This window comes from Armigeres subalbatus, chromosome 1 (genome assembly GCF_024139115.2).
Source record: "Armigeres subalbatus isolate Guangzhou_Male chromosome 1, GZ_Asu_2, whole genome shotgun sequence".
Classification (NCBI taxonomy): Eukaryota; Metazoa; Arthropoda; class Insecta; order Diptera; family Culicidae; genus Armigeres; species Armigeres subalbatus.
In genome coordinates, this window is record NC_085139.1 from 267,289,426 (window position 1) to 267,422,349 (window position 132,924).

Sequence of the window (132,924 nt, forward strand, 5' to 3'; positions counted from 1 at the left end):
TAATTCACGAATCGGACCAAAGCCTAATTTGAGAATTAAACTTAAAAGTGACAGTTCGAAAATTCGAAAAAAAGTAATCATGCTATGCGAGCAGGGTTATTCAATAATTCATTGAGCACTTTTAAGTTTAATAATAACCGGTACCAAATAGTTTTTCATGAAAAGTTCCTAATTTTGAGAAAACCCGCGTTAGATGTCTTTCGCCATACAAATTTCTGGCGGTTAACTCATTGTAACGGTCATATTGTCTATGCGGGTCATCGCTGGAACGTCGCTGGACCGTCGCGTCGCTCAACCAGCGAGCGCTTTCCAGTTTGGTGCTGTGGCGACGCATTGAATTTGCCTGCGTCGCTGGAGCACTTACTGGAAAGGGTCGCCAGCGACCAGCGACGTTTCAGTCGAGCGACGTAGTTGAGACAAGTTCATACATGTTCTTGATTTTATCTGCATCGACAATATCGAATATGCAAGAGATCTGCTAGTTGGCACTCCCTCGCCTGATAAACCACTCAGAAATTAAGTTAATCGTTTTTCGATTAAAATTTAAACGAATTGAGCATTTTTGAAATTTATAATCAGCTAGTATAAAAAGTATACTGTACTCAAATTAAATTCTAACCTATCATAGTTTTTGACGGAAGTATTTTCAATTGAATAGTGCTCTCTGGTAGTTAGTGGCACGCTTGTTTTTGCTAATGAAGTTCTCGAAATTGATGATTTGATAAAGCAATTTGTGTTCTGCAAAGGTACGTACATCTGTTTTTTGTATTGTAATGTCGTCATACGAAATTCTCTCTTTTCAGTCTTCAAACTCACTACGAACTGGCAAACTCAGTATAATTCTAAAAAGGTTCATCAAAATGGTTTCGCAACATTATGCGAACGTTATGTTATGTTTTCCGGAGGCAAGGCATATATATATATCCATTAGATACTTCCTGAGGATTTACTCGCAAATAATTTTCTTCTCGAGCAAACTTCTGTTGTCGGATAGGAAATAAAGCAATGCACTGTGAAGCCGGGCCCGGGTGCTGCAAAGACCTTGGAAAATTCGGAATGCATGCCGGAGCATGCCGGCATCTTGTACGACTTGCTTTACCAGATTGGCGAACATTATGACGACCACAAAATATTTGATATATTACCTACATTTTTCTTTAAATAAAGTATCAATTGTATAAACAACAACAGAAATCTTTTTTGTTTTATTATTTGTAAACATAAACTTTCGAAACAATCCAATCCAAAACAGATTTCATCTAAGTAATACTATCAACGATAACTTCGCTTTATACTATATACCGTATTCATCAAAGTTATACTAATCTTAGAATAAACTGCATTTAAACGAACACGGGGTCAACCAGGCGAATAGCCAGTTAGAATGACTTTTAATCTATTTAGTATAGATTTTTCTCAGAGTGTACATACTGTAGTATCTGTAGAGTGTACATACTGTAGTATCGGATTCAACTCGATAATAAAACACGCGTCTCACTTGCTTGCTTGTCTGTCTTCAACTGACTCATTCTCTTTATTCATTCTCGCTTACACACCTAAAGAACATTCTTAATTAGTCTGTTATATTATACCCTGTTAGATCTCAATCTCGACACTACATTCCCCCACTTTCTCAGTAGTCCTGAACTATACCCAGTTGGTAATCATTGAGATACATAGGTTTCTTCTGCGCACGTCTAGAACGCGATGAGGGTCCAAAATCTGCATTTGCATTGTCGGTGGGTTTGTTGAGCTGCTTTGCTAGTTCGGAACAGGGACTCAATGTATCACTTCCTTCACCGACCATGTGATCCACGATGACTTCCTTTCTTGGTATCAGTGGCTTTAGATGCGAAACATTCCGATGGAATATTTTGCCGGTTTCCTTTGATTGGATAGTTGCATCTGCTCCATTGCGTTTGAGTATGACCATTTCTTCCGGACTGAAATTCGTTGACAGCTTGTTGTCCCTCGTCATCCTTTTCGCAACAACAGTATCTCCTTCCTTCAGTAAATTAGGTGTGGCATTACGTATTCTGTCGGCATACTCCGCACCTTTCTGCTTCTTCTCTCGGTCTGTATCCTGTATTTCTTCGATAGACTTTCTTGCTACTTCTACTGGGAACGCTGGGAGTTTATCCCGAAGCACTCTACCGAACATCAGTGCTGAAGGTGCTACTCCCGTGGTAGAGTGTGGAGTAGAATTGTACATAAGCAGATACATGCGTAGATCCCACTTCCAATCAACTGTAGTTGATTCTTGGCTAATCTGTAGTCTTTTCTTCAGAGATCTATTTGCTCGCTCGACCTCTCCGTTGGCCTGAGGCCAATATGGAGTAGTTTTACGTAACTCGATCCCGAATTCAGTACAGAAGCTTTGGAGTGACTCACTTATAAATTGTGGGCCATTATCTGTCTTAATAGATTGCGGAATGCCGTATCTGCAGAATGTTTCGTGCAGAGCTTGAATCGTATTCCTGGCTGATATCTCCTTCATTATGACAACCTCGACGAATCTGCTGAAGTAATCGATAATAACCAAAAGATTATGGCCAGATGGCAGCGGACCCATAAAGTCCACCGCAATGTCAACCCAAGGTCTATTCGGTATCTGTGTCCTCACCAACGGTTCAGGGGCCACGAAAGACGAAACCAAGGTACACTCCTTACAGCTTTTAACGAAACGCTCCGTTTCTACATCCATTCCTGTCCACCATACTTTCTGTCTTAAACGTCTCTTCATCACTACAATCCCTGGATGCCCCTCGTGAGCTAGTTCCATAACCCTAGTACGCAAAGACTTCGGCACTACAATCCTTTCTCCGCGAAGAAGAACATTTTTAACGGTACACAGCTCAGTTGCATATGGTTTGAGGGGCTTGGCTCTGTCGGACCATGTTCCAGTTTCTAATGCCACCCGCATAATGAATAACAGTCTACAGTGCGGTTGATATGATACATGTGAATTAAGGAGTAATGTCACAATCCATGTTATCATCAATTTATAATTTGACTACATAATTTTATTGAATTTATATTATAAACAATTATATATTCAAGTTCCCACATGTAATTAATATACAACATATCGTCTCTGTACAATATTTATTACTTCATAATAGGTTCTACTTGATCAAAAAACGTTAGTTAACTGAAACAAAACTATAATGGGGATAAACACGATATGGTCTACCGTTTTTACATAATTGTGTATCGTTTACGGCAATCATAAATACATCGCGATATCACACGCACATCTCAATATTATACGGTTTCAAGATAAAGGCAAGGATGTTAACGATCATTCAGTTATTTGCGTTCGATCATTTAGTAGTTTGTCAATAACACATTCCAGAAGCTGAATTTCAAAATACGTTGTATGGTGGACTTCTAGTGCAAAGGATTTTCTACAACTCTGCCTAATGGTTCGTGGTTTGAATTCCACTAGTAACGGAGTTATAGCTATAGTTTCAGTAACTTAGACTAAATGATAACAAAACTCCAATCATTTAGTTTAAGTTGCTGCAACTAGCGCTCTAACTCCGTTATTAGTTGAAATCTAATAACAAACCATATAGCAAAGTTGTAGTAAAACCTTCGCACTAGAAGTCCACCATACATCATATTTTGAAATTTAGCTTCTGGACTGTGTTATTGACAAACTACTAAATGATCGAACGCAAATTACTGAATGATCGTTAACATCCTTGAATAAAGGTAAGATATTTCTTTCAGTTCAGTGACAAATGTGAGTGTGGAAAAAAATGCTGCTCTTCGCCATTTGAACGGCAGACATGTAGAATAGGACACAAGTTTTAATTTATCGGAGAGGAAGATTCGTGTTTTAAATTGTTTAGGAAAAAAGGGTAAGTATACACAAATACCTAATCGATAAAGTCCCAAATTGACTTCAAAATAAAAACTGTGTTGAATATCTAATTGCAGATCCAGTTAGCAGAACCCTAAAAATGATTTTCTTCATTTTCCAAATGTCAGCAATCACGCGGTCATACACTGTGTACAGGTACGTACTTCTTTAATATTTATTAAACCAAGGATCAAACCCCTGATTTTATTATATCATGTATTGCAGACATCATCGAATTTCGGGAAAATGGGCAACAGCCTGCTCAAGTGATTAGATGAATGATAACGATGTGTGGAGTGCAAAGTATGAGCCGAAATTATCCACTTGAATTGAAAAAAAACTAAAATGATTGAATAAAAACAGTACTAAAAATGAAAAAAATTGTATTTATTTTCGTTCTCCCTCTGCTTTGCCCACCACACCTAGAAAAAAATCAAAACATCAATGGTAACAGTACAATGGATTTAAAATATATGGTCACATTATATGCGTATGGTATCCCGTATAGTTTTTCTCGTGGAACATAGATTATTTAACAACCGCTTGACATGCTGTACGCCGAAAAAAATGTACTGGAAAACGCCAAGTTTTAAATGGTAATTATACTTAACCGCCCATTACCCAAATAATTATTTGGTCGATTACATCATACCGCACTGTTGAAACAGTTTATAAAATGGGTAGCTTATCATTTCAGCATACAGTATACAGAAGAGTGGTGATATCGTTATTTATCATCATGAATGATCTGATTTGTCTTCCGGATATAGTTCAGGATTATGCGGGACGACAACGTCTAGAATTTCTTCATCAGTTTTAGCTTCATGTTGAATATCTTGTACAGTTATTGCTACTGGGGCGGAGAATGCAGCTAACATCTGAATATATTCTTCATTATCCGGATCATAGGTTTCCGGACTCGTTACTGACAATCTTGATAGAACATCGGCCACATTGGTTGCTCCAGGTTGATATACCACATCATAAGTGTACGATTGAAGTCATAAAACCCAGCGCTCAATCCTAGCACATGGCTTAGATTTGGGACTGAACAAAAATTTCAGCGGCTTACAATCCGTAATCAGGGTGAATCTTGCACCTTGGAGGTAAAGTCTGCTGGTGTACTTTCGACCAGTTGAAACTGCTTTCACTTTTCAAAAATGTTCGAAGGGGGTTTTACTCGCTAGACCTGGTATAAATCTTCCCACATATGTTACTAAATCTAGAAAACTTCCAAGTTCAGTCGTATTGTTTGGCTTCCTAAAATTATTTACAGCCGAAACTCGACTCGCTGTTGGTTTGATCCCTTCTTTGGATAGCTCGTGCCCCAGAAATTCAAGTTCTTCAACATTGAATTGACACTTGTCCTTATTCAATACTATGCCGTATTCCTCAAACCTCTCTAAAAGTTTACTTAGTCGGTTATTATGTTCCTCTTGAGTGCGCCCTGAAACAACAACATCGTCCAAATAGACTACTACACCATCCAACCCAGCAACGATCGTGTCCATCACTTTCTGGAAAAGCTCTGGTGCACAACTTATCCCAAACATTAATCTTTTGTATCTAGTCGAGAAAAAAATTAAAGAGATAAAACAAATTAAAAAAAACAATGCATTTTATTCACTTCATGTTCTTCATATAACCATTTGAATTGTTTACCTGAACAATCCATACTTCGTTATGAAAGTCGTGATCACTCTGGACTCTTCTGAAAGCTCCAATTGGTGATACGCATCCTTGACATCTAATTTTGAAAATTTCACAGTTCCTTCTACATCCGCAAGCAGCTCTTCCATCACAGGTAGCGGATGCGTTTCACGCAGAACTGCCTTATTGGCCTGACGCATATCAACACACAGTCTGATATCCCCTGACGCCTTCAGGATGGGAACCACAGGTGAAACCCAAGGCGATGGACCATCCACTTTTTCAATGATGTCTGACTCTAGCAAGTATTCTAACTTATCGTGTATACGTTCTTCCAAAGCGATTGGCGCTCTCCTGTAAGCCTGCTGGATCGGTTGTACTGTTTTATCAATTGGGATCTCCAAAACAATGCCTTTTATTTTAGGAAAAACCTTGCGCTCCGTAGCTTGCACTGCGCCCACATCAAAACCAATCTTCAACACTTTTAGCGCTTTGGCGGTAGCGTCGCCGAGCAGATTCTGTTGTCCTCCCTCAACAACGTAGAATTTTGCATTAACCGAGTTAGGTCCAGCTTCCACCATCGCACAGAACATGAATTTGATCTTCATGGGCCGCTCTGTGGCATAAGCGACCAATTTCCGATCCACCTCTGATGACATATCAGTGATCTTTACGCCAGCTTCTTGGGCACGCTTCCACGTAGCTTCCTCAATAACATTGGCATCCGCTCCTGAGTCAATTACCATTGGTATCTTAACACCACCCACAACAAAATCGAAAACATTTTTACCCATAGCATAGAAAATCATTTCATTCGCCTGTGTCTTGTCTTGATTTTCGGCCCTATCTCCAATCTGTCTGATCCGTTTTGGTTGAACAGTTTCCGGTTCATAACGACTTATGCGCTTCAAGCAACGGTTAATAAAATGGCCTATTTCCCCACATTTGAGACACTTCGCGTTTCGCGCACGGCAGAAGTTGTCACCTTTCAAATGACCTTTACGTCCACACGCGAAGCAAGCTCTGTTGAGAGTATAACCTGACATTTGACTTGGCCTCTGTCTTCCCAAACCAGGTCGCTTGAAAACCTTGTTAACAATACCAGACGGCTTGGGATCGGCGTGAGTTCGATCTAGTTCTTTCATTTGCAACTGAACATCCGCCAGTGTAGTCCCCAAACTAACTATATCCTCTAGCGCCAGATCTTTAGCAAGTATCTGTCGTCGAAGCTCGTTTGATCGGCAAGTCTCCACTACTTGTTCAATAATTCGATCTTCAATTTCCCTTGGATCATACCGATCGAATTCGCATCGCTTAGCTTGAATACGAAGTCTCAACACATAGTCCGCAAATCTCTCTTCTTCTTTCTGAGCAATCTGCCGAAACAAGTGGCGCTCGTAATTCCGTCTTCTCATGGGCTCGAAATGCTCGTCCAGTTTTCGAATAGCTACATCGTAATAAGGTGGGTCAGCAACTACATGCGGAATTTGATCAACCCCGGGGAGATGATCGAAAATTTCCTGGATTTCCGACCCCGCCAAATGCAATAACTGCGATCGTTTTTCCCACTGTGAAGTTACGCCACATGCATCAAAATATCTTTGTAGTTCTCTTTTCCACTTGAGCCATTCTGTTGGCAACCGAGATCGATCAGCTGAGATTTCAAATGGACGTATACGACGAATTGAATCCATCCTGTATGATTTAATAATAAACATTCAAATAATAACAAATTCTTCACAATAAAATATGAAAGAATAGTGAATGATGTGGATGGATGATTTCAAACCGTCATATGAATATAATTTATTTATTTACCCTCAGACTAAGGCCGGAGTGGCATATGAATATAACCTATACTATAAAAACACATAACCTGTTCGTTTTTAGCTACCGTGGCATCATGTCATAAATGTAACATTCTTCGCAGTTTTGTTCCCGTATGTAAAAATAACAAAAATTAGCTTACCTTGGTGCTGTTGTTCATGAATACTAGTGATTTCAGCAGGGAAATTTCGTAGCTTGTCGGTTAATCATTCATTCAATTATTTGCCATTTCTGTTCTCATAAATAAATTCTTAACGTTAGTTATGGCAGTCTCATACTCGTGTGTGTACATAATTTACAACTTAACCTCGCACAGAACCTCGTTGCAGAACTTATTTACAAACACCACTATCATCCACGTATAATAAATACATAAATCCCCGGCACACAGTTGCCGCCTCTGCAGATCATTTTCTCTTTGCAACCAGTTGCAAAACCACACCAATAAAGTGATAAGACGCATACGAACATATAGCTTTCATCATTTTCTTCTTGGCACACAGTTGCCATTTTTTTCCTTGCACCCAGTTGCAAAACTACTACAGGCACACAGTTGCCAAATTATAAACTGCACACATATTTCCTATTTTATTGCACCCAGTTGCAAAACTACTACAGGCACACAGTTGCTACATTCCAAACTGCACACATCATTTAGGCACACCGTTGCCTCTGTATCCCATGTAATAAACGACGCTTTTTTTCTTCGGTTAATTACCACAGATATCCGTTATGTTACATAATTTACATGTACTCCGTCTCATAATAGCTGTCATCATGCTGCTATTTTGCTATCACTCTCCTCTTCACGGTCTTGTCATGTCTTGTCAGCAATACAACTCACTCTCTCGTTTCTTGTACTTTACTCACCAATACATTCGACTCTGCAGCAAAGTTAATAAATATTTCCCTCTATTTCCTTTCACATGATGATGATTCACATGTCTAAGAGCATTTCCGTTTCCCAGTCCAATAGTATTCGTGGTAACTTCACTTCCATTTATAAACACACACCAATTTCTAAATGATGCCCGAGAACGGTGATTTCATTTCGCAAAAAAAAAACCTTTTTTCGAGGCACTTGATACATTTTGCCTCTCTGGCTCTGACACAACAATTTTGTAATAATAGAATATAATAGCTATTTCCACCACTACTAAAATCATCCTTCCACAACCGTTTCACCTTTTTCTCATTCCGCCATTTTTTTATATATGTGATGGCATCAGAACGGCTATATCCATTTTCTATCTGAAAATCACTCACCTTCGCCAGATTGTAAGAAAAGAAATTTCACTAAACAGAAAAAAAACGCTACTCTTCGAAATCTCGCACTTCTAACCGGCTCAACGATACTTGTTTTACCGCGTCGCCAAATTGTAGTATCGGATTCAACTCGATAATAAAACACGCGTCTCACTTGCTTGCTTGTCTGTCTTCAACTGACTCATTCTCTTTATTCATTCTCGCTTACACACCTAAAGAACATTCTTAATTAGTCTGTTATATTATACCCTGTTAGATCTCAATCTCGACACTACACATACTATACAAGATACTGCACACGGGACATAGAGGGTCTGTCTCAATTGGATAAATCAGGCTATAGACATCCCTATCTAACTCCCTTAGCCTAAAAATATCCACCATGTCCCGGGCACAGTGTGCAGATAGACCGCTGTCAGTTGCATGAGATGTCAACAATCGTCAACAACATCAATGATTGTAGCTTGATAATTAAAAATATCCACAACAATAAAAGAGCAGGATTTATTTTTAAATTCTGCTCAAGCTTTTCACGATGAAATATAAGACAAATTGTTGTTCTCCATGTAAGTAAAATCAAAATTGATCATGTACATAAGTTTTGAATCAATTAAACTCATTAGTCATATTTAATTAATATTCCCGATTAAAGTTGAATATTGAAGAAAGCTGAATTTGGATGTTTTATGATGTTAAGCTTTTTTAGATTTGACGTACGTTGCTCGGCGTTGGTGTTGGTGTTGGCTACGCCAAACATGAGATGTTAGCATAGGGCTGGGATAATTAAACTGAAATTAAACTTAAAAGTGACATTTCAATAATTTTCAAATAACCCTGCTCGCAGAGCAAGATTACTTTTGACAGATATCGAATCATTTTCCATCGATGTCCTATTGGAATTGCTGGGTAGCACCAGCCATTCTTATAACGGGGTGATTTTTCAATTCTCGAACTGTCACTTTTAAGTTTAATTCTCCAAATGAGACAGACCCAGAGTCAGTCTGATCTCGGACAGCGAGCAGTGCAGACGCGATGAGGAGACACGCATTGGCCTGGGTAATTGACCATTCGGCTGATCGATTTGGCGGACTGTTACAATGGCGACGAGGATGAAAAAAAACGGTAAGAAAAAAAATGCGAAACGCGGAGGAATGCTCTAAACTCGGTGAACTTGATAAAATGGTGGGATAGTAATGAAAGAAACGAATTTGAATGGACAATGAAAAGAAGATTGAAAGGAAAGGCTGGTTTTTACTGATAATTTGCGCGGAGTGACGCTTCCATTTTTGCAGAGTAATGATGGAATGGCGGTGCGGAGAAGAAGAGAAAATAATGTGTGATGGAGTTAGAGATGGAAATGATGGCACGGCTAGTTGAAGGTAGCTAATGGTTTGTTTGTGGAATTGATTGATGACTCGTGTTGGTTTTCTTATTTATCTGTAAGAAAATGTGTGGCTTCGTGCTCTAGTAATTAATGTCTAAGCATTGATGATTGATGCTTCGTGCAATAATGATGAGTGCTTCGTGCAATAATGATGAGTGCTTCGTGCAATAATGATAAGTGCTTTGTATGTACAATAGAGAGGGATGCTTCGTGCAGAGGTTATAGAGACGTCGTTCATTTTTGAAGGATTTTTCATTGTGATGCATTGTAATGCTTGGTGGAATTATGATGATTGCTTTGTGCAATAGAAAATGATGCCTCGTGCGATATAGAGGCAATATAGCGATGGAGAATGGGCGAGATGCGAGGCGGCTATGTCCCAGTGGGGATGTAATGCCAATGGATTAGGAAAAAAAGAAGCGATGGATGCTGCGTGCATTGAATGATGCTTGGTGCAATAGCAGTGGATGCTTCATGCTGTGATAATGGTGGCTTTGTAGAACAACAATGAGTGCTTCATTCGAAAATAATGAATACTTGTTCTATTTATGGTTGATGTTTTGGGCAGAGATGACAGCTACTTCATTCAATATCAATGGATTGTTTATGCGATGTTAAGTGACATTTCATCAATAGCAATGGATGCCTTTATGCTATATAAATATTTAGAATTGTTGTGATACACGGATCTTTGTTAATGTTGGATTGCGTATTGGATATTTGACGATTGCTATTTAATTGTTGATTGTTATGTGATAGGAATGAGAGATGTTCTTAGTTTGCGTTTCAGTTCTTGGACTACCTACGTTGTGCATTGATAATGGAAGACATGCAAAGCTGTATTTCGTATAAAGGTAACGGATCCTACGATTGACGCAATTTAGATTGTCCCTTTCTACAATGTGTGAAACTGGCCAAGTGTTCTGCTTAGTATATTAGCGGTTCATGAGTGGACTACGTTGGTGAAGCTTAATATAATAGAAATTTATGATTAGACTACGTTGTGCTTGCTATAGAAGTTTTTCAGCAACACTAAAAAACGAGGTGATGATATTTCAGTTGTAGAATGCGGTGGCAGTATGAAAGAGGAATTATCATGGATGGATTTTTGTAACGGGGGCAAAGCAATTCAAGTTGATAGAACGACGTTGTTTCCTGTATTTCTGACTCAGGCATGGGGATGAAGTTGTTCAAGATTCGAGTACCAAATTGAAGTTTTGTATAAGTAAGGTTGTGGAAGGATGATGGGTTCCTTGTAGATTTCTTCGACAATGATTTGCATAAATGCATAAATTATTGGTAATAAGATTCCCTTAATTGATTGATCCTAAGTGCTTAGGAAAACGATATGATATAAATCAGCAATGTTAATTGGTCTGTTAAAAAAAACTGAAGAATAGCCATGTTGTGTCATATTAGAAATAGATAGTGCATAATAACATGGACATGTATTGTCGAAAACATTAACATGCCTGTTGCACTTTAACGCTTGATAGAATCGATTATGTGCTGCTATTCCTACGATGTTTCTGGTGTCTTTTTTTTTTGAATAAATGTTTTCATGAAAATGGAATATGCATAGTAGTAAAGTTGAGCCATGTTACTTTATATTTGATCTGAAAATAATAATTGTAACGAGGTTACAAGTTTATTGAAAGATTCTAAAAAAAGGGAGGGATGTAACGGTCATATCGAATATGCAAGAGATCTGCTAGTTGGCACTCCCTCGCCTGATAAACCACTACATACTATACAAGATAGACGAATCCAAGTAAAAATAAGAAGAAGACACACGAAGGTGTTAACTTTGACAGATCCTACAGCTCAGCATAGGGAGATCATTTTAAAATGCTTATAATAAATTCTAGACAAATTGTAATTAAAATCTGATTGATGTACGGTACGGAAAAAGTTCCGAATTACATATCTGGAAGCTTATCTCAATTTTATGATTTTTTTCCAAAAACTTATCTATCATACAGTTCGGAACTTTTTCCGTATCATACACCAATCAGATTTTAATTACATTTTGTCTAGAATTTATTATAAGCATTTTAAAATGATCTCCCTATGCTGAGCTGTAGGATCTGTCAAAGTTAACACTGTCGTGTGTCTTCTTCTTATTTTTACTTGGATTCGTCTATACTGCACACGGGACATAGAGTCAGTCTGATCTCGGACAGTGAGCAGTGCAGACGCGATGAGGAGACACGCATTGGCCTGGGTAATTGACCATTCGGCTGATCGATTCGGCGGACTGTTACACTCGTGCTGGCTATTTTGCGCATATACTATAGCGCCTAGATGTGGCAACGGCGGGTAGAAAATCAGCCACTGCCAATAATTCATTCGTGATGCTAGGTGATGCTGGAAAGTTGCGCCCGAATTTTTGCAACTACATATAAGATAGTGATCCGAGTCAATGTTCGGACCTCTGAAGGGCCTTACATCTATAACATCCGAGAAATGTCGTCCGTCAACCAACACGTGGTCTATCTGTGAGCAAGTGTCTCCACTCGGATGTTGCCCTTGCCAGGTGTGTTTGCGTATATTCTTACGTGCGAAGTATAGGTACTGCTGAAAGATATTTTAGTTACCAGATAAAGATTGTCGCTGTCGCCGCTGTCCGGAACATCTTTTGCTGGCGAGGATAGGGGATCTAAATGTCAATGAAGGAAAAATACATACGATTTGACAGTTAGGTACCACACATGTTTCGGACAGCAGAACAAAGGGAACCGAAGCGACCATCTTTATCTGGTAACTAAAATATCTTTTGTACTGCTGATTGCCATCCCTCTAAAGGTTACAAGTCGCAGACCATTATCGCTCACTCAGGAAAATCGACACATACTCTATGGCAAAAATCCATGTATTTTGAAATATGTATATCATGCGTCTGCACATACTTAATTGCACACAAATTCACACATGGATACTATGACCACAGACAAACAGACGTAACACTAGATAAATTACCATCGTCCATGACTTCAACGATTAATTTGAATTTGATTGATTGCGCGCTTCACAACTAGAGGCACGAGCATCATAATTCTTCGAGTTTGACATTCTACTCCAGCGCCTTCTGGCGACAATGTCTTCCAAAAATTGTTTCGTGTAACATGCTCGCAAGATGGTGGTAGTGGAGTTGGGCGATGAATTTTTCAGGAAAATGTTCAAGCTGTTACGTCTGTTTGTCTGTGCTATAACCCACATGGATAGTATGTGTGAACACACTCATGCAATCATGTGGGCACATGGAATATGTGTCGAAAATATGGAATCCATTTCGCTACCCTCATAGCAAAAATTCATGTGGAATGGAATGACGGTGTTTAGCGCTGTGGAGCCGGCTCAGATATACAGTATCCCCCCGCTTATCCGGACCTCGCTAATCCGACGACTCGTTAGTCCGGATCCCGCTAATTCGGAATTTTCCGGATTAAAAAGTATCAACACCCATTTAAACACATTATGCTGTCAGTTTTAGAATTTGTGCTGTGATTTTGTTTTGGTTCATTTGTATGGATTTGACAGTCGGATTAACGAGAGAAACCCCGATAGTCCGGCCATACATTTGTCGGATCAGCGGGGGTATACTGTATATAAGCGTGCTCACTACCGACGAAACTGATTGACACTGACATCCTGCATAATAAAAAACAAAACTATATATGGTCAGGATCATTATTATAATATATATAATATATAATATATAATATATAATATATAATATATAAATATATAATATATAATATATAATATATATATATATATATATATATATATATTAGGTGGCTCAAAAAACACTTTTTCAAATTTTTTGATGGGCCGCCCTCTTATTTAGTTCTATTGATGCCCTGATGCTATGGACAAAGTTTCAGCCAAATCGGTCAACGTTTGGGCTGTGCTAAACTCGTTGGAAGTTGAAATGTATGCAGAAACATCCAAAAACAGTGATTTGCAGTTGGAAGGCACAATTTACGATCAAGAACCATGATACTCATTCAGTTCTTGTAGAATTAAATACAGAATGTTATGCTGAAAACCGCGAGAAGATTAGAGTTTATTACGCAAAGATATTAGCATTTTACTGGAGTGTTGTAGGGGTGAATTTATTTCTTTTCAAAGGTAAAAGAAACGAAATTTGCTCAAACCCCACTACAGAGAAATGCTAATAACAACCAGGCAAACTCTAATCTTCTCGCGGTTTTCTGCCTAACATTCTGTATTAAATTTCAAGATCTGAATGAGTATCATAGTTCTTCATCGTAAGTTGTGTAGTCAAGCTACAATTTACTGTTTTGGATGTTTCATACATTTTGCATAGAAACTTCCAACGAGTTTAGCACCGCCCAAACGTTGGCCGATTTGGCTGAATTTTTTTTTCCAGAGCATCAGGGCATCAAATAGAACCGAATAAGAGGGCGGCCCATCAAAAAAATTGAAAAAAGTTTTTCCCTTACTAATTTGAGCCACCCTAATATATATACATATATAATATTCCGTGTATAGTAGAACATCGAAAATTTGTTTTCAATAAAATGAAATATCTGCAGTTATCAGACGTCGCAACTCATTTCTGATTAGTGCGCATGATAGTACATCCATGCGTGCATGATGCGCACTACTAATGAAATATTTCAAATTGTCGCGACTCGCGTCGCAGCGCGAGTGCTCAATCGCGCGGTCCGGTTTGGTGCCGGCCCGACAATATATAAAAAAAATTTACCAGCGATACACCGCAATTCACCCATAAAAATGACGTAAACGAGGTGCAGAAAGTGCGGCGGTACCTTTCCTGAAGGGTATTGTCGGGCCGGCACCAAACCGGACCGCGCGATTGAGCACTCGCGCTGCGACGCGAGTCGCGACAATTTGAAATATTTCATTAGTAGTGCGCATCATGCACGCATGGATGTACTATCATGCGCACTAATCAGAAATGAGTTGCGACGTCTGATAACTGCAGATATTTCATTTTATTGAAAACAAATTTTCGATGTTCTACTATACACGGAATACATCGAGGGAAAGTATACGAAGAACGTGTCCCTAAGAGCAAGATTACCGGGCGCGTGTATTAGCCGTTTATGGCAGCTTCTTCTTATTGGCATTACATCCCCAAACTGGGACAGAGCCGCCTCGCAGCTTAAACACCATTTTTTTTTCGCTGGAATCCAGCAAAATTTTGCTGGATTTTGCCGAGCTGTAAAACCAGCAATCCATCCAGCAAAATTTATATAGATATGATACACTGCGCGGCGTTTGTAATGTTCCCCCAGCAAACAAAATGTGAGTCGTGAGGCATTCGTTAGGGACTAGTGAGTGACTGAAAATAAAAAAAATAAAAAAACAAACGTTTGATTGAAGCGTTTGAACCGTGTTGATCTTATTATTATTTTTTCACCGATGCGCCAGACGTTAGTCTTTGCGAGAAAAAAAAACATGTCGTCGGCGAAATCGGTGTCTGGTTGCAATTTCGTTCTCTTTGTGCAAAATATTAAATAAAACGTCGCGAATTGTGTCGGAAAAGTAAAACGCGAGTGGTTCATAGGCTTGTACATTGAATTTTGTGCTTGTCAATGCGTGCCGGTAACGAAAATATGATCGGAATACTTGGGTTCGCGGTTGCAAAGGACGGGCGATCGTCGTAATGTAAATAATGGAAATCAGTTAGGTGCATGGTGCTGATGATGACAATGGTGCTGTCTATTTGGGCAAGACGGTACCCATTATCCAACGCCGTTGTAATAGTCATTGATAAGAAGATCGCGAGAAAGTGTTACTGTTTAGATATTACCCTGTTGAGGAGTGTTATTGTTTGTAAAATTGTGATAGTGCGTACTCCGGGGAAAGAACGGGGTCAGATTGCAAATATCCCGTGATTCTGAAATGAATGCTTGCGCCCAACGAATTGTGTATTTGGTGTGACCGGAAAATAAAGATCAACCAGACGAAGAAAGATCTGGCCAAGCAGGATAGAAGAAAGTCTGATCGACTGCCAAATAAGTGAAAATGGAAGATCGAAGTAAAATGTGTTTAATTAGAGGGAATGTTTGAGAGTTGACCACTCAATCAAGAGCAATTTCATTCTATACCACTTACCATGTACCGTCCCAAGCTGCTTAACCTTGGAGCATCCTTAAACGATTTACCAAAGGACAAATTCGAATGACACTTCAATGCCCAGCATTTCGGAGTACTTTTGGCATTGCACCCGGAATGCGTGTTTCCCGCAAGGACAAGGTAAGATCCCGTTAAACAGCAAGAGTGACCATTACATGGAAGGTTCTTTTTTTAACTTTAAATTTAAGCACATTATCGCATATTTGTAACATGTGCATGTAACATACTAAGTAGGTAAGTTGAATTAAACAGTGTGTCGCTTACAAAAGCTGACTTATGCAAGAAATGTGGTGCTGATTTAATTTTGAAGTTCGGCCCCAGCTAGCTGAACAGTTTTACGCATAAAACCCTCAGGTAGTACGAATATACTTCCTTATGCGCATAGCAGAAAATTGTTTTATGGTACTTGTTGCAAGACCTACCAAGGTGCAGAAAGTTTGTATATGCATCCGTACTCCCAAAGCAGAAAGTTGATTTGAGGTGTTTGCTGTAACTATCAGTGCATTTCCGCGACCTACCAGGGTGCAGAATGTTGTTTTAAGGTGATTGTTGTAAGACATACAAGGCTGCAGGTAGTTTGAATATGCTTCCATATGCGCATAGCAAAATGTTGTTTTGAAATGCTTGTTGTAACCATCAGTCCATTACTGGGACCTACCAGAGTGCAGGTAATTTGAGTTGCATCCGTACTCCCAAAGCAGAAAGTAAACTTGAGGTGCTTGTTGTAACTATCAATGCATTGCCGCGACCTACCAGGGTGTAGAATGTTGTTTGTTAGGTGCTTGTTATAAGTCCTACCATGGTGCAAGTAGTTTGAGTATCCTCCCGTATGCGCATAGCAAAATGTTGTTTTGAAGTGCTTGTTGAAACTATCAGTGCATTGCTGCGACCAACCAGGGTGCAGGTAGTTTAAGTATGCATCCGTACTCCTATAACAAAGTGAACTTGAGGTGCTTGCTGTAGCTATCAGTGCATTTCCGTGACCTACCAGGGTGCAGAATGTTGTTTTAAGGTGATTGTTGTAAGACATACAAGGCTGCAGGTAGCTTGAATATGCTTCCATATGCGCATAGCAAAATGTTGTTTTGAAATGCTTGTTGTAACCATCAGTCCATTACTGGGACCTACCAGAGTGCAGGTAATTTGAGTTGCATCCGTACTCCCAAAGCAGAAAGTAAACTTGAGGTGCTTGTTGTAACTATCAATGCATTGCCGCGACCTACCAGGGTGTAGAATGTTGTTTTGAGGTGCTTGTTATAAGTCCTACCATGGTGCAAGTAGTTTGAGTATCCTCCCGTATGCGCATAGCAAAATGTTGTTTTGAAGTGCTTGTTGAAACTATCAGTGCATTGCTGCGACCAACCAGGGTGCAGGTAGTTTAAGTATGCATCCGTACTCCTATAGCAAAGTGAACTTGAGGTGTTTGCTGTAGCTATCAGTGCATTTCCGTGACCTACCAGGGTGCAGAATGTTGTTTTGAGGTGCTTGTTGTAAGACATACAAGGCTGCAGGTAGTTTGAGTATCCTCATGTATGCGCATAGCAAAATGTTGTTTTGAAGTGCTTGTTGTAACTATCAGTGCATTGCTGCGACCAACCAGGGTGCAGGTAATTTCAGTATGAATCCGTACACCCATAGCAGAAAGTGAACTTGAGGTGCTTGTTGTAACTATCAATGCATTGCCACGACCTACCAGGGTGTAGAATGTTGTTTTGAGATGCTTGATATATTATAAATTCAGTAGAAAACCGAATTATAGCCGCTATCGAAATTGGATTTTTATCACAATCCATACCTGTCATAAGACGAGTTTATACAATCCCATTGAATTCCACCACTTAATTGTATTTTGACAGATACGTATTTCGACCTCAAAAGTGACAGGTGACAACATTCCACTAAAAACATTCCACTAAAAAGCTCAAAATAATTTTCTTAACACAATCCATACGTTAAACCTAATTTCGGAAGTAGTGCGCTGTATAGCACATCACCAAATGAGAACAGCGCACCACTTCCGAAGTTAGGTTTAACGTATGGATTGTGAGAAAAATCCAACTTTGTTAGCGGCTATAATTCGGTTTTGCACCGAATTGATAATAAGTCCTACCATGGTACAGGTAGTTTGAGTATCCTCATGTATGCGCATAGCAAAACTTTCGGAGGTACTTCCGGAGGAATTCCAGGAGGAACTTCCGGAGGAATTTCTGGAGGAACTTCAGGTTGAATTCCTGGAGGAACTTCCGGTTGAATTCCTGGATGAACTACCGCTTGAATTCCTGGAGAAACTTCCGGAGGAATTCCTGGAGGAACTTCCGGAGGAATTCCTGGAGGAACTTCCGGTTGAATTCCTGGATGAACTACCGCTTGAATTCCTGGAGAAACTTCCGGAGGAATTCCTGGAGGAACTTCCGGAAGAATTCCTGCGGAAGTTCCTCCAGGAATTTTCCGTAAATGAATTCCTGGAGTAACTTCCGGAGGATTTGCTTGAGGAAATCCCGGTGGAATTCCTAGAGGAACTTCCGAAGGAATTCCTGGTGGAACTCCCGGTGGAATTCCTGGAGGAACTCCCGGAGGAATTCTCGGATGAGCTTCCGTAAATGAATTCCTGGAGCAACTTCCGGAGGATCTTCTGGAGGAACTTTCGAAGATACTTCCGGAGGAATTCCTGGAGAAACTTCCGGAGGAATTCCAGGAGGAACTTCCGTAGAAACTCCTGAAGGAACTTCTGGTGGAATTCCTGGAGGAACTTCCAGTTGAATTCCTGGAGGAACTTCCAGTTGAATTCCTGGAGGAACTTCCGGTTGAATTCCTGGAGCAACTTCCGGTGGAATTCCTAGAGCAACTTCCGGTGGAATTCCTGGAGCATCTTCGGGAGGAATTCCTAGTGGAACTTCTCTAGGAATTCCTGGTGGAACTTCCGGAGGAATTCCTGGTGGAACTTTCGGAAGAATTCCTGGAGAAACTTCCGGAGGAATTCCTGGACGAACTTCCGAAGTAATTCCTGGAGGAACTTCCGAAGGAATACCTGGAGGAACTTCCGAAGGAATTGCTGGAGGAACTTCCGAAGGAATTCCTAAAAGAACTTCGGAAGGAATTCCTGGTGGAACTTCCGCAGTAACTCTGAAGGAACTTCCGAAGGAATTCCTGGAATAATTTCCGAAGGAATTTCTGGAGGAACTTCTGAAGGAATTTCTGGAGGAACTTCCGGAAGAATTCCTGCGGAAGTTCCTTCAAGAATTTTCCGTAAATGAATAACTGGATGAACTTCCGAAGGAATTCCTGGAGGAACTCCCGGTGGAATTCCTGGAGGAACTTCCGGAGGAATTACAAGAGGAACTTCCGGAGGAATTACTGGAGGAACTTCCGGAGGAATTCTTGGAGGAACTTCCGAAGGAATTCCTGGAGAAACTTCCGAAGGAATTCCTGGAGGAACTTCCGAAAGAATTTCTGGAGGAACTTCCGAAGGAATTTCTGGAGGAACTTCCGAAGGAATTTCTGGAGGAACTTCTGAAGGAATTTCTGGAGGAAGTTCCGGAAGAATTCCTGCGGAAGTTCCTCCAAGAATTTTCCGTAAATGAATTCCTGGAGTAACTTCCGGAGGATTTGCTTGAGGAAATTCCGGTGGAATTTCTGGATGAACTTCCGAAGGAATTCCTGGAGGAACTCCCGGTGGAATTTCTGGAGGAATTTCCGGAGGAATTTCAAGGGGAACTTCAGGAGGAATTCCTGGAGGAACTTCCGGAGGAATTCTTGGAGGAACTTCCGGAGGAATTCCTGGAGGAACTTCCGAATGAATTCCTGGAGCAACTGCCGGAGGAATTCTTGGAGGAACTTCCGGAGGAATTCTTGGAGGAACTTCCGGTGGAATTCCTGGAGGAACTTCCGAAGGAATACCTGGAGGAGCTTCCGAAGGAATTCCTGAAGGAACTTCCGAAGGAATACCTGGAGGAACTTCCGGTGGAATTCGTTGAGGAACATCCGAAGGAATTCCTGGAGGAACTTCCGAAGAAATTCCTGAAAGAACTTCGGAAGGAATTCCTGAAAGAACTTCCGCAGGAATTCCTGAAGGAACTTTCGGAGGAATTCATGGAGGAACTTCCGAAGGAATTTCTGGATGAACTTTCGAAGGATTTTTTCGAGGAACTTCCGGAGAAATTTCTGGGGGAACTTCCGGAAGAATTCCTGCGGAAATTCCTCCAGGAATTTTACGTAAATGATTTCCTGGAGTAACTTCCTGGAGGATTTGCTAGAGGAAATTCCGGTGGAATTCCTGGAGGAACTTCCGAAGGAATTCCTGGAGGAACTTCCGGTGGAATTTCTGGAGGAACTTCCGGAGGAACTTCCGGAGGAATTCTTGGAGGAACTTCCGAATGGATTCCTGGAGCAACTTCCGGAGGAACTTCTGGAGGAACTTCCGAAGAGATTCCTGGAGGAACTTTCGGAGGTACTTCCGGAGGAATTCCTGGAGAAACTTCCGGAGGAATTCCTGAAGGAACTTCCGGAGAAATTTTTGGAGGAACTTCTGGTGGAATTTTTGGAGGAACTTCTGGTGGAATTCCTGGAGGAACTTCCAGTTGAATTCCTGGAGGAACTTCCGGTTGAATTCCTGGAGCAATTTCCGGAGGAATTCCTGGTGGAACTTCCGGAGGAATTCCTGGTGGAACTTCCGGAGGAAGTCCTGAAGAAACTTCCGGAGGATTACTTGGAGGAACTTCCGAAGGAATTCCTGGAGGAACTTCCGAAGGAATTCCTGGAGGAACTTCCAAAGGAATTCCTGGAGGAACTTCCGAAGGAATTCCTGGAGGAACTTCCGAAGGAATTCCAGGAGGAACTTCCGAAGGAATTCCTGGAGGAACTTCCGAAGGAATTCCTGAAAGAACTTCCGAAGGAATTCCTGGAGGTACTTCCTAAGGAATTCCTAGAGGAACTTCCGAAAGAATTCCTAGAGAAACTTTCGAAGGAATTTCTAGAGGAACTTCCGAAGGAATTTCTAGAGAAACTTCCGAAGGAATTTCTGGAGGAACTTCCGAAGGAATTTCTGGAGGAACTTCCGAAGGAATTTCAAGAGGAACTTCCGAAGAAATTTGTTGAGGAACTTCCTAAGGAATTTTTGGAGGAACTTCCGGAGGAATACCTGGAGGAACTTCCGGAAGAATTCCTGCGGAAGTTCCTCCAGCAATTTTCCGTAAATGAATTCCTGGGGTAACTTCCGGAAGATTTGCTAGAGGAAATTCCGGTGGAATTCCTAGAGGAACTTCCGAAAGAATTCCTGGAGGAACTCCCGGTGGAATTCCTGGAGGAACTTCCGGAGGAATTATAAGAGGAACTTCCGGAGGAATTCTCGGATGAACTTCCGAATGAATTCCTGGAGCAACTTCCGGAGGAATTCCTGGAGGAACTTCTGGAGGGTCTTCTGGAGGAACTTTCTGAGGTACTTCAGGAGGAATTCCTGGAGAAACTTCCGGAGGAATTCCAGGAGGAACTTCCGGAGGAGCTCCTGGAGGAACTTCTGGTGGAATTCCTGGAGGAACTTTCAGTTGAATTCCTGGAGGATCTTCCGGAGGAATTCTCGGATGAACTTCCGAATGAATTCCTGGAGCAACTTCCGGAGGAATTCCTGGAGAAACTTCCTAAGGAATTTTTGGAGGAACTTCCGGAGGAATACCTGGAGGAACTTCCGGAAGAATTCCTGCGGAAGTTCCTCCAGCAATTTTCCGTAAATGTATTCCTGGAGTAACTTCCGGAAGATGTGCTAGAGGAAATTCCGGTGGAATTCCTAGAGGAACTTCGAAAGAATTCCTGCAGGAACAATCGGTGGAATTCCTGGAGGAACTTCCGGAGGACTTATAAGCGGAACTTCCGGAGGAATTCTCGGATGAACTTCCGAATGAATTCCTGGAGCAACTTCCGGAGGAACTTCTGGAGGATCTTCTGGAGGAACTTTCTGAGGTACTTCAGGAGGAATTCCTGGAGAAACTTCCGGAGGAATTCCAGGAGGAACTTACGGAGGAACTCCTGGAGGAACTTCTGGTGGAATTCCTGGAGGAACTTCCAGTTGAATTCCTGGAGGAACTTCTGGTTGAATTCCTGGAGGAACTTCTGGTGAAATTCCTGGAGGAACTTCCAGTTGAATTCCTGGAGGAACTTCCAGTTGAATTCCTGGAGGAACTTCCGGTTGAATTCCTGGTGGAACTTCCGGAGGAATTCCTGGTGGAACTTCCAGAAGAATTCCTGGAGAAACTTCCGGAGGAATTCGTGGAGGAACTTCCGAAGGAATTCCTGGAGGAACTTCCGAAGGAATACCTGGAGGAACTTCCGAAGGAATTCCTGGAGGAACTTCTTCTGGAATTCCTGGAGGAACTTCCGGTTGAATTCCTGGAGGAGCTTCTGGTTGAATTCCTGGAGCAACTTCCGGTGGAATTCCTGGAGCAACTTCCGGAGGAATTCCTTGTGGAACTGCTGGTGGAATTACTGGAGAAACTTCCGGAGGAATTCCTGGAGGAACTTCCGAAGGAATTCCTGGAGGAACTTCCGAAGGAATTTCTGGAGGATTTTCTGAAGGAATTCCTGGAGGAACTTCCGCAGGAATTCCTGAAAGAACTTCGGAAGGAATTCCTGAAGGAACTTCCGCAGGAACACTGAAGGAACTTCCGAAGGAATTCCTGGAGGAACTTCCGAAGGAATTTCTGGAGGATTTTCTGAAGGAATTTCTGGAGGAACTTCCGGAAGAATTCCTGCGGAAGTTCCTTCAAGAATTTTCCGTAAATTAATTCCTGGAGTAACTTCCGGAGGATTTGCTTGAGGAATTTCCGGTGGAATTCCTGGAGGAACTTCCGAAGGAATTCCTGGAGGAACTGCCGGTGGAATTCCTGGAGGATTTTCCGGAGGAATTACAAGAGGAACTTCCGGAGGAATTCCTGGAAAAACTTCCGGAGGAATTCTTGAAGGAATTTCCGAATGAATTCCTGAAGCAACTTCCGGAGGAATTCCTGGAGGAACTTTTGGAGGAACTTCCGGAGGAATTCCTGGAGGAACTTCTTATGGAATTCCTGGAGGAACTTCCGGTTGAATTCCTGGAGGAATTTCTGGTTGAATTCCTGGAGCAACTTCCGGTGGAATTCCTGGAGCAACTTCCGGAGGAATTCCTGGTGGAACTTCTGTTGGAATTCCTGGAGAAACTTCCTGAGGAATTCCTGGAGGAACTTCCGAAAGAATTCCTGGAGAAACTTCCGGAGGAATTCCTGGAGGAACCTCTGAAGGAATTCCTGAAGGAACTTCCGCAGGAATTTCTGGAGGAACTTCCGAAGGAATTTCTGGAGGAGCTTCCGGAGGAATTTCTGTAGGAACTTCCGGAAGAATTCCTGCGGAAGTTTCTTCAGGAATTTTCCGTAAATGATTTCCTGGAGTAACTTCCGGAGGATTTGCTTGAGGAAATTCCGGTGGAATTCCTGGAGGAACTCCCGGTGGAATTCCTGGAGGAACTTCCGGAGGAATTACAAGAGGAACTTCCGGAGGAATTCCTGGAGAAACTTCCGGAGGAATTCTTGGAGGAACTTCCGAAGGAATTCCTGGAGGAACTTCCGAAGGAATACCTGGAGGAACTTCCGAAGGAATTTCTGAAGGAACTTCTGAAGGAATTTCTGGAGGAACTTCCGGAGGAATTCCTGGAGGAACTTCCGGAGGAATTCTTGGAGGAACTTCCGAATGAATTCCTGGAGCAACTTCCGGAGGAATTCCTGGAGGAACTTTTGGAGGAACTTCCGGAGGAAGTTCTGGTGGAATTCCTGGAGGAACTTCCGGTTGAATTCCTGGAGGAACTTCTGGTTGAATTCCTGGAGCAACTTCCGGTGGAATTCCTAGAGCAACTTCCGGTGGAATTCCTGGAGCAACTTCCGGAGGAATTCCTGGTGGAACTTCTGGAGGAATTCGTGGTGGAACTTCCGGAGGAATTCCTGGAGGAACTTCCGGAGGAATTCTTGGAGGAACTTCCGAAGGAATTCCTGGAGGAACTTCCGAAGGAATTCCTGGAGGAACTTCGGAAGAATTCCTGCGGAAGTTCCTCCAGGAATTTTCCGTAAATGAATTCCTGGAGGAACTTCTGGAGGAACTTCCGGAGGAAGTTCTGGTGGAATTCCTGGAGGAACTTCAGGTTGAATTCCTGGAGGAATTTCTGGTTGAATTCCTAGAGCAACTTCCGGTGGAATTCCTAGAGCAACTTCCGGTGGAATTCCTGGAGCAACTTCCGGAGGAATTCCTGGTGGAACTTCTGTTGGAATTCCTGGTGGAACTTCCGAAGGAATTCCTGGAGTAACTTCCGAAGGAATTCCTGGAGGAACTTCCGGAGGAATTCCTGGAGGAACTTCCGGAAGAATTCCTGCGGAAGTTCCTCCAGGAATTTTCCGTAAATGAATTCCTGGAGTAACTTCCGGAGGAATTGCTGGAGGAAATTCCGGTGGAATTCCTGGAGGAACTTCCGAAGGAAGTCCTGGAGGAACTTCCGGAGGAATTCCTGGAGGAACTTCCGGAGGGATTCCTGGAGAAGCTTATGGAGGTACTTCCGGAGGAATTCCTGGAGGAACTTCTGGTGGAAATCCTGGAGGAACTTCCGGTTGTATTCCTGGAGGAACTTCCGGTTGAATTCCTGGAGGAACTTCCGGTGGAATTCCTGGAGGAAGTTCTGGAACAATTTCTGGTGGAACGTGTGATAGAACTCCTGGAGCAATTTCTGCTGCAACTCCTGACGCAATTGCTGGTGGAACCCTTGGAGAAATTTCTGGTGAAACGTGTGATGGGACTCCTGGAGTAATTTCTGTTGCAATTCCTGGTGGAACTCCTTAAGCAATTCTTGGCGAAACTCCTGGAGGAATTCTTGTTAAAATTCCTGGTGGATCTCCTTGAGCAATTTCTGGTGGAACATGTTATGGAACTCCTGGAACCATTTCTGGTAAGGGAAGATCCATTATTTACGTAACGCCAAAATTTGCCATTTCCAAAGACCCCCCCCCCACTCCCCCCTATGTCACACTTTTTGTATGAATTATTGAAAATTTTTGTATGGATTGTCACACTTCGGTGAACTCCCCCCTCTAAGCGTTACGTATTTTGTGGAAGTTCCCTAATACGTGTGATTGAACTCCTGGAGCAATCTCTGTTGCAACTCCTGAAGCAATTCCTGGTGGAACTCCTGGAGAAATTTCTAATGAATTGTGCGATGGAACCCTTGAAGCAATTCCTGGTGGAATTCCCGGAAGAAAATTGGAGAAATTTTAGGGCAAAAGTGTGTTGGAACTCCTGGAGCAGTTTCTGTTGCAACTCCTACAGCAATTTCTGGTGAAACATGTGATGGAACTCGTGAATAATTTCTATTGAACTCCCTGAATTCCTGGAAGAATGCTTGGTGCTATGCCTGGTGGATCTCTTGGAGCAATTTCTATTGAAACTCCTGAAGCAATTCTTGTCAGAACTCCTGGAGGAATTCTTGGTGCGATTCCTGGTGGAACATGTGTTGGAACTCCTGGAGCAATTTCTGTTGTAACTCCTGGAGTTATTTCTGTTGCAACTCCTGAAGCAATTCCTGGTGAAATTCCTGAATCAATTCTTGGTGGATCTCCTGGAGCAATTTCTGTTGGAACTCTTCGAGCAATTATTGGCGGCACCGGGAATCAGAACCCAGCCACCCTCAGCATGGTCTTGCTTTGTAGCCGCGCGTCTTACCGCACGGCTAAGGAGGGCCCCTAGTTTCCACTTTTGCATTCTTATATCATGAGGCAAACACGATGATACTTTTATGCTCAGGGAGGTCGAGACAATTTCCAAACCGAAAATAGCTTAGACCGGCACCGGGAATCGAACCCAGCCACCCTCAGCATGGTCTTGCTTTATAACCGCGCATTTTACCGCTAGGCTACCGCTGCAAACAATACTAAGTAAAAAACCAGCAACTGGTGTGTGACACAGACGCATGAATTAGCAGCTGTACGAGGTGTTCAAAGAATAAAATATTGTGAATAAAATTAAATACCCCAGACTTCAGTGGGCTGCTCACTTAGTGCGAATGTTGGAAGAATGAATAGCGAATATTTAACAGAGAACCGGATAGACGCCGGCGATTTCGTGGAAGACCATGGACACGCTGGCTGCATGAGATGGAATCGGACCTGGGACTGGAGGAAGATCGCCCAAGACAGTCGATGGTGGAGCTCTACAATACGCTAGGCATAAGTGTATCGACGGTGTAGCCAACCAGGTGTTTAGGTAGGTATCATAAAGGACATACTATTGATTGTTGGAGAAGCTGGTTTTAAAGTGAAATTTCCCTGTTTCTTTACAGATCATTACATATGAATCTTTACAGATCATATATAAACTTCAGGAGCGATTTTCAACTAATGGTCGACTTGATATTATTATGGTACTTCAAGTAGGGACATTTTGTCAATGCGCTGTACACTATTCTTTAAAATATTTTTTTTCTCTGTCTATAGAATACTTCTGCAATTGTTGATTTCAACTATGTCGAATGAACACGGTAAGGGCGTCGTTGAAGTCTTTGGCCCGATGTCATTATCTTACAAACAGATCAGTAGAAATCATTTCCAACCAAATGGACAAATGCATTTAATATTACTGTTAACGAAGCAAAAATGCAGATACATGTATTTTATATTTTAAATGGAAGTCAAAGATTGAATTTCAAAAAAAGAAGAAAAATGAGCAAGTGTAGTTACACGAACACAGTTATTTTCATGAAATGCAACACAAAAAAAAGCTAAATATTCAAATTTATCTGTAAAATGTTTCTAACAAAATATTTACAATGAATAATTTTTTAAATCGATAAATAACATGTGTCTTGACTTCGTTTTTCTTAACCTAGTTTGTTTGCTTACCTTCAAAATAAATACGGGAAATTGATCAACCTCTAACTTGTCCACATGTTAAGGTGATAGCGGGCTATCGACCACGATAAAAGCCCCCAGATTCATGAATGAGAAGTTTCTTTTATCAATATCTCAACGATGTAAGGTAGAAAATCCTGGATTATATTGAAAAAGCGTCATAAGTGACTGGGCCTCTAAAGAATAGTTTTTTAGTGACCGACCCGAAAAAAGTTACCGAGTTCGAATTAGACGTTCTCAGTTTTTCAAAATATTCTGCTATTTGGTTAATTGTTTGACTAGGCCAACAACACCTGATTCAAATTCCCCCATCCTCATACAAATAGTTCACAATCAACTTGCTATCCAATTATGTCCAAATCATGCGTTTCAAACTCTCCAAATTGTACGCCTTGTACAAATGCGACAGTAAATACTTTTTTATATCACAATACCTGGTTTATAGTTCATCTTTGAGTGATAAAACGGCCTACGAATACATCCCGGGAGTGTGTGATGACGCTTTCGTTACTGCAGTACTCATCTTACCACTCACTCGGAACTAACGATCCCCAGGTTTTGTTATCCTTGCCGTATACATTGTTGGGGAGGGAGGTTCTGCTGCGGTGGGCTGCCGGAGAGCGGCAAAGCAACCTGATATGGAGTCATGTGACCACTTGGTTGTTACTGCTGCTGCGTCGGATAGTCAGAAACCTGAAGGTGTTGCTGATTGTGTGACATCTGTTGATTCATGTAGTGTGATTGCGGTAGGGTCATGTCCGTATTCATCATTCCGTTCATGTTTGCATAGGTAAGGTAGTGATTTTCTTGCTGCTGTGACATTCCAATCTGCTGCTACTGGACCATCATATGCTGCTACTATTGTTACTTGGTGGTGGCTATATCGGGTTCATCTACAAATGGTGTGGTGACGGCTAAGCTTGCCCGGATGCATCGGTAGTTGCGTTTACATCATGGTCTGCGAATTGTACGATGACACGTACGGCGATGGATAGCTTTTCGGCTGCGGCGGCATCAGGACTCCTTAGCCCGGTATTGCCATGTGGGGGCTTACCCGGTTAAACGTACTAGGGGTGATGGTTACGAGTGGTTCACCAAATGATTACTCTGCTTATGGGTGGAATGCCGCTGGGGCGGTGGGGTTGTTGAGTACATTGGCTGCTGCTGCTAGTTTTCTTTTCTGTCTCGATCGTAGGCTATCCTAGAAATAAACATAATACTTTTAAAAAATACCACATTTGAAATAGCGGGCTACTGTGTTTCCAGGTGGTAGCAAACACAATCTTCTATATTTTCAGAGATTTTCAGCTAGGTCTTAGAAAGTGACTGATCAACAATGCAGTTGACGGTGATGAAAGGGACAATTTCGACCTGTGCTGGAGTATCGGAAGGGTTTAAACTATTCGCAACAGGTACTTCGTCTACTCCTGGCACCGGCTTCAGAATCGTCATGCTATCAGCAGGACTGTTCTTAATTTCTCAGTTTTTCATATCACTTCCTTTACCCGATAATAAGAGTAAACTAACCGGTTATCGTTCCTAATAAAAATTACAATTACACTGATCGATATGCAGTTCCATATCCCATAGCGTCAATGCCGTGGCGATGAATGCAGAGTAGTGGAGTGCGCAATTTCTTCCCGGATGGCGTAATATAATACCCTGTACCCCTATTTTGCCCGTTGATATCAAGATTTGGAATAATTGGCAGCAGTCATCGCCAACGTTGTCTTTCCGCTTAGTTCACTAATTTCAGCGCCACTTTCAACCGCCGGTATAGCCCCGAAGTCCATCAAACCGAATTCCATTTCGATGTTTTCCTGCTTTTGTGTTACTGTTGCCGTCCCTGTTACTGTCCCTACTCCTGGCGCAACAGCAGAATCGCGCCCCACCGATGGGATTGGTGATCCGATTGGTAGCAGTGGCTTCGAGGAGGTAACCACAATGAATTTTTGATGTTTTTTCTGGGCGAGCCTCAACCTCCATTTCCACTGTGGATAATGTCCTCGTCGAATGCAGCGAAATCGTCTTCATCCTCTTCATCACTATCACACTTTAACAGACTACCGTCTCCGGATTTTTCCTTCTGCGCTGCTACGTTCCACTTCTCCGGACACTCCGAGCGATTTCTGTTGGCACTGGTCTTGGAATGTTTACATCCAACTGTCACCAAAGATGGATTGACATTGGTATTAGTGAAAAAGTATGCGCTCACTACTACATTAACATGATTTCTATCGGCTCACAAAATGACTCACGTTAGGGTAAGGTTACACTAATGTTACCTAACGCAGACGTCTGAAATCAGCAAACGCCTAACACGATGTTGCAATATAGCGTGATTTTAGTCGAGGTTTACCCTAACGTGAATCATTTTCTTAGGCTCATGAGGTAACATGTTACCCTAAAGTTCGGGTCATGTTAGGCTCATTCTCCTTACTGGGCCCAAATGGGTACTTGCACAAAACTTCACGCGGCGAATGACTGTCGAAAGGTATTGCCTGATTTTCTCAAAATTGCACGCGGCGAACCCTTCATGAAAGGTACCGCCGCGCTTTCTGCACCCCGTTTACTTGATTCTTATGGGTGAATAGCATTGCGGTGTATCGTTTGGAGTGTATTCCGTGTATAGTAGAAAATCGAAAATTTGTTTTCAATAAAATGAAATATTTGCAGTTATCAGACGTCGCAACTCATTTCTGATTAGTGCGCATGATAGTACATCTATGCGTGCATGATGCGCACTACTAATGACATATTTCAAATTGTCGCGACTCGCGTCGCAGCGCGAGTGCTCAATCGCGCGGTCCGGTTTGGTGGCGGCCCGACAATATACCTTTCGACAGTCATTCGCCGCGTGAAGTTTTGTGCAAATACCCATTTGGGAACACTACAAACGCCGCGCAGTGTATCATCCAGAAAATCAGACAATACGGCCGCGCCAAACGATACACCGCAATGCTATTCACAAAAGATATTTTAGTTACTAGATAAAGATTGTCGCTGTCGTCGCTGTCCGGAACATCTTTTGCTGGCGAGGATAGGGGAGCTAAATGTCAAAGAAGGAAAATCCATACGATTTGACAGGTATGTACCACACATGTTCCGGACAGCAGAACAAAGGGAACCGAAGCGACAATCTTTATCTAGTAACTAAAATATCTTTTCTATTCACCCATAAGCATCAAGTAAACGGGAGGCAGAAACCGCGGCGGTACCTTTCCTGAACGGTACGCCGCGTGCAGTTTTGAGAAAATCAGGCAATATACCTTTCGATAGTGATTCGTCGCGTGTATAGTTTTGTGCATGTATACCCAACTGGGAACATTATACAAAAGCCGCAAAGTGTATCATATTCAGATAATCTGACAATATTTATTTTTACTTGGATTAATCATTCGTCGAACGGTTATCGTCGGTTCTACCGACATGAACCGATAAAATTCCATGGAATTGATTCTGGCAACCCTGCGCTGAAGTGTCAAACCTCGTAAAACCGTTTTGATACAAAACCGAACTTGCTCGAATTTTTGTTGTGTTCGGATTCGTCGACCGCCGGTCGTTTGCGTTTCACGCCCTTCTTGCAAGTTGCAACGAACATTCGCAGTTTTTGTTTTGACACCGTCGTGAGTAGTTGTAACGGGTTTTCCGAACGAATGAAAATCGCGCAAAACAAATGCGGAATCAATGACCTTCCAAAGGGAATGAAACGTTCGTTTCCCTCTCTGCGTCAAGAACAGCAGTGATGAATCAGCGACCAAACAGTGGTGAAGGTGTCGAATACTTCAATGAAACGAAAATCATCGCCAAACGGTAAAAACGGATCGGAAAAGTACCGAATGATGCAATATATTCCTGTGTTCGGCTGGCTGGAAATCGAGGTTATGTTGTCGCGAGTGACGTCACGGATTGGTGAAAAATCATACGATACTCGGTGCTGAGCGCTGATTGGTGGAAATCGGTGGTGTGTTGCCATCTGTCGTCTCGCTCCGGCGCACACCGTCCAAGCGCGGGCCAACGAGCCACAGTAGCGTTCTCTCGTTTCGCCATACACGTAATTATTGTTCGGATTGCGTTTTTGGAACTCGCTGGTGAAGCTTCACACGGGAAGATACCGTGGAAAAATCGGATTTTCTAGTGTTAAAAGTCGGAAAAGCTGGTGAATTTGCGCCGCAGGTGGTGAAGAAAGGGGAACATCGACTGGGGGAAGTGAAAGTGAGCAGAATGGACGGCGTTGCGGGCGGCTGGGAAGGTTTCCAGCCTGCAGGTGGAATGGCGATGGATATCGCGGACAGTGTCCTGAAGGGGGACGAGCTGGACATCAATGACATCGCCGATATGTGTAAGTTGGTGGAGCCTTTGTTATGGGCGATATTGATGAGTCACGGCCTATGAAAGACAACTAAAGATTCACCACGATCAATGGCGTATTCAATTTCTGACATCAGATTGTAGTTCGTCCCGATCAATAATGCATAACAAGATTATAACAAGGGGAGTTATTTATTTCAGAAAAATAGTGTAACAAAATGTGTTATAAATTTGGCTGGTTAGTTGTTGAAATAACAAAAAATATACCAAAAATCCCTCTAGTCGTAACACAATTAAATCAAAGGGTTGATACCTTCATATCAACATTATAACAAACGTTGATACAATTATTCGGAACAAAAATCTACTTCCAAGGTAATTGCCTACTACAATTAACTTTGTTCTAGCTATTAATATCGAACATGGGTTTAAGTTATACTGAAGGTGATTACCTCTGATTTTTTTTCCAATATCTACAAAAAATGTATGCAATTATTTTGTAAAAATATACATAACTTATGTTGTTATAATTTTGATATGGAATGAAACTGGCCGAAGACACAATTTATTTTATTTATTGTTTTAAATAACAATCATTGATAGAATTGAGTTACAATTTTGTTATGCATTCCTTATCGGGGTGGTCAGTGTGTTGGATTCGTCTAGACACAGTTTTGCAATCCGTCGAGATGCATACAACACTGAGGTGGCATAGTTTTATTAATATTAATGAGCCTCTGCCATAAATTTATTGATCATTGAAAGCTCAAAGGATCAAAGATTCGAAATTAAAATCGTAGACTATCCTTATTGGAAATAGAGAGGACACCACATTATGAAACTCCCAGCTGCTTTTGGAAAACCAAAATTAGTTTTCATGAGATATGATTGCAAAGAGCGAATTAAACTTCAATTGTTATTAAAAAACACCAAAATGAAACCAGGAATTAGAACAATCACTCGACTCAAGGCAATATACTGGGTTTGCTTTTTATGGATGGGTTCAGTTTCTGGGTCTCTCAATGTCTACTTCTTTTTTAATACCACCTGATTTTTCTACAAATTTTAGGGGACTTTTTCGTGGCATCAAGTCATATAAATAAATAAATCCGATGGCTTGAGATAGCCAAAAACAAACCGCGTAAAAAGCGATAGGGTGCTGTCAGCTTTGATTACTAAATAAAGTTGATCATTTATTATCAGGTCTTTTTTAGTGTTCAACTTGAGTTCAATAAAAAAAAAAGTATAGATCTACATATAATTAATTTACGTTCATTCTTCTTTTTTATTATAGATCAGCTAAACGAAGAGAAGCTTATGAACCTTATGGGTGAGGAATTTTTGAATCAGTATAGTTGGGAGGACAACATCATGGATCATGTTTCTCCGGATTCAACGACATCTCCGCTGATAAATTCACTAAACGATTCAAGACACTCTCCCTTGGATATCAAAAAAGAAGAGACAACGTTATTGTCAGCTGGATCACCAGCCAGTTTACAAAGCCTACAGCAGCAACAGTTCTATTGCAATCTGGTTTCGAGCGATCCAATGATTTCTGTGAGCAGCAATCAAGCTCAGAAACCTTTGCAGAGCCAGCAGCAGCTGCCTATTTCTACTGCACCCACCATCAAGCAGGAACCCATACTGATCCATCAACAACCGGTCAGTTCTACGAGTACTGGCCCCATCATTCTCACTCAAAATCGGAGCAACATTGCAGCTAACACATCTACGATTCTACTTCAGAATTCTCGCGCTCCCACCGGATATTCCTACATCAAAACTATTGCCCCGGCCACCAGTGCCCCGACAAGCACCACAAACATCCCCCAAAACATTCTTCCTGCCAACGTGCGGGTACAGAATCTTATAACTACGAAAGCTGCTCCAGCTCCAACACCAGTGACGACGACCACAGCCGTCCCAGTAATGCAACAAGTCTTCACTTTCCAAAGTGGCGATAAACAAGTACTACTGCAAGCAAATCCGACCACCGTCATGACAGCAAGTACCCAAAATATCCACACGTTGGTCAACACTCCGAACGGGCCCATCCTTGCAACCGGCATTCCACTGGTCTTGGATGCTCCGGAAAACACCGGAAAGCTACAGATCAATCGACTGCAGCAATCCCAAACCACGTCATCCGTTCCGGGGGTTCCCAAGGTCAAGGAAGTTAAACGTTCCGCTCACAATGCCATCGAGCGGCGCTATCGCACCTCGATCAACAGCTGCATTGTGGAGTTGAAAAACATCGTCGTCGGGGTCGATGCCAAGCTGAACAAATCTGCGATCCTGCGAAAGGCCATCGACCACATTCGGCACCTGCAGAAGCAGAACAACAGTCTCAAGCAGGAGAACATGTACCTGAAGATGAAGATGACCAACCGGAAGCAATCGCTCAAGGATCTTCTGGTGGCCAATGTGCAGGACGACATGGTCCCTGTGATTGGTCCAATAACTCCGCCGAGAAGCGACGAATCCAACCCTTCGCTATCACCGTCGCACAACTCGGACAATTCGATGCCACCATCACCGTTTGGAACGTCATCGACCGGCTCTGGCGGCATGGAGGAATCGCTCAACGATGACGATTTGGTAACCAGCGTCCGAGGCATGTCTGCCCACTCCCGGCTCACTCTCTGTATGTTCATGCTGGCCGTACTGGTGGTCAATCCGTTCGGAAGTTTCCTCTCCGGAAGAGTTAGTGACGCAGAAGAGCTTGAACCCGGAACAAGCCGACGCATCCTTGCCGTTGACGAACCCTTCTTGTCTTGGTCCGGTTTCACCTCTTCGGTTGCGATCTTCGTAGTAAACTTTGCTCTACTTGCTTTCTGTCTGATCAAGATGCTCGTCTACGGTGATCCGATTCTTCCATCACGCTCGAAAGCCTCCGCTGAATATTGGAAGCATAAGAAACAATCGGATTTGGACTTCCATCGCGGTAACACAGCTGCTTCCTTGCAAGAATCGAAGCGCTGTTTAAACGCTTTTGGAGTAACCATTCCCAACAGTCGCCTGGAAACGATCACCACTACTGGCTGGCAATTCTTCCGGATGTTCCTGCATCGAATTTACATCGGACGATGGCTTTCCCGTCGCACCGGTGGCCTCTTCAAGCCCGAATCGCAACGCATGGACGCCCTGAACTCCGCCAAGGAACTGGCACTGCTCTTCCACCGTCTGAATCAGCTCTATCTGGTGTCGAACCAACCGGAAGCGAACGGTCTGATGATGTCGCTGTACGCCGTCAACATGGCCGAAGCAGCCTCATCCGTCATGACCACGGAGGACACAATCGAGATCTACATTACGGCTGCACTGCGCGTCAAGAAAAGCTACCCCCGCTTCATGCAGTACTTCTGCCGGTACTACCTGGCCAAAGCGAAACAAGTCTGCAACAATTGTGACCAAATCCCAGCCAAGTTCGCGTGGGCCTTCACATCGTACGGTTTTCGCTTCCTTACGACGCACGCCGTTCGTTTCGAAGACACGCCAGAATCCATGTTCACCATGCTCGATAATAAATCCGATCCGCTCGAGTACATGATGCGGGACTATCGTGAAAATTTGCTCCAGAAATCGATCCAGTGTCTGGTCGGTTCGGGTCAGATAAGCCGCAAGCACGTCAACGAAGCGTTCGCTCAGCAGTCCCAAACCCAAGCCACGGCCGCCGAAGTGAACGCTTCCTCCAAAGATTCCATCAAGGACGATCAATCGGACAGCGGAAAGCCCTCGGTTCCGGCCTCGTATCACTACACCGGATGTCAGATTAGTAACGTGCTGCACTTCACCCAGCTGCTGAGGGATAGCCTCAGCGTGGAGAACAATCCGGTCACGTTCGACCGCTGTTTGCTAAGTGGGGATTGCTGTGAGGACCGGTTGGCCCACTGGTGGTCCAGTTTGTTGAGCATCGCAGCCCACTGGCTGCTCGGCGAGGACGCCGAAGCCGAACGATTGTATCTGCACATTGAAAATTTGCCGCCAGAGTTGGCCCAAGGAGAGGACACACTGCCGAAGGCACTGTTCGCCGCTTTCCATGCCAAACGTTCTTTGTTGTAAGTTTGAGTTTGGTTCATCCTGAACATGCTTTTAATTTAATGAAAAAATGTTGCTTTTTATAGGAACAAACCGCATTACAATTCAGTCAGCGTGTTCCAGAACTGCAACGCCGGAAGTCAGTGCTTGGAAGACAGTTTAACGACCAATATCTGCAAGAGACCGATGAAACTCAAAATGGTAAGTTTATTGAATATGTGGGTTAATTCTTTTGCAGATTTTTAGCAGATCCTGAAAAAAGCCTCGGCTCCTCATCTGGGTGCATTGTAGTTGCATTGCACTTTTGAGTTCGATAACACCGTGCAATACTTCTGCAATGCAATCCAGGTGGATCGGATGCATTATCATCGATGTCGTTGTTCCCGCTAGAATTATTCGCAGATAGAAACGATCTTTCATGAGGAAATCATTCCTCCGTTTATAAAAAAAAATCTTTTGATTGAACTAATAAAACTCTATTTACAGTTGGCTCAACTGCTAGCCTGCGATTGGTTGCTGGAAGCACGCACAGCCCTCTGGGAGGCGGACAACGAAAAATTCCAAAGTCATAACGGCGAATACGTTCCCGTGTCCGGTGTGGTGTTGGCCAAATTCCAGAAAGACCTCAACTCGTTGCGCATCGTGACCAATGAGATTCCGGTAATTTATTACATATCTGATGCGCACTTTTTTCTTCACATTTGACCGGATTCCCTTCGATTTTTTTTTTTCCAGAATGCCCAGTCGCGAGTGTTCCTGTACGAAGCCGTTTGCCGGCTGATGGCCGGGGCTGCACCCGGTCCCACCCAGCAGCTGCTGGGGCACAGTTTGCGACAGCGCTATTCCCGCGCTTCGATCATCTGCAGCGGAAAAGATCGCAGCGGTCAGTTGGTCGGTGGTAGGGAAAGGGCTGCCGCACTGTACGTGGCCTGCAAACACCTGCCGGCACCGTGCCTTTCGTCACCGGGTGAGCGGGCCAGCATGCTACAGGAGGCGGTCAAAACGCTGGAGAAGATCGGCGACAAGAAGCGGCTGCAGGAGTGCTACCAGCTGATGCGATCTCTCGGCAGCGGAACGGTGACCAATTGAATTTGTCGATGGGCGGCCCAACTGGGGAAATGACCATACTGATATGATTATTTATTAATAATTGACTGTTGTTTAGTTCGTTAATACATCGCTATTTAAGCGATAAAGTTAGACGCTGAGTAATTCTCTTCGGATTATACGATCAATGTATCACAACCTGATAGGTTTATCCCATAGAATCTAAAAGCATTTCACTGATAAAATAAATATCAATAAACAAATAAAGTTTCATAACGACAGTTTGATCATTCATTTATTTAGTTAACACTCTCTTTCCCACGACTTTTTTCAAAGATTTCAATAGGGAGGAATTACCTATGGAAAAAATGCTAGAACAAAAGTTATTTGGCATAGCAGGCCTGGTAGCGGGTCACTTTTTAGTGACTTGGTCACTTTTTTCGGGCAAGTCACTAAAAAGTCTCTTTTTTCGACCTCAAGTCACTAAAGTCACTTTTTCTCGCAAAAAGTCACTATTTTCAACTATTTTAAAACTATTGACTATTTTTGAATGAAGCTTTATGTATAAGTCGGATGATGCTTTGTTCACGGCGAAAATGAAATTACGGATCTTGAAAAAATTATCGCTCTGAAACTTCGCCAGCCATTTTACTCGATGCTCTTATTGGCATTTCACCAGTAGCTAATTGACCTTTCCTGTCAACATTTTTTATTTGCTCAATCGATTCTTCATTTTATTTAAAGTCAACATTCCCAAAGAACCCATATTTTATGACGCCTCTAAGTATTTTTAAAATTTAAAACAAAATATGTATTACAAAAATGTTGTTTTTCAAGATTGGGCTAACATCCGCCGGATTTTGAACGAATGAAATTTTCAGACTGGTTCACTCGTGCAGCATTTTTTTAACTTTTGTTTTCGATTTTTAAAATAGTTAGACGCTTGAGAGAGAGTTGAAAGATAGAGAAAGAGATTGAGACAATCAAACGTGATGCAATTTTTGACGGGAAAGGATATAGATATTATATAAAGGGAATAAAGTCTCCCCAATTTTGAAGATTGCATGCGCTGAGATACATCGAAAATGAGAAAAGTAGATCAAGTCTGCCCAGTAGGGTGGCTCAAATTAGTATGGGAAAAACTTTTTTCAATTTTTCTGATGGGCCGCCCTCTTATTCGGCTCTATTTGATGCCCTGATGCTCTGGACAAAATTTCAGCCAAATCGGTCAACGTTTCGGCGGTGCTAAACTCGTTGGAAGTTGATATGGAAAAATGTGTGCAGAAACTTCCAAAAACAGTGATTTGCAGTTGGACGGCACAATTTACGATCAAGAAGCATGGTACTCATTCAGATCTTGAAGAATTACATGCAGAATGTTATGCAGAAAACCGCGAGAAGATTAGAGTTTGCCCGGTTAAGTTATTAGCATTTCTCTGAAGTGGGGTTTGAGCAAATTTCGTTTCTTTTAACCTTTGAAAAGAAATAAATTCACCCCTACAACACTCCAGTAAAATACTAATATCTTTGTTTAATAAACTCTAATCTTCTCGCGGTTTTCAGCATAACATTCTGTATTTAATTCTACAAGAACTGAATGAGTATCATGCTTCTTGGTCGTAAATTGTGCCGTCCAACTGCAAATCACTGTTTTTGGATGTTTCTGCATACATTTTTCCATATAAACTTCCAACGAGTTTAGCACCGCCCAAACGTTGACCGATTTGGCTGAAATTTTGTCCAGAGCATCAGGGCATCAAATAGAACCGAATAAGAGGGCGGCCCATCAAAAAATTTGAAAAAGTTTTTTGAGCCACCCTACTGCCCAGTCTCCCCTATGAATTGCACTATTGGCGGTTGAGATTAATCTTTTCAAATTTAGATATTCTTCCTGGTGCTTCAGGGAAACCAATAGTTGATTAAAGGCTTGTTATTTAGTACATAAAACAAACATGCTTATCAGTTTTGTTATAACAGAAAATTGTTTTATTACAAAGCTCGTGCTTTTAATCATAGGGGCGTAACTGCATTAATCCATTGCTCTGCGTCGATGTTTTCTTTTTATCATTGTAGCGAATTGCCGAAGATTTAATCGCAGAATTGTATCTTGCACCAGACGCAACAATCACGGTTGTAACTGTTGAGTTATTAACGAAGTTATGATTCTCAGCGCGTGATATTTTGATAAAATAAAATTGGGCTTATTGTACGAGTCGAGTGACGTGAGGTGAGTCGATTTTAGCAATTCTCACGTGAGGTGATCATGTTATTCAAATGGGGCTATACGACTCTTCTCCAGCCCCCTGAAACGGCTGTCATCTGCATACAATGTTATTGAAGCCGAAAACTTGGTGCTAAACTTGGTGCTAGCTGTCAAGCGATGGCTTTAAGCACGGGACACAGTGCGCATGCGACAATATCGCTCGAGGGCAGATTTAATTCGAATAAAAAACAAAATAAACAGTTTTTTTTATTATTGTAGGCTCGATTTCAAGCTGTTGTTAAAAGAAAAAGCGCACCATCTAAAGTATGTTTCAAAACTTTATTGCTATTATCTCTATAATTTATTCGTTCATTTCAGATACACATGTTTCGCTATAGCGCAAAAGTTATCAGCACTGTCTTTGTCACAATAACAAATATCAAATTAATTATAATAACAAATTTGTCAAGTCTGCCTGATACCCATATCGATATTTAAACAGTTTGATAGATATCTAAAATAATTTGACAAATATTTGGCATTGAGATAAAGAGTGGGCCTTTAATTCCTAATGCATCTTTCTGTTTGAAACCCAATTTTTTGCAAGTAGAAAAAATAAGACTGCAAACCAATTAACTGATTGATCAGCAGTGATTCATTTTTCCTTCTAATTTTAGAACACTATTCTCGTTGGAATCTGAAGCAAAATAATGTTTTAATTTTGTTTAAATAAATGAAAATTATCTTGCTACTGAGAAACGCCGGGTTAAGTGCATTGATTCGAATACCGTAGTTAAAATAACGAGTTCAATCGTCAAAACATAAAAGAAATGTTTGAATCTCGTGATTCAATCTGCAGAAAATAGAACAAAGCTGTGCAACAGTTTTGAGCTTTTGAATATGAACTTAAACAAATCTAGGGCAGCTGCTGGGAGATGCATGTCTTAGATTCATATTAAAATTAAATGCACCAATTTAAATCACTACTGAACTGATTTAATTCTTAGGTTACTTAAGATTCTTAAGATTAACGGCATAATCGGCATCGGATAATCGGCACATTTGCGACATGGGCAGTATAGATAGGTTTCTTGTCATCCAAAAGAACTTTGAACTTTGATAGTTACTATTTTTAATCTCCAGATGTTTTCGCTAAGTCCATTATGCTTCCAAAAACTATTATTCTAACAACACACAAATGGTCCAGAGTAAAGCAAAATTTTATCCACAAGGCGACATCCACTTCCAGTTGGATCAGATCATATGTAAAGTAAAAAGGTTCCAATCAGGGTTGCCACATTAAAATCTGCATTTTATCTTCAGTAAATCTTCATATCTGTATCTCAAGTCAAAAAATCTGTATTAAAAATCTGTATCCATCTAAACCCAATAAAAATGGTTTTTGAACAAACTTTGTTTTGAAAAATATGTAAATTTGATAATTTGTGAATAAAATCTGTCGAGAATCCGGCTTTAACTATTGTAGCCACTTCAGTGGACCAACCACTTAGTCACACTAAACCTACTGAGTAGAACTACTGTTTCTGGATAAGTGAATAAAGGCTAGATCTGATTCTCTCTTATTATTGCTTGAGCTTTTTCTGAGACCATTTTATTCAAATATAGTCTGAACATTTTACGGACCACCATCGGGGGTGACAATGGGGTCATCGCTCTCACCGGCAGTCTGGAGGTCGTAGAGCAAAATCGTTCAAATAGGTCTCTAATATTTTAGTGTTCTTGCCCTCAGATATGTTCAATATATTCTACAAGCATTCTATGTAGTTGAAACAGTGACCCATTCTCACCCCCGACGACGGGAGCATAATCTGGTTTCATTCATCGTTGATTTTCATAAACTGTTAATAAAACCTGCCAGAGCCAATATGTTCTGTCTTTTCAAATATAGATTTTGCTAATATGATAATGGTCTGTAATGAGATCAGTTTGGCGAAGAATTTCATTTACAAACCTCAAATATTAATGAAAACAAGTATTTACTGATAGCAAATTATTTATATAATTTTTATTATAATACAGTACTGAAACTGTACTCTTCAAGAAATCTGTAAAACCTGTAATTTTGCTAAAAATCTGTATATCTGTATATACAGATTCTTGGTCATCGCTGTACCCCAAAAATCTGTAAAATACAGAATAATCTGTATATGTGGCAACCCTGGTTCCAATCAGGGTTCTTATATCAGGGTTCACTCACTTCGACAGTAGATGGGAGAGACTAAAGAGGCTGCACTCATAACAAAGAGATGAAGTGTCAAAATTGGAACAGCGCATTTGCTGTCAAATCGGTTGTTCCAATCGAGCACAAGGTTGTTAAAGGTAGGAGTATTGCGTCTCTTTGTTTTTAATCCAGGCTCGTTAGGAGACTAAAGAGCCTGGATTAAAAACAAAGAGACGTAATACTCCTCCCTTTAACAACCTTGTGCTCGATTGGAACAACTGATTTGACAGCAAATGCGCTGTTCCAATTTTGACACTTCGTCTCTTTGTTATGAGTGCAGCCTCTTTAGGAGAAACCAGGGTTCTTATATCAGGGTTCACTCACTTTGACAATAGATGGGAGAGACTAGCGCAGGGGTGAAAAATTCATTTTCAGTGCAAAACATAAACAAACTCGGTGGCTGCCCCATATAAAAATCCAAGATGGCTGAATCATGTAATTGGCATACTGCTACACCTGTTTGTATTCACCTTGGTTCCAATAGTGTTTCATAAAACCTGTCGATGGCACGTACAATGACTAAGGTCCGATTTCTTCACCTCCGCTTAGTGCTTAAACCAGGTTTAAGCGTATGGGTAAGCACCGCTTAAGAGTTAAGCGGAGGTGAAGAAATTGGCCCTAAGTAGATTAATTTATCTTAGTTTCGACGCCCACATTATAGTGAGAAGTTTGTAACCAAAGAGTTAATGCGTCAAGATCAATCAGTTGATTTCGTCAACTGGAAAGTATCTCATATCTCATAGTGGCAGTTCAATAATTATCGAATAACCCTGCTTGCAGAGCAGATAGATTTATGTTTTAATGGTTTTGGAAGGTGCTCCAGCCTTTTTTAAAACTGGGTATTTATTAAATCTTGGAACTGGCACTTTCAATTTTAATTCGGTAAATGATACGGACCTTAATGTGTGTTTTCATTCGGATTCTGATAAACTTATTTTACAGAGAACAGACGTGGATGCTCGATCAAAATTTCGTGGAAATCGTGTGTAAAGATTCAAATCGCGCCTCAGCACCGCGAACACAAGCTGCCCGACATGAAAGCTCAATCTCACTAAGCGATGGTGTTGGAATACACAACATAAGATTGAAGATGATTGTTCTCTGTACTTATTTCATGGAGGACCTTAGCCGGTCCAGGGTCTCCAGTAGCCTTGAGTGCATAGGCGTAGCATTGCCAATCCGGAGATGGCGTGTTCGATTCTCGGTTCGGTCTAAAATGTTTACTGGTTGGAAACTTTCTCGACACTCTGGACATAGTGTTATTCATTGTACTTGCCACATAAGATACATTGGCATTGACGGGCATAGAAAAGCTTTCAATTAATAACTGAGGAAAGTTGAAGCAGGCCTAGTTCCAGTTGGAATGCAAAGCCATTGAAGAAGAAGAAGAAGAAGAAGGCCTTAGCCGGCCCTGTAAATATACTGTATATTAAATCTCCGGTTCAGGCATCCCTAAATTGTCAAAATCGGATGATAACTAACAGAGTTACAATATAATAATTTAATTTCTCAGAATTTAATTTCTTTTTTGCCTTTCTCGTACAACAAAGTTGTGCCTGAAAGGCTTTCATTTCACTCCCAAAACGTACTTTTTATAGAGCGCTTGTAGACCCATAGTATTATATACCATTCGATTCAGCTCGACAAACTGAGCAAATGTCTGTCTGTCCGTGTGTGTGTGTGGGCGTATGTGTGTGCACATTGAAACATTAGACAATTTTCTAGTACTAAACCTGAATCGATTTTGCTACAACAAGTTGCATTCGATGGGGAATGTTTTCTTCTTGTTCGCTATTGAATTCCATAATGATGGCACCGAGACTAGCGCCACACCAACAAACGGTGGTTTCAAGAACTAGTGCTTATTTCACGGGGTTGCTCTTCTCACGCCATGGTCCAATGCACCGAGTTCATCATTGACGTTTGAGGGGTGCGCTGTTTACTTAGAATGAATACTTTTTCTTTTATCGAGTTCATGCAAGTGTTCATTTTTAGTAAACAGCGCCCGTCTCAAACGTCATTGTGTTCATTCGGTGCATTGGACCATTCGAGCAATCTCATCGTCACTCCACTCGTAGAATAAGCCCAAATATATTTATTTTCAAATCGAAATAATGATATTTGCATCTATGATTGTACTGCAATCGAATTGAAAAGACGATACATTAAATCTGAGAGCTGCGTATAGAGTCAAAACGAGTGTCAAAGAATCTCCAAAGTAAGCTGTCAAAAAGTATCCATCGCATCGAGAGAGGTTTTGTGCATTTTGAGCGCAGCCGAGAGAGTGCACGTATAAATGAACTCATACTAAATATAGGTCATTTTTAACAAATTTCAATTTTCTGGCGTCATTTTCAATATTTCGATGGATTCAACATATGGAGGATATGAATTAATTTAACATTCGACACGTTAATTTATACGATGTAGTAAATTGACGAAATCTTTGTAATTAATTTTATAAAGATAAACACAATGATAATTCGATGTGAGAAAATCGTAACGTGTAATTGAACACCGAGAGGAAATTTGCGAGTTTCAAGCAAAATATCTTGAAAATTGGATTTGATCGAGTCCGCAGCTCCCAGCAATAAATATGTAAGGGATCCTCAAAGTAATTTTGCTGTAAGAACATGGGAAAATAGAAGCCGTTGTTCCCTCCCAACATCCACTTCACTCAATATTTTGAAATTTTTAAAAATATATTGTGATGATAATTTATACATTTTAAATAGCATAAATGTAAAAGATTCCAATCATGATTTTTTTTTTAGATTTTGTTAGATTCGCTATATTTTGATAATTTTTGAATTTAAAGCGAGCCCGACGGTTCTGCATTATAAGCAGGAGGTTGAGCGTTCAATCCCAGGTTCGTTGTAACTGAATTTTCATATTTTTTGTACTGATGTTCCTTTCGCACTAAAAATTCCAGAAACTTCCGTGGCACCTATAGCAAATCTGCATTTTTCTTAAGTAGGTGTTCAGCTAATCCAGTGATCGTAATTTTCACACATTCTCACGAGAAGAGAATGTTCAATCAAGCAGATTTTTGCCTAGAAATCATTTTTCGGGAAAGAAAAACACGTCTTATGAGTGATAGATAACCATGTTTCGCTCACTTCCAGTGGCGCAAACATTTGATTTGCTCGCAAGACTACTCATAGTTTTGACTGATATTTAGTAAAATTTCCTTGGGATAAAAAAATGGGCAAAAGTTAGCGTGCACGATTTTCGATTCTCTTTTGAGATCGTTATGAGAGAGTGGTGAGTAAAAGATCCGCCACAAATTACGAAAAAAAATTCTACCTCGACCTCAAAACGTTAAATTTTGTCTCATCAAAATTGCAATTGAAACTGAAAGTCACTATTTGGTCACTTTTTCTGCAACTGAAAGTCACTGTGTTTCGCACAAAAAGTAGAACAATGGAGCCGGACCAGTGACCGCGGTCGAAACAAATGTAACAAAAATGCGTAATGTAGTGCATGGTGTATAAAAAGTGATGCAGATAGGGGCATGTTTGTGCAGGCATGAGACGATCAATTTTTATCAATGCCAATGCCCTTGCTAGTAATGCAATCATCGCAATGTAATTCAACAAACATGTTAATATTAAAAAACGACTTTGGAAAAATGTTGAGCATTTTTTTTGCAAACTGAAAACTAATAAGGCCGTTACACATATTTATTAAAAATTATGGTCTCCGCAAAGTCAAGGTGGAGGAGGTAATCTTCTTCTTCTACTGAATCGAGCGGCGTGAAAATTTGAATGCAGAGGTTTTTGGGGCCGGGGAAGGTTCTTAAGATGGTTCGAGACCTGTCTCCTCTTTGAAACCTGGCTCCTATACAAATGAAACACCAATTTCATCATAACTCGAGATCAAATAAATGGAATCAAATCTGGCGTGTGGAGGTTTTGGAAGGGAAGATATGTTTCTGTGATGGTTTGCAACACCTCCCCCTTCTGGAAAGAGGGGCTCCCATACAAATGAACCAAAAATTTCTGCATAACTCGAAAACTAATCAGAAAATAAATCAATTTTAGGCGAAACAAAGTTCGTCGGGTCTGCTAGTAAAAAATAAATATCAAAATGAAAAAAAAAAAAAAAACTCGGATTTGTTAAGGCATGTTTTGAAAGTTCTCAAAATTTACCGGAAATTTTTTGTTTGTTGCCCTTCAAATTGTTATTTTTGAGCAAAACAATCCGAAGGGGGGGGGGGGGGGAGACATATTTTGAAAAAATATTTGTTCGGACTGAATTTTTTAGCAGCGGAACCGTAGTTTCAGGGCAACTTTAACTAGAATGTATTTCGAGATTAGGTTTATGCTTAGCTCAAACAATGTGATTACTTACAAATCTTCAGTAAATATCTGAGTTCATTCAATTCCTCTCTTAGCTGGCAGGTTTACTATAAGTTTGTAACTGTTGTAAAGTACACGGCGATTAATTAATTATTTTCTAATAGGCAATTCGGTTTACCTTACCCGTTCGTATATAGATTTTAGGTTATTAGTTTAGGAGAGCAGATACTCGTTGTTATCAAGGTGCACTTAAGAAATCTGGAATTTCAATAGTTACAATAATTTAATTTATCATATAAGATATCTACTATAGTGAGTTGTAGCTCACACTCAGAAGAAACGAGTTATTCCAATATATGTACTAAATTATTCTCAATATTTAGTTAATTAAATATTTATATCGGCCTAATAATATTTTGTCCAATTAAATGCGAGCCTGATTCAGAAAGATTTAACTTTGATTCAGGAAGTGTGAATGCACTTAAGATATTTTTATAATACGTTGGTGCTATCATACGGTACTTATTGTAAACGACAAAAGCTTCGGAGCGCATACGTTTTTGAAACGGGCTATATGAGTTACAATAGAGCTATCACCTTCTTGCTCCCTGATTCAAAAGTCTTGCAATAATATTAATAAAATGGTTGCACGAATATTTTATCCATAGTGACACTCAGTGTTGGTAGAATCATACTCAAATCTGAATCATCGAGGTTTCATGCACGAGCTAACTCGCCTGCGAGTTAAGGGGAGCATCGCGCTTGAGTTTCTCGGCCAGAATCACATCGCTTCGCTCACTCACCGAAAAATATTTCGTTCTAAAAAGCGTCAAAACGCAATCGAGGCGAATGTTTTGTTTATATATGCAATTATTAGCCATTGTTTTAGACGAAAACAGTTAATTCAATGCATTCAACAATGAAGAACACGTAAATATTTTGCAATGATGCAAATTGCGATTCGAATCATGAGCAAATCTCTGGGCCATGATTCTGATGGGATTTGACTCACTCATGGTTTGAATCGCCGATGAGATTTGAGATTTTGAGATTTTACCAACACTGCCAGACAGTGGGAGTTAGATTATAATAACACAGACACCCTCTTTTCCCGTCCGCAACGTTTACTACTCGCCCGCATCACAACCAAATTAATTGGGTTTGGTTTACGAATGACATTGTATGATTTCTAGTGATACACGAAAAACAAGATATCTTTATGATTGGAATGTTTCTGAATAATAAATGTTGCAAACGGAAAAGAGGATGCTCCCCTAGGGCTTCTTCTATTGAAATATTTTATCAAATGCTTCAAAACCCAAATGTAGGCCATTTGGATCCAAGAAAGGCATCATTACCACTGAAGAATAAATTTGGGTTTTTATAGTAAATTTTTTAAACAATTGTCGTATCCAACAATTTTCATATCTTAAAAGATACGCTAGTTTTGTTTGAAACCAGTGACATAAGTAATCAAATGCATGATGGCACTACAATCCTCAATTAACAAAACTGCCTTACGTAGTTTACGTTGGGCGGTTGTGTCTTGTACATAACCCTTCTGATTTTTTCGTCAGCTTTGGTCACTAAAGTCACTATTTTGAGCAGCATTGGTCGCTACCAGCCCTGGCATAGCTAAAATTAGCGAAAAACGAAAAAAAGTTTTCGATTGTACATCAATAGTTACTTAATTGTTTTGAATAGTTTAACTATTTTTACTCAAAATTGATTATATTTGCAGTCTAATGAAACCATAAAGTTGTGCCAAATACTGCATTTTGGTGTTGAGATAATTCGATGAATGTTGGAAGGTGCAGCTAACATGGGAAGAAAAGGGTTAACATCCAAACAGATAACATTGAGGATCTCTCTCAATTGGATAATTAAACTGAAATTAAACTTGAAAATGACATTTCAATAATTATCGAAAAACCCTGCTCGCAGAGCAAGATTACTTTTTGCAGATATCGAATCATTTTTCATCGATGTCCTATTGGAATTGCTGGGTAGCAACAGCCATTCTTAAAACGGGGTATTTTTTTTTCATTTTTGAACTGTCACTTTTAAGTTTAATTCTCCAAATGAGACACACCCTGAATCAACAATTTGATGCCACACACGGTACCTGGTCAGCCCACCTCACTCGCTGCGTTCCACATCTTCTTGTATATGCCGGGTTGGATGCGAACACCAACTTTGCATGGTATCTATCCGGCATTCTTGCAACATGTGCTGCCTATCGAACCCTTCGAGCATTAACTACCTTCAGGATAATGGGTACGCCGTAGAGTTGGGAGAGCTCGTTGTTCGTACTTCGCCGCCACACACCCTCGTCTATACCCGTTACGTTGGGAGATAGATACTCTGTAGTAGTGTGTAACGGTGTAAACCTGGTCACATCGTCAGGCTTGGTTTAATATTAAAGCTGACAATGACGTGCCACCACGGAGCGCTGAAAATAAACGCATTTTGCCAACTGGGCGGGCTGCAAGGGGGACCCAATCGGCCCAATCGCTATGAAGTCTTAAAAGGCATGTGGGTGGACCAGACCTTGAAAAATTCGTTCAAAAACGAACGAATGCTTCGTTTTTAGCCCGCAGTGAGGTTTTAATTTCGGTGCACCGATTGACGTGCACTCGATGACGTGCTGCTGACTGCACGAACAAGGGAAGAGGCAAATACAAAGCATTCGTTTTATACATTGAAAGCGTGGAGTTTTGAACGTGGCATCTTCTTCACAAGCCGGGTAGTGCCGAGGAGGCATCGTTCAGTAGGGCAGCGTGAAATGAGGATGCTTCCTTCGTTCATCGGCAGTGGTTGAGATGCGAGTGAGTGTTGTGTAAATACAAAACCATATTTGCGAGAACGAGAGAGAATGCATTGTATACCTCTCTTTTACACATTCATTCCAACAGAAATGCGCAACTCATTATAAGTGATGCAAGAGAGTTAAATATTCTCTGCACTAGCGGGTGCTTGATTTCACTCTCCAGCTGTTTCGTACAGCAGTGCCATATGGAGCGAGGAAGCATTCTTCACTAAGCACTTTGAAACTGTTCTCTCATGAAGCTACCTTCCTTGGGAATATATCTGGTGCTGAAGCATCGGTCCTCATCTTCATTGCTTCATTCATCCAAGCCCTGGGGTGGACTTTATATATCAAGCGAAAGGTTTTACTTCCTGCTCCTTAGAACAGCTGTAAAAACCATAATAAAATTTGTTATTATCCTCATAATTGATTAATCCATAATAGGAACGCATGCACCAGTTGTGACACTATTCTTAATTTAGGTTCCAACAACTGGTGCAAAGGACGTCAAAAATTAGGCAAAATCAATTTTTACAATTATGCTTTGCTTGTTTTGGAGTAGATCGTATCATATGAATATGCTTTATCGATATGAACTTGGTTTGCGGTGATTTGATTGGTCATTTGGCAAATAAAGCACTAGTGCGACAACTGGTGCTATAGCCACAACTGGTACATCTAGCCTACTTCAATTGTGTAAAAATATTAGAAAAAGACCCAACATTATTGGGGCACTAGACGTATAAACCTACCTGGATAACTGGTTGGCTACAGCGTCGATACACCTATGCCTGGCGTATTGTAGAGCTCCATAATCGTCGGTCTTGGGCGATGTTCCTTCAGTTCCCCGAGCATCCAGGGTCCCCAGATCCGTTTCCACCGCGTGCAGACAGCGTGTTCGTGGCTTTCCACGAAGTCGCCGGCCCCTATCTGGTTCTCTGTTGAATATTGTTTTCGCTATTCTTTCTTCCGACATTCGCACTAAGTGACCAGCCCGTTTTTTATACGATTCACAATATTTTCTTCTTTGTATACTTGATACAGCTCATGATTCATGCGTCTGTGCCACACACCATCTTCTAGTATCCTTCCAAGTATTGTACGCAGCACTTTTCGCTCGAAAATCCCGAAAGCTCTTCGGTCCGCCTTTTTTTAACGTCCATGCTTCATGTCCATAAAGGGCCACTGGTAGAATAAGAGTTTTGTATAGAGCAAATTTTGTTTCCGTCTGCATGTTGCGGGACCTAAGCTGGTTACGTAATCCGTAAAAGGCCCTATTCGCAGCAGCAATACGTCTTTTCACTTCACGGGAAACGTCATTGTCAACTGTCACAAGCGTTTCAAGGTAAACAAATTCTTCAACAACTTCAACCTCTGCGATCGATTCCAATAAGGCCAATAAATTCGAAAGTCCGAAATACTTGATTTCGAGCCATCCAACGTTGCACGTATCAGTCTAATCAGTTTCGCCGGAAAACCATGTTCGGACATTATCTGCCAGAGCTCATTTCTTTTTGTTTTTACTAAATCGTACGCTGCTTCGAAATCAATGAACAGAAGGTGGGCCTGCAAGTTGTACTCCCGGAATTTATCAACGATCGTCCGCAGGCTAAACATCTGATCCGTCTTTGATCGGCCCTTACGAAAACCTGCCTGGTATTCGCCGACGACGGACTCCTCAAGCGGTCTCAGTCTGTTAAACAGGATACGCGACAGGATTTTGTACGCCGAGTTCAGAAGGGTGATCCCCCTGTAATTGGCACACTCTAGTCTGTGCCCTTTCTTATAGATTGGGCATATGAGGCCATCCAACCAGCCGGCAGGCAGTTCTTCATCCTCCCATATTTTCTGGATAATGTGGTTTGTGAAGCTCGACCGGGATCTCATCCTTCCCAGCAGCTTTACTGTTTTTCAGCTCTTTTGGAGCCTCCTTAACCTCGTCCACGTATAAACCACTTAAGCCAACTTTTCGTGTAACATTTCTTCGCAATAAGTTGCATTCGGCGGGAAAAATGTGATCGATAGCAAACACAGCAGATTGTGTCACTCTTTTTTCTTTACCAAGCTCTCCGAGTGCTGATAATTTGTCATCATTCACGACTGGGACATAGTTCGGATAAATATTGTCTTGTCACAACTCCTGGCGTTTAAAATAATTCGCGTAATTTTAATTTGGAAATACATACAAAAATGATATCGTTGAAGAATTCTTGAGCCAATAATATTAGGAATTCAAAGCTTAACAATTACATGCACAAGGCGCACAATAAAAACGAATCAAGTCTTGTTCACTCATGTACCGCGCGGATCCTTCCCAATCAAATATCATCTAACAGGGGCTTCCTCTTCTTCACCGAGTACACGTAGGTCGGCGTCAGAATGTCGTTCCTGGAAATCAACGCATTATTAATCGATCAAACCGCGCAACCATCAAGGCAACATACTTGATCCTCTTGGGGGTGGAGTTCTCCACACTGCCGTCACTGCTATCGTCCTGCGATTTGCGCTTATCCAGCGTTCGGTCCCGGGCGCCATTCTGTGCCACCTCATTTTCCTTATCCTCCTCGTCCGCAGTACCGGCCGTCCCCTCCTCCATCTGCCGTTCGACATCCTCCAGCAGTGCCTCATCCAATTTCTTGTTCACGCAACCCGCTGGGCACTTGCAATGATCACCACAAAATTCGCCCAGCTTCTTGCAGCTGCAACGTTTGGTCGAACAGTTTGAGCCACAGCTGCAATGCGGCTGGTTGCTGCTGCTGTTTGAAGAATCTTTCGAATCCCCACCAACGGTAGCTGCAGCATCCGTTTCGCCTACTGTCGTTTGACGTTTCTTCGTCGTGGCCCCCTTCTTCATCACCGATTCCCGAATGCCCTTGCCGGCCTGCAAATGGAAGAAATTTGCGTGAGTTTAAAATTTGTTTTTTTTTTACAAAGAACCTTTGAATGCAGAAAATCCAAAAAACATCACAAAGGAGAAAACAACTTCCCACTTACCCTTTTCTGTTTCCACCGTGGGGTGGCCCTGAAGTCCGGATCGTCCTCCTGGTCCGAGTAGTTCGTTTCCGGTTCCTCTTCTTCCTCCTCGAAGTCATCCTCGACGACGGCGGCCACCGATTTGGCACTGTTCCGCATTCGCCGTGTCATTCGGCTGTTCTTGGCTTCCTCGAGCTGTTTGTTCAGCAAGCGGTTCGCTTCCTTGACCGAGTCCAGTTCCTGTCGCATCTTCTCCATCCGGTCGCTGGCCTCCTGCAGAATCGAGTCGCACGTGTTGGTCATCTCCCGGGATTGACGGGCGTACTTCTGCTTCGACAGCAGCAGCATTGAAAGCTTTTCTTCGTACATTTTGGCAAGCTCGTTGGTTTCATCGGTGAAGCGTTGCTTTGTTTCGGCGAGTTCGGACGTCAGCTGACGAACGTTTTCCTCCAAGCATTCGACGGAAAGGCGAGTATCCACGAGCTGATGCCGAGTCTTCGCTGACTCTTCCTGGGTCTCGGTGAACACTGTGAGCAGTTTTTTTAGCACTTGCTTCGCTTCTGGAAGGGTGGGAATGCCCTCGAGGATGGCTTTCTGTTTGGAATCGACGTCTGTAGAAAGGATCTTTTGTTGGAGATCGGCGATCTGCGCATTGCGGAGCTCAAGATCATGTTCTTGTTGCTTAATTTCGTTCTCACTGTGTTCTTCAGTGTTTTTCTTCATCTCCATGAGTTTGGTGTTGAGCAAAGCACGATCATCCATCAGAAGTTTCAGCGTGATCGATGCATCCGTAACGGAACGGATCAGCTCAAGCTCATGGTCTACCCAAGAGGACAAATCTGCACCTCTGACTGGTTTACCTACGGCGCGTGCCGCTCGCATAGCTTGAACATTCTTTTGGCGTTCCAGCGCTTCCTTCAGACGTTTATTGACAGCGACCGCCTCTTCGACCTTCCGTTTCAGTACATTCTGCTGCTTGTCATGTACAGTCTGCAAGCGAACCATTTCGTTCTTGAGCTTTCGATCCTTTTCTCGCAGTTGGCAGATTTCCTTCTCGCGATTTATCTTCCACAAGCGGAAGTTTTCGCTTTCCGTTCGCATCGATTTGACCAGTTTGACGCGAGTCGCCTTCATGGCTTGGATTTCTTTGCTCAAATTCTGAACTCTCTGAGTGTCCTTCTCTTTTAATTGCAACATCTTGGCTTGCTGGATGCTCTTCTTTCTGAGTTCTGCCAGCTCAGATTCTAACTGTTGCACCTTTTTGCGTCGCTCCTCGGCCAGTTTGCTCTTTTTATCGAACACCTTTGTCGTATTTAGCTGATCGTTAAGTTCCTCGATCTGCTTCTCCAATTCCTTTATTTTATCTTCGTACTCTTCGAGCTTGTCATTGCTGCTGGTGCTGTCGTCAACGGTAAAAGTTAAATTGGAAATATTTCCCAAACATTTCCGGTGGAGCTCCTCCTTGAGTTCTAACTCACGGTTCAGCTGCCTCAGCTCATCCCGGATCTTCATCTGCTTTTGAGTGTGATTATCAGAGCGACTCTGGAATTCTTCGGTGGCCGAGTGCAGAAGTGTGTCGGAAACCTGCGATTCCGTTCGAATGGATGCCGTCTCTTCTTTGTACCCATTCAGGATGGCTTGAATTCCCTGCTTTAATTCGGATTCGGGGCTTTGGGCTAGGAGGGCTTCGATCTCTTCCACGATCTTCTCTGCATTGAGTGTTCGTAGCTGATCGTTAGCCATATCCTGCAGCGCAGATTGCAACTGTTGCTGTAAAGTTTGAATTTTTTCCATCATTTTTTTCTCTTGCCGAATAGCTTCAGCAGTTGGAATGAAGCCATTTGCTAATTGGTGCTCACTGGTTGACCGAACAATTCCAGACTTGTTTCCCGGAGCAGTCGAGGGTCGGTTGGCTGAAAATTAAAACAAAAGAATTAATCAAAATTGCTTTATATTCTAAAATATTCGCCCCACGCTCTTACCTGCACCTGGCACATTCTCCTTTCCCCCGGCACTAAAGGCCAACAGTTCCAGTCGCAGCTCCTGAATGATCGCATTCAATCGGCGTATCTCCGCCTGGTTCGGATCTTGATTGACCACGGCTTTATTCTTAATATTCTTCGCCCGGTTCGCATACCTTAGCGTGTTGATCGTTTCCTCGCAGTTATAATCCGCCGGCGAAACGCAAGCCACCATCAGCGTCAGCGAGTTGCCCCCGAGAGAATCTTGCAACAATCGCGTCAGTTTCGATTCTCTGTACGGAACATGCCCCAGTGGACCTCCGGAGGAACCCAGCGCCGAAATCACATTACCCAGCACCAGGAGACCCTGATTGATCTTCACGCCTTCCTTGAATCGCTCTCCAGTAGCCTGCGTTTTCTTGGGCCGCTCCGAGCCGGCCAAATCCACCAGATGGAACTTGCTCGTCGTAACCACCGGCTTGTCTCCTTTGCTACGATTCGTCAAATTCAACGTAAAAATCGCGTGACTCCTACTCGACACTGCATTCATGGCCGTGGAAGCAACCGCTCGCTCCTGTGACCCACGCATCAACGCTTCAAATGTTTCATCGGCCGTTCGAATCGGAACCTCTGTCAACCCCGGAATCACAATCTGATTGTTCGCTTCCCTTATGTCCACCACCCGTTCCTCTCGGGTTATCTTGTTCGACAGCAAATCGTACAAATTTTCCTGGTACAGTTCCATGAAGGAACAATTGATCGTCACTTCCGACTCGGTGTCCATATCCTTGATCTGTTCGAAAATGTCGTTGATCGCCCTCGGAATCACCCCCATCGTTTCGTCCTCCTCCCCGTCGTAGTTCGTCCCCATCGTGTACGTCTTACCAGAACCCGTCTGGCCGTACGCCAGAATCGTCACATTGTACCCCGCCGACAGTTTGTCCAGCAACGGCCGCACGGAACTCTCATACAGCTGCTCCTGCGAGTCTTCCGGTGCAAACACGTAGTTGAACGTGAACGCCTCCGGCTTACCGCTGATCCCGTTTCCGATCACAACTTGCGGCTCCCGGCAAGTGGGCTGCTCTACGACAATCCGACAGCCGCGGTCCCGTTCCCGTTTGTTTAACGGTCGAATGCGTAGCGCCACTTTCACTGAATCTGCCGACGGGTTTGCCATTGTTCGCAAGGATTTTGCACCGCCAATTTGTCGATTATCACTAAAAGAATCACTCGGGCACCAATTTGTACTTTTAACAATAAAATTCAACAAAAAATTAACGAAATTAAAACATTTTTGCCACACAGCACAGCACAGCACAGCGCTCCAGCAGAGAAACGAAAAACCGCCGTTTTTCAAAATGGATGTTTGACAGCTTCGGTTTTGTGGTGTAACGCTTGACAGGCGTTATGTTTGAAAAGCAAGTTCATTCAAAGTTCATCCGTAGGTAAAATTCGCACAGCAAAGCCGCATTATTGACGAAGGACTTTTCGACTCCAGACGTAAAAAAGAATACGCGAGGAGAAGTGGATGAACGCTGTCATCAGAGGAAAAGTTGAATCACTGAAATTTAACACGGCAAGGTATAGCCAATGGAATTGAAAATAATTTTAAAATTACAAACAGAGATTTTTGAAAATGATTTATTAGGCGGGATTAGAAATTCAATTAAGATTAAAAGTAGTACCATCTCCGGAATCATTTAAAAAAAAAACTTCATTGTCATTAACAATCAAATTAATATATGTATAATGTGGATAATAAAAATTCTAACCTCATGCTATACATTATTTATAAATAAATTTTATTTTGAAATTTTGAAAATTATTTTGAAAGCTGCATTCCATACCTCGCTGTGAAATTTTTTTCATGATTCTACTTTTTCTTTTGATGACAGAATTCATTCTTCTCTTAGCGTATGAGCGCGTTTATACGCTAAGAGAAGAATGAATTCTGTCATCAAAAGAAAAAGTAGAATCATGAAAAAAATTTCACAGCGAGGTATGGAATGCAGCTTTCAAAATAATTTTCAAAATTTCAAAATAAAATTTATTTATAAATAATGTATAGCATGAGGTTAGAATTTTTATTATCCACATTATACATATATTAATTTGATTGTTAATGACAATGAAGTTTTTTTTTTAAATGATTCCGGAGATGGTACTACTTTTAATCTTAATTGAATTTCTAATCCCGCCTAATAAATCATTTTCAAAAAAATCTCTGTTTGTAATTTTTAAAATTATTTTCAATTCCATTGGCTATACCTTGCCGTGTTAAATTTCAGTGATTCAACTTTTCCTCTGATGACAGCGTTCATCCACTTCTCCTCGCGTATTAAGGTGCCGTCAGACGTTGCAAGCAAATCACTCGCAACGAGCATTTTGCTCGCAGAAAGTGACAACTGTCAAAAATTTGCCTGTCTGACTACACTGAAAGTGATTGCATGCAAACAAATTACAACTCGTAAGCAAACGCTCGCTTGCAATGTGTGACTGCTAAGCGTTAAAATTTTCAACTCGCAGAAACGAAATTGCGCTTGCTAGTGCAGCACTAGCAAATTTTTCGCTCGCAAAAGTGATAACGTTTTCAGGTGGCAGAGTTGCACTGCAAAAATAGGAATGAAATTAGATTTTGTGGCTGAAAAACAAGTTTTTCGTTTTTGTTTATATTTGCATGAGAGTAAATCTGTCATTTGCTTAAAGTAAAAAACTGCTACGTGTGACTGCAATTGCGAGTGCTCTCAGAAATCATTCGCTCGCACGAGTGATTTACTTGCAACGTCTGACGGAGCCTTTACAACCTCGATTATTGTCAGATTTTCTGGATATGATACACTGCGCGGCGTTTGTAATGTTCCCAAATGGGTACTTGCACAAAACTTCACGCGGCGAATGACTGTCCAAAGGTACGACCGCGCCAAACGATACACCGCAATGCTATTCACCCATAAGAATCAAGTAAACAGGGTAAAGAAAGCGCGGCGGTACCTTTCATGAAGGGTTCGCCGCGTGCAATTTTCAGAAAATCAGACAATACAACCCCGTGGCAAGAGATCCAGGAAAACCGTGGAGGAATTATTTATTGTGGATTTACTTGACCAATGGATTCGAAGGTCGGTTCACTTGCCTATTTCAAACGTTCTCTTTTCCAGCAAGGTTTGCCAAACTCAATAAATGTTTGGTAGATTACCTTTTTTGCCTTTCTCGTATACTAAGTATACGTAATAGTACGTTCAGATTATGAGCTATATCACTTGATATAGCGAATCTTGACATGAGATGCCATATCCATTATTTCCAGTGAAAACTAGATGTACAAAAACTGAGGTCAAGATGCTCTATATCACGTGATATAGCTCATAATCTGAACGTAGTTTAAAGGCTATATGTTCGCTCCAAAAATGAACTTTTTATAGGAGGCCCGGAGACCCATAGTGTTATATACCGATCGATTCAGCTCGACGAATTGAGGTGATGTGTGTGTGTGTGTGTGTGTTTTTTTTCTTCCTAAACAATGGAGGGGGAATCTGCTCAACAGACATCCTGCACCCAAAATAATCTTCCCAACTATTTACGTGAAAAAGGACGTGGTTTTTTTCCACAGAACTTTTCACGTAACAAATAAGTGATTCAACGGTGAAGGCACTCAGATTCACTCGATCGGCTGTCACTAGCGTGTCATGTAAAGACTACGTGACTGTTTCATAGCTTTCATGAATACTTCTAATATTTTTTTTCTTCTGCTATATAAATGAAAAGCGAAAATGAAAGATATAACACGATATTGACGACTACAACGATCGCCTCGATTTCGAATTTTTATTTAAGAATTGAGAATCTAAATATAAGTATACATGTATGAGGTTTTGATAAACAATTTCGTCGGAGAAATTGTCTCAGGGTTTGATGGTAAGCCGGGAGCCGGATCAGAATGCCGAAGGAAATCATCTTTACCGCGTCCAAATAATACGAGATTTGATGGTAAGCCTGGAGCCGGATCAGAATGCCGGAGGAAATCATCTTTACCTTGCCAAATAATACGGGATGAGCAGTTCAGGTTCCGGTAAAAGTAGGAAAGTTTCCCTCAATTATCCGGCGAAATCTCGCTGCAAACAATTTTAAAAGCACTATTTCAGAATGTACAGTTCTCGTAAATAAATAGTACATACCTTATAAAAATCCTGTGTGCCTTGGGAAATCAGAGGATTTGAGAAAAATATTAATGTCCAGCATTGAATTTCTGACTAAGGTTGCGATGAATATTTTTGACATAACAAACAAAACAATCTGAGTGAGTTCTCTGCTTACGATCCAGTGACGAGAAATTCACGTAAATTTTATACTTTATTTAGGTGAATTTTACTGAAATTGATTTAATAATTATGTCACATCTCTTACGTTTTACGGCTATCAGGTAAAATGAGTGGTGTGAGTGAAGCTTAAAGGTTACGTGCATTTTCACGTAACGTTAACAGGTTGATTATTTTGAGTGTGGGTTGACCAGGAAGTGCGGGTTAGGGATCACCGAGGGAGGCAGGACTACATTCCCGACCCGCTAAACCGTTTCCATTGCCGCCAAGCCCATAGTCCCTTCGGTACAACCAGAAAGTAATGCTTCAAAGGGGGGCCAGTGCGCAACGCACCCTCGAGGTTAGCTGCGTGTCCTTGCAGCACCGAACATCGTAACTCGCTTTTCTAGAAGAAAACCATGGTATCGTGCCAGCGCGTTGCCGGCTTTCCAGGTGGCCTTACCACGCCCTATGTCCTCGGAAGGTGGGAAGGGTCGACTTCGCGCCTGCTTCCCTCTGCACGACTGGTATCAAGAATGATGATGCCGCGTGCACCCCAAATTGACCTTTCTGCGATAGGGCCTATTCGCCAGCACACAGAGGGACTTGCCGACGCGAGGCCTACGCCTGCCCCAGCCTTGACGAGGACCCCTTTCCGTCCTCGGGCTCGGAACCCGCCCGGTTGACCGACGCCGTGAAAGCTACGATACCATGTTGTTCTTCGCGCGGTCACTTGTTCGATAAAAGGATCGAGTTCGACCACAGAGCATGACCACCGGTATGACCCATGAAGCCGACTCCGATCCCTTGGACCACCTCTTATTTGCGCCTGAACTAGCCATCCATTGAGTCCACGCGCCACCTTCTGTGTAGCTCCGAAACGATTTGGGCGATAGCCGATAAAACGGCATTCCAGCCAACTTCATCTTTACACATCCTCCGAACTAGGTTGTCCGGGGTAGTGTCCAGACCACATGTGGCAAGCATGTGGTCATGCATTGCGCGAAAACGTGAGCACACGAACAACACGTGTTCCGCCGTTTCCTCTAAACCTGCGCACACCAAACACTCGGGCGAGGCCGAGCAAGCCAGCTGCGTTACCTGCACTTTGATTTTGCAGCACGCTTAAACGCCGGGTACATCGAACCCCCCATGGGGTGCTTGCTGTTCACAGCTTTGCTGGAACAAATCAAACAATTGGGAGGGTTCGTGCAGCATTGTGCCTTATGTCCCTCCAATCCGCAGCGTCGGCAGAGATTGCTTCTGTCAGGGCCTTTGCAGTCCCATTGCTTGTGCCCCGGTTCCAGGCACTTGAAGCAAACTTCGGGTTGCTCGTATATGCCCACAGGGCATACCGACCATCCGACCTTGACGCTCCTTAACTTGACTACCTTGGAGGCGTCCGCTGCAGATAGCCGAACCAATGCTACCTGCGTCCCTGCCGGACCTTTCCGTAGCCGAACGGCTGCGGTGGTCGTCTCCACTTCACACTGTCGCCGCAGTGCCGTGACGAGCTCTTCGACTTCAGTGATCTCGTCCAGGTCTTTAACCCTTAGATTCACCTCCGTCGTGAGTGCCCTCACCTTGACCGTCTCGCCTAGGATCTCCTCCGCCAACTTCTTGAAGGCGGCGCCCTTTGCGAGACGCCCCGCTTCAGCTCGAGTATCATCTCGCCCATCCGGGTACGTCTTATTCGACGTACGTCGGCGCCGAGTTCACCGAGCTTGACGTCACTCCTCATCGCCTTCAAAACATCCGAGTACTTAGCCTCGTCCGCCGTGATGACTAGGGCATCGCCCCTGGAGCGATTGGCGCCTACCCTAGACTTCTTGCTACCCTCATTCGCCTGGGCCTTCTTTTCGGCCCTTGACATCTTCGGTTTCCTCTTGTTCTTGACCAGGGTCCAGGAGGCGTCACCCCCCTCTATTTCCCTGGTCTGGTGCGGCTGAGAACTTTCAGCCTGCCGTAACCCCTTATCACCGTTGTGTGTGTGTATGTGTGTATGTATGTATGTGTGTGTGTGCGCAAAACTATGCAAAAATGTCACTCATTTTTCAGGCACTTATCCTTAACCGATTTACTCGCAACAAGTTGCATTCGACGCAGAATACTCTACCATTGTTTCCTATTGAAAATTGGCCAGATCGGACTATGGGCTCGGAAGTTATGGCCAAAATACTATTTTTATAATGCACGAGAAAGGCACCATCACCCCTAGGTGGATTAATCAGGGTTTTTTGTTTGTGTTGACAAATTGACGGCTGGGACCAATGTGATCCATCTCGCCTTCGGTTATGTATTTGTATGGGTGATTTTGACATTGGGTTGGGTGTCATAACTTTGCTGTGCACGCTAACTTGAAACAACCCAGTGGCCGGGTCGTTTGTACCCGGATTTTTTCGATGTTAGCAGTTGTCAAAATCTGGGTATGTCAACAAAATGGATCTGAGTCAGACGAACCCGAAATCTGGGTAACTGGGGACTTAAACATTTTCGGATACAACAACATGGCGTCGACCGCCGTCGACGTCTCACGCTCGAATAAAATGTTCGGGTTTTGCACTGAATGCAACAAGAAACAGGTAAGAATAGGTAAATTTATCATGGTGGAGCATTGTCGGCACAGCCGGCAAATGAAATGGGTTGGGAAAACTGTTTTGTTTAACGTTTTTTACATAAAAACAATTTTCTGCAGCGAAAAGAGCTGGGTACCGGTTACCCAGATTTTTTCGCTTGTACGGTAACCCAGATTTGAGTCAAGGTACCCTTACCCAGATTAGAGTAACCACGGTTTTGCCGAATTTGGGTTACTTTGACATAATTTTGGGTAGATCCAGGTTAGCGTGTGGCTATTTTCCTGGGTGGTTTGAACTTATTTCCGTGTTGTTTTTTAAACTGTGATTTTGGTGTCTTTTAGGTATGCGACTATCTGCTGTAGGTCGTTTTCATTATTTTCTTCGAGTATTTGTTCCAGTGGCTTGCAGAGTTCGAGTATTAAGAATTTGCTTCGTTGGGTGTTGAATCGCGGACAGATGTATAGCAGGTGGTGTAGATTTTCTGTTTCTTGGCAATGTTCACATTCATCGCTGGGTTCCCAACCCCCTCGATACAGTCGTTCCTTCGTCAGAGTATGTCCTGAGCGGATTCTAGATAAGATCCTTATTTCAGCCGGATTCAGGTATAGTCCCTTACACCATATTCGGTTGGATGTTTCTCTTTGAAACTGATAATGGAATCTTCCTTTTTCAGCTGATTGTTGTTGGTACATGTTGTTCCAGTCGGCAAAAATTTCACTCTTGGCTAATCCTTGTACGTCGTCCAAAACCAGTGCGGAGAAGTTATCCTGCTGTTTCCGGGTGGCTTCCACTGCGGCTCGATCTGCGAGATCGTTTCCCTCGATTCCTACATGGCTTGGTATCCATTGTACGCATATTATATGGTTGGTCAAGTACTGCATTTTTTTCACAATTTCCCAAGCTAGAAAGTTTACCTCCCATTTTTTCCTGTTTCGTAGAATTTGACAGGCGCTGCTTGAATCTGTGAGGATGACCACTTTTCGGTAGTTCTTGGAATTTGCAAGTTCCACCGCAGCCTTTAAAGCGTATAGTTCCGCGTTTGTGATGGAATAGCTGGTGTTGAGTTTTTGAGCGATAGTTTCTCCATCAGATTTATCGTACACCGCAAATGCTGTTCCTCCAGAAGTCTTGGAACCATCCGTGTAGATCTGGTTGTATCCATCGTAGGTTTTTGCGCATTTTTCTTTGAATTGCTGGATCCATACCGCTGGAGCTACATTGTCTTTTCGTCGTTGGTCTGGAAGTAGTTGTTCTCTGATCCTTGCTTCAACCGGCAACTCCAAGTATTTTCTCCTAGATGTGAAGACGCGTTCTCTATCCTGCGGATGTACTTGAGCTACCAAATCGCTATGCTTAAGGGCGATTTTCGTCCAATATGTGCCATTATCCCTATCGGCGTTGATGCTTCTTTCGACAAAGGTGCTTAGCTGATTGACGTGGTAGACACTTTTAAGAATTTCCTTCTTGGTTAGCCACTCCGCTCGAAGTTCCATTGGGATCTGTCCAGATTCCGCTAGTAGCACGTTGATGGGAGTATCCTTGAGGAGACCTAAAGCGCTTCTTAGGTAAGAGTTTTGAACAGTCTGTAGCGATTGTAGATGGGTTTTGGCTGCTGATCCGTATATGGCGGCTCCAAATTCGAGTCTACTTCTGACAACTGCGTTTCCTATATTTATTAGCATTTCTCTGTCTGCAAAGGAGAGTTTTCCACCTAACATTTTAATTATGTTAAGCTTCTGAGCTGCATTGGTCCGTACATTTTGTATGTGTTTTCGATGACTCAGAGTTCTATCCAGTGTGTGGCCCAGATATTTATGCGTGTTACTGATGTCTATTTTCCTTCCGTTGACCTTAATCCTTAGGTGTTCTACTGCTTTCCTTGTGAAAACCACCGTCGCGCATTTGCTCGTGTTTATCGTCAATCCTAGTCCTGTTAGTTGAGTGTCGACTTTTTTCAGAAAATCATTTCCTTTATCTTCGATTTCTTCCAGCGTTTTTCCTTTTATGTACAGCGCGAAATCGTCTGCGTACTGCACCAACTGGCAGTCGTCCGTTGAAATGTTGTGAAGTTCCGCCGTGTACAGATTGAAGAGAAGTGGGGAGAGGGGGCATCCTTGCGGCAATCCTTCGTTGATTTCGAGTTCTATGTCGCCTTCGTCAGTTGCTAGTATCACGTACCTTTGCTTGAGGTACGTGTATATTAGAGTGGGGCGTCATGGTCATTTTTCAAATCAATGGTTTTCGAAGCCATTCTGGGTCCTGAAGAACTGTGCAGAATTTGGGACCGATTGGTTGCTTCCTCGCTTTCCGCATCGCGTTTGAAGTTTGTATGGAAATTAGTATGAGAGAACGTACATTTTTTCATTGCTACTACTAAAGGCTTCAGTTCATCGTAAACCAAGTGGCACATTGCGTTAAAGTATAAACCAAAGGATGCCGAAAAACTTTGCTGAAGAAGGCACGTTGCTGGAACGTCCACGAAAAGTTATAACGCTTAGAACATTGAGTATTCAAACTATATGCAAAAATCGTTTATTCTGCCAGCACTGCCGTACTACGTAGACCAATAATTTAATTGAGTGTTATTTCAAAATAATTGATATTATAGGGCTTTAGAGCTAATGGGAGCTATCCGGATTCATTTCACAAAGAAAAAATCCGACGAGAAGGAAGATGGATTTTGTCCTTCGAGAACCATAGGTTGTCCGGTAGTGCTGGCAGAAACATTGATTTCTTGCATATGGTTTACCCAATCAATTTTCGAAACGTAATAACATTTTTTGTAGACCTTCCAGCTACGTACCTTCTTTGGCAAAGTCTTTCAGCATCTTCCAGACTAGATGCTAACGTATTGAGTCACGTGATTGATGATAAATTGAAGCCGCTAAGAGCAAAATTGTAGAAAGTACGTTTTCCCATACTAATCTCCATGTAAATTTAAAACGCGATGCGGCATGCGAGGTTGCAATCAATCGAGCCCATATTTTGCACAGTTGATTGGGACCCCAAAACGATTCAGAAAAACCTTGATCTCACTTGATCGGCCGAAGTTTGCGTTTTTCCATACAACCGCGCCCCACTCTAGTGTATATCCAGGATATCAATTTGTTTGGTATTCCTTGTTTGATCATCTTGTCTAATAAGATCTGTGTCTTGACTGAGTCGAAAGCCTTGGACAAATCTAAAAAGATGACCATCGATACTTGCCCCTCAGCATCCGCCTCCTTAATGGAGTTCACCACATAGTTGACACATGTAGTTGAAGAGCAGTTTCGGCGGAATCCGAAGGAAAGTTGCGGGAGCATACCTTTGATTGCGGTTATTTCATCTAGGCGGTTTTTCACAGCAGAATTGATCAATTTCAGATTGCAATTCATAAGAGCGATTGGTCGTTTTGAGGTAGCTAGTAGCGGATTGGCGTTTGGTTTTGGAATGGGCTTGATCTTAGAGATTCTCCAGCTCTCCAGGATATCCTCTTCGGTGAATACTCTGCTAAGCATTTCACAGATTTTCTCCTGGATGTTTGGCGTTAGACCTTTCAATATATCATACGACACATTGTCGGGCCCGGGGGCGGAGTGGTTTTTTCGCGATTTCAGAACCGAGAGCAGCTCCGCATCTGTTAGCGCCATCTCATATCCCTCTAGTTCTTTAGACGTCCTGACAGATGGTGGTTTGGATAGGGTACTATTCCACTTGTTGCCGAAATACAGCTGCATCAATTCCTGTCCCAGCTGTAGGCTTATGTAGTTTTTGTTTTTTATTTGATCCGAAAGTGCTGTGTCGACGCCCTTCACGATATTCCACAGTTGCCTCGGTGGTGTTGAACTGCTTATCATAGATGATACTTCCTTGTTGTATTTTCTTTTAGCGGCCCGGGATAGTCGCTTAAACTTTGCTCTGCTCTTCTGTAGCTGTATGTAGTTGTACGTCGTTTGGTTCTTGTTGTAGTTCCTCAAAATTTCTTTCTTTGCCTTGTACGCCTCTTCCAACTCAGGTGACCACCATCTTTTAAGATAGTTTGTTTTTTCTGTTTTTCACTATGAATGAAGCTTCCTCCAGTGCTTCTTCCAGTATGCTCTGCATTTCTTCCGGCGTGTACATATACTGTGGGCGGATTGCGTTGATGTTTGTTATTGCGCGTTCTTTATTTATCCTTTTCGTCGTCCTTCTTAAGATTTGGATTCTACTGTCGATTTCCATCCGAATGATGAGATGTGTGCTGCCAAATTCCTGTTCGTCGATGGTCCATGTTATTTTCCTTGCTATTCCTGGTGGTGGCCAGTGAGACGTCGATGGCTGAAGAATTTCTGTCTGGTGCTGCTATTGTCGTTTTTCCTCCATTATTGAGTAGGATAAGATCCGATTTGCTTATTTCGTTGAAGAGAACTGTTCCTTTTTCACACGAGGTTGCACCTGGGTCCCACAAGTCGTGATGTGCGTTGAAGTCGCCCGCCAAGATGATTTCTCCTTGTAGGGTAAAATGACCAATAGTGGACCCCCTAGTAGCGGAATTTTGCTCTTCCTATCATAAGAAGTAGAAATTTTCAACATATTAATTCTGCTTGATATCGAACAACAAGCTCTGCATCTCCTCTTCTCGATACATACATAAAACACCCAAATACACGACGTTATTCGTCAAAATTAACATTTTAAAGTCTAACTGAATTCGCCCTATAGTAGACCCCTTGGGGGTCCATAATAGGAAATTGCTTCCCTATAGTCGACACTTCATTGGATTTTCATGTCCCGTTTCGGGACGTTCTTCTTCCCTATTATGGACCCCCCAAAATATTCCTATAATGGACACTCTCGTGTTTATTTTTTATAGAATTGTAAAAAATCATCTAATTTTACTTTCCATAGCATTTCCAATGCATGTAATCAAATCATAGGACTGTAAGGTAGGTTCTCCCGATGGAATCTCATACGAAAATGTTGACATTGTGCTGTAATAATGCAAAAATGGCTGGAGGGTCCACTATTGGTTAGGGGTCCTATTGGGCACTTTACCCTATTTTCCCTACTGCATCGAAGAGCTGTTTGAGTTTTTGGCAGCATTCCCTTTTCAGATGATGGTTCGGTGGGACGTAGATTGATATGACGGTCAGCGTATCAAAACCATGTTTTATTTTTACAGCGATGACTTCTATTGGGTTGAAGGTCCCAAGCTGCACTTCTTCTCCTATTAGATCTTGGTGCAGTAGAACTCCTACTCCTCCGTATCCTTCGGTCCTTCGTATTGAATAAAAGTTGTATCCCTTAATCTTGATCCTTTCTTCCGGTTTAATCCATATTTCCTGCAACAAAGCGATGTCAACCTCATTGTCCATGAAATATTTCTGCATCTGAGCTCTGGTATCAATCGGTCGGAGACTTTGCACGTTATGTTGCAGGATTGTCAATTTTCTACACGCCACTGTTACCGCTTACGGTTCTGTGGTCGGTTTGTTCTACTCGCATGGTGTAGCTTTCGAGTATGTTATGGAGATCATTCCCTACCTCAATGGACTTAACCACGAGCGTCTTCTTTCTTCTTCTTTTCGCTCGAAAAAATGACATCCGCTGCGGGCCGATGAACATTTGAGTGAATTCGGAGCTTTTAGTTCACCGGATGTTCACGTTGATGTTCATTTTTTGTAAACTTTGCCCTCAGATGAGGTTTTCTTCTTACTGAAAATCGATGCGTGACGTCATCGTGGTTTAGTTCATGAGCAGCTGGTCCGTGTCTATTTCGCTTCGTACTACCTGGAGGTTAGCAATGATTTCTCGCTTAACTTTTCAAAAGGACCTAAGTAACATTTTTTCATGAATTAATTTGAGTACTGCAATTGAAAGCTTTCATGTTGTTCTGTTGATTGCGCTATTCAAATTAATTCATGAAAAAAAATTTACTTAGGTCCTTTTTAAAAGTTAAGCGAGATTTTTCATGCAGCGCGCGTAGTGGGCTCAGCCAGTTGAAGGTTCGCAATTGAAACAGGACCAGTTGTCTTAATTTTGCGATTAACCGTTCAAATTCCGTTACCGCAAAGGGATTTGGTTCCAGTCCATTTTGGTGATTTACGCCGTTTCCACATCCTGACGAGTTCCTGTAGACGTTCGATAGTAGTTTAGTAGTTTAGTTTTATTTTTGTAGTTTAGTAGACGTTCGATAACTGCAAGTCATTTACCTGCAATGCTTTTTAACTGCAATTCGATAGTTGCAACAGTTTTGCATTTATCGGACCGCTAAACTTCAAACTGATGTCAAACTCAATGACAGCTCAATGCTGCACATTTAGATGCACTTTTATTGCATCTGACGTCGATTGACAACCGTTTGACGTCTGGAATGCGTTGCAGTTATCGAACGGCATTCGTTAACTGAAAAGAAAACATTTTGCAGTTATCGAACGGCTACTGTAAAGGTATGATTTAATTTTTTACGGTTTGGCTTTAGGAGTTTCAGGTCTTTTTCGAATGTCACCCGTGTATTCATGACAAAAGTTCATCTGCAAAGTGTGATGACTGGAGTAACGCCATCATGAATATAAACAAAGAATCTGTCAAAAAGTGCAGAAAAAGTTGCTGCACACGTACATTTACTTACTACAAAAAACACGGACTATTCCGGATTCTATCCGTTTTTTGTTCTGCCCACTATAGTTTGGTGGTTCTTCATCATCCATGTTTGCCTTTCAGTCAAGTGGCACATTAGGTCTAGTGTTAGTTTAAGTTATAGTTTGAATTTGCCCCGGAAATGATTACCAATCTGGTGATGACCCGGTTACGGCACCTGCTGGTTACTGTGGCCGCTCTGCTCAAGCGCATCCTGTGCTGCTGTTCTCGCCGCAGGAGAGGCTCCGCTTGCGAAAACGCCGCAACGGGTGATGCAGCACTCAGTTCCGTTGATGTTATACGCGATTCGGGGCATAGGTATAAGGTTTGTAAAATCAAACGAAATGAAATTTCCAGCGTTGTTGATCATTGTTCATACTGCAGAATGTTGTGGAAAAAGACTGGAACTCGTGGGACGATTCGCCGTCGACGGTGGAGGAGCACATCGAACGGTACCGGGAGCAGCTTGCTGCTCCGCCTCCCCCAAGGGAACCCCCGCCGGAGGAGCAGATGGACTTTTTCGAAGACATGGCACCAAAGACATTCAGCCAGCCGAAGATATGCATTGCCGAGGATCGGCCGCTGGACGGCAGCGGGTCCCAGTTCGCCCGGCTAACGGCCCAGATTGACATTCCGGTGGAGGATGGGCTGACCGATTGGAACGACGATGGACCGCGCGCCGGATGGGACGATGCGGACGAAAATACCACCAAACAGCTGATCCGGGAAACGCGGAAGGAGCTGCGCCAGCAGAGACAGCAGCAACAGCACCAGCAGCAGCACCATCGTGGGGGGCTTAAGTGAGGCGTGCGGCAGTAGATTTTGCTTCTAAGTGATTGGTAAGTTTATTTACTTTAGTTGACTTTCTCTCGATTGGCAGAGGGGAAGACTTACGTTGATTTATGTACCTATTATATTTTAATATGACTTTTAGAAGGATAAAAGGAGTTTCTTTGCGATAGAAGGGAAAGAATTGATGTCTTTTTTGTTCTTTAATTGAATAAGGCACTTTTTATTAGTTTGAAACCTACACATTCTGACGCTAACGAGTAAATAATGAGTTCTTCTTACCTTACCTCACATAATATTATTATCTTAATGCTTCAGAGCAGCGGTTCTTGAATGTATGTTGAATGGCTTATCCTAACATTTCGTCCAGCACACAATACTATTTGGGAAAGACTGTCAGACGATGATTACGAAATCGCTTTCAGTCAATACGAATAAGAATTTTGTTACATAAAATAGCAAAATGATTTGAAATCTCTGTTACCATTTACAGGACCAATAATCACTTTGGGTTTGGTCAGTTTTAGATTCGTTCAAATTCAAGTTGAACGATTTCGCAGAATATTCTAAACATTTGGCAATGGATTTAGTTTTTATCGGAAAATATTTCTAGTCGACTAAAAATGCTACCAACATACCTGTATAAGATTTTCTCCCGTCTTCGCCTCATTTCTGCTGCCCCACCGCTACTTTTTAACTTCGTTCTCCTTCTGAGTGTTTCCGTATTGCACCAAAACGTCTCCTATCTGTTTCTTGGAAGCGATTCTAACGCATCTGTCTTCATTCGTTTCCTCACACCGCAGGGCCATCAGTTGCTCACCCTCGGGATCCGTTGCGAGGAAGTTCTCCATCGCTCGTCCCAATCTCAAATTAGGCTCAATGCCTCGAAGCACGTGGATTTTTGTGTTGGCCCTCACGAACAACTCCGCCACATTCTGTATCCCATCCTCCTGGGTGTAATTAACCAGATTCACAATGTCCCGATCGCTCCGAACGATCGGCAGCTGCTGTTCGAGCAGTTTCCTCGATTCCACGTAGTCGCGGCTGTAGAACGAAACCACGTCATAGTTGGCCCGATCGAAATAGCCGCTACTTTGACCGACGTCGCATCCATCGCACTCCTTGCACAGTTTGGTCCACCGGCAGGGGTACATGGTGAACCCGATCGGACTGAACACCTGAAAACCGGCGATGGTGTTCATCCGGACGCGATTGAGGAAATCCGACCGGAAGGTGACCGAACTGGAGCAGATCATGACCAGGCTGTCGAGGCCAATTTTACGCAGTGCCAGATCGGTGGCCGCAAAACTCAACAACTGGTTCGGCCCGTACAGGGAGGTGGAGTAGAGGTGGTTCAGATTGAATGGTGCGCTCAGTTCCGCAGGCAGCCGGATGGAGACCCACGCGATCCGAGATCCGTCGTGTTTGTGCTTTTCGGTGAGTCCGAGGGCGAGATTTTTCAGCGGAAGGAAGACATCTTCGTCACCTTTGCTGGGCGTGTCCGCTCGGTAGTAGAAGATCTGAGGGGGAAAGAATTTTGCATTCGAACTAACAATAGAGAACAAAAGCTACTCACCAGCATAAGAAACGTGTTGTCCTGGTTGACCATGCAGACGTGCTCATAGTTTTGCACAAACTGCAGTGCTTCCTGGACCTGATGCTCGAAGGTCGGCAGCAGGATCGCGATTCGCGTGCTTTCGGTCACGTACGGCGATGGAACAATCTCGATCAACCCGATGGGTTTGACAACTTCGAAAGATTTGAGCACCGCTTCCCGGCGCTTCCGGTCGTAAAAGTTCAGATGCATCCGATAGTCCATTCCGCGGACGGCATCAAACTTCCGGTAGGCCGAGTGCACACTGCGATACTCCAGGTCCGGATTGGTGCGGTACGCCTCCAGAATGGTTTTGTTGAGGATGTTCTGCATGTCTTCAGAGTCCACGGTGGACAGTGGGCGTACGTTTATTTCCGAGTTCCACATAAAAGAGTGGGTGAGATTGAGGTGCGTCCAGGGGACGATGTCGTGGCGCGACTCTGGGGGATTCGGTTTCGGGACACCCAAAGGCCACCGTACTTCAAGAATGTCATTTGGGAGCGATCCGTTCGAGATGGTGAAAGCTTGTTCGTGGATCTGCTGCTTTACCTGGTTGATCTGTTCCAAATGGACACGGGAAAAATACGCGTGCAGGAGATAGAAATCATCTGCCGTGGTGATGGGATAGACGACAGCGGCTTTATTGAATGAATCTTCATGCTTGATGAGATGCAGGTCCCGATAGATTTTGTAGCTGTTCAGTTTGTAACTGGTGACGTTGATGTCCTGCCAGGATGGCTGACATCCGTCGATCTTGCTGGAGTATTTCACGCAACGGCCAATGTTCAGGTTATGCTGATTGGAAACCGCACTGCGGACGCACCAGTCCAGATTGGCGCGCATCTTCCGGATGACACTACTGCTGAGAACGATACCCGCGTGGAGATCGCAATACTGCGAGTCGGAAGGCTTGTCCTCGTCTTCGTTTAAAGCCGTACCATGAGCCGTTCCCATGTAGATATCAAAGCTGATGCTGATGTGCGAGAGTCGTTCTTTCAAAAGCCTTGCATTAATGTAGCCCGTATCCGTCACCAGCAGAAAGTAATCATAATCGTCCAAATAGTTATCTGCTATGTACTTGAGGACATGAAACGGCCTCAGATTCTCCCGGGTATCCGTGAATCCGACAATGTTCTTCAGCTTGAAATTGCTCTTCACATTGTCAGCGTTGATGAAAAACTTAATTTTGTTGACCAAATGCGCCGACGTTTTGTTGATCGCAGTGGCCAGGGAATCGATGTTCTCTTGCGTTGTCATCACCCCGACGAACAGCTTCTCTCGGATTCCGAGCTCCGTGTAGTAATATCTCGGCCGGACGATGTTCTTCACCTGCTTCTTGGCAATCATCGGTTTCTGCTCCAAATTGAGTTGCGGTTCGAACTCATTGCCGTACTTGGCTTCCTCGCCCAGCAACTGGTCTTTGGCGGTTGCCTCCGGGCATTCGGTGACGATCTCCGTCAGGTCTTGGGGCATGTAGTAGCTGTAGAGAAACCCGACGAGCAATCCCACCAGGAAGTATTGGTTACGACTGATGTTGCAGAGTTTCCACATTTTTGTCTCGTGCTGCTGACTCCGACTTTTTATTGAAGCTAATTGGAGATGCTCATTTCCGGTCCAGCTGAGAAAGCAATCGTGTCACACCTATCCCAACCCAAGTTTAAACTATTTTTCGCAATTTTTATGAACCAGAAAACGCAATTTATAACTTGGATTTAATTTTCCAGGAAAGGCACTTGAAAACTGTGAAACAAAACAGATGAAGTGGATTTTGCCCCCCACCAATCGGAGTTTATTACGCGTAGGCCACTAATGAAAACAGAACTGCATGCAAAACTGCATTCGCGCACATAAATTTTGACGTTTTGATCTTTGCACTGTAATGCATTTTAAAAATTTTGATGGACAAAATTATTATGATTTCCGAACGCAATATTAAAAAAAACAGTCCTAAATTGAGTTCCTTCTTTCTCACTTTGCTTACAGAAAAACACAATTTCATGTAATTCAATAGACTAGGGTAAAGTGCCCAATAGTGGACCCCTAACCAATAGTGGACCCTCCAGCCATTTTGCATTATTACAGCTCTATGTCAACATTTTCCTATGGAATTCCATCTGGAGAACCTACCTTACAGTCCTATGATTTGATTACATGCATTGGAAATGCTATGGAGAGTAAAATTAAATGATTTTTCACAATTCTACAAAAAAATAAACACGAGAGTGTCCATTATAGGAATATTTTGGGGGTCCATAATAGGGAAGAAGAACGTCCCGAAACGGGACATGAAAATCAAATGAAGTGTCGACTACAGGGAAGCAATTTCCTATTATGGACCCCCAAGGGGTCTACTATAGGGCGAATTCAGTTAGACTTTAAAATGTTAATTTTGACGAATAACGTCGTGTATCTGGGTGTTTTATGTATGTATCGAGAAGAGGAGATGCAGAGCTTGTTGTTCGATATCAAGCAGAATTTATATGTTGAAAATGTCTACTCCTTATGACAGGAAGAGCAAAATTCCGCTACTAGGGGGTCCACTATTGGGCATTTTACCCTAGTTGCTCACTATTGTGTAATGCAATATTGCGATAAGTATTAAACGCAATGTTTCATTGTTTTTTGAACGCAATTCTGAATACTGAATTCTGAATATATTATTAATTTATTATATTATTCAAGGTATATTTTTAACCAGTTCTTCTTCTTATTGGTATTACATCCCCACACTGGGACATAGCCGCCTCGCAGCTTAGTGTTCATTAAGCACTTCCACAGTTATTAACTGCGAGGTTTCTAAGCCAAGTTACCATTTTTGCATTCGTATATCATGAGGCTAACACGATGATACTTTTATGCCCAGGGAAGTAGAGACAATTTCCAATCCAAAAATTGCCTAGACCGGCACCGTGAGGGCCCCAATTTTTAACCAGTTGGTGTACGTAATTATCTCTTTGTGCGATGCACTTTCTCTGGAAACACGCGGTGCATCGCATGTCGATTCTGATTGGTCGTCGTCCAGCTTCTCACTCTTCGGCAGGGGGATGAGCAACAACAAATCGCTGTCAAACATCGGCGGATTCTCGCGAGTCGCGAGTTGAATAATCGAAAGTGAAGTGTGCTTGTTTTCTTGTGCCGATTAATTTGTTAAATTTGAAGCAACAATTCAGTGGAAACATTCCGAAAATGATTCTACGGAGATGGGGGCTTTGTCTGGCGCGATCTGCCACCGTGCAGCTGAAGCGGACTTATACCGAGGCCAACATTCTGAAGCTGCAGGATCGAGGGTTCTTTCAGGATGTTTTTCCGGCGGAGGCGATGTGAGTCGATATCATTTGTTTATATTGTCGAGACAGGGTTGTATTCAAGGTGAAGTAATGAAACAATTCTCGCTTAACTTTTCAAAAGGACCCAAGTAACATTTTTTCATGAATTAATTTGAGTACTGCAATCAAAAGCTTTCATATTGGTCTGTTGATTGCGCTATTCAAATTAATTCATAAAAAAATGTTACTTAGGACCTTTTGAAAAGTTAAGCGAGAATTTGATTATACATTTTTTTTGGCTAAAATTCAATTGGATTTTAATTACATTTTATGTATACACAGCAAAAAAAGTTGTTGAATATTACATCGAAATCGCTGCAACCCGTTGAGTCCATCGATTGTTTAATATTACATCGTACGATGTACTAGAGAGCTTGCTGTGTAATAAACAAAAGCGACGTAATTTCTATCGATGTAATCAATAAGATGATGTAATTGAAGCGATGTAAACGATTGTGATGTAAAACCATCCAAAATGCATGGCGTTGAATGGAGCTCTTGAGTTTTTCGGTTTTCATAGTGCGGTATGTGCCGTTTTTATATATATAATACAACATAACATTTGCATATAAATTGTTATTTAATTATTCATGTTATTTCTATCGGAATTTAAACAAAACATAATACGATTTATGCCGATTTAAACCTATTTTTTTTCATTTAGCAGAAGCGGCATGGTGCGCAGATTGTAGAATGGTAAATTTCTCGCTTAACTTTTCAAAAGGACCTAAGTAACATTTTTTCATGAATTAATTTGAATACTGCAATCAATAGCTTTCATGTTGTTCTGTTGATTGCGCTATTCAAATTAATTCATGAAAAAAATGTTACTTAGGTCCTTTTGAAAAGTTAAGCGAGATTTCACTGTCGATGATCATAAATTATGATTTGTTGTCCTGACCGTTCGTCCATCTAACGGCAATATTCAGCAGCGTAATCGAACGAACTTTGGATCCAGTGTATGGCCGAAGGTGAGTGGCTGCTCAATTGAAATTCTCCAGTTCCGGAGCGGTACAAAAAGTCGGTACCGTTAGATGTCGTCAAACACTGAAAAACGAAACATATCTTAATATGGCTGGTGAAGAGCGGCTTATTTAAAATGGTTCATTGAAGATAATTTATAGAAAAGAAAAGAACAAGAATCAGAAAAGAATCGTGTCGTAAGGTGCCGAAAGAAATCATTGTAGGATTCCGAATTTCTGATATTAAAAAAAAACCTTTTGGAAATCCGAGGAAATTCCTTATCTTGTCTAGACTTGTAAAATGGATTTTTCCAGAAGACCAGAAGAATCTTGGAATCAATATTTCAGATATTCCGACACTTATCCTTCAGGCTTTCCGACAATAATCCTTCAGACATTCTTACTGGAATCCTTCAAGGATTTCGACGGGAATACTTCTAGGATTTTGACGCACATTCTTCAGAGATTCTGTCGGGATTCGTCCAAAATTCCAGAGGGAATCCTTTAGGGATTCCAGAGGGAATCCTTTGGGCATTCCAGAGGGAATCCTTTGGGGATTCTACCCAAGATTCCAGAGGGAACTTTTGGTTACTTGGAGAAGGAATCCTTTAGGGATTCCAGAGGGAATCCTTCAGGGAATAAAGAGAGAATCCTTCAGGGATTTCTTTAGAGATTCCAGAGGGAATCCTTTGGGGATTCCAGAGGGAATCCTTTGGGGATTCCAGAGGGAATCCTTTGGGGATTCCAGAGGGAATCCTTTGGGGATTCCAGAGGGAATCCTTTGGGGATTCCAGAGGGAATCCTTTGGGGATTCCAGAGGAATCCTTTGGGGATTCCAGAGGAATCCTTTGGGATTCCAGAGGGAATCCTTTGGGGATTCCAGAGGAATCCTTTGGGGACTCCAGAGGGAATCCTTTGGGGATTCCCGGGGGGAATCCTTTGGGGATTCCAGAGGAATCCTTTGGGGATTCCAGAGGAATCCTTTGGGGATTCCAGAGGAATCCTTTGGGGATTCCAGAGGAATCCTTTGGTGATTCCAGAGGAATCCATTGGGGATTCCAGAGGAATCCTTTGGGATTCCAGAGGAATCCTTTGGGGATTCCCGGGGGAAATCCTTTGGGGATTCCCGGGGGAAATCCTTTGGGGATTCCAGAGGAATCCTTTGGGGATTCAGAGGAATCCTTTGGGGATTCCAGAGGAATCCTTTGGGGATTCCAGAGGAATCCTTTGGGGATTCCAGAGGAATCCTTTGGGGATTCCAGAGGAATCCTTGGGGATTCAGAGGAATCCTTGGGGATTCCAGAGGGAATCCTTTGGGGATTCCAGAGGAATCCTTGGGGATTCCAGAGGAATCCTTGAGATTCAGAGGAATCCTTTGCGGATTCCAGAGGAATCCTTTGCGGATTCCAGAGGGAATCCTTTGGGATTCCAGAGGGAATCCTTTGGGGATTCCAGAGGGAATCCTTTGGGATTCCAGAGGAATCCTTTGGGATTCAGAGGAATCCTTTGGGGATTCCAGAGGGAATCCTTTGGGGATTCCAGAGGGAATCCTTTGGGGATTCCAGAGGGAATCCTTTGGGGATTCCAGAGGGAATCCTTTGGGGATTCCAGAGGGAATCCTTTGGGGATTCCAGAGGGAATCCGTTGGGGATTCCAGAGGATTCCCTTTGGAATCCCTAAAGGATTCCCTTTGGAATCCCTAAAGGATTCCCTTTGGAATCCCTAAAGGATTCCCTTTGGAATCCCTAAAGGATTCCCTTTGGAATCTAAAGATTCCTTTGGAATCTAAAAGATTCCTTTGGAATCTAAAAGGATTCCTTTGGAATCCCTAAAGATTCCTTTGGAATCCTAAAGATTCCTTTGGAATCCCTAAAGGATTCCTTTGGAATCCTAAAGGATTCCTTTGGAATCCTAAAGATTCCTTTGGAATCCCTAAAGGATTCCTTTGGAATCCCTAAAGGATTCCTTTGGAATCCTAAAGGATTCCTTTGGAATCCTAAAGTTCCTTTGGAATCCTAAAGGATTCCTTTGGAATCCTAAAGTTCCCTTTGGAATCTAAAGGATTCCTTTGGAATCTAAAGGATTCCTTTGGAATCCTAAAGGATTCCTTTGGAATCCCTAAAGGATTCCTTTGGAATCTAAAGTTCCTTTGGAATCCCTAAAGGATTCCTTTGGAATCCTAAAGGATTCCTTTGGAATCCCTAAAGGATTCCTTTGGAATCCTAAAGGATTCCTTTGGAATCTAAAGTTCCTTTGGAATCCCTAAAGGATTCCCTTTGGAATCCCTAAAGGATTCCCTTTGGAATCCCTAAAGGATTCCCTTTGGAATCCCTAAAGGATTCCCTTTGGAATCCCGTCGGAACCTCGAAAGGATTCCCGTCGGAATCCCGAAAGGATTCCCGTCGGAATCCCGAAAGGATTCCCGTCGGAATCCCGAAAGGATTCCCGTCGGAATCCCGAAAGGATTCCCGTCGGAATCCCGAAAGGATTCCCGTCGGAATCCCGGAAGGATTCCCGAAAGGATTCCCGTCGGAATCCCGAAAGGATTCCCGTCGGAATCCCGAAAGGATTCCCGTCGGAATCCCGAAAGGATTCCCGTCGGAATCCCGAAAGGATTCCCGTTGGAATCCCGAAAGGATTCCCGTCGGAATCCCGAAAGGATTCCCGTCGGAATCCCGAAAGGATTCCCGTCGGAATCCCGTCGGAATCCCGAAAGGATTCCCGTCGGAATCCCGAAAGGATTCCCGTCGGAATCCCGATAGGATTCCCGTCGGAGTCCCGATAGGATTCCCGTTGGAATCCCGAAAGGATTTCCGTCGGAACCTCGAAAGGATTCCCGTTCACTGAGGAAAATGAACGTATGATTTTCAATCAAACGCCTTATGAAAATTTGCCACAAGGAATCGGTATGAATTTCAATATGTTGCCTTATGAATGATGATTTTCATTTTAAAAAAAGTGAAGTGCGGCAGACTGGATTTGATCCATGGACGTCGGGGTTGGGAGGCCGATATGTAGACCACACGCCCATCGACGCTTGAATAGTCGGGAAGGTAACTGCGTATAAGAAGCACTGCTGGTGAAATAATCGGTCGAAGATTCATAAGGCGCCAGTTATAAATTTCGATAGTCCAGTTCGCTGAGTGTTGGAATCCCCGAAAGAAGTCCCGTCGGAATCCCGAAAGGATTGCCGTCGGAATCCCGAAAGGATTCCCGTAGCAATCTCGTAAGTATCCCCGTCATAATCATGAAAATATCCCTGTCAGAATTCCTGTTGAAATCCCGACAGTGTTTTCGTCGGAATTTTGAAATAATTCCCTTCAGAATTCTGAAACTTTTTCAGTCGAAATCCCGAAAGGATTCCCGTTGGAATCTCGAAAGAATTCATGTCTAAGTCTTGAAAGTGTTCACTCGAGGATCCTGATAGAATTTCCGTCGAAGTCCCAAAAGGGTTCTTGTAATTGTAATTGTTTATTTCTTTTTAACAATAACCAGTTGTCGGAATTAGGTTCCGTTCGCTGTCAATTTTGAAAACCGGAAATTTGGATTTGGAGCAGAAAAATGGATAACTCTTTATTTTTTGAGTCGCAAACCCTCCTGACCTTACCATGCAACGACGTTATAGATCGGTGGAACGTGAAGAAGTTTTCCTCAAGAGGTAGTATCTCCGAGTCCGGTCGGATTCCTACTATTGAAGCTGAATGAAGAAATCCGCCGCCATCTCGACTGAACGCCCAACTACTAGTAGCGAAGCAGCAATTCAAGCTTACAAGCGTGAATTCTCCACGGACTCGTACGAAGCAGAATATATCGCAATTTGTTTGTTGAGAATGAAAAGGATCTGATGAAGGAGGGCTGACTAGCGATCGAGGTGAAATGTATGCGTAATGAGTGCATGCATGCAGGTTGTATAATTTTCATTACTTTCATCCCTGGTTCCTTTTCTGAGTCATTACCGTCGAAATATTTCAAAATAATAATTAGATAACAACGGGTGGTTCAAGTTTTACGTTTTAACTAACATTTTTACGTGCCGTCTCATTTAAAAAAATAGCTATATTTCACTATGATCTCTCTATTAACTAAGACTTTTCTGCCGAGCATTCAAAATTTGTTTGAACAATGTTTCTATTTCCAAACGAACTAAAGGTGGTACAAAAGGGTTCGAATCCGGATCGAACTAGATTTTCGTAGCAGCTATTTCCTGGCAGCTCAAAATTTAAATTTATTCCAATTTAGACGCGTTTAGATAGGGCTTACATGAATAGTTGTAAATCCAATAATATTACTCTTACTTAACCTCATTACCTCAACTCTATAGCTGCACCCGTTGAAACCTAACCAATGCAGTATAACATGTTAAGGTATTATTTTGAACTTTTAACGCCATGCCTACTTGCAGCACAATTCAAGCATAAGTATTTACTTCGCACTATTATTTCTCCAGAAATAATAAATTTCGATATTTTTTATTCCTTCCTTTATTTGTTAGTGTTATTTTCCTGCTACTGTGGCGAGCAGAATACCATAGAAGTAGCTGCTGTACAGAATCCACACATAATCTATTTTAAGATTTCATTATTACTCGCCATTATTATCCATCTTATTGTGAGTCCATTTTGATGATTTTCTGTTTTTATATATTTATGTTTCATGTCTTGAATCCAATGATCATTACATTGTTCCGTTGCCATTTAACGAGGTACGTTGGAGGAATGCTCCCCAGAAGAACAATTTGTCAGTCCTCATCAGGCAGTCGTGACGGTAAGGCGCGTTACCCAAAACGCCACCGTATGAGCTGTGCACTCGGCTACTGACGAGGAGCTGCTAATGGCCATCCTCTTGTACGACAAACGTGGATTATCATGATAACAATATGCAGAAATCCTAAATCAAATGAATCCTCATTTCCAGTTTTCAAGTTGTTTCAATATAATATGTAGGATGGGAAATGGCGAACAATAGTTCAATAGATGAATCAAAATTTTACTCAATACATTTACCATAAAACTTTTGATTTTAGTGCAACATAACTTCTTATATTATATCTCATATTGATCATTAAATTTAATTCCACAATATTTTATAACCTTCATATGAATAATATTATTATTTTTCCGCGTTTTTAAATTAATTTTGCAAAAGACAAAACATTTCGTAAATATGTATACTCTAGCTTTAATAGTTAGTAGTGTGTTTTATAGAATTTGTACTCAACATTGCGACCATCTCGTCCACATTTATTATAATTTATTATTATTATTGTTATTGTAGTTATTATATTACTTATTGTTTACATAGCTCTTTCTTTTGATATCCAGAAATATTATTAATTTAAATCAATAATTTATATTTACAAACAAATTATCATAGCAATACATGCTTGACAACTATATTTTCAATTTCCGGTTTTCAAATTCATTTTTAATAAAAAAAAAAGATATGCAGTGCAGGAAGTAATCAATATTCTATCATAAAAATAGGGTTACTGCTCCTGGACTTCATCTCATTGCTCCGATATTGGTCCTACGAAAAACAAAGCAATGAAAATGTATTTGATTTGTTTATTATTTTTGAGATTTTTTTCAGCAGTGAGCACGCATGTTAGTAAAAAGAAGCGACAAAATTGGTGCCGTATTTCTTTTTTTTTGCGATGTGATGAATATATGTTCAGTGAGATTGAAGACGGAACAGTTCCCCTAAATGTTAATATTTATATTGTTTTATTTTTTATTTTTACGTATTATATTGCATTACTGATATAAATAAAATTTAGTTTAATGTTAGGTAAGGAAAACGATGGATTTGCAGTGCCTACCAGAGTCTAGAGGAAGAAACCAACCTTCGGAAACCCAACATGTATTGCGAGTACCGTTGTTAGTCTATTGCATTACACATTGCATTATTGGAAGGAGACTCACTCTATCACGCGGGTTTCTTGTTTCTTGTCTTTATTACATATTTTATGTTTTCATGTTTTTATATATTTATATTTTTGTATTTGCAAATCTATTATTTTACATTTGCATAGCTCACTATGTCATGTCATATCATTATATTTTCATACTTTCTTATTCTTATATACTCTCATTTTTCATATTTTTTGTTTCAAAATTTTTATGTTTTTATACGTCTATATTTTCATAAATCCTAATTTCATAACCACGTGACCACACAATCAATTATTATTCTTGTAATAGCGTGGTGATTCGTAGCAAAGCAATGTTGGTGGCGCGCCGACGCACAAATTCTCGGCAGCGGATATAAAATATCCTCGCAGGCAACAGTTGAAATGAAGCGTACAAGAGATGGCGTTAGTGTAAAGGGTGAAATCCATCAAAATTCTATTGCTATAAAATCACTAATTACTCACTCATGTTTCTTCACCACCCCTAGGGCTACACTGTCTGTTATCGCATATCTGTCCCATATGAATAGAAAACCCAGTAAGAATGGGACAAATATGCGGTTGCAGGCAGTACATAGGGCCAAGGTAAAAGATCTCCAGCTAAATGCACTAATGGACTATTTTGATAATGGTTGATTCCACATCACTACTTTCCTGTGAAATGACAGCTTTTTTATAAATATACGTATTCCATGTATTAAAAATGTATATGATTTCCAATCACTAACACTCATGATATTATGTTGTAATGTTTGATACTGCCTCCCTTCTTTTGAACAATTATTTTCTGAATTCAAAAATTCAATTTCAAATTCAAATTTTCAATACCATGGAGGCAGTTGATCCTATCAGCTACCAAAACTTGATCCTATCAGCAGCATGACACTATCAGCTACCAAAACTACCACAGCTGCTAACCCAGCATAAACAAACGCAGCCTCCAAATCGACCATAGATGGGCATTGTGATCACGTTTTCAATGGAAGCAAAGGAGGAAATGCAAAATTCGGGACAAAATAAGTTGGTGAGCATGTTCCAGTTCTCTTTCTTAGTGCTTCAGAATACTATGTTCATGAAATGTTACACTAAATACGCACAGGGCATCGTTTGCTGCTATTGCCGCGGATATTGTGGGAGTCCCAGGTATCCGGTTCAAGCTTTAGTTTGCAACGGTGGCTCTTCTCGACCTTCTACTCCCTGAGTAGTTACTACAAATAAGGGCGTCCTTGTGAAGTTTTGCTGTACCTGTTATGAATAATTAGTACATCCCATTCCCCACACTCCCTGAAGAAACCTCTCTTGCTTCAGAAGTGAATCCTTTTGTGGTACTAGTATTCGTAACAAAAGGGCACCATTACGGAGCATGAGATTTGATCAAATTATTCGTAGTACTACTTGATCAACACCCCCAGTTGGGTGAGGGATAGAGGATGACGCACACACACACACAATAACCAGTTGTCGGAATTATTAGAGGATTCCCGTCGGACTCCTGAAAGAAATTCGAAAAGAATTCCGTTCTATTTATTTTCCTTTGGCATTCCTTCAAGAATGTTTCTAAAAAAAATCCCGTCTTTCTATATGTCTCTGGTTGTTTTATAGTTTTCCAGTTTAAAATGGCCATTAATCTTGATTCCGCATTATTAATCGGAATCCGGAAAGGATTCCCATCGGAATCTTGAAAAAAAAATCCCATCACAATCCTGAAAGGTTTCTTGTCGGAATCCCGGAAGTATTCCCGTCAGAATCCAAGACGGATTCTCAGGATTTCCGCCATGATCCCGAAACGATTCCCGTCGGAAAGCCGAATGGATAAAAAATCAACCCTGACTATTTACTTACATTGCAGCGTTGGCAACTTCCGCACTTCAGCAACATGATTCTATCAATCCCCTACGAAAGAACCGCCTACAGTTTGGTAACGTTACCTGAGCGCTGAGACAGGGCACGGGGGCACGGCCAGCGATTTGGTTTCGACGATGACCTGCGTGATGAAAGAACTGGTAAGCCGTGGTAGACGAGCGACGGGCACTGGAAAATGTTTCGGAATAATATGTCGAAAAAGATAGTTTAATATTTTAGTTTTTTTTAACAATATACCTACTTACAATTGTCGACTGCCAGATGCATTATCAGGCCGAGCACTTCGGTGACCGCAACAAAGTTGGATTGGCAAGGCAAATGCTTCATCGGCTTCATGCAACATGTAGCCCTAGAGGAAGTGGTTCCCCCCGGTCCAGCCTGCACAGTTTGAAGACGAACAGGGTGTTGAATGTGCGGTGATTTTAAGCAGCTGGAGTAGGGCATGGCAGAGCAGTTGTTATTGTTGAAGCTGGAGTCGGTGAAAGGGCACTGAAAGATGATCCGGAATGGGATGTCGAAATAGATTTAGTTTGATATTTTAGTTTTTTCACAACAATAAATATACTTACAATAAATAAATGAAAAGGAAAAAAAAACTTTTGCTCAAACAGAGCTCGAAACCTTGAAACAAACATGGCGCACCAACTATTTACTTTAGTGCTGTCCAATGAGCAGCTCGAAGTAGCTCGAAGTTGTTCCTGTCACGCTCATGCCCGTTTGTTGACAAAAAAGAACGAGCAGGACGGGAACAACTTCGAGCTACTTCGAGCTGCTCATTGGACAGCATTTTTGATGCATGCAGCACGTCAGTGTAGGCAGTGTTGCGAGATTGTAAATTTCAATTTTAATGAATGTGAAATTACATCCATTCTGTGTGATAAAACACAATACATTATAGAATCGATGGGTTGCATTTATTTGTATGTAATATTAATTTATTTTGGTATTTAATATTACACAAGTTATACGTAAAGAGAAATCTAGACCAACATTTGAAAAGGGCGTAACAGCCAAAATTTATTCCTTCTGATTCTTCATCCACATACATAGCTGTATATGTACGCGAAGAATCAGAAGGAATCAAATTTAGCTGTTAAGCCCTTTTCAAATGTTAATCTAGAATTGATGATTTAGATTTTGTGTAATTCATAGAGTGGTGTAGTATTACATTGAATCAACGTTATTTTGTATAACAAATTTTCGGTTACATCGTGTTTTTAGTAAATCGCTATGATTACATCGATGCTCATTACATTATTTTTTGCTGTGTAGGGTAAAATGCCCAATAGGGGACTCCCTGGTAGCGGAATTTTGCTCTTCCTACCATAAGTAGTAGGTAGTTTCTTCTCCATTGTACATAAAACATGCATTTTTTTTCTTTCTTTCCCCATGCAGTGACAAAGCCCGCAGTATACTCGGTTCCTCCCCGCAAACCATCTATGCCGGATTTGACCCAACGGCCGATAGTCTGCACGTGGGAAATCTGCTCGTCATCATAGGGCTCCTGCACGCCCAACGGGCCGGCCATCAGCCGATTGCCCTGCTGGGGGGTGCCACCGGCCAGATCGGAGACCCCAGTGGCCGCAAAACCGAACGCCAAGCCATGCTGCTGGACATGGTCAATCACAATTTGGCGTGCATCGGAGCGCAGATCGATCGCATTTTCCAAAATCATCGGGAATTTTTGTGGGACAAGCGGGGTCAGAGCGCCGCACTCAAACCGGTCGTGGTGGTGAACAATGCCGACTGGTACCGGGAGTTGAACTTTGTGCAGTTCATTTCCAGCGTGGGACGACACTTCCGGATGGGTTCGATGCTATCGCGGGCTTCGGTGCAAAGTCGGTTGCAGGGTGAGGGTGGAATGAGCTTTACCGAGTTTACGTATCAGATATTCCAGGCGTACGACTGGTTGCATTTACTGAAGGCACACAGCTGTCGGTTCCAGCTGGGCGGAAGCGACCAGATGGGAAACATTATGTCCGGGCACGAGTTGATCTCCAGGGTGGATCGGAAGGAGGTGTTCGGATTAACACTGCCGTTGATTACGAACGAGCAAGGTGACAAATTCGGGAAATCCGCCGGTAATGCGGTGTGGCTCTGCGGAGACAAGACTTCGCCGTATGCGTTGTATCAGTTTTTCGTTCGGACGCCGGATTCGGAAGTGGAAAATCTGTTGAAATTGCTGACATTTATGCCACTGGATGAGATACGGAGCGTGATGGCGCGACATAAGCGAACACCGGAACTGTGGGAGGCACAGAAAAGGTTAGCGCAGGAGTTGACTTTGTTGGTGCATGGGGAAGAGGGACTGGCGAAGGCCGAGAGCATAACGGCTGCATTGTACAGTGGGAATGTCGAGGCGTTGGGAGAGCTGGAGGTGAAGGACATTAGACAGACCTTCGGGGGAGCACCGGTGGTGGACATTTTGCCCGAACCGGGTATGACTGTCCTACAAGTGGCGATGAAGGCGAAATGTTTCCCAACGGAGAGTAAGTGCGGTCGTTGTTTCAGACTGTTTTTGATCATTGAATATTTTAAATGTTTTTTTTTTCCTAATTAGAGGATGCGATTCGAATTATCAATGCTGGAGGCTTTGCTATCAATCTTAACAAGGCAAAGAATCCTGCTGAGGTGCTGGCGCCCGGTGTTCACATTCTCAAAAATAACATTTCGTTGTTGAGAGTGGGTAAGCGAAACTATTACATTGTTAAGTGGTTAATTTAAGAACGACAGTTGAAAAAAGGAAGCTTCGAAGGATCTATAATACGAGAGTTGATTCATCCGAAATTGTCCCTAAGGATACACCAGGTAAGTGATAAGAAAAAAAATACTCGAATTCTTTATTCGGTTTAGTTTCAGTTTCTAGCAGACGGTTAGTGGCCAAGAGAAGTATTGAACAGAACAACATACGTTAGACATGTAGCTCGTTTCAAAAATATGAAAAAAGCCATGATTTCACTTACGGAGGAAATATTTACAAAACAATTAAAAAAATGATCAATGTTCCCCCGGATTACGGTACCTGCATGAGACTAATAATTATCAATTATTATTATTATATAATCAATTATTGATTTAGAAACAAGTTCTAGAGTGGCTCCAACATATGTCGGACCCTGTTGGAAGGCTAGCCTTTCGAAGGACGTGGTAGTTTGAATGCTTCAAACTGCTGATACTGATCACTGCGACGATTGTCCTTGTTGCGTACCTACGAGGTGAACCGGCCCAGGGCCGAAAACCTCACAAATAAAGATAATAATAATAAATTGTTGCGTTTCGATTGATATTCGGTTATTCTACACACTTGCTGGTGGCCCGGTGCTGGGAATTTGGTTTCATCAGTACTCGCTAAGCTGCGGATGACGACGGAGGTCCTTCGTAGCTTAGTAGGGAAAGCACCTGTCTAGCGTACTGGGGTCGTGGAATCATAGCCCAACGAAGGGGCGGCTACCCTCCAATACCTTTTCCGAACTAAATCTATCACATGTTGTGCATATACTTACTTATGTTTTAGGGCATTTGGAACAAAAGTAAGCTAATGGAAAACAAGACAACAGCCAAATAAACAGAAAATCGGCTGTTGTCTTGTTTTCATATCTGGTAACATTCCCAAGTAACAATCTCAATGCTTCGAAGATTTATGCTAGTTTTATAGAGGTTTTATTACGGCATGTAGAAATGCTTGAAGTTTTATTTTGGTTTTATTCAGTTGTCATTTAATTAGATCCGCAAGAGTACTTGAGAACTACGTTTTGAATTCCAATATAAAACCACAGCTCTTTAGGTTTTATAATGCTCCTGTGTTCCTCCTCAAAGCTAAAATGGAACTGACATAAAACCAGCAGTTAAGATATATGTTGGTTATGATCAAGACTTATAAAAGCTGCCAAGTTTCGTAGAGTCCTGTATAAAACCCACATCTTACTCCTGAAGAAGATCTGCATAGGAATACGAAGCTTGGATACTACTATGGATAGAAACTAAATTTTCAGCACAAATTGTTTGACCCACGGAAGTTTTTTCATTTCGTTTTCAGTCGAAATGTCAATGTCGTGAATTATGTAGGGGAACTGTTCCGATCTCCATCTCACTCACTGAAAATACATTCATCTTATCGGGAAGTAAAGAAATACGGCACCAATTTCTTCGCTTCTTTTTGTCAACATGCAAACTCCTGCTGAAAAAAAAATCACAAATCAAATACCTTTCCATTGCTCTGCTTTCAATGGGATGAACATCGGAGCCATGAGTTGAAATCCAGGAGCAGTTCCCTTATATATTTAAGTCGTTGAAAAAACTGTTCAAACAGCATTTGCTCATGAGGGGTATGAAAATATGTATTTAATCCATACATGCTTTGCCAAATTAACACGAGTAAAACACAAAATATACCATTTAACAATTGCCACTATATGCTTTTCAATTGAAATACTTATTTTTAAAAGTACTTGCATTATGATTTTTTTATATCTGTCTAGGTACATTGTCATGTTGTCATTATATATAAAACTACCAAGCTTTAGGTTTGACCAAGATAAAACTTACTAAATTAATGATTTCGTGTGTGTTACTTCTACGTGAAGTTAAACGATTTACAATGATATGGAAATGCTAATATCATCTTCCAAACTTGGACGTACATGTTCATGATAGCATTAGAGGCGAAAGTATAGAATTGATAGTTCCGTTAGGATACGGCAGGCATGAAGAATGTTTTTATAGAAGTCGATATGAAAGCGAGCGGAGGGCAATATTTGTGATGGCACATATCACACGACCTTCCTTGTACTACCCTTGGTGGAGGTATCCATCAATTCAGCTGTTATTGGTCGACGGTACAGCAGCAGTGCCTTTCTCTGCTTTGTTCTCTCCGAGGCAGCCAAGTTGGTTGCGACGAGACGGACGCAATGAGAAAACAGAACTGTGCAATAAAAATCCTATTCGACTAAATGCTGATGTCATATTAGAAATTTGGAGACAGTACTCGTCGATAGCAAATCCTTCCGCACGCGATGGCATATGAGCAAGTCAAACCACCTTCCTTTTGCCAGTGGAGATATATCAGCTTCCACACTGATATTCTTCCTCCCCTTCATACGGGAGCTTGGCAGAAGGAAGGTCGTGCGATATGTGCCATCACAAATATTGCCCTCGCTCGCTTTCAAATCGACTTCTATAAAAACATTCTTCATGCCTGCCGTATCCTAACGGAACTATCAATTCTATACTTTCGCCTCTAATGCTATCATGAACATGTACGTCCAAGTTTGGAAGATGATATTAGCATTTCCATATCATTTCAAGATAAAACTTGCTAGTCGTAACATGGTCTTGAAAAAGGCCAAGATAAAACCTCTAGGTGTTCGAAATGCCCAGATAGGGTCAGTTCAGGAGTGATGGTTATATAGAGGCATTTTATGCAATCAAAGTTTTATTCGAAAAATGTCGCCGATATGAAAAAAATAATGAATTTCATAATCGAAATATAATGCAAATTTCTGTTTCACCTTTTAAACGGTAAAAATGGACATCCTAATAAGTTTTAGGAACAATGCTTTGATTATTTGTTCAACCAAAGTGGTTATTCATTGAAATTATTTTTAAAGTAATTAACTAAGGCAATTAATTAAACTTGAAAAATTCTAAATAACAACAAATTAACGAAGCGCATTGTTAAAATACTGATTATTTATCATGGTTTCACCATGAAAAATCCCTGGCATGCCTTCAAACATGCATAGAACACTCAAAGCCAGATATGAACTTTTATTGAACTGGCTGATAATAATTCTTTTATTTTTGTTGTTGACATGTAATCCATGTATTGCAGGAAGAATAGCATTATTTTTTTTCGAGTACAAACAATAAACAAATAATCAACTTGAGAGTTGACAACTGTTTCATTATCGGCTTATTTGTTGTTCTATCATAGTCATGAAGTGGTTGTATCATGGTTATATAGTGGTTCTTAAAACCAGCAAGTCTAGAGGAGGTTTTATGTTGCATGTTTTATGTGAGACTTGAAGTATATTATAAAACCGTTGGTTCTGAACTGGAACGCATATTAGGTTTTAATGATTGCAATAAAACTGGGCCAACTGGCTGTAACATGGTTTTATAGAAATCTACAGGAGGTTAAGGAAACGTGGTAACGTAATAAATATCACAGTGTGTTAAAATTGTGTTCAGTTTCTGTTATGCTCTTCTAGTCGGGAAGCCATCCGTTCGCAGTGTGCGGTTGGTGAGAAGAAGACTAACACATACGCCTCGGGCGTCGTACCACGTGCTATCGTCTAGTGCGTACTCCAGCAATCGTAAGCAGCCGTCGACGCAGCAGTAGAAAGCTAAGTGTTTGAAATTTCCCCTCGTTGTCTCCTTATTCTTTACCAACGGACTTCCATACCGTTTCCATTACTATTCCTATACCTTCAACGTGAGTATTCTAACAGTAATCTGCTAGAATTGGAAATGAACTAAAAAGCTCGTTTCCTACACCCAATTAGAAATTCCATCAGTTGCTTTCTCCTATCTATCACATTAGCTGCTCGTTAACCAAGACGGACCTCTGACTCTCGAACCTAACCCAAAAATTCCAATAAATTCCGTATGAACTCGTGGCAAGTGCAGAGGTATATTCAGCTTGCAGTGGGCGAGTGATTGCATCATCATTTCCTTCCCTTCCCTATATTGACTTGCATTCTGACGTGGCAGGCGCCAGTATGACCTAACAAATGAGATCACCAGTACTTGTACATTGAAGATGTGTGCTAGTCCCAAGCAAACATCTGTTGGTTCCCTGTGCAAGAACAGCTGACCTGGTCATAATGGAGTAGCAACTACGAGCAGTCAATCAAGCTCAAGCTGCAGTTAGTTTTTGTTTCTTCCATTCCCCTCCTTGTTAGATAAATAGTTATTTTTGCGTTATTTTTTTTCTCTCCCTGTGATAAGTGTTCTTTAAATAACTGCCTCGCTGCAGTGGGACGCTTGGTCTCCGCAATGCACGAAGGCGAAGGCGGTGGGGGTTCGTCGAATTCCCTGTCCAATGACCCTTTGTTGCATTCTGGTGTTCCATCCCAGAGTAGAATGGAAATAAGCAACACTACCACCATAAGTCCAGTGAATAATGGTACTTCTCCCCTCACGACCCTCCGCCTCAAGGCCTACTGTCCCGACTCTAGTGGGCCATATGTTGTTTTTTTTTTCGACCCAAAGGCAAACGCTTGAATATTAGTCAGATCAGCAGAGATCTGGAAAAGCGATTTTCGTCTGTCATGACCATTGACATGGTCGGGTCCAGTAAGCTCCGTGTAACGGTCAGTGATCGCATACAGGCCAACGGGATTGCCACCTGTGAGCTTTTCACTCTTGAATATAGAGTTTACTTACCGTCAGCAGCGTGCGAGATCGCGGGGGTGGTGACGGAGGGGAGTATGACATGCGAAGATTTGAAACAAGGTTTCGGTCGTTTCAAGAATGCTTCTTTGCCTCCTGTTGCGATACTGGATTGCAAACAAATGTATTCGGTGTCGCAGGAGGGAGAGAAGCGAGTTTATTATCCGTCTGATTCTTTCTGCGTCACCTTCTCCGGGTCCGCGCTGCCTGACTACGTAGTGATTGGCAAACTTCGACTACCTGTTCGGTTGTATGTACCGAAGGTGATGAATTGTGTTAATTGCAAGCAGCTGGGCCACACCGCTCAGTACTGCTGCAATAAACCTCGCTGTGCATCATGCGGAGAGAAGCATGTGGGTGGCGCGTGCAAGACGGCACCGAAATGTGTCTATTGCAACGAAGGCCCTCCACATGCTCTTGAAGCTTGTCCGACGTACATACAGCGGCGAATTCACCAGAAACGGTCTCTTCAACAGCGGTCTCGTCGAAGCTACGCCGAGATGCTGCGGAAGGCCGCTTCGCCGGTTGTTTCTGAAACCATCTACTCGTCTCTTCCTTTGGACGATCAAGGTAGCTCTGACTCTGAAATTGGAAATGGGGCCTTTGTTTTCAAAGGCTCAACGAGGAAACGAGTAAAACAAAGCCAGCGTCCCTCGAAAAAGCCTAGAAAACAGCCTCAAAGTGAGCCCCATTCCAACATGGCGAAATCAAACGCAGGTGGAACTCAAAAACGTTCAACTCAAAAACGTTCAACTGTTGTGGTTACACATCAGGATGAACGAGAGTTCCCACCGCTCCCGGGGACATCTAAAATCCCAGATGCCCCAATTTTTGCGATTTCTCAGCCAGAAAGAGAGCATAGAGAGCGAGCAACATCCGAGCGCTCCAATGTTCACACTTTCTGGCATCGTGGAGCTCATCCTCAACTTCTTCGATACTTCCGACCCCGTGAAGAACATGATCAAAACTGTTTTTCCTATTCTGACTCCTCTCCTAAAGTCGCTGGCTTTAAAAATGCTCCTCATCGAGTCATTCGTATCCTTCGATGGCTAACTTCGTCGATAAGGCTAACATGATTTGTTTCCTACTGTCGAAGTATTCTTCTAAAATCAAATATTTTCAAATTTTTAGTTATCAAATTACAATGCGATGTTTTTGTATTATGTGAAACATGGCTAACACCAGATGTAAACCTTCATTTTCCTGATTTTAACATCATTCGCCGCGATCGGGCAAATCCATATGGAGGGGTGCTTTTAGGGATCAAAAAACAGCACTCCTTCTATAAAGTCGATTTTGCTCCGATGTCAGGCACCGAAGCTGTCGCATGTCAGGTGACTATTCGAGGAAAAGACTTCAGTATCGCCTCGATATATCTTCCTCCAAACACCGCGATATCTCGTAGAGATCTCTCGCACTTCTGCTCGGTTATGCTCGAGCCACGGTTGCTCTTGGGAGATTTTAACTCCCACAGAACAGGCTGGGGGGAACTGTACGACGACAACCGTTCAACAATGATATACGACCTCTCCGACGACTTTAATATGTCAATTTTGAATACAGGAGAAGTTACACGAGTGGCTCCTCCAGCAAGAGATAGCCGTCTAGATCTTTCCATTTGTTCGAGCTCATTATCGTTGTACTGTACTTGAAAGGTGGTCCAAGATTCCCATGGTAGTGATCATTTGTCGATCGAAGTTTTAATTTCCAATGGACATAATCAATGCGCTTCTATCGACCTCTCATATGACCTCACAAAGCACATCGATTGGGGGAAATATGGGGAGGCCATCATTGATGGCATCCAGTCGATAGAAACACTTCCACCGCGGGAAGAGTACCAGTTTCTATCTCAGTTGGTTATTAACAGCGCTCTCCATGCACAACGCCGGCTGGTGCCAGGAGCTTCGGTTCGTAGGAAACCACATAGTCCGTGGTGGTACACTGCGTGCTTACAGCTCTATCGTGAGAAATCCAACGCGTTTGAGGAATTTCGGAAACACGGATCGATCGTTCTTCACAAACGGTACATCGCGCTCGAGATCCAGTTCAAGAAGCTGGTCAAAGTGAAGAAACGTGGATATTGGCGCACTTTTGTTGAAGGTTTATCGCGCGAGACCTCAATGAAAACTCTGTGGACCGTCGGGAGAAGAATGCGCAACGCGTCGTCCGTAAACGAAGATCGTGAAAGCTCGTCGCGGTGGATACTCGATTTTGCGAAGAAAGTTTGTCCGGATTCGGTGCCGGTGAAGCAAGTGTAACGTGATGCTTTTGCTGACAGGGATGATATGGATCGGCCCTTTTCGATGATTGAATTCTCGCTTGCTCTCCTTTCATGTAACAATTCTGCTCCAGGGATGGATAGACTAAGGTTCAATTTGCTCAAAAACCTCCCAGACGTCGTGAAGAGGCTTGAGGCCTATTGAGCTTGTTCATCCAGTTACTGGAGTGCAACATTGTTCCGGATGATTGGAGGCAAGTGAGGGTGATAGCCATCCAAAAGCCTGGAAAACCCGCGTCGGATTGCAATTCGTATCGCCCCATCGCGATGTTGTCCTGTCTTCGGAAGCTGTTGGAGAAGATGATTCCCTTGCGGCTAGACGAATGGATTGAATCGAATGGTTTGTTGTCAGATACACAATTTGGTTTCCGCAGGGGTAAGGGAACGAACGATTGTCTTGCGTTGCTTTCTTCAGAAATTCAGCTTACCTTCGCTAAAAAAGAGCAAATGGGCTCAGTGTTTTTGGACATTAAGGGGGCTTTTGATTCAGTTTGCGTCGATGTCTTATCCGACAAACTCCACGAGTGTGGACTTTCACCAATTTTGAACAACTATTTGTACCATTTGCTGTCAGAGAAGCGTTTTAGTTTTTCTCATGGTGACTCGGCAACTTCACGAATTAGCTACATGTGTCTCCCCCAGGGCTCATGTTTAAGCCCCCTTCTTTACAATTTTTACGTCAGAGACATTGATGAATGTCTCATGCCAAATTGCTCGTTAAGACAGCTTGCAGATGATTGTGCTGTATCCGTTTCGGGGCCAACCGCAGTTGATCTGCAAGGACCGTTGCAAGATACTCTGGACAATTTGTATGGGCTTTAAAGCTGGGTATCGCTTTCTCTCCGGAGAAAACTGAGATGGTTGTCTTTTCAAAAAAAAAAACGGGAGCCGGCAAAGATCCCGCTCCAACTGATGGGTAAGGCAATCACTCATAGCGTCTTCTAAATACCTCGGGGTCTGGTTCGACTCGAAATGCACCTTTGGGAAGCACATTGTGTATATGACACAAAAATGCCAGAAAAGAATCAACTTCATGCGAACGATAACTGGAACTTGGTGGGGAACGCATCCCGAAGATCTTATCACGTTGTACCGAACAACAATTCTGTCGGTTCTCGAATACGGTAGTTTATGCTTCCAGTCCGCGGCTAACCTTCTGACCACTTCTTTATCTTCACCGGCAGTCTAAGTACCCTGGAGGCTGTTCGGTCAATGAAACCTGTAAAGCACTCAGCGTATCTTCTAACCGGGATACGGAAAGCTTTGAGTGCTTTATCAAAAAGGTCATTCACAATCACCATGGCTTGGGTCCCTTCTCATTGCTCGATCCCGGGAAATGAGAAAGCGGACTCTTTGGCTAAGGTGGGCGCTATGGAAGGTGATATTTACGATCGGCAAATCACCTTCGATGATTTTTTCTCATTAGTTCGTCATGAAACCTTGATCAGCTGGCAGCAGAAATGGACAAATGGGGAGCTGGGTAGATGACTGTATTCAATTCGCCCGCAGGTGTCGAAGTTGAATATAGGACGAAATTGAATATAGGACGAGACTTTATTCGAACCATGTGTCGTCTAATGTCCAATCACTACACTTTAAATGTACATCTTTTCAGAGTGGGGCTCTCGGAAAGCAATCTCTGTGTTTGCGGCGAGGATTATCAGGACATTGATCATGTCGTGTGGGCGTGCGAGGAGAATCGCGGCCCCAGATCTGCATTAACTGAACATCTCCGGGTCCGAGGAAAACAACCAAAGCCTATTAGAGAAGTGTTGGCGGGCCTTGATCTCGAATACAGTTCCCTCATCCACCAATTTGTGAATGTTGCTGATGTAAGATTGTGATCTTAGTCTGCCCACCCCCTTGTCTGTCGTTCCCCATATCGAATGTCTTCCTTGTTGTTCATTTCAATGTCTGTCGTTGACCCCTTTCGTATGTCTTCCTCTCATTGCTGTCTCCCAAAAAAATGTTTGTCCCGTAACAGATGTGAATCATCGCCAAGAATGTCAATGAAAGTGAACATCAGCATCGTAATTACTTAAGCACCCTAAATTCCCTTCCTTTTCTACTATATTATTGTATTCCCTAACCTCGACCAAACCGCGAGTCTTTCGGTTCCCCAAAACTAATATTATGTATAAGATTTAAGAAATTGTTAAACTTGATTTCGGCTCCGTAACGCTTCACGGCAATTGAGCCTTCAAAATAAACGAAAGATTAAAAAAAAGCCCAAGTCCTGGTGTTAGGTGGGACGCTAAACAGCCCTGACACGACGGCCCTCCGACGAGACAGGAGGTTTGCGCAGGCCCAATAAGCCGCCTTTAAAAACAACCATTACGAACGACATAGAAGATAACACCAAAGCTGTGGCACCACCAACGAGCTGGGAACCGGCTTCAAAGTGCTGGGTAAGATGCGCCAACGCGTGATTGGGTGGCAGCCAATCAACGCAAGGATGTGCAAGCTGAGGATAAAAGGCCGTTTCTTCAACTATAGCATCATCAACGTGCACTGCCCACACGAAGGGAGACTCGACGACGAGAAAGAAGCGTTCTATGCACAGCTGGAGCAGACATACGATGGATGCCCACTGCGGGACGTCAAAATCGTCATCGGTGACATGAAAGCTCAGGCAGGAAGGGAGGAAATGTATAGACCGGTCATCGGACCGGATAGTCTGCATACCGTATCGAATGACAACGGCCAACGATGCATGAACTTTGCAGCCTCCCTCGGAATGGTAGTCCGAAGCACTTTCTTCCCCCCGCAAGAATATCCACAAGGCCACATGGAAATCACTTAATCAAGTAACGGAAAACCAAGTTGACCACGTTCTAATCGACGGTAAATTCTTCTCCGACATCAAGAACGTCCGCACTTACCGCAGTGCGAATATTGAATCCGACCACTACCTCGTTGCAGTATGCCTGCGCCCATAACTCTCGACGGTGTACAACACGCGTCGAAGTCGGACGCCGCGGCATAATATTGGGCTGCTACAAGACGGTAGACTAGCCCAAGACTACGCGCAGTAGCTGGAAGTGGCACTCCCAACGGAAGAGCAGCTAGGCGCAGCGTCTCTTGAAGATGGCTGGAGAGATATTCGATCCGCCATTGGTAGCACCGCAACCGCTGCACTTGGCACGGTGCCCCCGGATCAGAGAAACGACTGGTATGACGACGAATGTGAGCAGTTAGTAGAAGAGAAGAATGCAGCATGGGCGAGATTGCTGCAACACCGCACGAGGGCGAACGAGGCACGATATAAACAGGCGCGGAACAGACAAAACTCGATTTTCCGGAGGAAAAAGCGTCAGCAGGAAGATCGAGACCGTGAAGAGATGGAGCAACTGTACCGCGCTAATAACACACGAAAGTTCTATGAGAAGTTGAACCGTTCACGTAAGGGCCACGTGCCACAGCCTGATATGTGTAAGGACATAAACGGGAACCTTCTTACGAACGAGCGTGAGGTGATCCAAAGGTGGTGGCAGCACTACGAAGAGCACCTGAATGGCGATGTGGCAGATGAAGATGGCGGTATGGTGATGGACCTGGGGGAACGCGCGCAGGACATAATTCTACCGGCTCCGGATCTCCAGGAAATCCAGGAGGAGATCGGCCGGCTGAAAAACAACAAAGCCCCTGGAGTTGACCAACTACCAGGAGAGCTGTTTAAACACGGTGGTGAAGCACTGGCTAGAGCGCTGCACTGGGTGATTACCAAGGTTTGGGAGGATGAGGCCCTGCCGCAGGAGTGGATGGAAGGTGTCGTGTGTCCCATCTACAAAAAGGGCGATAAGTTGGATTGTAGCAACTACCGCGCAATCACATTGCTGAACGCCGCCTACAAGGTACTCTCCCAAATTTGATGCCGACGACTAACACCAATTGCAAGAGAGTTCGTGGGGCAGTACCAGGCGGGATTTATGGGTGAACGCTCTACCACAAAACAGGTGTTCGCCATACGTCAGGTATTGCAGAAATGCCGCGAATACAACACGCCCACACATCATCTATTTATCGACTTCAAAGTCGCATATGATACAATCGATCGGGACCAGCTATGGCAGTTAATGCACGAAAACGGATTTCCGGATAAACTGATACGGTTGATCAAGGCGACGATGGATCGGGTGATGTGCGTAATTTGAGTTTTAGGGCACTATCGAGTCCCTTCGAAACGCGCAGAGGGTTACGGCAAGCTGATGATCTTTCGTACCTGCTATTCAACATCGCTTTGGAGGGAGTAATACGAAGGGCAGGGATTGGCACGAGTGGTACGATTTTCACGAAGTCCGTCCACTTATTTGGCTTAGCCGACGACATTAATATCATGGCACGTAACTTTGAGAGGATGGAGGAAGCCTACATCAGACTGAAAAGCGAAGCTAAACGGATTGGACTAGTCATCAACACGTCGAAGACGAAGTACATGATAGGAAGAGGCTCAAGAGAGGTCAATGTAAGCCACCCACCACGAGTTTCTATCGGTGGTGACGAAATCGAGATAGTTGAAGAATTCGTGTACTTGGGCTCACTGGTGACCGCCGATAACGATACCAGCAGAGAAATTCGGAGACGCATAGTGGCTGGAAATCGTACGTACTTTGGACTAATGTGATCGAATAGAGTTCATCGCCGTATCAAACTGACTATCTACAAAACGCTTATTAGGCCGGTAGTTCTCTACGGACACGAGACCTGGACGATGGACCAACGCGCACTGGGAGTTTTCGAAAGAAAAGTGTTGGGTACCATCTATGGTGGGGTGTAGATGGCGGACGGTACGTGGAGGAGGCGAATGAACCACGAGTTGCATCAGCTGTTGCGAGAACCATCCATCGTTCACACCGCGAAAATCGGAAGACTGCGGTGGACCGGGAACGTAGCCAGAATGTCGGACAGTAATCCGGTGAAAATGGTTCTCGACAACGATCCGACGGGAACAAGAAGGCGAGGTGCTCAGCGGGCAAGGTGGGTCGATCAGGTGGAGAACGATTTGCGGACCCTCCGCAGACTGCGTGGTTGGCGAAGTGCAGTCATGGACCGAGCTGAATGGAAAAGACTTTTATGTATTGCACAGGCCACTCCGGCCTTAGTCTGGTAATAAATAAATAAATCTCCGGATTGGCAATCCTACGCTTTTGCTCACAAGGCTTATTGGAGACGTGATTGTGCGCAGTTTGATTTACACTGTGACGTGTTAGATAGTAGGAAATGCAACCCGAAGGGGTTTTTTCGTCGATTATTTCTCGCAATGCATGTGGCTCTTCGATGAAAGCCGAGTATACCTCCATTAGTTGAAGGTTGATCTGCAGACGTTTCTTCGAGAGAGAGATAGGAATCTTCGACTAGTAATGTCCTTTGAATTATCCATCTGATTTAGGATAGATAGATGTTTGGGAGAGTAACTGTGATCCTTATCACGAAAGACGGTTGTAGCAACGTGTTTTTTACATGCGGTTTCCTTTACTGTGGCTGTTGCTCCATCAGGATTCGATAGGTAGAACTTGAAAGGGATTGCCTAATTAAAAAAAGTAACTGTGTAGACTGTGTCTAGGGTATTTACTCCGTCCAGTCTGCTGGAAAAAAAAATGCGAAAGAGCATCTTGTAAGCAATCCTGACTCCTGAGGAGTTTTATCGCGATAGTAAGCATAATCAAGCCTGTGGCCTTTTTTTATTGCTAGGACATAACTATACCAACATTTGAAAAGGGCGTAACAGCCAAAATGTATTCCTTCTGATTCTTTGTCTACATATATAGCTATATATGTAGACGAGGAATCAGAAGGAATAAATTATGTTCACTTCCACAGTTATTAACTGCGAGGTTTCTAAGGCAAGTTACCATTTTTGCATTCGTATATCATGACGATACTTTTATGCCCAGGGAAGTCGAGACAATTTCCAATCCGAAAATTGCCTCGACCGGCACCGGGAATCGAACCCAGCCACCCTCAGCATGGTCTTGCTTTGTAGCCGCGCGTCTTACCGCACGGTTAAGGAGGGCTTCCAAGCGTCATTCATTGATCTCGAATAGTCTTTCTCACTCGTTTAGTTGGTCGACAGATGTTCGGAGCTGTATAACTCATCAGGGATATGATAAACTCAAAAATAAGTCATTCCAAAGTTAAATACGAACTATTGTTTAAATTTTATTATTTTACCCCTTTTGATGTTGTTTTCTTGTTCTTAAAAATGCTTACCATACAACATGTTATGTGAATGTCAATTTTGTTTTATCTCTTTATTGGTTGTCTGTTTTATTCTCCCTATACTGCTCTTATATCGTTATTAGGTTTATGTTTTGTGCACAAAAATCGTTTACTGCTAGCGTTTTGTTTTATCATCCGTATTTTAATTTTAGTGTTAAGTGTAGTTAGTAATAACACCTGTCTTTCAAAATTTGCCGCTTCATGAAATTGTCGATTGTGAGTATTTTTTTTCAATCCGGTTATTTATTTTATTATTTCGTCATTTTCTGGCGGTTTGATGTATTCTAATTATTGTATTGAAATAATTGTTTATTTTCCATTATGCCTCTCTTGTTTCTTTGTGTGAGTGTTTTGTTGCGAGTGTTTATGTACTACTATTTCGAAAAAAGTTATCGAAGTGTCTCACGTTAAGCTTAGTTCTTCTCGTTGCAGTATTTATTTTTTATCTTCAAAGTCAAAATTTCGTTTCCTTCCTATTTTTCTGAGAAATGGCTTAGCATTGCAATATACGTCAAATAGTTAGATTCAGTGATATCATCATATGTTAGTGTTTTAACCATTTCGACTATCAAGAAAACCCAAATTGACCCTCCAAATAATCCTAGTTAAAAAGTGAGCTCGAAATTTTTGTTTTCGGTTTGCCTTAAGTTGGCTTCTAGAACAAAATTTGGCATCTCCAACTGACGTCAGTGTCAAAGTCGTTTCGCAAACATTTGTGCTAATATTGAGCCTAGAAACAGTGTGATAAACTAAACAATGGAAACAACAAAGAACATTGTTTTTTCATAGAACGTACATTTAACTAAAGGGGAAATCCATTGATTACGCCACGCCAGATTGCTTGCATGAATTTATCTCAATTTGTGTTACATCTACATCTTTCAATGCGTGACGTAATTTTGGTTGTTTCCTAACGTTTTTTTTGCTAACCATCAGAAATTTTTCTATCAACGATTACATTTAAAATCCTGCTCACACATTTCGACACGTCCCATGTTCGAATATCCTCTTCACTACAATATACCGTACGTAAAAAAGTGACCCATTTGTTTTATTTTGAGCAAATGTTAACCTAACATTCCAACCTAGACGACGACGACGATGACACGGTTGCACGTCGTTCCGCATTGCTTACTTGCCCCGGTAGATTTCGATGATACGGTCCTGGTCGACGTACTCGAAGATGTGCGGGGCGTCCATCAGAATTCCAACCGTGCCGGCAGTGGTTACGATGAAGAAGATGTACAGCTGCAGTCGATCGATCACCATCGCTACGTACTTCCAGTCCTCGCGGGTCTACACGGGAAGAATCAGATATGGTTCAAATTACATTCGATAGTGTTATGCTGCTGAATCGCGGAGTATATGCGACAAAGCTTTAAAAGTAAGGGAAGTGGATAAAATGAAACTACATTTGAATGAATAGCTTTCGGAGGAAGCTTATCCCGCTTCCGATGGAATTTCGAGTCACTTCTGAACGAAGCCTGAACTACTACAGTGAGAAATCTGATTTTTCGAATCATTTCTGAGGGAAGACAATATTCCGAAATAAGTCTAAATCAGGAGGCAAGAAGTCCATTTCAAGAAATCATTTCTTGAAGAAGTCTGATTTAAGTCGAAATTAGCTCCGGAGGAAATCTCAATCACTTCCAAAGGAGGTCTGAATCACCGTCAGGAGAAATCTGAATCATTTTCGGCCGATGTCAGAAACGCTATATAAGAAAGCATAAATCGCTTCCAGAGTACGTCTGAATCACCTCCGGAGCAAATGTGATTTGAAAGTCTGAATCTTGGAAATGAAAAGATTAAATAATTCCCTATTGAAATCTGAACCACTTTTGGGAGGAGTCTGAGTTAAATCTTCCTTCTACAATCACTTCCGAAAATCTGATTCTTTCCGGAGGAAGTCTGATTCACCGTAGAAGGAAGTCTGAAACATTTCTGGGAGAGGTCTTGTCTTGTGGAGAAAATTTGAATGACTTTCGGAGAAAGTCCAAATCACCACCGGGAGAAGTCTGATTCACTTGCGGAAGAAGTCTGAATCGCATTCGCAGGAAGTAAGAATCGCTTCCGATGGAAGAATGAATCATTGTAGAAGGAAGTCGGAATCATTTCCAGACGACGTTTGAAAGACTTCCAGAGAAAACCTGAATTAACTTCCAAACCAAGTCTTAGTCCCATCAGTCTTCCAAACAAAATCTGAATAACTTTCTTCTACAATCACATCCGTATAAAGTATAAATCACTTCCGGCTGAACCGCTTGCGGAGGAAGTCTGAATCACTTCCGGTGCAAATTTGATTATTTCCGTAGAAAGCCTGAATCACCGCCGGGAGAAGTCTGAACCACTTGTGTAGAAATTCTGAATATCTTCCGGACCAATCTGAGTTTGATTCACTGTAGAAGGTAGTCTGAATCATTTCTGGAGGACGTTTGAAAGACTTCCAGAGGAACTCTGAATCGCTTCCAAACAAAGTCTAAAATCAATTACTTATTCTGGATAGAAATCTGAATCACTTTTGGTGGTAAGTCTGGGTAAAAACTTCCTTCTATAATCACTCCTAAATTGCATTCTGAATCACTTTTGGAGCAAATATTATTTCTTCTAAAGAAAGTCTGATTCACTTTAGAAGAAAGTCTAAATCGCTTTCGGGATAAGTTTAATTAAAACTTCCCACTACAATCAGACTTTTGAAAGAAATTCGAATTGGTTTTGGAGAAAGTCTGAATCGGTTGTGGAGCAAATCTGATTCTTTCCGGAGAAAGTCTCACCACCGGATGAAGTGTAGATCATTTTCGCAGGAGGTTTCAATCACTTCCTGAGGAAGTCCTAATCATTTTCGGAGGAAATCTGAATCACACGCGGAGGAAGTCTGAATCGCTTTCGGAAGAACTCTGGACCGCTTTCGGTGGAAGTCTGAATCACTTCCGATGCAAATATGATTTCTCCCGGAGGAAGTTTGAAAGATTTCCAGAGAAAGACTGAATCATTTCCAAACAAAGTCTAAATCACAAGTTCCAGTCTTCTGAACAAAATCTGAATCACTTTTCTTCTACAATCATTTCCGAATGAAGTCTGAATCGCTTCCGGAGCAAATCTAATTCCTTCAGAAGGAAATCTGAAACACTTCCGGAAGAATTTAGAATCGCTTTCGTAAGAAGTCTGAATCGTTTATGGAGGAGTTTGAGTTCGGAGTTCGGTTTCACAGGAAGTCTGAATAATTTTCAAAGGAAATTCGAAACACTTCCAGAAGAGGTCCTAATTATGAGGAGGTCCTAATTATGAGGAGGTCACTTTTGGAGGAGGTCTGAATCATTTCCGAAGCAAGCCTGATTTCTCCAGAAGGAAGTTTCATTCACTGTAGAAGGAAGTTTATTTCCAGAGAACGTTTGAAAGACTTACAGAAAAAGTCTAATTCACTTGCAAACATAAACAAAGTGTAAATGTTCAATCAAAGTTAATTGTCTATTTCCGGGGATTAAGCACCAGTCTAGCGTACTGTAGGGTCGTGAATCGAAGTCCCATCGAAAGAAAAGTGGTTACCTCCAATACATTTTTCAAATCAACATCTTCACATATGAGTTTTCATAAAAGCGTAAATTATTTTCGATTGAAACCTAAATTACTTTCGTGGGAGGTCTGAGTTAAAACTTTCTTTTAGAATCACTTCCAACGAAAGTCTGAATCGCTTTCGGAAGAAGTCTGAATCACTTCTGGAGAAAATCTGATTTATTCCAAAGGGTGTCTGATTCACCGTAGAAGAAAGTTTGAAACACTTTTGGGAGGAAGTCTGAATTGATTTCGGTGGAAGTTTGAAGTACTTCCGGAGCAAATATGATCACTGTAGAAGGAAGTCGGAATCACTTCCGGAGGACGTTTGAAAGACTTTCAAAGAAAGACTGAGTCATTTCCAAACAAAGTTTAAATCTTAAGTCCCAGTCTTCTGAACAAAATCTGAATCACTGGGCGAAGTCTGAGTTAAAACTTTCTTCTACAATCATTTCCGAAAGAAGTCTAAATCGCTTCCGGAGCAAATTAGATTCCTTCAGAAGGAAGTCTGAAACACTTCCAGAAGAATTCAGAATCGCTTTCGCAGGAAGTCTGAATCACTTCCGAGAGAAGTCTGAATCGTTTTCAAAGGAAATCTAAATCGCTTCCGGAGCAAATCTGATTCCTTCCGGAGGAAGTCTGAATCGCTTTTGGAGGAGGTCTGAATCATTTCCGGGGCAAATCAGACTTTTTCCGAATGAAGACTAATTCATTGTAAGGAAGCATCCATAAATTACGCTAAGAGGGGGAGGAGGGTTGCCCAAAGTGTTACAATCGGCTCCACCCCAGTACCCCGAATGCCGGTACCCCGAATGCTATTATCCCGAATGGGACACTACTCCGAAATCCATTACCCCTAAAACATTTCGAATCTTTAGCTTTGCAGTATCATTTTTCACACTCACAGATATCGATGAATCCAAAACGACAATCTTTGCGAAGAATAAAAAAGAGTTAGAGTTACTTGGAAAAACGCATTGAAGATTTAACCAACAGAGCTCTCTCTCACCTACACACAATATATTACTCACTCACTACCTCTTCCTCACTAACTCACTCGCTCTTACTCACTCACTTACTCTCAATCTCTCAATCACTCCTACTGACTCACTTACTCTCAATCAGTACTGAACAAGGTCAAAAGATGGACGATAAATTAATCATATTTCTTGAATCCAACAAGTTGAAAGCGGCAATAAACACAAAAATAAAGCAGATATTGCAATTTTTGAAGTCCTGGCACGGAATAAAAATTGGTGAAATTTTCGCAGCATGTCTTTTATTCTTCGCGTTTTTATAGAGAATGAGAGAAGCAGATATGTAAACGTCGCATGACATCTCTCATTGAAATTGAGAAATTTCAGTACTAATCTTAATCACTCACTCTTACTTATTCACTCACTCATTCACTCTTGCTCACTCTCTCACTCTTACTCGCTCATTCTTACCACTTACTTACTCTTGCTCGCTCACTCACTCACTTTTACTCATGCACTCATTCTTACTCACTTACTCACTTCCACTTACTCACTCACTCACTCACTTTTACTCACAAGCTCATTCTTACTTACTCACTCACTCGCTCTTACTCATTCATTCACTCTGTTACTCACTCACTCTTACTCACTCACTCACTCTTACTCACTCACTCTTACTCACTTACTCGCTCTGACTCACTCACTCACTCTCTATTACTCACTCACTCTAACTCACTCACTTACTCTTACTCACTCACTCACTCTTACTCACTCTTACTCACTCTTACTCACTCTTACTTATTCGCACTCACTCTTGCTCATTCGCCTACTCACTCTTACTCATTCATTCACTCATTCTTATTCCCTCACTCACTCTAACTCACTCACTCACTCACTCTTATTCTCTCACTCACTATTACTCACTCGCTCTTACTCAATCACTCACTCTATTACTCACTCACTAACTCTTACTCATTCGTTTTCTCCCTCTTACTCATTCGTTCACTCATTCTTACTGCCTCACTCACTCTAACTCACTCACTCACTCTAACTCACTCACTCACTCTTACTCACTCACTCACTATTACTCACTGACTCGCTCTTACTCAATCACTCACTCTTACTCATTCGCTCGGTTACTCAGTTACTCACTCACTCTCTATTACTCACTCACTCCACTCACTCACCCACTCTTACTCACTCTTACTCATTCACTCACTATTAATCATTGCTAACTCACTCTCACTAACTCACTCCTACTCACTCACTCTCTCTTACTCACTCACTCATTCAATCGTAGATTCTAAGAATTGGATCACGCTTCATCCGGAAACCGGTGCTTTTACTATAGCGACCAAGGAGCAACTTCAACCTTGTTGCCTTTGTAGCCTTGCTGACGTGGACCGCAGTTAACCGCATTGGGTGCAGTTGACCTCCTCAATCGTCAAATCTGAAACACATGCAAGTTGGCGGCCATTACCGCTCGCGGAAAATTGGATACTTAGTTCTATACTGCGTTGAAACAGTTCCAGGTGAAGGGCAAACTATTGTTGATTCATATGAATTCTGAATAAACTTTTATTGAGTAATTTTTTTTTCGCCGAAATGAAGTATAAACTTGAAATAAGGAAATAAGGGGTACTGGCTCATTCGGGGTAGTGTCCCTTTTGGGGTAAAGGTTTTCATGGTAGTGACTCATTCGGGGTAGTGGCCTTCGAGGTAATGTCATTATGGGTAATGGAATTATGGGTAGTGCCATAGAGTCATTACAACCCATACAAAAAATTTAAAAAACCCATACAAAAAATGTAACATAGGGGGAAGGGGTTTGAAAAAGGCCAATTTTTGTGTTACGTAATTAATGGATCTTCCTTAGAAGGAAGTCTGAAACACTACCAAACAAAATCTAAATCATTTCCGATAGAAATATTTATCACTTTCGTTGAAAATATGAGTTTAAAATGCCTTCAGCCATCACTTCCGAAATAAGCCTGAATCATTTTCTGGAGAAGTCTGAATTACATCCAGACGAAGTCTGAACCACTTCTGGATGATGTTTGAAAGAGTTAAAGAAAAAGGCTGAATCACTTCCAAAGCAAACGTAAAACATTTCCAATAGAAATCTGGTTCACTGTCGAAAAAAGTTTGAATTACTCCTTCACTACTGAAAGATATCTGGATCACTTTCGGGTATTATCTGACATGGAGACAGGAAATGTTTTTTGACAAAATCTGAAAATTTTTAATTTTAATTTTTTAATTCATTTCACAAATATGAATCAGTTTATGCCTTGGAAAGGTAAAATGCGTGAACGGTACTCGTTATTTCTTGTCGAAAAGGCTTAAAAATCCTTGACAGGTACTCAGAAACGATTTATAATAAACCATATTGTTGTTTGTGGTATTATTTACAAAAATAAAAAGAACGATTAATATTTTAAAATATTTTTGGGGTGACAAAATCGGGACGTGATAAAATCGAGTCGGAACACGTAATAAAGTCGGTGGTAGACAAAATCCGGTAGTGATAAAATCGGGTCGACAAGTGACGGAAGTGACAGATGGAGCATGAAAAATGAAAAGTGAAATGTAAGGAATTAGAACTGTGGAATGTGATGAAAGAAATTTGAAGTGAAAAGTGAGTGAGAAGAGAGATTTGAGAAATGAAAAGTGCGAAGCGAAATAAGTAGCGAAAGGGTAGAGGTAAAAAGTGAGAAGTGGAAAAGTGAGAAATCAGAATTGAAAAAATGAGTGATAAGTGGTAGTGAGAAATGGAAGTGAGAAAAGATGTGAGAAATTATTCCTTATTCCTATTTTTTTTTTCTAATTTTTGGTTGTCCCTTATTTCATTTTTCCTCTCCTTTTGCCTTCCTGCTTCTGTCTTTTTCTTCCTTTTTCCGTCTTTCGTCCTTCTTCCATGTTCTTTTTTTCTCATCATCATTTTTCTTCCTTGTTAGTTTTCCTTTTTTCTTACTCCTTCTTTGTTTTCTTTTTCTTTCTTCTTTCTTCCCTTTTCCTTGTTCCATCTTCCTTTTTTTTCTCTATTCTTCTGTCTTTTTCATTTCTTTTGTCTTCCGCTTCCTTTTTCCGTCTTCCTTCCTTCCCCTTTTCTGCTTCTTCTTTCGTCTTTCTATCTTCCATTTTTCCATCTTTATTTTTGCTTCTTCCTTGCCCCTTTTTATCTCTTCTTGTTTTCTACATCTTTTTTCATTCTCTTATTTCTTCTTTAAATATAGATGTATCTTTTCTCTTTTTCTTTCTCCTTACTTCCTTGTTTCATCTTCCTTTTTCTTTTGTCTCTCTTTTTTTCTTCTTTTTGTTTTCCTCTTAATTTTCTATTCATATTTGTTCATTTTTCCTTGTTGCGTTTTCTTTCTTTCTTGTTCCTTTTGCTTGTAGTAGAGAAAAAAGATAAGTGAGGAATTAGAAGTAAGCTGTGAGTCCTTATTTTATCCATATTTTTTTGCTTTCTTTCTCCATTCTTGCCGTCCTCTTTTTCCATATTTCATCTTCCTTTTTTCTTCTTCTTTCGCCTATTTCTTTCTTCTTTCGTACTTTTTCTTACTTCTTCTTTTTTGCTTCCTTTTTCCGTCTTTCTTCTTTTTTCCTTCTTCATTATCCCATTTTCCGTATTCATCTCCTTTTTTTGATTTTTCCTTGTTCCTGTTTTTCTTTCCTTTTTCTGCGAGATGAACCGGCACATAGGGCCGAAAATCTCGCAAATAAAGATAATTCAATTCTTTCTTTTTCTTTTTTTTCTCTTCCTTCTTCTTTCTCTTTTATTCCTTCTTTCTTTTTCCTTTCTTCTTTGTTTCATTTTCTTTTACCTTTTCCTTTCTTCTTTCCTTTTCCATCTTTATTCTTTATTCTTATTTCTTCCTTTTTTCTTCTGCCTTGTTCCATTTTCCTTGTCCCATTTTTCTTGTTCCTTTTGCCTTCTTCTTTTTTTGTTTCTTTTCCATTTTACTTCTTCCTTATCCCTTACTTCTTCCTTCTGTCTCACTTCTCACCACTAACTTTTCAAGTCTTGATTCTTTCTTTTCCCTTCCTTCTCTTCCGTTCTCTTTTATCTCTTCTTTCTTTTTACTTTCTTTTTTGTTTAATTTTCTTTTACCTTTTGCTTTTTCTTTCTTCTTTCCTTTTCCATCTTTATTCTCTATTCTTATTTCTTCCTTTTTCTTCTTCCTTGTTCCATTTCCCTTGTCCCATTTTTCTTGTTTCTTTTGGCTTCTTCCTGTTTTGTTTTTTCCAATTTCCTTCTTCTTGGATAACCCTTCTCACTTCTTCCTTCTGTCTCACTTCTCACCACTCACTTTTCAAGTCTCGATTCTCATTTCACGTTTTACACTTTTTTCTCCTCATTTCTCACTATCAGCTTCCAACATCTTATTTTTCACTATACTCACTTCTAACTTTCCACTTCTCGATTTTCACTACAAATAACTCACTCAAGACTTTTCCAGTTGCTCTCTTCTCACGCTTCTCTCGCTCGTTAAACCCTTCCGGATGAAGATGGAATGACTTTCAATGCAAGTTCGAATCATTTCCAAATTAATTCCGAAATTCTTTCGGAGGAAGCTTAAATCACTGCTGCAGTAGGCTGATTTACTTTCGAAAAAAGTCTGAATCACTTTTTGTAGCAGTCTGAAAAAAAATCCGAACCACATCGTATAGAAGTCTTAATTTGTTCCCAAAGAATCACTTCCGAAAAAAATCAAAATCACTGCCTGAGGAAATATGAAACACTTTTGGAGGAAGTCTTGGTAACTTTCGAAGGATGGCATTCCCGAAGAAAGTCATTGGAATTAATTCAGAAGAAAGAAAATTCAAGAAATGAGAAGTGCGAATCGAAATAAGTAGCGTAAAGGTAGAGGGAGTAAGAAGAAGGAGTAAGAGGAGTGAGTAGCGAGTAATGAGAAGTAAGAAATTAGAATTGAAAAACGATAAATTAGAAGTAATGAGTGATAAGTGAGAAGTGGTAGTGAGAAATGGTTGTTAGAGGTGGTGTTGAAAAAAGTAAAGTGAGTACGGTGTGAATATTCAGATGTGAGATTCCTTCATTATTCTTTTTCTTTCTGAGATAAATTTCTTCCCTATTTCATTTTCTCCCACCTTTTCCTTCCTGCTTCTGTATTTTTTCTTCTGTTTTCATCCTTCTTCCATCTTCATTTTTACTGCTTCCTTGTGTTTCTTCCTTCTTCTTTATTTCTCCTTCTTCATTTTCTTGTATTCCTTTTTCTCTCTTCCATCTATGTTTTTTACTTTTTCGTTCTCCCTTCTTCCTTTTTCCTGGTGCCATCTTACTTTTTTCTCTTCTTCTGTCTTCTTTATTCCTTCTGTTTTTCTGTTTCCTTTTCCGTCTTTCTTCCTTCCTTGCTTCTTCTTGTTCCTTCCTTTTTTATATTTCTTTTTTCATCTTCATCTTTAAAACTTCTTGCTTGTTCCTTCTTCTTTCTTTCTTCTTATTTAATTATTGTCTGCTTCTTTTTATATAGATAGTTCTTTTCTCTTTTTCTTCCGTGTGTCATCTTCCTTTTCCTTTTTCTTATTTTCATCTTTTTCCTTCTTTTTGCTTTCTTCTTTGTTATCTTTTTTCATTTCTTCCTTTCCCTTATTTCTTGTTTTGTTCTCCTTCTTTTTTCTTCCTTTTTCCATTTCCTTGTGGTGGTGTGAACAGATAAGTGAGTAATCAAAAGTGACGTGTTAGTTCTTCTTCTTTTTCCATCTTCTGTTTTATTTACACCCTATTTCTGCTTCCTCTACCTTTTTCCTTCCTGCCAGTGAAGATATATCAGCTTCCACACTGATATTCTTCCCTCCCCCTTCATACGCGAGCTTGGCAGAAGGAAGGTCGTGCGATATGTGCCATCACAAATATTGCCCTCCGCTCGCTTTCAAATCTACATATAAAAACATTCTTCATGCCTGTCGTATCCTAACGGAACTATCAATTCTATAATTTCGCCTCTAATTCTATCATGAACATGTACGAATAAGTTTGGAAGATGATATTAGCATTTCCATATCATTGTAAATCGTTTAACTTCACGTAGAAGTAACATACTCAAACCAATAATTAGTGTTCCTTTTTCTGTTTTTTCTTCCTTTTTCCATCTTTCGGAATCCTTCTTTCCTTCTTCCTCTTCTTCCATCTTCCTTTTCCCATCTTCATTTTTGCTCCTTTCTTGTTCCTTTCTTCTCCTTCTTTTTTACTCCTTCTGTATTTGTTCTCTTAAATTTCTTCTTCATTCTTTCATCTATCTTTTTCCGTTTTCTTTCTCCTTCTTTCACTTTTCCCTTTCTACCTTCTTTATTGTTCCATCTTCTTTTTATTTTTATTTTTCGCTTCTTCTGGGTTTTTCGTTCTACTTCTTTTTTGCTTCCTTTTTCCGTCTTTCATTTTTCTTCCTTCTTTATTCTTTTTTCCTCATTCTCCCACCTTATTTTACCATCTCTATTTCTGCTTTTTCCTTGTTCGTTTTTCCTGCTCCTTTTTTTTCTGCTTCCTCCTTCGTTCTCTTCAATTCCTTCTGTATTCCTCCTTTCTTCGTTGTTCCATCTTCCTTTACCTTTTACCTTTTACTTTGTTCTCCCCTTTTCCTTCTTCATTCTCTATTCTTATTTCATTCCTTGTAGCAGTATGATTTACTTCCTTGGGAAGTCAGAAATACTATCTGCAAGAAATCTGAACCACTTCGTTTAGAAGTCTTAATTTGTTCCCAAAGAATCACTTTCGAAAAAAATTAGAATCACTGCCTTAGGAAATATGAATCACTTTTGGAGTAAGTCTTGCTAACTTTAACTTTCGAAGGTTGGCAATTTGTCATTTCCTGGGAAAGTTTTTGGAATTACTTCAGAAAGAATTCCGAAGCAATTTCGGATGAAGTCTGAATTACTTCCGGAGAAAGTCCGAGATACTTCCGATAAAGTGTGAATCATTTCCGGTACAAGTCTGATTCACTTTCAGAGGAACTCCGAATCGCTTCCGGAGGAAGTCGTATAAATTTCCGGTCTGATGTCTTAATCTCTTCCGGAGGAACTCATCTAGCGGAATTCTAAAGCACTTTCGAATGAATTCTGAATCACACCCGGGTAAAATCTAAATCACTTTCGGAGGAACTCTGAAACTCTTCTTGGGGATGTCTGACGAATTTGCGGAAGAAGTATGAATTACTCCCACGGAAGGGCTGAATAACTTCCTAGGGAAATCTGATTCGGTTTTTGGAGGTAATTTGACTCATGGTAAGGTTTGAATCTCTTCCGGGGATATTTGATATTACTTTCAATTTACGTTCAAATAACTATCGAAGAAGAAGAAGATACAGAAAAATCATTAATGGACGAAGTCTGAGACCCTTCTGGAGGAGAGCAGAAACACTGAAGCACACAGAAGAAGTCTGAATTGCTTTTGGAAAGTTTTGAATTGTTTCTGGTAGGAATCTAAATACCTTCCGAAAAAATCAAAATTATTTCCTGGGCAGGTCTGAAGCCTTTTGGGAAAAATCTGAAGAAGATTCGAAGAAAATTTGAGAACTTTTGTAGAGGTTAGTCTGAATTAAATTTGGAGAATTTCAGAAATATTTCCGAAAAAAGTCATTATGACTTCCGGATGAAATTTAAATCCCTTTATATTGAAGTGAAGTCTGATCTACTGCTCGAAAAAGTGTAAATGTCTTCCGGATGAAGTCAAATATTTTTCCGGTAAATATTTGAATAAGTTTGGAATAAAATTCCCAACCCTTTCCGACTCACCTGAATGTACAGATCCTCGTTCCGCAGATGCTCGGCGATGAACTCGACCGCTTCGGTGGCCTTGCTCGCTTCCGGCGACAGCAGAATCGAGTCCGAGCTCTCGCTCTCCCGGCGGCACGAGTCCGCTCCCAGGCCGATATCGCCGCTGTTCATCTTGCGGTTCATTTTGCAGTTCGGATGGTGCAAATCGGACAGCTCCATCACGTCCATCTTGGATTGCTTGCCGCCGAGCGCGCTGATGTGTTTCGGAACTTCCGCCGGCGAACCGTACGACGGATGGGTGTGCGGCTGCGGTGGCATACTCATGCCGGGCATTTCCATCATCCACCGGAGCCGGGTTTTTCGGGGGCGCTTCATGAGCAACATGGCTGGCAGGTAGTGCAGGAAGACGGACCGGATCCACATCGGCATCCGGTGGGTGCGCGGCCCTCGGAAGTTCCAGTTGATGATGATGACCGTCACCAGGATGGATACGGTGTTCATGATGAAGGTGAAGAGCAAATACTTGGCAATCAGTGGCAGTACGAGCGAGGTCGGTGGCAAAATTTTCGATACCAACAACAGGAACACAACCAGTGACAGCAGAATACTAATGCCTAAGGTTACTTTCTCGCCGGCTTCGGCCGGTAGATAGAACACCAGTACGCAAAGGAACGAAATCAGCACGGTTGGCAGAATCAAGTTGACGGTGTAGAACAGGGTCTTCCGGCGGATGATGATGTAGAAGGTGATGTCCGTTTCGGTAGGGTTGCCCTCGTATACGTTTAGATAGGCCGGAACTTCGATGATATCCCACGTACCGGACTTCCAGTAATCGGACAGATCGACGAAGTTCTTGTTGTTGTAGAGCGCGAGTGAAACCTGATCACCGTTGAATGTCCACGAACCGAACTTCATGATGCACGTTTGCTGATCGAATGGGAAGTAAGTGACATCGATCGTACAGGAACTCTGATAGATGGCCGGCGGTACCCACAGGACTTCCCCGTTAGGATAGATTAGCACGTTGGATTTGTATCTCACTTCGTAGTTACCGTCGGCACTGGAATAAATAGAACGCGGCTTGAATCATAGATCAGGATACGAATCTCGTATGCTTACTTGTTGAACAACACTATATCCGGCTTCCAGACCTTATCCGGGGGAAGACGTAGCACGCCTATGCCACCATAATCGGCCTCGTCCCACTGAAGTTGGTAGTCGCTCCACACCAATCGTAACCACACGTTGGACTTCATGATTTGATTCTTCTCGTTCTGCAATTAGTTGTTCTTTGCAATACATTTTCTAAACCAAGATTTAAAGAGCACTTACAACGTTGATCAACTGCACGAAAGCCAACCCGAAGCGTACGTCCACCTTCTGAGTCATATTTTGGACGGGTCGGATCAGTTTGTTGTACCCGCGAAAAAGATCTCGCACCAAACGTTCCTCATCTTCGGAACCGTTTGCTGTTTAGAAAAAAAATATTTAAAATCACGTTCAATTTCATTGATGTTTTGGTTATCGAAGACGGTGCTGTGGTGTGAGAGAAACCCAACCACCCATCAGTGGATGTAAGAGAGTTATCGATTTTCTGCACCTCCCAACAGCATCCAATCCATTTTTGAAAGGATACTCAATTCGGATGTGGCAACTCACCAATTCCAAAATAATATTGAACTGCTATCGTTAGCGATAGCAGAAACTGTTTGAACCTCATCGCGTTTTCTGCAGCTGCCTGAACTTATGCAATATTCAAACACGTTTTTCAAACATGATATCCCTATTTTCTCTCGGGAAGCCCTGTGCAGTACAGACCGATTAAACGGGGAAACGCCTTCGTTGGTTGGTGCTATGTGATGGGAAGAAACAAAACAGATTCCACTGCTACGGAGATTATCTAAGCATTATTCGTTAGAATTCGAGTCGAACCGATGCACAAATTATTAAACGAAGTGCAGTCTACTTTTAGGCGTCAAAATCGACCTCAACCGTGGCTAAATTTTGTAGAAACTCGCGAACACTCGCCGTTCCGTTACGCAGCAGCAGTGACTAGGTTGCAACTTTTTGACAAAGTAAATTTCGGGTGATGATATCGATTTTTCGTCGTATGGTGAGCTCCTTTTTATTTCTCTTGCTATGCGGAGTTCGCTCTGTTATCCTGTTGGCGAATTATTTTGGGAGAGAATTGCGTTCTTTGGATCTTGAGTAACGGCACGTGTCATTTTGGTATCTTTACATGAATGCCGTTTTCAAACAAGAGAGATGATAAACATCACATGTTGGTAGGGTAGGCATTACGAGTGGTGGAATGTTGATTGTGGTTAGGGGAGAGAAAGAAAATCGTTGAGGCGCATGTGCGAGGGTTTATGGCATGGTATCAGTAGTTGATGGAATGAACGATAGGGTTGCTCTAATTTTGGCGGTTTGAATGTGTGGTTTGTTTGAAATAATACAGTCCAGTGAGAAGTCAGGCACGCTTTGACAACGAGCAAGCGTGGAACCAATTTCTGTCAGTCGGATCATCGGCAAGAAGTTTGTGGCAATGACATTCATTATTTTGCATATTGGATGCTTACTACGGTTAATAAGATCAAACATTTCTGAGTACTTTTACTCCGAAGGAGTAAAAATCATAAACGTGCTTGAGGACTCCATGATTTAATTGCTGCTGGAGCGTAAGGACTACAAAGCATTACATAAAATTGATGCCAGATGTTCCAGAGATGAGGCGGAAGTAACAGAACTGTCGTTGTTGATGTCGAAGTTAGAAGTCTTTGTCGAGGCTTCGATATCGGAACGAGGATTGAAACTCATGCCTCATGCCATGGGTTATATTTGAATTGGATTCGAATTAACCCTTTTTCGTTTTCAAGTGAAATTTTTTTAGGGTTCTAAACATCGCAGGAAATTAAAACTCCGTGACATCTTCAAACTTGGCAAAATTCAGGTTTGGGTGGTATGAAAATGAAAATCCAGTGAGGGAGGGCTTTGGAGGGGCTTCTGAATATTTTTACCCCGTATCATACCGACAGGCTACCCGGGTACCCACGTTTTTGGTATAACCCTAACTTCGTCAGTTTTCAACCGATTTGGACGATTCCATATGCTATGGATTAAGAAATTCATCCTCTATCCGTGTCACATAGAGCCAATCCGGATTACCTGGTTACAGGAGTTCCGGATTTTCCATGTCTCAAAAATGGAGAAGTTGATCTTATAAAATCCAAATGATGATTTCTTGTATCCTGAGTTACCAGTTTCGTAGAAAATTCGAGGATTATGACTTCCCAACTCATTAGGACCATCTGATCATATGGACTCGGTCCGGACATCCCGGAATAGGTTCCCGTGGGCGCTATAGTGGCCGCAAATTCATTCTGAAGAAACCCTGTCAATATGGGTATCAAAATTCTTGGAATTGTTCCGGCAACATGTTTTCAATGTAGTTGAGACCATAGGATGGATATCAATCGAAACGGTCATTATGGAATAGGTTCCCGTGGGCCCTATATTGGCCACAAATTCATTTAGTAGAAATACTGGCAATATGGGTATCAAAATTCTTGAAATTGTTTCGGAAATATATTATCCATAAAGTTGAAACCATAGGATGGATATCAACCGGAACAGTCATCCTGGAACAAGTTCCCGAAAGGCCTTTAGTGGCCATTTAGAAAACATCCTGGCATCAAAATTCTTGGAATATTTTCGGAAACATGTTTTTCCAAGAAGATGGGACTGATGCTGGGTCATTAGGCTGAATGGCCGTAATAAATTTTCATTAAAAATCTTCTAAATTTGTACACCCAGGTTTTTTACACGGTTTGGTTTTATTCGTTTAAGACTTTAAGCGTCAATAAAACAATGAGTTAACCCTATGAAAAAAATCACAAATAAATCAAAGAAAATTCAGGGGGTATTTAAAAAGCTGTGAAAACTCAGGTTAACCGAGAAATTAATCAATTCCAATCGCTGTAAAAAAAACTGGGCGTATATGAAACACTTCTCAGCATCCTCGATGCTAAATTTCAACAGCAAAATCTATCATAACATATTTTTTTCAAATCCTCAAGAGAAATTCTTATGAATTCAATGGTCAATTTATTGATAGTATATAGAATATTTCTGATATGTAATTGTTACGTAAAGTTCTTCGAATTTTCCACTAAAATAATTTGAAACTTTCACTGGAAATTTCTGTGAGGAATTCTTTGAATTGATCATGGGAAGATGAATGAAATTTTCACAAGAATTTCTTCGAATTTTTCACTTGGAAATGGCATTGCGATTTACACAGGATCGGTCTTTGGAAATTCCTTCGAAAATCTTCGAATTTTTTGCGGGAAATGTTGTACAGTAGCCGTTCGATAACTGCAACGCATTATAGACGTCAAACGGTTGTCAATCGACGTCAGATGCAATAAAAGTGCATCCAAATGTGCAGCGCAATGCAGCTGTCATTGAATCTGACATCAGTTTGAAGTTTAGCGGTCCGATAATTGCAAAACTGTTGCAACTATCGAATTGCAGTTAAATGACTTGCAGTTATCGAACGTCTACTGTATTATATTAGATTATTTAGATTGTGGAATTTTGATTTTTGAATGTATACCACCCATGTTACACCACTCTTTGTATTTCGTCAATAAACCGTGAACTAAACATCGTGTTTCTTATCAGGAAACACTTAGCGGTTCCACAAAAAAAAAACAGGAATTTCCATAGGAAACCGTTCAAAGTTTCCACGAAAATTCTTTAGACTGTCCGGGAAATTCTTGCAAATCTGTAAATCTGTATCAGCTAAGTTTTCCTCACTTTCTTGGAAAATACTTCCAAATTTCCATCAGCAACTTCTTCCGAATTTTCACGGGAAATTTCATAGGAAATTCTTTCTACGAGAACTGATTGTCAAATTTCACAGGAAACTCTTTCAAAAATGAAAATTTGTTCAAATTACCAACAGAAATTCGTTCAAATTTCCTTGAGAAATTCTTGCGAACTTTTCCGAACTTCTATGTGAAATTAGTTCTAATTTCCAATGGAAATTATTCTAACGCCTAACATAACTCTGGTCCTCACAAATTCCAATACTCACGCTTCCACGGGACTTCCGAAGACATTTGCCGGCCGGCTAAGGGTTGCGTACTTGGGTAGCCTGGGCACTGTTGTTCTTCTGACATCAGCTAGAGTGAGAGGGAGCGTCCTGTGAGGTCTACCTAGGTGGGGTTTGACAGTGGGCTCTGTTGACGTTCTATAAAAACCTGCATGTGTCCGCAAGCGACCGCCTCACTATGGAAAATTCTCATACAAACGGGCGGCCAAACATATTTTATCAAAAAAACTGTTCCTATGCAACATATATTATGTGAAGGAATATTTAAGAACCTTTTTTAACCTTTTAAGGGCCATCGTTAACCCTTCAAAAAATGTCAGGCAAAAAAAAAATTTCTCGATTTTTTTTTGGGCATTTTTTTTGTTTGTTTCCAATACAGCACGCAGAAAAACTACGTTAAGAACAAACATATTCTAGGTAAATCCAAACATAAATTCAGTTTGTTCTGGCATCAAAAATAAATATGTTTGGATCAAACATATTGTTGCATTTGAAGCGAACGAAAACTTTTTTTTGAATCAAATGTGCGTTTCAAGTTGTTTCAACCAGCTAAATGTTTGAAGCAAACATAGATATTATTGTTTTGGTTCGACCACTCATAATATTTTGATATCAATTCTACCAATTTCCATATTCTGGTAGCATTTGACTACCAGATTTCACAATTCCAAACGTTCATATTTCATTTACTTACCTTTCTGTACCTGAAAAACATCCTTATCATTAATTTGGAAGCAAGAAAACATCTGCTTCTACTCTTGCTTCTACTCCTCTGCTGCTTCCGATCGGATCCGATCCGAACTCGAATGTTTGTTTACTTTTGCAAGAGCGAGCGAGGGGCTGCCCACTAGTGAATGTATAAAACAAACAGGGATTTAATTTGGTTTCAAAAATAAATATGTTTGATTCAAACATATTACCATTTTGGAAATAAACATGTATATTTTTGAAGCAAATGGATGAAATTTGTATCCGTGAGCATGCAAAAAAGCAAACAATCATATTTCTAGTAATAATGTTTTCTGTAGGGATATGAATAGAAACCACATTTTTCAAGAAAAGTTTGATTGCAGCATTCTCGTAAAATCAGTTAAGCTCGAACAAGCAAGCGTGACGGTCGTTTGGTTACCTGCGAGTGCTTTTAGAGCTGTTTATTTCGGTGAAAAGAGTTCTGTGCGTGATCTCTCTTGTTTCGGACAGCAGAACGATCGCGCGGTCGGACGAATTATTGTGTTCTGCATTGCGCGGCCGGTAATAAAATTAATCAGTTCTGTGCGTGATCTCTCATGTTTCGGACAGCAGAACGATCGCGCGGTCGGACGAATTATTGTGATCTGCATTGCGCGGCCGGTAATAAAATTAATCAGTTCTGTGCGTGATCTCTTTTGTTTCGGATAGCAGAACGTTCGCGCGGTCGCACCGATTATCGTGTCCTGCATTGCGCGGCCGGTAATAAAATTGATCAGTTCTGTGCGTGATCTCTCATGTTTCGGACAGCAGAACGATCGCGCGGTCGGACGAATTATTGTGATCTGCATTGCGCGGCCGGTAATAAAATTAATCAGTTCTGTGCGTGATCTCTCATGTTTCGGACAGCAGAACGATCGCGCGGCCGGACGAATTATTGTGATCTGCATTGCGCGGCCGGTAATAAAATTAATCAGTTCTGTGCTTGATCTCTCTTGTTTCGGACAGCAGAACGATCGCGCGGTCGGACGAATTATTGTGTTCTGCATTGCGCGGCCGGTAATAAAATTAATCAGTTCTGTGCGTGATCTCTCATGTTTCGGACAGCAGAACGATCGCGCGGTCGGACGAATTATTGTGTTCTGCATTGCGCGGCCGGTAATAAAATTAATCAGTTCTGTGCGTGATCTCTCATGTTTCGGACAGCAGAACGATCGCGCGGTCGGACGAATTATTGTGTTCTGCATTGCGCGGCCGGTAATAAAATTAATCAGTTCTGTGCGTGATCTCTCTTGTTTCGAAGCGGGCTTGGTAGTCATATGGCTACTGCTTCTGCCTCATACGCAGGAGGTCGTGGGTTCAATCCCAGGTCCGTTCCATTCTCCTACTTTGTATCTTCCTCTATATTTCTCATGTTCTAGCAATCGCTAGAACTGGAAATGGACTTTCATACCGTTTCCATTTTGAGTATTCTAACAGTAATCTGCTAGAATTGGAAATGAACTATAGAGCTCGTTTCCTACATCCAATTAGAAATTCCATCAGTTACCTTCTCCTATCTATCACATTGGCAGCTCGTTAACCAAGACGAACCTCTGCCTCTCCAACCTAACCCAGAAATTCCAACAAATTCCGCATGAACTCGTGGCAAGTGCAGAGGTATATTCGGCTTGCAGTGGGCGAGTGATTGCATCATCATTTCCTCCCCTTCCCTACATTGACTTGCATTCTGACGTGGCAGGCGCCAGTATGACCTAACAAATGAGATCACCAGTACTTGTACATTGAAGATGTGTGCTAGTCCCAAGCAAACATCTGTTGGTTCCCTGTGCAAGAACAGCTGATCTGGTCATAATGGAGTAGCAACTACGAGCAGTCAATCAAGCTCAAGCTCAAGCTCAACAAGCAAGCGTGACGGTCGTTTGGTTACCTGCGAGTGCTTTTAGAGCTGTTTATTTCGGTGAAAAAGTCGAGTTATTGCCTTCATATTTGGTGGACTGGTTCTGGTCAGTGCGTTTTAGGCCCATACCAAATCGTGAACCGATCCGACCACGGATTCCGGAGATACGGTGGTGTTGTGATTCTCCTCGGCCATTCAGGCCGGTTCTTCCCCTCGCAGAGAGGCGGAATTGAACCGTGGCTGGACCCTCCCCGTGCGGTGGGGAGGTCCCGGAAAACTTTCGAGTGCGCGAAGGGGATCGTCAGGAAGGGCTGGACAGTGCATCCCGTCCAGCTAGTGGTAAAAAAGGGGGGAAGTTCGGGTGTTTTAGCCTTTTCACCCACAAGTGCAAACGCACCGAAAAGTTTTGATTTTCGGTACATTTTAATTGCTTCTGAAGTGCACTTCCGGCGGGAAGGCACACACGCGACCTTGTGTGAACTCGTGTTGTTTTTTTCTGCCCAGTGACGCTGCTTGCAGCCGCTCAGCCGGGAAAGAAGCAGTGGAGGCGCACGGTGGCCTACTCCGTGTGGTCAGGTGGAGACGCACGGTTGGTGGAGCCGCATGGTGGTAGTCTCGGGTGAAAGTGTTAAGGGTGAAAACCACCCCATCGGCGCGGTGGAGACGCATAGTCGCTAGTGCAGTTCTCTAGTGACTTGAGCGAAGGGAGTGCTACGAACCATTTGTAAGGGTCGTCGTCATAGTGACTTGCGCGGGGGGTGGCGAACCCAAACAGTAACTTGCGCGGCGGGAGTGAGATAACTTTTTCCGTCCGTTAACGCGGTGACTTGAACGACTGAAGTGAGACGAACTTTTTTTTTTCGTCAGTGCGACGGAAAAGTACAGGCGTTAGTTCGGTTTTTTCAGGGCAAACCCCGTTTGCCATTTTTCGGTGATTTTCGGGACCAAACCCGAAAGTACCGTGGGACATCGAAATCCGTACACTTAAGCACCTTAGTATATGAAAAAGTCATTAGAAAATAGGAATCGAATGTAAATAAAACGTTTGTCATTGACACAGGCGCATGAAGGCTTCTACTTTTCAAGTGTTTCACATTTACCCATTATAAACTACGAAAAACATGATAAAATAATGAATTAAATCGACTACTCCTGACTCGAAATCCGTCCACCGTGGACGGATTTCGAATCAAAGGATCAAAATCCGTACAGCTATTTCTTAACTAAATATTTAAATTGAAACAGTCTGATTGACTAAACTACCACTGTAAATAGTTCGATACGTACCTTGAGAAGCGATCCCTTCGATTTGTATTCCGCTTATCTTATGTAATGATTTGCAATTAGCAATTAAAACACAGTTACTTTTGGTGCAATTATGCTCTACCCGAAAACAAAATGGCGGCACGAACTCCGCGTTTGGTGGGTGGAGATTTGTTTTTGATTTTTGTTGATTTAATTTCAAAGCCTTCTTTTCAATTCTATGCCCTAAAAGCATACTGTCAAGTATCTGAACAGGATAAGATTAATTATTCCTACATTAATTACCTTTAACCTCCTTTAATTTATTGATATCTCATGAGGTGGACGGATTTCGGTGCTGTACGGATTTCGGTCCCGCACGGTAGTCGTCTCACACAGGAAATAACAATAACCGCCCGTGCCGGTTGGCGGTGCGTGTGGGGGAGAAATGGAGTTGGCCGCGGGCCACTCCCATCGCCTAGGGGACCCAGGGGCCCTGATTATGGCAACCAATCTGCATCCAATCGCCGCGACGGCGAGTACACCGGTCGAAGACAACCAAGCTACATGGACCCAGCTGGTACGTCCGGTTCGCTGCAGGTCATGCGTCTGCAGGGCATCAACGGGCCTCTACCTGCGAACCCTTCCTCATTCGCAAATCCGTTGAGGCTTTCCTCGGCGGCACCATAGACGGAGCCAGTAGAGAAAACCGCGGAGCTACGTACGCGCTCAATGTACGCAGCAAAGCGCAATTCCAAAAGTTGCTGACCATGAGTTGTTGAGCACCCGTTCCTAAATGTTTCAAAGTGCGTGGTGTCATGTGTCGATGCCATAGAGCTGTCGGATGAGCATCTCCTGTCGGAACTCAAAGACCAAGAGGTCAAGGAGGTTTACCGAATCAAGAAACGAACACCGGAGGGTAAGCTGGAGAATACACCCGCGATCGTTCTCACTTTTACTGGCCCAGTCGTTCCCAGCCACGTCAACTTTGGATGGTCCAGATATCCATCAAGAACCTATTACCCAAACCCAATGAGGTGTTTCCGCTGTTGGGACTTTGGCCATACCGGGAAGCGGTGTCCAAGCGCCGTGGAGATCTGCGGCAACTGTGGTAAGCACCACCCGGTGGACGAAGGAATGACCATTGACGATAACTCCACAACATCCCGCCAACGTTGCACCGACACCCAAGCCTGTAAATTCTGTCGAAACTGTAACCACCCAACATCAAGTAGAAAATGCCCACTCTACCTGAAGGAAGTTGAGGTTCAGCGCGTAAAAAATGACCGTGGCATCTCCTACCCCCAAGCCCGTAGGGAGGTGGAGATCCGCTCCGGATCCGGTCCAACAACTTCCTTCGCCAATGTGGCGGCCGCAAGCAAGGACCGCGAAATAAAGGATCTCCGGAAGAAGATCGACCAGCTACAAAAGGCCAACCAAGAGCGAAAAACGGTGGTAGCCAATCGCATCGAAGCCGTGCAACAAAACGGGACAATCGAAGATCTGGTGAGTAAAGTGGCCAAACTGACCGAAACTATCACCAAGCTGCAAGAATCCCTGGAGGTCAAAGACAAGATCATCGAGCGGCTAAGAAGGAGAGTGAAGGAGGATGCCAAGAACGAAGGTAACCAGGCGGACAAGCAAGGCAAAGCAAAAGAGCAGAACAAGGTCAAGGAGATCGCTTACGACATTTTCAGCAGCAGCGACGACATGGAAACCGCACCGAATCCGACGCCAAAGAGAGACCGCGCACAACGAAACCATTGTGTAAGTAGCGACTCTTCTATGGGTGCCCCAAAGACGAAGCGTGGTGCAATCCTAAAAGTGAAATAAATGGTTTAATATGCTCAGTTTGCCTTTTTGTGCCCATCCACCACCCATAACATAATCCTTTTCCTACCCTTTTCACTCCCTACCAAATTAACGGCAATTCCAACATTAAGGAGCAACCTGAGCCTCACAGACGAGTACTAGTTACTCAAACTTTTTCCCTTTCCCCACCACGCATCCCACTCGTCTCAACCAGCAACACCCAAGTCGAGACCAACACCGACCAAGAACAAGAAAGCCCACCCATCGTCACTCCACGACCACCAACACCCACCACCATCAACATAATGGCCGCAGTTGAGCATCCGAGTAGCCGGGGCCCCGTCAGTGCGGAAGTTACACCCCTACCGGAACTGGCGGACAACCTCCGGCGCTCGGACGCTGACCCTGCCAGCCAGGACAAGACAAGATCTGCGAGGGACACCGATGGAGTCAAGCGCAGAACAGCTGGCATTCTCGGGACGAAGTTCTATTCCCCGACGGACAACGTGGGATGCAATACACCTTCCATCAGTCAAGCGCAAGGTAAAAGAGCCGCCACTGCGGACGAAGCAACCATCTTCCCTCCACTCGGAGCTGAATCAACGTCTGCCTCTCTCTATGACAAACTCCATTGGAGAAGATACGGCCCCAACGCCATAATCCTGCCCGGTCCTTCCCACGTAAGTACGGCTACCACAGACGACCATGGCGACGGACCTGCCTCCGGAAGAGCTCTGGGGGGGAGCACACCCCCGCCACAAACCTGGTCTATCACCCCATTTTTCCCGTCGCCCTCCCCATCTCTGCCGGTTGCGGGTTCCGGACCAGCAACGCCACCCACAACGTTTCCTCGGACCTCTCCATCCGGTAACAACCCACCAGCGCCCCGTACCAGAACAACACCGTACAGAGCAGCGCACCAGCCCGCCGCGTACCACTCTGGCACTGCAGTGGAATCTAAACGGGTTTTTCAACAACATCTGCGACCTGGAACTGCTAGTAGCCAATTACGAACCTCTGGCCATAGCACTCCAGGAAATCCACAGGACCACGCAGACTGCCATGGACCGCGCTCTCGGCGGTCGCTATAAGTGGTTCGCGGACGTAAACCAGAACGCCTACCAATCGGCTGCTGTTGGCGTGCTAAAAGACATCCCCACCACAGAAATACTCGTCGACGCTGGAATCGCGATGGTAGCCGTCAGAGTCGAATGGCCATTTCCACTAACCATCGCATCCCTATACATTCCGAATGGGAAACACAACGACTTACGCAACAAGTTGGTGGGTACCTTCGAAAGCCTACCAGCCCCGGTGCTTATTCTCGGAGACGTGAACGGCTACCACCACTCCTGGGGTAGCCGTTCCGACAACACCCGCGGCAAACTAGTTTTCAGCGCTGCTTCGGATACGGGTCTAACCGTTCTCAATGATGGCTCACCCACTTTCCTTCGTGGAACAACGGAGTCAGCCATCGACGTATCGCTAGCGTCGAGCGCTATTGTAGGCAAGCTCCTCTGGTTCTCGGACGATGACCCGCGAGGAAGCGACCACATGCCCATCATGTTGGCGCTCAACGGCAAACCTGAAGAAATCTCCAGAAGACCGAGGTGGTTATACGATCGCGCCGACTGGGACGGCTTCCAACGTGTAGTCGAGGCCGAGCTGGTAGCAAATCCACCAACATCAGCAACAGAGCTATCCGAAGTCATCCTCCGAGCGGCCGAAAGCTGCATACCAAAATCGAGCCCCAACCCAGGACGAAAGGCGGTATACTGGTGGAACGAGCGTAGGCGCAAAGCTCTTCGAGCGCTAAAAAGGGGAATAGACGGACTGCAAGCAGGACACCCTGACCTCGAAGAACTCCGTACGGATTACCAAGCCGCCCGCAACGAGTGCCGGCAAACCATCAGGGAAGAAAAAGAGAAAAGCTGGACAAACTTTCTGGACGGAATCAACAGCAACCAACCCTCCGCCGAGCTTTGGCGTCGAGTGAATTGCTTCCAAGGCAAGTGCAAAGGAAAAGGCATCTCCCTCAAGATCAACGGCACCGTACAACGCGACCCCTCCGCCGTAGCGGACGCCCTGGCTGACGAATTCGGAAGACACGCATCGTACCTGGAGTACCCGGATCACTTCCGGAAAACACACCGAGACCCATCCTCGGAAATCAGCGCGATCCAGATCCCACCCGACAGCGGAGAAGAATTCAACAGGCCCTTCACGTTCGCTGAGCTGGGGTACGCCCTCCAGAAGGGAAAGGGCAAGTCAGCCGGCCCCGACGACCTGGGCTACCCCATGTTGAAGCACCTGCCCGTCGGCGGAAAAACCACCCTCCTCAGCTCCATCAACAAGGAGTGACAAGAAGGAACGCTCCCGACACAATGGAAGTCCAGCTTCGTCGTGCCCATTCCGAAAGGCCGCGGCTCTCCCAACGACGTCGACAACTACCGACCCATCGCCCTCACCAGCGTAGTCTCCAAGGTAATGGAGAGAATGGCCAATCGAAGGCTCATCGAGCTACTGGAGAAAGGTGGCCACCTGGATAACAGGCAACACGCGTTCCGACCAGGCAAGGGTACCAACACCTACTTTGCCGCACTGGGTCAAATACTGGACGACGCAAGAAGGAAAGAGCACCACGTCGAAATGGCATCGTTGAACCTCTCGAAGGCGTACAACCGCACCTGGACACCCGGTGTACTGAAAAAAATGAAGTCGTGGGGATTACCGGCAACATGTTGCAGTTCATCAAAATTTCCTATCAGACCGAACCTTTAGGGTCCTGGTAGGAAACCAAACATCAAGAGCAACCAAGGAAAAAACCGGGGTCCCCCAGGGCTCAGTAATTGCCGTCACCCTCTTCCTCATCGCGATGGAAGGCGTCTTCAACCGACTACCGAAAGGGATATACATCCTGGTGTACGCCGACGACGTCTTGCTGGTGGTTACAGGAAAGCACCCCAAGGCTACGCGGCGGAGACTACAAGTGGCCGTCAACGACGTGGTCAAATGGGCCAAATCAGCCGGCTACGTTATGTTTGCGGGTAAGTGTTCCCAAACCCATATATGCAGCATCAACCATCGACCTCCAACCCAACCCATCGCCATCGACAAAATCCCCATCCCTACCAAAAAAAAACCTGCAAGATCCTCGTTGTCACAGTGGACAGGAAACTCTGCGCCGAGGCCGGTGTGCTACCCTTCCGCCGCCCTCTGCAGCAGGGCCATCGGTCACTCCGAGAGAACAAAAGCAAGCCGAAACCACGACCACCTCAACGACAACGCCAACACGGCTCTTCACAACCTCTGCGGTAAAAACATCCCCAAGATCGCCGGCCTCCGACGCCTGGGACCGAGACACTGGCAAACCCCCCCTCCCAAAGTAGACCTCAAGCTCAAAGAACGCCTCTCAAGAAACCCAAACCCAGCTGTAGCACAGGAAACCTTCAAAAACCGCATCCGGGAAAGGTACCAGAAACACGACATCCGATTCACGGACGGGTCCAAGGCTGCCGGCAAAGTCGGCATCGGAATTTATTCCTCCACCCTCGATGAATCGTACCGACTGTCGGACCGTTGCACGGTCTACTCAGCTGAAGCAGCCGCAATCTTCAGGGCCATGGTCATACCCAGCACACTGCCAATCCTCATCGTTTCGGACTCGGCTAGTGTCCTAACAGCCCTGGCGTCACCAGCCAGCAAGCATCCATGGATCCAAGCGAACGAATCAGTAGCCAACCGCAACACCACGCTCTTCTGGGTACCCGGCCACGCAGGAATACCCGGCAACGAATATGCAGACGCACTGGCCAATCTCGGAAGAACCGACGGCTTTATGAGCAGAGAAGTCCCGGCAGCGGACGCCAAACTGTGGGTAAAAACAGAAATCGCCACAGCATGGGCAAACGACTGGCGACGGCAGAGAAACTTCTGTCGCATGCTGAAGAACTCGACCCTACCAGGCAACGACAGCGACAACCGTCGCGAGCAAGTGGTGCTCTCCAGGCTGAGAACGGGCCACACCAACGTCACCAACTTGGGTGGCACCAGCTTACATAACAGATGCGAGGAGTGTGATTTCACTCTGAACATCAACCACATCTTCGGCACATGCCCGATCTACCACACAGCCCGCACCAACAACAACATCTCCAACCCGCTGGACGAGAGGAACACAATCAACTTCCTCAAAGACGCCTACCTCTACACTAGGATATAATAGAAAACCTGGCATCACACCACGACAACCCAACGAATGAAGACCCCCGCATCGAAACTGGACTATTCTCAAGAAACCACGGAACACGACCTGAACCCCTCGAAAATAAACCGACCCGGCAACGAAATTGGACTACTCTCTCAAAAAAATGGAACACAAATCGAATTAACCCTGGAACCCCAATAGACCCCGCAACGACAATGGACACCCTCCGGAATACGCACCATCCATGATGGAACACTGAAGATCTCCTTTTTTTATTAAAAACAACAACTAGAATAACAAATTTGTAAAAATGATATGTAATACCCTTTATATATATCCCGACTAGAAGAGCATAACAAAAATTGAACACAATTTTAACATATTGTGATATTTATAACTTATTTTGATACAATTTTGTTCTCAGTAGCCATTATCTTTCAAATGTTGTAACAGGATTATATCATAATATGATTTGAAAAATGCTTAGCACCGAATTGCCCAACAGTAGGCAATTAAAATAGTGTAGCAAAGTCTCCCAGCCATAGATATCACAACGCTGATATAATTTGAGAAGGTTGCCTTATTTGTAATGTTGTTAATTTCATGTGCTCGAAAAATATTCTTGTTCAAATAAAAAATTATGATTGTTGATCACAATCTGGAGACTTATCACGACATGTAGTTATTCTAACTCCACAGAAACAATATATTTTATATCTGATTCTGTTATAAATTTCTACCAAAATATGTTATTTTTATGATAAAATTGTAACAAAATTTGATAGTTTTTTGTTTCCAGTAGTGTAGTTTTTGATAGAAATTTAGATATTTTAACATCATCCTGCACCATGTTTCTAGCAAATTTTGTTATAAAAATTTAGTATAACATAATAACATAGGATGATATAATTTTGATATGACCTTCTAGTCGGGTATTTTTTTCTGATGCCAGAGGTGAACCAGCCAAGGGCTGAAAACCTCTTAAATAAAGACGATAATAATAATAATTCTCGTAAAAGCGCAAATATACCCAAGCGAATTCACTAAAAGGTGGTGCTAGGGTTATATTTCAATCCCGCATTTATAGATGAGGAGATATTTTTGGACATTAGGGTTGCGGGACAGGGGCCCTCCTTAGCCGTGCGGTAAGACGCGTGGCTACAAAGCAAGACCATGCTGAAAGTGGCTGGGTTCGATTCCCGGTGCCGGTCTAGACAATTTTCGGATTGGAAATTGTCTCGACTTCCCTGGGCATAAAAGTATCATCGTGTTAGCCGTGTTAGCGTGATATACGAATGCAAAAATGGTAACCTGGCTTAGAAACCTCGCAGTTAATAACTGTGGAAGTGCTTAACACTACGAATACCATGATAAAATTACTAACGCGGACTACCGTGATCAGAAAATCATGGGAACTAAATTTTCAAACAGCTGGTTCTCAGCCGTCTTTTGACCGATTTTCACAATTCTTTTACGGATGTCTTACCCATCTCATCTAGTTTCACCATATAAGGCTATCTGACGTTTAATCATCTTTCTCTTGCACGCGCACGGAAAGGATAGGATTTGTTTTCATACGGAAACGCTTCGGAAGCCTATCCCTAAGCCTAACCCTATTCCGTCCGTGCGCGTGCAAGAGAAAGATGATAAACGTCAGATAGCCTTATTGGCGAGTTTTGTTTCTAGAGATGCTCATTTTTTCCCTAGAGGGGCGTGAGTAAGGATGGTTTTTCCAAAATATAGTAAAATTTACTTTACATGACATATTTCAGTGGGAACAACACTTACAGGTTCCAAAAATATTTTACAACACTATTCTAGCATTGACTATACTATGTGTGAACAATATGTTTCTTCTGGACATCCCTAGCGACTCCAAAATGACCTCTATAACTGATGAAAGATGATATGCAAATTTCGCCGAAGAAAACTACGAAAACCCGTGCCAATGGAAACCCGTCATGTCCATATTCGTTCGTAAAGGCCATATGTACGATATACCACTCAGTTTTGCCTAAACCAGATGTTCTAGGTTATCCAATGTGTTCTGCAGTTGTGATCAATCGGTCTACCAGGTCAACTGCGCTCGATGGCTATCTGAAATCGACCAGTCATGTTCATATAAGTCCGTAGAGCCCACGTGTATGATTTGCAGCTCAGATATACCCAAACCAGATGTTCTAGGCTCTCCAAACTGTTCTGGAGTTTGAATCATTTAGTCTACCAGGTCAACTGCGCTCGATAGCTGTCCGAAATCGACCAGTCATGTCCATACAAGTCCGTAGAGCCCACGGGTATGATTTACAGCTCAGATATACCCAAACCAGATATTGTAAGCTCTCCAAACTATTCTTCAGTTTGGATCAATGCGTCTACCAGGTCAACTGCGCTCGATAGCTATCCGAAATAGACCAGTCATGTCCATATAAGTCCGTAGAGCCCACGCGTAGGTTTTGCAGCTCAGATATACCCAAACCAGATGTTCTAGGCTCTCCAATCTGTTCTGGAGTTTGGATCAATGCGTCTACCAGGTCAACTGCGCTCGATAGCTATCCCAAATCGACTAATCATGCCCATACAAATCTTTAGAGCCCAAGAGTATGATTTGCAGCTCAGATATACCCAAACCAGATGTTCTAGGATCTCCAATGTGTTCTGAAGCCTAGACCAAATTGGTCTACCAGGTCAACTGCGCTTGATAGCTATCCGAAATCGACCAGTCATGTCCATACAAGTCCGTAGAGCCCACGGGTATGATTTGCAGCTCAGATATACCCAAACCAGATATTCTAGGCTCTCCAATCTGTTCTGGAGTTGGGATCAATGCGTCTACCATGTCAACAGTGCTCGGTATCTATCTAAAATCGATTAGTCATGTCCGTACAATTCCATAGAGCCCACGGGTATAATTTGCAGCTCAGATATACCCAACCCAGATGTTTCAGGCTCTCCAAGCTGTTCTGGAGTTTGGATCAATTGGTCTACCAGGTCAACTGCACTCGATAGCTATCTGAAATGCACCAGTCATGCCCATACAAGTCCATAGAAGCTAGGCTCTCCAAACTGCTCTTGAGTTTGGATTATTTGGTCTATCAAGTCAACTGCGCTCGGTAGCTATCTAAAATCGACTAGTCATGCTCGTACAATTCCATAGAGCCCACACGTATGGTTTGCAGCTCAGGTATACCCAAACCAGATGTTCTAGACTCTCCAAATTGTTCTGGAATTTGGATCAATTGGTCTGCCATGTCAACTACGCTCGATAGGTGTCCGAAATCGACCGGTTATGCGCATACAAGTCCGTAGAGCTCACGCGTATGATTTGCAGCTCAGATAAACCCTGTAACGCGGTGTGGATTTTTTGGAATAATTTTATTGGATTTGCTTAAAGCTTCAGACGTTTTTATCTTTTCAAGCAAAATCATTTGTAAATATATTATGAAATTAGATTATTATTTTTAATTAATAAATAGCTTTGACGTTTTTATCCTTTTAAGTAAAATATTATTTAAATGAGTTGAAGCTTAATTATTAGTCATCAATTATTTTTTGCTTGATTTTTTGTTGTAATTATTAGATTATTTGAATTTAATTAGCTTTGGACGTTTTTCTCTTTTTAAGCAAAATAATGCTTGAATTCGTTAAGTCGGACGATTCACAGTGCGAGACCATAATATAATAAGTATTTGCCCGACTATTTGACTGTCTCGGGTGAGGAAATATTTCGAGCGGTTTGTGTCTCGGCTAAGCGAAGTGGTATACTGTTTCTGTGAGTGCAGTAATGGCTCCTGAAACTAGATAGCTCTTTTTCAACCATTCTCGATCGCCTTCATCGATCCTGGGAAGGCGCCAAATTGAAATCGCCATTTGAATCTGTGTACATAACCAGCAATTGTCCTTCAAGGTTTCTTGAAGGTAGAAATCCTTAAGCTCGTTCATTTTCGCTCGCACTAGAGGAAGAGAAGTATCGCGGTTTCCAAGTTCTGAACAATTTAAAGTATTTCTGTAAAAGTGAAACGTGTTCCTTCAAACGGGTTCCTAACGGGCTTGGTGGTCATATGGCTACCGCTTCTGCCTCATTCGCAGGAGGTCGTGGGTTCAATCCCATGCCCGTTCCATTCTCCTACTTTGTATCTTTTCATATATTTCTCATGTTCTAGCAATCGCTAGAACTGGAAATGGGCTTTCATACCATTTCTATCTTCTATCCCCCTATAACTACAACTTGATTAGTTCTAGCAGGTAACTGTTAGAATTCGAAATGAGCGAAAAAGTTCGTTTCGGCATCGAATTAGAATACTACACCACCCTTTCATTACTATCACATTGGCAACCCGTTAACCAAGACGAACCTCTGCCATAAAACCCCTAACCCCCAGATTCCAATAAAATTCCGCAGGAACTCGTGGCGAGTGCAGAGGTGTTCTCGGCTTGCAGTGGGCGAGTGACTGCATCATCAATTCCTTCCCATCCCCGATGACCGTGAGGACGTGGCCAGCGCCGTTATCGACCTTCCAAAATACTAGAGCTCTCGGACTGTGCACATTGAGGTTGGAGTGCAAATCCCATGCTTCCATCCATTGGTTCCCTGTGCAATTGCGATTGTTCTGGTCGATCACGGAGTAGCAACTACGAAATGCACGGTCATCATGCTCATGCTCATGCTTAAAAAGTGAAACGTGTTCCTTCAAAGTTTGCTGAAGGTAATAATTGAGAACAGTGGTAAAGTGAAGTGCTTGAAACAAAATCTTTTGGTGTTTTCCAGATTAGCAGCTTATTTTGGTCAGTGCGTACAGATACAAAAAGGTAATTGAAGGTTATGATTATCATCTTGCACACGACTAACGTTCGCCATTCGCGTTGGACTTCCAGCGCGTAGGCGCTTTTTTTGTACGGGCTGGAATTGTGTGACGACCAGCGGAGTAGAATTGGGGTTCCGTCCATTTCGCTGTGGATCGCGGTGCGACCAAAATTGAGCTTGTGTGTCCGCTAAGGCCCGCTTTCCGAGGTAGTCAAACGGAGGGGAGCGAAGTTCTTTAGTAGTCGAGAAACTTACCCGACAGTCGCCTAAAACTGTTGATAAGACCACCATTACGATACAACCCCCCTGGTGGTCAGGTGTCGAGAGCGCGGTTCCCGTACGTCGCAAATTATCGTACGTTGAACCGAACCCGAACCGAGAATTAGTAGCTTTCTTTTAGTCCTCGCCCGGTGAATCGGAAAGGTACATGAAGCGGGGTCGTAAGGGAAAGTGGGCTACTAACTAGTTCAAGGGAACGGTTATTCCGGACGCTCTCGACGGTTTCAAATCGAAAGTCTTCCGTCCAGCCGCCACTCCCTCCGCACCTTTAGTTTGGCCATTTTGACACAAGGTCACGCCGCCATCGTGTGGAGCATCGAACGCCCATTGGCAAGCTGCCGGTATCATGACGCCATCGCGACAACTGCGTCGCCATCACGGAAGAACCTTCGTCTTCGGCACACCGCCGGAAGAACCTTCGTCTTCGGAACACCGCCGGAAAACCCTTTCGTCTTCGGTGCTCCGCTGGAAAGAACATCGTCTTCGACACCCCGCCGGAATCCAAAGTCACCGAAAAATCCTGCGCAGGTACGTGGAAACTTGTATAATCATGGCCATGAAATAGTTTCCCTTCAGCAAGTACAGAAATTCTGTCCAACCCGGATGAAGTGGTAGATGAATAAATTTGTTGAAAATGAAGCTCTGTTCTCTTTTACGTTTCCGCTATTCCGTTGGTAGATTGTATCTCAGACTTCTATTCCTCTCTTGGTTTAGCGTTTATTGTTGAGCGAGCTTAATTGATTACGAGGGTAACCATGGCGAAGGATTTTAGGATGGTTTCCAGGTTTCAGCGGGTGATTTTGAAAATTCAGCCAGCAACCGTTCGACGATTTCCCTGAGGAATTGTCTCAAAAATAGTCAGGCAAGTCAACAGACTGGTGGTCTCTCGTACGCGAGAGTGGCGCTAAAGCCACCAAAGTTTATTAATTCTCTCAGACGATTTGCGAACGGTTTCAAGACCCAGAGGCTCATGGCGGCGAAGCCTCAATGAAGAAATAAAAGTCGAGGTCGACCGAAATCAAAACCTGGCAACAGACTAAAGCGAAAGCTGGACATCGCTCAGGATGGAGATGCACCTCCACCATGTCATGTCATGTCATAAGTAAGTAAGTGAATAGATCTGGCGACGTCAACAGATTGTGTGAGAATGTCCATGAAATTAATCCAAAAATAAATAAAAAAATCAAGATTAGGAAAATTTATAAATTTTGTTGAATTAGACAGTTATTCTCGGTTGGCTATTGTGCTTCGGCACACCCCTCAGAAACCACAAATGCATTTTCAATTATTATTATTATTTATTCAGACTAAGGCCGAAGTGGCCTGTGCAGTATATAAGAGTCTTCTCCATTCGGCTCGGTCCATGGCTACACGTCGCCAACCACGTAGTCTACGGGGGGTCCGCAAGTCATCTTCCACCTGATCGATCCACCTTGCCCGCTGCGCACCTCGCCTTCTTGTGCCCGTCGGATCGTTGTCGAGAACCATTTTCACCGGGTTACTGTTACTGCAATTCTACCACGCTGCTTGAAAATTACTCAATTATGAAAATAATGGGTTGCGCCACGGCTAAAATGATTCAATGTGTGAATAGAAACAGTGTTTTTGTTGATTGGTGAATAAGAATATAATCCAAACTGCTTTATTTATTGAAAAACAAAAACAATAATATCCAATTAGAAACTTTGCTCCGTCGAATGAAACCAATTGTACTTGAACCGGTCCAGTCCTTCTATATGAATCATTATAACACTATGAGTCTCCGAGCCTTTTACTTTTGGAGTGAAATTATATCCTTCTGGTACAACTCTGTTGTACGAGAATGGCAAAAAGAAAGCTAAGTGCGGTACACTGGTTTTGAACCATGGACGTCGGGGTCGGGAGGCTGATAAGTAGACCACACGCATATCGACGCTTGAGTTCTTGGTTAAGTAACTGTGCTTATGAAGCACTGTTGGTGAAATATTCCGTCGAGGATTCATAAGGCGCTAATCTTCTATATAATAAAAATGAAATGGTCTGTGTTCGTATCCGCATAACTCGAAAACGGCTGTATGGATTTTCTTCATTCCTTCAGCAGTTACGTTCGTTATAGTTTCCGACGGGTTTATATGATATTTCCTCATGTGAAAATCATAAGTAAAGTTGAGTAAATCATAAAAAACTAAAACAAAGATTCTTATTGGATTTTCGCATAGGCAGTCCCAACTAACAATTTTGGTGCTAAAAGCTTCAACTTCTAGCCTTTGGCTGTATAATATTTGAATAAAAGCAGCCAATGCTGAATAAAAGAAAAGCCTCCGCAAATAATCCCTTAAACTTCAACTCGACTATTATCCAAATATCTATCAGCTAGTCAGTGTGCTGAATATATTTAATCTTTTATCGTTTATGCAGCTTTCATATAGTTATAAAACAGCTCTGTCTGAATTAGCAACAAAGCTTATCGGTTAAGAGCTCATGTATGTAACTGAGTTGCTTGTTAGCAACTTCCTATATTACGGTGGGTAGCATTAACAATGAAAACGTTTTCGCTGTTGTTATAGCACTAACAATATAGCGTAATGGCGCTATAAATGAACTAACGAAGCTTTCAGGCTACTTCTGTATCTTTGAAGACTACACAACGTTTAAGTAAACCTTATACTGCTTCTTTTAATAGCTTATCAGTATGGAATGTCAAAACCGCAATGTTTACATTTGATTTTTGTTGCCGGAGCTGTGTATGAGCTATTGGTTTCTGTAATGCAGCTACAAAGGTATTTACCTGCTCTTATAGCAACTGACAAAGCGCTGTCATTAATGCTAACAGATAGTGTAATAAAACAAGCCATTTAGAAGCGATATTGCTGTTGACGGCTACTGTTAAACGATTAGCAGCAGAGTAGCATCTATACAGGTGAGAAAATGTTGCCTAAAAACAATTTCAGCGATTCATGATGCATAAAAGTTAGCCAACAGAACATGCTGATAGATGTTTGAATAATGGTTGAAATAATGCTGAAAGCATAATTTTTAAGCTTATGTGCTGAAAGCAGCATGTAGGCCTCTTTCTAACGTTTATACAGCATGAATCTGAAAATAGCGTTAGTAAAACAACGTATAGGGTATGCGAAGAAGCATATCCATAATTTTCTTTGTTATTTACATATGTCTAAGTGACGGTGATGATAGAGCAGCGGCCATTGAATCAGGAGATCAGGAGTTCGAATCTAGGTAGCAACAAAATTGATATTTGAGTTTCCACAAAAAACACATTGAATAAACTCTAAAACTTACTCTCCTCTCAAATAATATTTAATCAAATTGAATGCAGTGGCCGTATAAAACTTATTTAACAGATTCAAAAAATCTGAATAAGCGCTATTGAAGCGAATTATATTACTAAATGGTTTAGTAAAGATTGAGAAAAAAATGTGTAACATGCTGTAAAGTAGTTGTGCAGACACGACAAAAACAGCTGAATAGATTCGCCAGATTTGCTGGTAAAAGCATTGAATAGAAGTTCTTGATCATATGTATAGCACACATATTCAGCTTGAAGCCGTATAGATGAGTTGAAATAACATTTACATTGACATTAAATGTTAGTTGGGGTTCACATCATGCATTTTCGCCTACTATGCAGGGCAACGTCTGCTGGGTCAACTAGTAAATTATAAATTTCGATAGTCCACTTGGTTTACGAGCCTGTGCCGTGAATGATGGTCTACCGAGAATACAATCCGTACCCCTGTTAACGTTTTCTATTGTTCCAATTTTTGCTTCCGGTAGAACTTTCCCTCAGACTCGTACAGCATCTCAGTAAAATTTATTCAGCTATGAATAAGTGTGAGGGTTGAAGGAAATCCTCCCATCCATCTCCGCATTACAATCGAACAGTAATTTTCGGCAGACCCCGA

The 132,924-nt window shown here is 42.4% G+C and overlaps 10 protein-coding genes and 3 long non-coding RNA genes across 15 annotated transcripts; 6 read left to right on the forward strand and 7 right to left on the reverse strand.

The window, feature by feature from the left end:
• Positions 1 to 1,633: 1,633 nt before the first annotated feature.
• On the reverse strand, positions 1,634 to 2,704 carry LOC134207296 (uncharacterized protein K02A2.6-like). The gene has a single exon (XM_062683018.1). The coding sequence runs from the start codon at positions 2,702 to 2,704 to the stop codon at positions 1,634 to 1,636; it is 1,071 nt and encodes a 356-aa protein (XP_062539002.1).
• Positions 2,705 to 3,739: 1,035 nt separating this feature from the next.
• LOC134213768 (uncharacterized) lies at positions 3,740 to 4,295 on the forward strand. The gene is made up of 3 exons (XR_009979527.1): positions 3,740 to 3,866; positions 3,946 to 4,024; positions 4,094 to 4,295. It is a non-coding gene; the product is annotated as an uncharacterized LOC134213768 (long non-coding RNA).
• Positions 4,296 to 5,526: 1,231 nt separating this feature from the next.
• On the reverse strand, positions 5,527 to 7,212 carry LOC134207298 (uncharacterized). Its single transcript, XM_062683019.1, has one exon. It carries the CDS (start codon positions 7,210 to 7,212, stop codon positions 5,527 to 5,529), a length of 1,686 nt encoding a protein of 561 aa, XP_062539003.1.
• Positions 7,213 to 15,271: 8,059 nt separating this feature from the next.
• LOC134213775 (uncharacterized) lies at positions 15,272 to 26,875 on the forward strand. 2 transcript variants are annotated; one of them, XR_009979529.1, is made up of 4 exons: positions 15,272 to 16,247; positions 26,034 to 26,384; positions 26,461 to 26,550; positions 26,615 to 26,875. It is a non-coding gene; the product is annotated as an uncharacterized LOC134213775 (long non-coding RNA). The 2 variants fall into 2 exon arrangements; XR_009979528.1 differs by having other exon boundaries at positions 15,274 to 16,247; positions 26,218 to 26,384; positions 26,615 to 26,854.
• A 3,751-nt stretch (positions 26,876 to 30,626) lies between these two features.
• LOC134207406 (sterol regulatory element-binding protein 1) lies at positions 30,627 to 36,708 on the forward strand. Its single transcript, XM_062683130.1, has 5 exons — positions 30,627 to 31,370; positions 32,634 to 35,400; positions 35,467 to 35,581; positions 35,867 to 36,040; positions 36,116 to 36,708. The coding sequence occupies exons 1-5, from the start codon at positions 31,253 to 31,255 to the stop codon at positions 36,467 to 36,469; spliced, it is 3,528 nt and encodes a 1,175-aa protein (XP_062539114.1). The 5' UTR covers positions 30,627 to 31,252; the 3' UTR covers positions 36,470 to 36,708.
• Positions 36,709 to 50,128: 13,420 nt separating this feature from the next.
• Positions 50,129 to 54,284, reverse strand: LOC134207408 (chromosome-associated kinesin KIF4-like). Its single transcript, XM_062683132.1, has 4 exons — positions 52,938 to 54,284; positions 50,977 to 52,868; positions 50,427 to 50,863; positions 50,129 to 50,370 (listed from the first exon to the last, which is right to left on the reverse strand). The coding sequence occupies exons 1-4, from the start codon at positions 54,091 to 54,093 to the stop codon at positions 50,301 to 50,303; spliced, it is 3,555 nt and encodes a 1,184-aa protein (XP_062539116.1). The 5' UTR covers positions 54,094 to 54,284; the 3' UTR covers positions 50,129 to 50,300.
• A 5,814-nt stretch (positions 54,285 to 60,098) lies between these two features.
• Positions 60,099 to 65,135, reverse strand: LOC134207299 (uncharacterized). Its single transcript, XM_062683020.1, has 3 exons — positions 64,801 to 65,135; positions 62,992 to 63,792; positions 60,099 to 61,962 (listed from the first exon to the last, which is right to left on the reverse strand). Exons 1-3 carry the CDS (start codon positions 65,133 to 65,135, stop codon positions 60,099 to 60,101), a joined length of 3,000 nt encoding a protein of 999 aa, XP_062539004.1.
• A 1,179-nt stretch (positions 65,136 to 66,314) lies between these two features.
• Positions 66,315 to 70,618, forward strand: LOC134207410 (uncharacterized). 2 transcript variants are annotated; one of them, XM_062683135.1, is made up of 3 exons: positions 66,315 to 66,709; positions 66,769 to 67,223; positions 70,492 to 70,618. In XM_062683135.1, the coding sequence occupies exons 1-2, from the start codon at positions 66,527 to 66,529 to the stop codon at positions 67,186 to 67,188; spliced, it is 603 nt and encodes a 200-aa protein (XP_062539119.1). In that variant the 5' UTR covers positions 66,315 to 66,526; the 3' UTR covers positions 67,189 to 67,223; positions 70,492 to 70,618. The 2 variants fall into 2 exon arrangements, with proteins under 2 accessions (XP_062539119.1, XP_062539118.1); XM_062683134.1 differs by lacking the exon at positions 70,492 to 70,618 and having other exon boundaries at positions 66,769 to 67,328.
• Positions 67,364 to 70,567, reverse strand: LOC134207409 (chondroitin sulfate synthase 2). The gene is made up of 2 exons (XM_062683133.1): positions 68,750 to 70,567; positions 67,364 to 68,693 (listed from the first exon to the last, which is right to left on the reverse strand). The coding sequence occupies exons 1-2, from the start codon at positions 70,316 to 70,318 to the stop codon at positions 67,860 to 67,862; spliced, it is 2,403 nt and encodes an 800-aa protein (XP_062539117.1). The 5' UTR covers positions 70,319 to 70,567; the 3' UTR covers positions 67,364 to 67,859.
• Positions 70,619 to 71,805: 1,187 nt separating the features above from the next.
• LOC134213788 (tyrosine--tRNA ligase, mitochondrial) lies at positions 71,806 to 83,590 on the forward strand. Its single transcript, XM_062693117.1, has 3 exons — positions 71,806 to 72,087; positions 82,222 to 83,315; positions 83,387 to 83,590. Exons 1-3 carry the CDS (start codon positions 71,954 to 71,956, stop codon positions 83,548 to 83,550), a joined length of 1,392 nt encoding a protein of 463 aa, XP_062549101.1. The 5' UTR covers positions 71,806 to 71,953; the 3' UTR covers positions 83,551 to 83,590.
• LOC134213782 (uncharacterized) lies at positions 72,953 to 81,348 on the reverse strand. Its single transcript, XR_009979530.1, has 3 exons — positions 81,072 to 81,348; positions 80,806 to 80,994; positions 72,953 to 73,140 (listed from the first exon to the last, which is right to left on the reverse strand). It is a non-coding gene; the product is annotated as an uncharacterized LOC134213782 (long non-coding RNA).
• Positions 83,591 to 96,633: 13,043 nt separating the features above from the next.
• LOC134207416 (acetylcholine receptor subunit beta-like 1) lies at positions 96,634 to 111,048 on the reverse strand. Its single transcript, XM_062683141.1, has 5 exons — positions 110,638 to 111,048; positions 110,311 to 110,447; positions 110,098 to 110,252; positions 108,997 to 110,038; positions 96,634 to 98,014 (listed from the first exon to the last, which is right to left on the reverse strand). Exons 1-5 carry the CDS (start codon positions 110,696 to 110,698, stop codon positions 97,850 to 97,852), a joined length of 1,560 nt encoding a protein of 519 aa, XP_062539125.1. The 5' UTR covers positions 110,699 to 111,048; the 3' UTR covers positions 96,634 to 97,849.
• Positions 111,049 to 122,231: 11,183 nt separating this feature from the next.
• Positions 122,232 to 123,957, forward strand: LOC134207300 (uncharacterized). The gene is made up of 2 exons (XM_062683021.1): positions 122,232 to 122,455; positions 122,517 to 123,957. Exons 1-2 carry the CDS (start codon positions 122,232 to 122,234, stop codon positions 123,955 to 123,957), a joined length of 1,665 nt encoding a protein of 554 aa, XP_062539005.1.
• The last annotated feature ends 8,967 nt before the right edge of the window (positions 123,958 to 132,924 follow it).

Excerpts from the sequence above, each read along its gene's own strand:
- LOC134207408 (XM_062683132.1), bottom strand. The coding sequence starts at position 54,093 with ATGGCAAACCCGTCGGCAGATTCAGTGAAAGTGGCGCTACGCATTCGA. Across the intron at positions 50,864-50,976 it reads CACGGTGGAAACAGAAAAGG|GCCGGCAAGGGCATTCGGGA; the intron begins GTAAGTGGGAAG and ends TTCCATTTGCAG. Across the intron at positions 50,371-50,426 it reads TCCACCCCCAAGAGGATCAA|GAACGACATTCTGACGCCGA; the intron begins GTATGTTGCCTT and ends GTTGATTTCCAG.
- LOC134207410 (XM_062683135.1), top strand. The coding sequence starts at position 66,527 with ATGATTACCAATCTGGTGATGACCCGGTTACGGCACCTGCTGGTTACT. Across the intron at positions 66,710-66,768 it reads ATTCGGGGCATAGGTATAAG|AATGTTGTGGAAAAAGACTG; the intron begins GTTTGTAAAATC and ends TTCATACTGCAG.
- LOC134207300 (XM_062683021.1), top strand. The coding sequence starts at position 122,232 with ATGGCCAATCGAAGGCTCATCGAGCTACTGGAGAAAGGTGGCCACCTG. Across the intron at positions 122,456-122,516 it reads GTACTGAAAAAAATGAAGTC|GGTCCTGGTAGGAAACCAAA; the intron begins GTGGGGATTACC and ends CCGAACCTTTAG.
- LOC134207409 (XM_062683133.1), bottom strand. The coding sequence starts at position 70,318 with ATGTGGAAACTCTGCAACATCAGTCGTAACCAATACTTCCTGGTGGGA. Across the intron at positions 68,694-68,749 it reads ACAACACGTTTCTTATGCTG|ATCTTCTACTACCGAGCGGA; the intron begins GTGAGTAGCTTT and ends TTTCCCCCTCAG.
- LOC134207416 (XM_062683141.1), bottom strand. The coding sequence starts at position 110,698 with ATGAGGTTCAAACAGTTTCTGCTATCGCTAACGATAGCAGTTCAATAT. Across the intron at positions 110,039-110,097 it reads GATATAGTGTTGTTCAACAA|TGCCGACGGTAACTACGAAG; the intron begins GTAAGCATACGA and ends TATTTATTCCAG. Across the intron at positions 98,015-108,996 it reads ACGAGGATCTGTACATTCAG|ACCCGCGAGGACTGGAAGTA; the intron begins GTGAGTCGGAAA and ends CTTCCCGTGTAG.
- LOC134207298 (XM_062683019.1), bottom strand. The coding sequence starts at position 7,212 with ATGGATTCAATTCGTCGTATACGTCCATTTGAAATCTCAGCTGATCGA.
- LOC134207296 (XM_062683018.1), bottom strand. The coding sequence starts at position 2,704 with ATGGATGTAGAAACGGAGCGTTTCGTTAAAAGCTGTAAGGAGTGTACC.
- LOC134207406 (XM_062683130.1), top strand. The coding sequence starts at position 31,253 with ATGGACGGCGTTGCGGGCGGCTGGGAAGGTTTCCAGCCTGCAGGTGGA. Across the intron at positions 31,371-32,633 it reads CAATGACATCGCCGATATGT|ATCAGCTAAACGAAGAGAAG; the intron begins GTAAGTTGGTGG and ends TTTTTATTATAG. Across the intron at positions 35,401-35,466 it reads CATGCCAAACGTTCTTTGTT|GAACAAACCGCATTACAATT; the intron begins GTAAGTTTGAGT and ends TGCTTTTTATAG.
- LOC134213788 (XM_062693117.1), top strand. The coding sequence starts at position 71,954 with ATGATTCTACGGAGATGGGGGCTTTGTCTGGCGCGATCTGCCACCGTG. Across the intron at positions 72,088-82,221 it reads GTTTTTCCGGCGGAGGCGAT|TGACAAAGCCCGCAGTATAC; the intron begins GTGAGTCGATAT and ends TTCCCCATGCAG. Across the intron at positions 83,316-83,386 it reads GAAATGTTTCCCAACGGAGA|AGGATGCGATTCGAATTATC; the intron begins GTAAGTGCGGTC and ends TTTCCTAATTAG.
- LOC134207299 (XM_062683020.1), bottom strand. The coding sequence starts at position 65,135 with ATGCAGAAATATTTCATGGACAATGAGGTTGACATCGCTTTGTTGCAG. Across the intron at positions 63,793-64,800 it reads GATGCAGTAGGGAAAATAGG|ATGGTGGTCACCTGAGTTGG; the intron begins GTAAAGTGCCCA and ends CTATCTTAAAAG. Across the intron at positions 61,963-62,991 it reads AAGGAGGCGGATGCTGAGGG|GTACGTGATACTAGCAACTG; the intron begins GCAAGTATCGAT and ends CCTCAAGCAAAG.